Genomic DNA, 144,179 nt, shown 5'->3' on the forward strand with positions numbered 1-144,179 from the left:
AATTGCAAGTAACTTTATATAATAATCATTTTATACATTGTCAGTTTGTAAATAAGGTTAATTAATTTTGTTTATGCTTTGTAAGAAAACCCAGACTTAAATACATAATTTACCTTGTATATACTGTTTCTGATTATGACGCCAAGTCTAATATATAGTAGCATTGATGACATTTTCACTAGCTACAGCAACTGCTACTGCTACTATAACACTGTACTATGGTCTATATGATTTTTGCTCAATGCCATAGTATATACAAGTTGAACTCAGTGGGGTAGGACATGATGTCTTATTTATTTGCTTATATAATTACCCTTGTTGCCTAAATTATTTTTACAAAACCACAAAAATTGCAAGAGACAAAGCAATAACAGCTTGTGTGACTTATGCATGAAATGTGTCAAAGCCATCTTTTAATTAATTAATGCTAAACAGTATGTACCATTCCAAAGACCTCTCTTTACCTTACACAGGCATCTAAAAAGTTTCGCAATAACACACAGAACTCACATGCTGCGAAGCAAAGAGATTTGGCCCGTCTTGAACTGTTTCTTCGTCATATGGAAATAAAAGTCGAGCCACCATCCTGTTGCTATGTGTGATGACATTATAACCGATCAACTCACCATCACGTGAGAAGACTTTTAATCTTTATACCCCCCCCCCCCCCCATGTCTATCTAACCAATACCATCAAGTGTTATGAAGGTAAAGTGAAGTGTTTTGGGGTGATATAATTGGGAAAAAAAACCCTACTCTCCATGATTCCTAATATACAGTTTCACATTAAATGAACTGGTCTATATTGTTTACAATGACATCACAGCAAGAATTTTTACAATCACCTGCACTGAAAAATGATCATTTAAGCTGCTAAACTTTTTTTTGTAAACATACAATTAATTTTACAGCCACTAACATACACTGCAGTTACACTGCATAATTCATTGCAAATACTGGCAGAATTAGATATTTCAGAATACATGTACCAGCCTCACTAGAGGCTTGGACACAATTTACCTTTTAGAGTGATGAAGTAATTCTACATCAGAATTACACAGAATTTGATTGATTGTTAAGAACACAATATGCCACCTAGCGGGCATTGAATAGAAACTTTGAGTAAGCGATTTCCAGCATGCCCACAAGTAGAAGTAAACTAATTAACTCTGCAATAGATTTCATCACCTTGGCAATAGTACACCTGTAATACAATTAGGTTTTATTACATGAGAGTTAGTTACAATTTGGGAAATCAATCAAAAGCAGTGCAAGGATATAGCGTATTGACTAACATCTATAAATGGTTTCATAATCAAACAAACTCAAATAGGATTCAAGGTCGTATATTGGATAGTACATTGGCATATGAATTGGTGGGTAAGGAGGTAGTAAGTGTGTTTCCTGACAGTGTGGTGACTGTGGTGATACTTGAGATAGCAGATGGTAACTGCGGTGCCAGGTAGAATGATATCCATGCTTGTAGCAGAGCTTTCAGTCGTTTCATTATTAGATTGTTGGTTGTCTGTAGGGTTAGATAAAGACTGGTTTGAGGAGCTCTTTTCCAGGATTGGAGTTGTTGTTGTTACATCAAGTGATCCACTGTGGTAAGGGAAGCTCGAGGGTATCCAAATTTAATGCATTGTATTGTTCGTCAGTTAGACCGTACCCCCAAGCAGGTCAGTCTTGGTAGTTGGAAACAGGTAAAGGTTGGGAGGAAGAAAGTCTTGGGTCATTCTTATTGTAACGATTGACAGTCCTAGACATGATGTGTTGATCTGTAAAGGACATAATATGTATTAAGAGTATTGTCAATGTAAGAGAATAATGATAATGAGTCACTTTGTACATACAACAAATTAGTTGTATATGGTTTGGGTTTCTATGCCGCAATGCGTTTCACATATGCCAGGGAAGTCAAGCTCATCAGGCCGTATTTTCAGGCGGCTTCACCCAAACTTTTGAAAACCCTTTTGGGTGTGTCAATGTAGTAGGTTACCTGGTCGGGTAGCTACTAACGAGGAGAGCGTACTCCCTAGGTGAAGATTATGGGAGGCTTAAGCTCCAATTGTGAACAATCTGCAAGGTAATGATAAAGATGGCAGTAGCTAATTAGTTTGTAAAATACCTGGGGTTTTCCTTGGTTAGAGTAATATATTGTTGGTCACGAACTATGAGTAGCAGTTCACTATTGAATGAACAGAGTCTATAGCGACTGTTAAGTGGGACACTTGCAAAGTATCTATGATATTTAAATGGGTTGGGCTGTTCCGCATGTGTGTACATCTTTTTCTGCATAGTCGCGTGTTGCACTTTACAAAGTCTACATGTTGGTAAGACTTTAGTGTAAATAACAAAAGGAGAGGACATACAAACATATAGTGAAGTATTAAAAGGAACAGTAAGTTAATGTTACGTGCTAGTATTGTTAAACAACTCAATGATTGTATTGGTATAATGCATTAATTGAAATGTAATAGATTTGGTTAGGAGTTGGGATTAGGTTAGGTTAGGGGAACCGTTAGAAGAGTTACAGGGTTTGGGTTAAGGGTTAGTTAGTGTTAATGAACTGATTATTCAAAATGAATGCACTATAAGGGTATATTGTTGGTGTTAAATGTAACAATATTACTTTCTTTCAATTGTTCCTGGAACGAGGAAGGCTACTGGATGACCAGTTTAATCCTTGTGGGCAAACACATTTTAATTTATTGATCCAGTATCTTTCTTTTTGGTATAGTTTATCTCTGATTGTAGTTGTGTTGTCGGTATCTTTGGTAATGATTTGTTCTATTAGTTGGACTGACATGGTATGACCTGGTATGGTGAAATGTTGGTCAATAGTAGAGTTGCTACTGGATTTATTGTTGATGTGCTGGGATATCCTGCGTCTGAGGGGTGTGCTAGTTTGTCCAACATATTATTTGTTGTACTGTATGAGATAAATAACATTCTTTGTATTGCAGGTTATGTTACCTCTTACTCTAAAAGATTTGTTGGTAGTTGAGCAGGTGATTCTTCAAGATGTTGATAGAGCTGTACCGATATGGGTTTTCCGCATGTACCAATATCCGATGTGGATACTACCAAAAGAAGCCGATAACCAATAGTTGATCCGATAATTTTGCATTACAAACAAAAGTTATAGTTAATCTATGCAAAAGTATACATTTACCTACTCTACAACAACATGTGGATATATTCATTGCTCACTCTTTGCTTGTGGTGGTAGTGGTTTGGGTTTCTATTATACAATCCAGACAATTACGCACCCACAAACATTTTAATACATACTACCATAAAGCCTTAAACGGATATTTCTGTATTACTCTACATTTTATTGGCTTGTGTGAAGGCTGGTACAGTAGGTTCCTTGGTTATTCTGTGACTTCTTTTATATTACAAAAGGTACTATATAACCATCATTTAAGACTAATAAACTTTCCAGCAACAAACACTAGAATTGCATGTATTTGTATGGCTTCTTGTAGCGTAGTGCTAGTTGTAGAGTGACCAATAAGCCACTGCCACTGAACAGCCACATGGAAAACGCAGAAAACCTATATTATAATCTGTTTATGTACAAACTATTGCTGTATAAATATCGGTAGTGATATCGGTCCTCCTACTGTTCTGTACCGATACCGATATTGGTAAAAAATGTCATATTGGTGGCCGATATTTTGGCCGATCCGATTATTGGTACAGCTCTAGATGTTGAAAGATACTTAAGTAAAAAGTGTCTTTTGATTGGACAGGGGGTAATGATATTTTTTGGTGGATTCATTTGATCTATCTTGGGAAAGTTAGAGTTAGTGACTGGATGATGTTCCAACTCAAGTTCAATGCTGTTTGTTTCAGAAACAACATCAGGTTTGATGCAAGCACAGACAAGGAATCTTTTGAGGTTGGTGTTTTTCTTGAATGCCATGATGGGGTAGTGTGGAAAATGGTTTCCCACAGTAGGGTCTTCTTGGATGTAATGCCAATTGTGTCTAATTGTTTTGATGACTTTGGCTGCCGAAGCAGCAAATCTCATGACAAAAAACAGGTACTTTTGAGTACGATTTTTTAAGTCTGTGTTAATGTTGAAAATATTGCTGTTGTAATGTAATCTGAGGTGTAGTCTTGAGCATTCATTTGCCAGATATGTTGAGAAATATATTTGTTGAAGAATATGTTCATTCTAGCATATCTGATGGCCTCCCCAATTGCTATCCCCTTTTGGGTTCCCAGTGAGTGGTATGAGCTGGCATGTGTGCATGCCTGTTTGTTGGTCGATTTGATATGCGTGGTTACAAAGAGTTTTTAAGGTGGACAACAGTGTTGAGGTATGTGATTTGATCTTGACTGAATTCAAATTTAAATTTCATAGATGGATGTATTTGATTCATGTGATTCATGAACAAGTCTAACTGTTCAGGGGAGTGAGGAACACCATAAAGATATCGTCGACTGTAGCAACTAATACGTTGGCTTAAGGGGTTCATTGTTAATTGAGAAATTTATTTTCAAGGTTGCCAAGGAAAGTGTTTGCATAGGAGGGGGCGGTTTTACTGCCCATGGCTGTACCAAGTAATTGTTTATAGCACTTCCCATTGAATTCAAACACAGTTGCTTTAAGGACAATTTCTAACAAATTTGTTGGTGTTTCTGCTGGTGGTTGTTGAGGATTTGTGCTTTCGAATTTGATGAATTCATCATGGCAAGATTTAATGCCTTCCTTGTGAGGGATATTGGTGTATAGGGATGTCACATCAATGGTGGCTAGCAAGGAATGAGGCGATATAGTTAGTTGTTCAATTTTGGCAATGAATTGAGAGGAGTCTCTCAAAAAAGATGGTAGAGTTTTAATGTATGGTTGTAGCCAAATTGGCTTATATTCTCAGTGGGACTCTGGCAACAAGACATAATAGGTTGGATTCCTGGTAGATTTTTATGAATCTTTTTCAGAAAATAAATCTGTGCTAGTCTGGCATCTTTTGGTGGACGAAGGTGTACATATTTTTAGTAATATAATATTTTTGTATGTCTCTGTAAGAATGGTGGTAATCTGTTTGCAAATGTGGTTGGTCGGATCACCTGACAATAGTTTGTATGTTCTGGAATTGTTGAGGTGGTTGAGCCCTTCGATAATGTAATCACTCTTGTTTCTAATAACAATAGTGGAACCTTTGTCGGCTTTGTTAATAATGATATCTTTGGCTTTTACATAGTTTCAAGAGGGCTGATCTTTGTAACCTGGACAAGTTAGGTGTGCTCGACTGACGGATTAAAGTCAGACAAGATTTCCAAGTTTGTGAGATCTCTTGCAGTGGGATAAATGTTAGTCCCCTGCTCAGTATGGGCTTTTCCAGTACACTTAATTCGTGACTGGATAAATTAACAATAAAATTTTCAGCACAGGTAACACAGTTCTTAATTTTACATATGTACAATGAATGGTGATAAAATATATAATTTCTTTTGGCAGCTCTTCTTCTGGCTTTTGATGTTAGAATTGTCCTTTTCCTTGGCCTCTGGGTTAGCCTTGTTCCCTGCCATGGCCATGGCCTCTGTTGTTGAATGATCAAGTTGGCCATTTGACGTTTGTGATGAGTGTATTTCTTCCAGTGGATACCGTTCAGGTAATTTCTTTGATATCTCAAGATTATTATCTACAGTAGAATAGCTTGTGGTGGAGAGTAGCCTGCAATACAATTAGGTGTTATTGCATTAGATTTAGTCACGGTTCGGGAAATTGATCAAAAGTAGCTGCAAGGATATAACCTCTTTCATAATCAAACAAGAATTCAAGGTCGAGGGAACTAAATTTGTCGTAGATGAGTAAGTTATTGTTGGCATATATCAAGTGCACGTAGCAGTAATAAATAAGAACATACATGAAAATTTCTTGTCTTCTTCTTTGTGACACTCCCAGTGTTGGTGAAACGGCTGATGGAAATGATGTGAAGAGTCTTTATCAGGACAACAGGTTTATGATAATTACAGTAGTGCTCATTTATACTTAAGCACAAACATCATCCACCATACCAACACAGGTCCACATGTGGTACAGATGTCTTGTATTATGTGGGACGTGTCATGGTTGACAACATGTGGAATGTGTACTGTGCCACAGCTTGATATAAAACTGTCAACTAGTTATGACAAAATTTTTCACTAAGGTGTGTAACTTTTAATGCAATAGCACCTAAATTTATTGCAAATTAAGGTGGTAAATTCTATTTCCAAAATGACAATAGCTTTGTGAATACTGCTACAGTGTAATTACTGGACCTTGTCATAGGTCAGGCATTGCATTTCCTTGTTGCATTCAAATAAACACCTGTCTCAACCATTAACTGGAAACATATTTGGGAAATAAACACCTGGTCTCAAATTAGGGCTTGGACAAATAGTTCGAACATTTGATTATTTGTTTGAGTAACCTGAACTACTATACGAACATTAAACTTTTGTTGGTGAGCTGTTTCATTTACTCAACTTATCTCAAAGTTTTCCCCAGCAATAGAGTGGTAATACTGTCAATTTGCTACTAACATCAAAGTCAATTTGTTAATCATATTCATATGTAATAAAGTGTAATATTGAACTGACTTGTACACACACACATTGCTGATGTAACAACACATGAATATATTTGTAATCATAAGACATCACTTAGTTAATTTCCTGTATCCTGTATTTATTAAGTCTTGCTATGTTGTACATTATTCAGTCTGGCATATTAAAGTTATTAGTTGCTTGAGTGTTAGTTATTGACGAGTATTACATTGGTAGCAGAGGACGGTTGAAGTTGGCCATGTCTACCCCTAGCACAGCTGCAACGAGTTCCAAGCACATCAGTTTGCCCAGGATCTTCTCAGAAGGTGACCCAACTGAATGGTTCAAGCGTTACGAGATCTGCTGCAGTGCAAATGACTGGAACGACGAAATGAAAGCAAAGAAAATGCCGACACTATTAGAGGGAGAAGCACTTGTTACCTGGCTAGAGTTGACTGCAGAGCAGCAAGCAAGTTATGACCTAGCTAAGAAAAACATCCTGGAGAGAATGGGGCCAGTACGGTTTGTGTCGATGGATGACTTTCATTGCAGACTGTTGCATCCTGGCGAGTCATTGTCTGTATACTGTCACGAACTAAAAAGGCTAATAGATCGAGCTATGCCAGCAGCAGATGCGACAACACGCCAACAGTTAGTGATGCACCAGTTTCTAACGGGACTCCCCCTGGAAATAAGCAAGCGATTACGTGCAGCAAGAGAGATTAATGACTTGGGGCAGCTGATGCAGCGAGCAAAGTTGTTGATGACTATTGATGCTGAGAATCCTGGTGAAAAATTAGCAGCTGTTCAGCAGCCAATTGACCGTGTGGAAGCCCTAACAGAGCAAGTCGCCGCCCTGACTGAATAGGTGGCCGCCATGGCAACTAATCAGAGAACCTCCCAGCAGCCAGCCAGACTCCTCTGTTTCTGTTGTAACTAGCCTGGTCTTGTACAGCGTAATTGCCCGAGATTAAAGCGATGTTTTAATTGTGGAAGGATGGGCCACCTCGCGAAGGACTGTCGTTCGGGAAACAGACAAGGGGCGTCTCGCACGGGCTGGGGGCGCCTCTGAAAGTAGTGAGCCCTTTGTGTAGTAATGTAGATAGTTATAGTAGTGTAGTTGTAGCAGCAGTAAGGACACAAGGGTCCATAATTAATGGTGTACTAGAAAACAGAGTAGTTGAGATAATGGTTGACTCAGGGTCGTCTGTTTCGTTAGTAAGAGAGAACCTTGTTACACCTAACCACAAACTAGCTAAACCCCCACAGGGACTGCAGTTAGTGTCAGCAGCTGGCGAGCCCATTTCAGTTTTGGGACAAATCACAACAAACATACAGCTAGGTAATGTAAAAGCAGACCACTGTTTTGTTGTAGTTAGGTCACTAATCACACCTGTGATTGTAGGTGTTGACTTCATGCAAAAGCATGGCTTATTACTTGACTTCACAACATCACCTGTTACCATACACAATAGTGCTGTGACTAAACTTCCACCTGAAATGGAGCCACTTCTTGAAGCAGCTTAGGCAGTTAAGATGAAAGCATCACCAGTTTCATGTGTATCCCAGTCACCTGAGGAAGCCATAGATGACTATGCTGTCCCCATCTTTGATGTTAAAACCTCAAGTTATGATCTGCCTGAATGTGGTGATCCAGCCCTTTTGTCGCTTGTTGAAGCTCACAAAGAGCTGTTTCGTACCTCCCCCAGGCATACCACAGTTGCAGAACACTTCATTCCCACAACTGGTAACCCTGTAAAAATACCACCTAGAAGAATACCAGGGAATTACCGTGCAGAAGTACAGCAGCAAATAAACACCATGTTGCAACAGGGAATAATTGAGCCTAGTTCTAGCCCATGGATGGCCCCTGCTGTGTTTGTTCGTAAGAAGAATGGGGAGGTACGCTTGTGTGTTGATTACCGGGAACTGAATAAACGCACAGTTAAGGATGCTTACCCACTTCCTAGGCCTGATGAAGTCCAGGACTGCTTGATGGGTTGCACAGTTTTCTCTACCCTTGACCTCAGGAGTGGGTATTGGCAGTTACCAGTTCATAGCAAGGACCAACCCAAAACTGCTTTTTGTCCTGGGCCTGGGTTTGGGTTGTTCCAATTTCGTAGAATGCCGTTTGGCCTTTCTGGGGCTCCTTCATCATTTCAAAGGCTTATTAACTCTATCTGTGGTGATTTATCATTTGTCACTACGTATTTAGATGACTTATTAGTCCATTCTGCCAATCTACAGGAACACATACAGCACCTTGACACTTTGTTTCAGCGTATGTCCAATGTTGGACTTACATTTCGTGGCAGCAAGTGCCACATTGGCTTGTCTTCCGTTACATATCTGGGGCACAATTTTTCAGCAACTGGTATGTCCCCCGATCCTGAGAAAGTATCTGCAGTTCGTAACTGGCCTACTCCATCTGAGCCAGGCAACCTTAGAAGTTTTCTGGGGCTTGCATCTTACTATCGTCGTTACATCCACAAATTTGCAGATATCGCAGCCCCATTGTACAACATAACCACCAAAGGGACTCCTGATGTGTGGGACAAGTCTTGTGAATTAGCTTTTAACCAACTAAAAGATGCCCTTTTGTGTGCACCAATACTTAAATATCCCAACTTTTCTACAGCTGCTAAACAATTTCAACTATATACAGATGCCAGTGCCACAGGTATTGGTGCTGTACTTGAACAAAGTGGCCATGTTGTAGCATACACTAGTAGAGCTCTCTCAACTTCAGAGCAACACTATAGCGTAATTCAAAAAGAGTGCTTAGCTGTTGTCCATGCCCTTAAACAGTTTAGACATTATTTGTTAGGTAGACAGTTCTCTATCATTACTGACCATGCTCCCTTGCAGTGGTTATCTGCACAGAAAATGGAAGGCCTCCTTGCCAGATGGGCACTTGCCATTCAGGAATATGACTTCACAATTACATATCGCAAAGGGCAGGACAATGGCAATGCAGATGCACTCTCTAGAAAAGCACACACTGCTGCAACTACACAGCTACATCTGTTCACTGAAGAATTACGCCAGCAACAATTTAATGATCCCATTATCCAACAAATTTATGAAGCACTGAGTCAAAATCAGTCGGCCCCACCTCATAATTCTGTATGGCATACACATCCTTACTCTCGATACAAACAGCTTTGGTCACAGTTGTGCCTGCATGATGGGTTAGTATGTCGAAGGTATACACCATCACCTAGCCTTAATACAGTATTGGTTCCTCTCATCCCAGAGTCATACCGCTCCACTATGTTATATCAGCATCATGATGCTGTATCTGCTGCCCACTTAGGATTTGAGAAGACAACAGCCAGGGTACGTCAAGTTGGGTACTGGGTTGGAATGTTGCAAGACATAGAAAGGTATTGCAGAGAATGTTTAGTTTGTCAGCGTTCTAAGCCTGCAAAACCAACTCGTGCCCCTTTGACCACTGTGCCCATTGGCAGGCCCTGGGAGATGGTGGCAGTAGATATTTTGGAAGTTCCCACTTCCCGACATAACAACCGTTATCTTTTGGTTATTCAGGACTACATGACCAAGTGGGTAGAGGCCATACCAATACCTAATCAAACAGCCGCAACCATTACCAGAGAGCTTACAACAGTGTTTTGTCGCTATGGTATCCCAGACATCTTACATTCAGATCAGGGCAGAAACTTTGAGAGCACCATCTTACGTCAGACTCTCGATGCTTTCGGTGTCACTAAATCACGAACAACAGCTTACCATCCTACTGTTGATGGATTAGTTGAACGCTTCAACAGGTCTCTTTTGCAAATGCTGCGTGCTTATGTTGATCAAAATGATTGGGAACAATATCTCCTTTTTGTGCTGTATGCATACCGTACTGCTGTTCATACGTCAACTGGGGTCTCACCATTTGAGCTGATGTTTGGCAGATGTACCCACAAGCCGCCAATTCCATCTAGTATGGCTTATGATGTAACCTCATATCAGCATCAGCTTCAAGCTAAGCTATCTAAGCTCAGAGATTTTGTTGAAACACACAATGCCCAAGCTAACACACAGCAAAAGCAGCACTATGATGAACACTCTCTTTCCAGAACTTTTGCTATAGGTGATTCAGTTTGGTTATCTGTCCCTACAGCAGGCAAGTTAGATCCCAAATGGGAAGGGAAATGGATCATTCAGTCAGTGAAAAGTCCCATCACATATACTATACACGATGGAAGGAGAACTAGAGCAGTTCATATCAATCGACTAAGACCAAGACTTCAAGCTGCTACTACTTCAGATGAGACAGTTCCACTGCTTCTTCAAAATGATTGGGCTCCCCCTTCAGTAGAACATCATTTTATTGATGATGACCCACCGGGACCTGAGCACCGTTATCCTACATGGGACAGAAGACCACCAGACCGCTATCGTCCTTGAGAACGAGCCAAAGCTAGGAGGGGCAGATGTAATAAAGTGTAATATTGAACTAACTTGTACACACACACATTGCTGATGTAACAACACATGAATATATTTGTAATCATAAGACATCACTTAGTTAATTTCCTGTATCCTGTATTTATTAAGTCTTGCTATGTTGTACATTATTCAGTCTGGCATATTAAAGTTATTAGTTGCTTGAGTGTGTTAGTTATTGACGAGTATTACACATACTTTACCATATCAAAAGAATTTTGAACAAAGTACAGTAGTGCTGCACTTCTCTTTAGGGAAGTCTCTGCAGATATACGTTCTGTACAAAGGTTCTCTACATGTTTACATATCATTACAAAAATAGTGCAGGCCAGACCAAAAATGCTGTAAGAGCCTGGACTTTTATGTGAGGAAATAAAAAACATTGCCATTTCCATAAATTACTCCTGCAGAAAGGTGCTATGGAAACATGTAACCTCAAAGTTTAACGTAAGTGCCTCAGTGTACAGAAGTTCTAAGAGACCTTGTGCAACAACAAATCTAAAACAGAAATTATGCGTGTGTTAATTGATGTGAAATGTTCTGTACTTGTTTTGGTGGACTCTGTAATTAGTGGTAAGAAATGGAGAGAGAAAGAGCCAATACACAGAGATCTTGCAGCAAATGCTTTGAGAGCTGTCACAGTATAACAGTGGCAACATCACGCTGGCACCATCAGCAGTGAACTCCTCAGCAATCAATTTGACGGCTTCATTACCATTAACTACAACTAGCAGTGGACCAGTGGCCACAGTCAACATTATAGTCTAACAAACAGTTTGACAAATACTACTATTCCCCAAGAGCATACTGCTAGATCATCCCAGCCCACAGACAAAAGTAATGCGGCACAAGTAAGCTTACAGTATTGCTACAGAGTCAACCCTAACAAAAAGAAAACAATTTACCTTGAAATTTAAAAGCATCCAAGAAGTAAGAAGAAACAGTTTGATGATCATGTGCCTATAGTTTGCCAGAATTTTCCGCTTCCAACAAGTGAAGGTATTGTACACAACAGAGGATCTGGTTACTGTGTACAATAAGTGGGGCAATTAACCTCTGGTGTGATGGAGATTATTTGGCTGATGAAAGAAGTCAGAAGAGGAAGAGAGTAGAAGCTGCTATAGAGCAATCATCTCACTGTAAGGCCAAGAAAGACAAAAATGAATCTATATTCAAGGATCTACATAAGAAGCATTCTGCCAAGTATGACATGCCAAGGCTTTGGTTATGGTCAAGGATGGTTGCAGCTGGTATTCATGATGACTATAATGAGCCCCCAGACATACCACCTTTACTAAGAGTAAGAGGGCACCCAAGGAGGCAATGTCTAATTGTAATAGTAGAGCAGCTGTTGCTATTGAGGCACTGCAAGATAAAGGCAAAGCAACCACAAAAGTACTGTCAATTGGGATATAACTTCAAGCAGTTACGCTACTTGCAGCCATTGCTTGATGATGGCATACTGTCTGAAGTGGAGTACACTGAACAGAAGTGGTATTCAAGAATTTAAAAAAAATTACAATGAACAGTTTATACATGTACTAGCTATATTGATAGTTATGATCATGATTTTGTGATTTGTGTAGCTTATATTTACTGTTAGTCATAAATGGCACAATGTTTAATCCACTGTACACAGTCTTCTTGAGATATAGATAAAAATCTTGGGTATAGCTCTGCCTCTACATCAATGGCGTCATAACTTTCATTCCTCAATACTTGCTTTACTTTTGAAAATGCTTCCTCTATAGGGTTGTAGTCTGGTGAGTTTAGTGGGAGGTAGTGTACCAGCACCCCAACCTCCTGTAGCACTTGCTGCACCTCGCTGATGTGGTGAATTGAGCAATTGTCCAGTACTACAACAGAGTGAAGGTTCCTACCATCAAATGGTAAAAGATGAGGTAATTGTAAGGAGTCATAGAATGTGTCACTATTGCTAGCGCCTTACAACTTTTACATCTAGAATTCTCTTGGCTGACATGCAGGCAATAGCAGATACTCTCTCTCCTCTCACCAAAAGTGAATGGTTTTGAGGTGGCTTGCCTCTTGCACTATACTCAAGCTTACGTAATATGTACATTTCTATGAACAGCACCAGTTTATCAATAAAAACAAACATATCTGTTGAATATACGGAAACATCAGGTACATACTGTGCTCTCTCAAATGCACTATTTTGTTATGTATGATGGAGCTTCTGTCTGGTGAATCCACTTGATGACAGAAAGTGGCCAATGGTTTATATATGAACGTCAATCAAAAGGAACTCTTCTACTGAAGCTTGACTTTCATATAGATTAATTGCTGGGTTGCTAATGACAAAGATTAATACCCTGTATAAACATTGTGCAAACAGGAGTTATCTTTTGAAAGACTGCTTCCCTAGGGTAGCTGTTCTTTGTCACACAGCCTGTGTCCAAGAATAGTTGCAAAATTCTATCACTTGTTGATCTATGTACATTCAAATTTGTTGCTATGTCTGAAGAACTCAGTCCTATGTTTTTGCCAAACCATTCTCCATCTGAGATCTTCACTGTAAGCGATGCTACACCCAGGTTCACACGAATCCATGCCGGTACACTATACAGCTATAGCTAGCAACAACCACATAGTGGCACCAAAGTATGTATTTGAGTTTACAATGAAAGGATTTGATTGGTTGAAACCATTACTCTATTAATGCATGTGACTTGCATTTTAAATTTGTTGTCACACAAAGTCTCTTAGAACCACTGTAATAACTGTTGCTGTAGGCCAGGATGTTGATCATATGTTAAAGGGTACCAGCCACAAGCCAATATGTGAAACAGCCTGGTTACTACTGTATCATTAATTTATCTCTCACTGTTCATGCACTACTATAGCTGAAATGTGTTGTTAGCCATACTTATGATAACACTATTTATGCCTTGTTCATTTGTCATTCAAAATGTATATGACTTGGGTGTTGTTACCAATCAACCTTCACTGCCAGCAATATCCATAGAAATCAAAGAACTTGCAACAGTGTACGTACAGTTCATAATCACAGCAATTTTAGGCATGTGTGGAATGTTTTTTTCTTACAAGTCAAATGGCATTATAATGTACTAATTATCGGCTACTATAAACAAAGAAAGTTTCACTGGGCAAAGTTTCACATTTTCAAAGCAAACCGCAAAAGTTTTCCCACTAAATCAAATGACTTTCACGTGATTACCTAAATTAGTAAACAGTATTTGTCACTGACACCTTCATCAATTTGACAGTTTTGCTACTCTATTTTGCTGGGGAAAGCTCTACACTTAGTGTTGTGTTGCCTTCCCAATCAGTACTGAAAAGTAATTAACATACAGGTAGCATTGTAAGCCTATCTATGTATTCGCTATAAATTATGGCAAATCTATGTAAGAATACCACCAGCCTACAATGCTATAGTTCAACTACTGTTGTACTTTTGCATATATTCTAATAAATTGGTACACATGTGACCTTTGTGACTTGCAAGTGAAGAACAGTAGGTGTAATTTGATAATAGTGTCTCCAACATTACACCAGCTAGAATTATTAATGCTACATCCTGCACTGTCTGTTAGTCCCATTCATGAATTATATTAGACCTGTTTTATTAAATCTGTGGTTCGATTGTAATACTAATTCCATTGTTATACTCCCTGTTTTCAAGTGTCCATGTTAGCATGTTGCATCACGCACTCGATAACAAAATAGGCAGCTGGGTTAGCATTCCTCACCAGCTCAGATCGCATCATTTTAACATTAAGTGTGGTGTAATGTTACAGATTGTTTTGACCACCTGAGCAGAAACATCCAAGTTACACAAAATAAGTGTGACCGCATGTCTAGTTTGTAGTTGAGTATAGAACAATTTGAAGTTGTTTGGACTGTCTATTGCATAAACTGTAATGAAATGGGCTGTACACTTGTTGATGACACTTAAGGCCTTTTCACACTACAGTCGAATGCAGATCAAAGCCGGATCAAACGATTTTACACCTGAGCCGGATTGACTGCAATACACATTTAATCCGGCTTCATGTCAATCCACTTCGAGAGGTGAATTGGCCAAACTTAATGCTCATTAGCTCAATTAGCAAGAGGTGCCGTGCAGTCTCCAGATATCTCGCACAAAGCATGGCTATTGCGCCAAGACTAAAGTGACAGCATACCTAGTGTTATACTTAGCTTGTGAAAGTGATATGGTAACCATGAGTGTCGAAGGAATAGCGTATTCTTCTGAAATCACCGTACCCGGTACAGGTTTCCTCTTAAGAATTAACCAACTTCTTGGCACCCAATGTTTTGTAAATGTACTAGCAACATAGAGTACTTCTCTGCGAATACTTTTCTGACTCCAAGGAAAAAGTAGTACATGACCGACGCCACTTAAGTTTTTGTTACGTAATTGGGTAATTAATCACGTGTTATAAAAGCACAGTTACTGTACACGTAGTGTGAAATAGACTGATCCGCATTCAATGCACATCAAGTGTGAAAAGGCCTTTAATTTAGTCTGATATGACAGAATGGAACCAATTGGCATTCTGAAAGTGGATGGGTGTTGAATAATTAATTGCTTTTCAATTATTAAATTGTTAACAGTGTCAACTAAAATTGAAGGTGTTAGTGGCAAAAGGGGACAAGTGCTATGAACCCGAAAGGAAGTAGTTCACAAAGTCTGAGGAGAGTTGCCATACCTGTATTTCAGACTGTCGAAAAGAAACCACCTCAGAGAAAAGTTTACTTGTGTGGAAGTTTCATACAGACCTCATTTTACTTTTACTTCTTACATGTAGGCTGCTTTTACCATTTAACGGTTTTGCTTATGTGATAGGTACATAGGTACATGCTACATACACACTTTTTGGAAAACAATTTTAATAAACCAGGAGCATGCCCACAGCCCAAAGACTGGCTGTGGGCATACACCAGGTTTAAAAATCTAAAACAGCACATGTCACTGACTTGTTGCATGAACAATTTTTACATGGATAACCTCATATTATTCATGCAAAAAATTGACTTGTTGTTACATTCAAAGGTAAACTGCTTATGTGCATAAGTTGAAAATCGCCATATGCATGGGTTAGCCATTGTAGTTTAAAGCTTTAGTTGTTTGAAAGAAATCTCAGCGACAGCTACATAGTTGTAATGCAAAGCCAACCACATGCAATCCAGACATTCATTTTAAAATTTTCGTGCTTATACGGACCAAAGGAAGTACAACACACACAACACACTCATGTAAGTGCATAGGATTTGTACAGAGCAATTAAAAACCATCTTTAGGAGGGTTTCACTGAAAACCTGGCGTCAATTGAAAGCTTTTCTTATGTGTAATGTTAATGGTGTGGTGAACCCCTCTGAATCCCACCAGTTTGTTACTAATACAGTACAGGATGATCGGAGATGTCATCATGTGGGCTCACAGTACAAAATGAAGCACAAACGGCAACAATGGAAGAGTATAACACTGGAAATTGTATTCAAGATCTCCATAATTCCATAAAGCCAAATTAAGCATCAGTTTAAAAGTGAAAATATGCAATTAACATGATTTTCTTGACAGTGCTTAAAGTGTGTTGCACCTCTTCTGCAGTAGGACAACCTGTAATCTAGCTAAAAATCATTGTGTGAAATGGGTAGTCTACCTATCACAGTTCAAGCTTTTTGTGGTTGCAAGTAAATCAGAGCAACAGATATGGAGTAATATCAAACATGTTTTAAAATGGACAATCCAAGTGGCAGTCAAGATACTCTAATAGAGCAGTCATCCTAATAGAGCATTCATGGAGAAATGCATTAATTATTTGGGTTGATGTTCTGCCACTTAGATATTATCCCTTGCTATAAGTACTGAATAGAGATTCAATATTTTACAAGTAAAATGAGATACACAATTTCCGGTAACCTAGAGGCTAATACCATTGTTTTTCAGTTGTTACAACACTTGTACGGTCCACTAGGAATGCTGTTCACAGCATATACGCAAATCAGTTGCTTTCATACTTCAAATTGGCATTAAGTGCCTCAGAGTAAAGCTTACTTGTAAGTTAAACACAGACTCTATATAAGTGCTCACACACTGGCTGCTTTTAACATAAAGCTTCCATGCCACACAACTACAGGTGCACAGATAAACAGGAAAACACAAACTTTCTTGATCACTACTACCATACTATATAATATTTAAAAGTCAATCATATAAAAGGTGACATACGGTCTCTATTTTCCCCTGATTGTGGTCAAATTGTGGTTCTTATACAGTGTGCAGTCTTGTTAAAATGATAAACTATGTACGTACCATTTAGCATGACACTGCTGGTATACCACACTTATGTGTCACACTCCTGCACAAGCTGTCTTTTGCTTCATGACACACTATGTGTGCCTTAACACACACTAACACATAAAGTACACACTTACTTTCTAATGGCATTAATGCATACTAGTCATGAACGTCGACCACAAGACAACTGAGAAGGTTGTCTTAACAATAGTCTAATAAATAAAATTGCATGTAGTTTAGTATTACAATGTGTTCCACAAAACAAACAGACAGAGTAATTCATTACAATAAACAATGACATGTGAGAACAGTGCCAAAGAATGGTAAATGTTTGAATTAGTTTTTTGATGGCAATTAACAAAATAAACAATTAAATTATTATAGTTACACTTCCACTTAATACAGCCTATATTCTAGCAATAGTTTTTATCGTACTTTTTAAAAGTATAAATTCTTACTTACAACCTCTCTATAATTTTTCAGAGTACTTCTGGATGGGAAAAAAACAACAATTTCCTAATCTCAAATCATGCAGCCTTCTTTAGAGTGCTGCTATGAAAATTTTAAGGTCAGGGATAGGTCCTCAAATGCCTGTTACGCTTAAATGTACCCATCACCACTACTAGGGAATTTGGTCTCCAGCAAAAAAGGTGGGGTGTACGATGCTTTATGTCTACCTCCACTGATCCAAAGACTGCAGATTACTTGGAAAAAGCTTTGGAAGAGCATTCAGTCAGAGTGGGTCTGAGAGCAGATGGCCCTGTTCCGGAGCTCACCACAACCACATTTCTATTACCAGCTAATCAGCTGGCTCAAAACACTGTGTGCATTACCACCCTACTTACTGATCTACAGCTTGACAGAGAGGCATCTGAATGAATGATATAAGAAAGGTCTTGTAGTCCTGGTTCCCACAAGCTAGAAAAGTTAGTGTAGCTTGGGGGCACCACCTCAAGTACACAATTTTTTTTTAGAATTTTGAACTAGAGTAGGGATCATAGCACATCGATAATAAGTACTGAAACAAGTTGAAGTAGTACTCGATATCAAATCACAGTAAAACAATTAGAAGTGTTATATCCCTAAAGTGCATTTCCATTATGGTACCTTGATCACAGTTGGGATATAACACTTCTTATTGTTTTATTGTTTTACTGCGATTTAATATTGTGCACTACTCCAGCTTGTTTCAGTACTTTTATCAATGTGCTATGGTCCCTACTTCAATTTTTTGTGTAGTTGTTTGTTAACCTTTTTTGTTAAATAAAATTATTATGACTGGTGAACCACACATACCACATCAAAATGAAGAAATGGTTCCGCATGTCCCAGCTACCAATTATTGTCTGAAAAGTGTAGTATCCATTATGCTTCGTTGTCAGCTATGTTCAACCCGTTATGAATCAGGAAGTGTTTGAAAAACACCTCTGCAATCAAAATAGTCACTTTGAAAAAATACAGACAATCTCCATTACGAAGAGAAACCATCATGTGCTAATGCCAAATTGACACTTTTTCACTGTCAACCAAGATGAATGGAACACTAGGGAGGACACTGGTAAGTCCATGAAGAATGCATGTGTATGCATGCTGGATACAAATAGTGCACGTGCCCACTTTGTCTTTATGGAAGATATCTCTTCCTGAATCTGAGCAAACAGGAAATGTGCATGGCTGATCTCTGTCTATAGTATGTTCACGTTGACCTGAACCCTGAAAAACATTTAATAACTCATGGATGCAATTACACATGATCTTGAAATTTGGCACATTTGTAGTACTGCTTGACCCGCTAAAAATGTTTCAAAATCTTGTTGTTCAAATGTTAGGCATAATATTTACAGTCAATCAAAATCTTCACAATACATTTCCTATGGGGAAGCCATATAAGTACAGTGCCCAATACAGCCCTTTCCCAAACTTGTAATGGAGCCAAACCGTACGTGTCTGTTGTTGACACCTTTGCTGTTACCAATAATCATCTGGTTGGCTGAAATGTTAACTCCATTGAGAAAAAATCCACTTTTAATTTTTAGCCGTTTTTCAGGATTCAGCTTAACGTGAACATACTATAGTGGATCAAAAAGATCTGAAAGCCTTAGCAGTACAACTGGGTGTTAATAAGTTGGACAGCCTAGCATTAAAGGAATCTTTGTTAGTGGTGACACAACCAATCCCATTATTAACTGTATAACATTCAACACAAACATACATAATAGAGCCACAGAATCGAGCTTAGCAATGAATGCGCACATGTTCTGAAACTCTCCACTCATGTGCCAACCTCTAGTCTAGATAGTCTTAGGTTGTTTTCTATGAGCATTAAATACTTCACAGTAATCTTTAAATGTTGTGGGGAATGCAATTTTCGTGGATCGACAAATTTCAGACTTTTCGTGGTTTTATTTTTGAGGATTGTTCGTGGGTTTTCTATTAGAAAGCATAAACTGATAAAAGTTAATTTCAAGGATGAAACTTTGCGAAAGCCAAGCAACAGTGAAAATTGTGTCCCTTAAAAATTTGTACGTACATGGTACCCAGTAAGCTTGTTTGTTAGACATTGAACATCTTAATCATAGGGTCATACTAAATTAATTTCATGTTTCATGGACTGTTTGCCCCCTATTATACTATGTACATGTTGAACTGGATTTTGAAAAACAGCTAAAAATTAAAAGTTGATTTTTTCTCAAGAGAGTAAACATTTCAGCCAACCAGATGATTAATGGTGATAGCGAAGGTGTCACAACAGACATGTACAGTTTGGCTCCATTAAAAGTTCAGGAAAAGGCTGTAATAGACATTGTGTTTTATGGCTTCCCCATAGGAAATGTATGGTGAAAATTTTGACTGGCTGTAAATATTGTCAGACATTTGAACAAAAAGATTTTGAAATATTTTTAGTGGGTCAAGCAGTACTACAAGTACGACAAATTTTCAAGATTGTGTGTAATTCCATCCATGAGTTATTAAACATTTTGAGGATCCAGCTCAACACATACATACTATAGTGACTGGCATGTTGAAAAATAAATAGCGACGTAAATCATTTCAGCTGCAACTGACAATTCTAATTAGAGTATCTCAATCTTTATAGATGAGCTGAAGCTGAACTCCCACGAAATGAAGTGAGGGAGCTCCATATCCCTCCCATTAGCTACTATATCTATTACTGCTTGCAAAATATTTAGCCATATTAGCACTCTTTTATGAGATTATGAGTTTTACATTCACTTTTGAGTTTGCCAAAACGCTGACATGGAACACAAGATTAATTTATCATGACCACAGCTTCATTTGGGGGAAGGGGTGCTTGACAAACTCTTGCTTACTCTTAATTTTAGATGTAAGTCTGAAATACACTCCCTCTCATGAAACCTTATTTTGCCCCCTCTTGAGCCATTTCCTAAATGAAGGCCTGGTGACACCATATAATTTTTTGTCACTGTCGTACAAAGGAATTTCTAAAGACAAATACTGCCACAATCTCCCCGAAGTACCAGTTTTACGAGGTGTTCATCATTCGATTTGTGTAATGCTATTTGGTAGTTGGTAGCCTCATTTCTATTCCGTGAAATACTACTCCATCATGTATTAGATCAAATGCCGCCATGCAAAATAAGGATCTTTCAGTAGCACAGTGCAAATGTTCATAGTATTGTGATTACGCTATTATACATGTGGTTTGATTGTGCACTTCTCTACTTACTGCATGCAGAGGGGTGAGCACCACCAAACATGCTATTTTCTCAGTGGAGTTTGACTGAGAATAAGAGCGTTTGTAGATTACTTTCAGTATGCTTACTGAATGAAATATATTTTCTGCACTGTCTAGCATTACACTAACCATAGTAGACTAAAACTTCAGTAATCCACTTCTTCAGACACTGTAGATTAATATAATGGTGAAATTATACAAAATTTGAACTATGCCTGCAGGTTATTGCTGAGACAGTCACATACAACCCCTCAATAGAGGAGGTTAGCCACATACCATAATTATCACTATGATGTATTGTTACATGTAAACCAACCATGGAAAGCACGAAAGCAGAAAGTTGTTGAAAGCACTTGAAAATGGCATTGTTATTTTTGTCACATTTATGACAAGTTTGTATTTGTTTCCTAGCTGGACAAGTCACACAAAGTGTTGGGCAGCTCAAAGAAGGGTACTGGGAGCTATAATTTAGGGATATTAATTTGCACATTAGAATACCAATACTAAGCTGACAGGGTTGTGTTTCTTTGAAATCATCAAATGTTTGGTAATCGGTGATGTTTGATAACCTCCTCTGGCCTTGGTAACTGTGATGTGTGATGAAGAAATCTTGCAGTGGCCAGCTACTGCAATGCAGTGTGGCTTGCCACAAAATCAAACAGAGTGGCACCCACAAATATTTCAAATGAGCATTCCAATCAGAAGAGGAAAAAAAAACAATGTTTACATGGTTACAAACCACAGTGAACATGGGGCAATTGGAAACAGTGGAAATGGTTAAATTGTACCCTATAGTAAAACCCTTGTTTAGTGGCCACCTCTTAAAGACCACCTTCTTATAAAGACCACCTTCTTATAAAGACCACCTTTGTACAAAGACCACATTGTAATTATATCTCAAGGATGGCTAAGGACCACTTCATGGTCACCTTTGATAAAGACGACCTCTTTGTACATGGTAATATTTGGTTAGCTTCAAACGTGTATTTTATGACTCATATCAATGTCATCTCTTTGTTCACACTACACTCAAGTCATATACCATTACTGCTTAGTTTGTACCAGCATAGATAATACTACAGTACCAGAATGTGTCAAACAAGAAATATATTCCATGCAAGTGAAATGTAGCTAGTACACTACAACCTACTGTATCAACGAAAAATGAGGTCTCATAGGAGATGATGACCTTAAGAGCTAGTCTATTTAGTTGTTTAGATAAAGCGGTCATGACATATGTAGGATGTTTGGAACCTAGCTATTATTGCAATGTGAAGAGGTGGTCTTTGTAAAGAGGTGATCTTTATAAAAGGTGACCAGTAAGTGGTCAGTATGCCTTAGCCATCTTTGAGATCTAATTACAATGTGGTCTTTGTACAGAGGTGGTCTTTATAAGAAGGTGGTCTTTAAGAGGTTGTTGCTAAACAAGGATTTTACTCTAGGGTGCATTTATATGACATTTCCGTTTTCCATTTCCATTTTCTGTTTCCGGTTTCCATTTCCACTGTTTCCAATTGCCCGTGAAACATGCTATCTATACACAGTACTATAAACAGGTTGTGAAAGCAGCCAAAAAAAGAGATATATAACAGTTAGACTTGATTGAAGCTAACACAAATATTTCTTTTTAAAGGAATTTTGTTAACATATTTCATTATGTGGCCTTTGAAGGTTAGATGTTTATCACTTACAATTCCTAGGAACTTGGCAGATTATTTACATTGGATTGGCTCACTGTACAGTAGTTTGATAGTGGTGGTAAATATGTTTCTTTTTCTTTTCCAGATGTACACAATTAGCAGGAAGACAATTTTTGTAGAATGGTGAAATTTAAACAAGATGTTAAACCCATTACCTTTTTGTAACTTATGCAAATAGCATAGAGTAGTGAGCTTGTTTGTACCTGCCTTTTTCCCCTTTTCTACAAACACAACAAAGTGATTCATGAAACAATCTTATTCACTGTATGTTCTCTCTCTATTAGCTATTCTATTGCTATACCTCAACCACGACATGTTATACAACAGTACGGTAGGGACCCCATCAAAGTGATGCACACATCCTAAAACGCCACCCATAAAACTCATCCTAGAAATACATTATCTTGTGGGACAAAAACACCTTTATGGAAGATCGAGTCTTGGGTGTTACCAGGAGCTTATGAGCCACCGAAGGCAGTGAAGGAACATGAAACTTACACTGCCTGCTGGGTGCCATCGAAACCCAAATTCATTAGCAATTAGTTTCTATATAAGGAAAGTAAATCTCATTAATCAACGCCGTATACTAATTGTGCATGACACTCGTAGCAATTTATTCAAATAATGTGACATAATTTGGATTGTGATGGAACGGAGTTTCATGCTCTTTTGCCACCTTCGGCGGCTCATAAGCTCCTGGTGTTACTAATACCAGATATAATGTAAACAAATAAAACCCTTACAAAAGTAAATGTGACCATCTCAGCGAAAACCTATCTAGTTTGCACAAGCATGCATTTTGAGAAAAACAAAATTTTAAAAAAATTGGTGAAATTATGCGTGTTACAAAGAAAATTTTACGCAAGGTTTAATTGAGCCATTACTCAAGAAAGGAAGTCTTAAATCAATTAATCCTATAAACCATCTTATTCGCCTACTCATGGGGAGTTCGAAAATCTTTGTTTCATTTCTGTAGCTCCAATGGTTTACATGTCACGTGCATTTGTTTACGATGCAGTAGGCATAAACAAAATTGGTGCCATTTCTTCAACATAACCACCTTCATACGCCTATGTACAAGTGACTGTAGGGCTAAAACTATACCTTGGTTGACCTGCCAATCCATGGTGAACATTGTAAGCCAAATCCCAACTTTGTAGGCTAATCCAAACGGAAGTTATGGCTGCGAATGTAAGCGGCTGTAGTTTATTTTTAGTATAGTCACTGTACAAATCGATTTCCTTGTTCTTCCTACTTTCTAGTGCTGTAATTCCAAAACTATTCACCATAATCAACTGAAGCTTTGAATAACCATTCCTTGTACAGCTGAGAAATAAAATATAAAAAAATTCGGAGGTTGTGTGAACTAGACAGGTTTTTGCTGAGATGGTTACAAATTTAAAAAAAAAAAAATTGTCCAAATCCAAATTTAGTCTGCCTGCCTGACTAGTCAGAGGCTAAATGATGCATCACATGACCACATTTTTAGTCACATACAACAAACTCATTAGTGGTATGTGCCCTTTGGAGTTCCAATGAGTGCCTGTCCTCCACACCTTCTCTTTCCTTTACCTTCAATCATGCTAGTCATTATCTGTCATTCAATGAAACCATACCAAGACATTCTACATTTAGATGCTAAAAACTTATTTAAAGCACCCAGACTGCTATCAAGTCATTCTCATAGATATATCACACCATATGTGACCGGGCCTGCGAAAATAGGGCATGTGGGCACAAACTACACCCCATCACATAACATGTCATATCTCAGTATTGGGATAGAATAGTTTCATTCTGTAACTTGTGTTGTAAAGCCAACTAAATCTTTAATAAGTGCTGAAAAGTTCATGGTTACGGAGTCATGGAATACAAAGTTATGATATGTTGAACTTTGAAAAAGTAGGCAATTTTTATGTGCCCACATGACCTATTTTCGCAGGCCCGGTCACATATATACATCTCTACTATTAATGGTACTCGTAGCTATGCATGCATGTTAACATGCCCAGCAGCACCAATAATGATTGAGTACCATGAAACACCCCTATTGACCATGCCTCTTACTGGTAGCACAGTCATAGTGTACAGATAGCACCTTATATATTATCTACGGGTCAGCAAAAAGGAGGCACACCACGCCCCTCACATCTGAGGCCCACTCAAGATACTCTAATGATGATTATAACATCATAATTGGACAATTATATGTTCAGTATAGCTACAGGGGGTCAGGAGTCTGGTCTCATGGTTACCAAGTTATTTTTAAAAGTAATAATAACTGGAGCCCTGATAAGACCAAAAAATTTAGCTACTTATAAAATTATATCACTAGTTCAACAGATCAACTACATCCCATGATACTAAAGCCTGAGCATTAAATATCCTGTACAAACAGGAGATGGCAACACAAGCTACCTGCTGAAGTATGCAACATATTGTACTCTTCAGTAGATGACATACATTGCTAAGTTTTGTAACAGTCACTGGCATGAAATGGCCTAGAGTGCCAACTTCAACTATCATAAGATCAACCAATAATGAACCGTAGCAATCTTCTATACGATTCCTTGCAACCAAAAAATGATGCTGAGTATTAGCAACCATGGAGGAATTCCAATAGCACAATGGAATCTGTGAAAACTAGCGCAAGATCAGGTCTGATTAGAGTAGCTATGGAATAGTACTTGTGGGACTAACACTCGCCTGGTAACCAGCGTAAAGCTTAAAACAAGGTGGTAAATTTCTTTCAAAGCTGTGGACAAAAACTTGCAAAACAGAGTCATGATACCAAGTGTATCACCCTTGGATGCAATGGAACAACCAGTTAAAACATGGTTGGTTGTAAACAGGAGCATAAGCTAGCCAGAAGGTGGTTGGGGGGGAGGTATCTCCCACAAAACACTCAACATTGTTCATAATTGCACAAAAGGCTAATGACCCAATGATGGGCTAGCCAACATACGGTGTTGTATTATTACAGCTTATGTAACTAGCTACATAACTACTTCATTACTGATTGCTACCAGTTATCACTTATCAGCGGAAGTATTTTTGTCAAGCATCATCGCATGTGCCACAACTGTACTCCAACAAATTCACCCACAATCCATTAGAAGTATATTGTGAATATTTTAGTACAAATACAATGTGTCACAGTTACTTACATTAGCCACAGTCTGTGATGCAGCCCTAGCACACTGGCACAGTATGACAAGCTCACTCACTTCAGCCGGCAAAATTCAAACGCCATGCCAGTTTTGGCACGAAATCCCAGCTCTACACTTCTCCTGTTAGCAGTATTTGTAAGTTTGTAATGGATCGTCTGACTGACTGACAAAGTAAAAAAAAATTAAACTGGCGTGCCACTGCACTGTACAAAGATCCAATGTGATCAACTCGGGAAAATAAATTAAAGTTGGTCCATTTAACACTTTATCACCTCGTAGACAGTAGGTTTATAGCGTCATCGCATATCACCGTGGCTTGTCATTTCTGAGTTGTGACTCTTGCGAAGTCACTTTGAGCAGGTCACTAGGTTAAAAAAAAAGCACTATCATGTGAGTAGTGTACTGTAAGTTAAATATAGAATTGTGTGTCTAATATTTTCGTTACGGTGGAAACCCCTGGGGATTCGGGCATGCCCTATTTTTAGCACACTGTTTTATTCGTTGCTTGTAACGTGCAAGAAATCATTGTATTATTATCACGATTTACAAACGAGTTGAATGTTGTGTGTACTCGTGTAGTAGCGCAAAACAGTAATTTGGGATGCGTGTCAATTACTGGTAAGCTTGTGACAGAAGTTTTAAAAAACACACACACAACTTAGTGATGGGAAGGCTAATGCCCCCCACTGGCTACGCCACTGGTTGTAAACTGAGTAAGGTGACAAAGGGTATATAAAGCAGTCACTCTAATACAACAGCCATGTTCAATATTCTAATAGGACAGTCACACATTTATACCATAGCATGTTCTATAACAAAGAAAAAAACAAACTAAAACTAGCATAGCCCTGTGGTAAAATACCTATATTGAACAAAATAATTATTATAACTAGGGGTTTTCCCACAAAGTTATGTTGCAATACTATCATTCATGTATCTTGCTTTCCAATTGTTTTATCACTTGGACCCAATTAAACTTCATTTTAAAAATCAATATTATTATTTTTTAATGCAATAGTACTGGCTTTGACATTACAATTTATCGGTTCACAAACACAAACGTTTTGAACAAAGATGACTACATTATCCACATTATTGTAGCAGAGCAATACTATCAGACATCATAAACAAAGTATAGACTACTCACTAGTTATCAAGTGATGAACACCTATCAGATATGGTACATGTTAATGTAGCTCTCAGGGTTAATAAAATAGGTGAGCAAGCAATTCAAATACTGCAGATCTCTTTGCTACCATAAATTACACTGTTAAGTGGAAGAACAATGCACTGTCTGGATTAGTAGTTGAACTACCATAATATTATCTGTGACAAATTTACATGTAACACTAAACCATGCAACACATAATCTTGTGAGGTAACAATACATAACATTAAATAGTTCACACAAATTTATAACTAGTTCCAACACACAAATTAGAAAATAGTATACATTAATCCTCTGATCTTTGAGGTGTTTAATAAGAGACCGCTGGAGAAGTTCTCTAAAGTAATCAGAGACCTTTCCTATAAATATAACAGATTGAAATTTATTCAGGCTCGAAGTTCCATAAACAGGGCAGGTGGCTATTTTGTACTGTTCAGTGTTCTGACCTTACAACACAGTGTTGTAGGATAACAACATACACCCTGTAGATCCATATGGTTTTGTGGGAGAACAAATGATAAACAAGTATATAGTCAGGTACATCCATACTAAATGTATTGGATATTTTTAAAGCCTCATAACTCATAACTCACTTGTTCTTGCCCATATCAAAGCGCTTTTTTTTATTAACAGTTGCAGCGTTAAAAGGGCTTTGCACTACTAAATGTTTGGGCAGCTGACTCATGTAACAAGAGTTATTAACAAGAAACAAGGGCTCAGGCAAACAGACTATAGTTATGTACAAACAGTCACCTGGTTTGTTGGTGAGTATTCCCACATACACTGTAGAAGCTTTTAAAAGTGCTACAAACAATACAAACCCAAAATTTGTGATGACATATTACAGGAAGTGAGTAAAAAGCGGCTTATTAATGGACTGGAAGAAACTTGCCTCAAAACATCTACCATATAGCCTAAACATTTCAAGGGGCAAATATTTCGAGGTTGAGCAATGTTGCTAAAAATAAAATTTTCGCGGATTTGCAAACACTTCCAAAATGTATTAGACTATATGGAGGTCTAAATATTTCAAGGCTAAAATTTTCGCTGATAACCCTCAAAACTGCAAAATCAGTGAAAATTCCCCCCCCCCCCCCCCTCGAAATATTTAGGCTATACGATATTCAATGGTGTCACAAACAGAAAAAAAATCTTTCAAACTTGATGAAGCCAAAACTAAAAGAAGTTAACATTGATATAAACAACAATTATGATAAGTGTTGTATGTACTATCACCCAGAACAGCTACTTCAACCATATTAAGTGCCTCTAAAAATAATTACTATTATATGTATTTTTTGCTGTTTCTCTTTGTAACTACTTTGAAAACACTCCTTGCAATTTATCTCATAATAATGAACTCAAATATGATGAGGTTTAAGATTTAAACAGTATTATGGAGGTGACTTTTGGTCAGTATCCAGTTTTATCCCCTGAACACTTGTCAGATATACACATAACTACAGTAGCTAGCACCTTGTACACAGTATTACAGCCCAAAATTACTGTACCTCCAAATAGCATTTAAAATTTTCTTGAGGAGAACATTCCCTCAGACTCCCCTAGACTAGTTGCCTGTGGACTGAGCCTTACCATTTTACTGACACCCTTGTATTTATTTATTACAATTAGCTGCTTGAAGACAATATTAACTCTAGATCTACAATGGGTGAGTAAACCTCTGAGCAGTAAGCATGCACCATCTCGAATAGTGCTCTGCAATATACCAGTAATACTGTTTATCGCACCTGATATATCAAAATACCATTTATGTTTAATTACCCAATTTGTTGATGGTTTAGCAGACATGCCCTAAACAAAAACTTGAGGTTCTCACAATACAACACATTGTACTGAACTGAACTTTCTATTTTTAGGTTTAAACTATATATTTTTGGTTTTTGGGATGCATACTGCTTCATGCTAGGCCCAAGAAACGATGCAATAGTTACAATAACAAGCTAACTATATACCGATATACCACAATATTTTCCTGTTACTAATACCATGTATTCAAATTTCAATACAGCCAAGCACTAATCTCGAAGTTTACTCTGCTAAACTCTGTACTTACAACTGGTATTACATTTCTTTCTTTTTAGTGTGCAATTAAAAAGTTTCAGTATATTCCATGGTGTAGCCACATCCTGAAATGTGCCCCAGCAAGGCCAGTTCAAAGCAATGTTGTGTAGGGAGTTTGAGCTCCAAAGCTTTTAACAGTAAGGCCGTTATGCCAATGTCCGTATCAGGCATGGGTACGAGCAAAACCACCCTCTTAGCGAAGTTTTCTCTCTAAATATCTCGCTAGAAAACTTTGAAAAACATTAGTAACTAATTCTAAACTTTCATTAATACACAAGAGTACCTCATAGGGCTGCTTTTTCACATTTTGTCCAGTTACCTCACAAATTTATATGTCCAGTTTTGCTCGGTTTCCGTATACTTCGAGTATGTGCAAATCACAAATTCCCTATAAGATTATAGTAATGGCAGTAGATAACTGAATTTGTGCTTGCTCTATATACAATGCATATATTTATCAAAAACTGTAAGAGATCACCATACCATACATACAAAAACAGTAGCTAGATAAGTCTGCAACAAAGAAAAATAGGTGGACACCAAGGTTAGGGGTGTAGATAGGCATCTTATAATTACCCAAGTGTTCTTCTAAAACAACATTCAACACTTAAAGCTGGTGATTTATTCACAAAGCAAGATAGCCTCTGAGTTGAACAATGGAGGAAGCCAAATTATAAAACCTGATACTGTAAGATAATCTTCAGCCTTTCTCTACTGATACACCAGTGCTTACCATGGTAACCACTGTGAGTGCATGCGACTCGCTTCCCTTCTCTTACACCACAAAATCAAAAATAAAACATATATCGCATCGTAGATAGTATAGTTACCTCCAAACGGAGGTATATACTATCTGTGATCACATCTTACAGTTCTATGTCACTCCAGCCAGCCACCGCCAGAATTCACACCTCAGTTCCGACAGTCAGCACTTTTCACGGCATGATAGTTGACTGTCCCTTCTTGTTAATCACCGAAAGTAGGCGCAAGTAGGCTGTAAGTAGAGCGCAGAGTAGAGATGAACTGGCTACCCTCGTTCGTCCAAATGTGAAACCTCATAAATGACATTATTTACGGTGTGTCACGTGACCTTCTTCGATCAGTCACAGAGACTACTGACACCAGTGAAGGAGATGGATTCTTTTTTTTTTTTTTTTACAAAGTCTACAGAGGCAGTATCTTAGTACGTATTCCGGAAATTACATTATCTAAGATGTCTGAAGGTGATTCGACGATAAGCTTATTGCACTATGCAGAAAGCGAGGCAGGGAGCAACAAACTGCTGATCCATCCTGCTCTCCCCGTCTCCCGCTCTCCGCACAGACCAGGCCACACAAAAGGAAAAGAAGCGGTCTGGGCATGAGACGTGAAAGTTGTTCAGAACATTTGATCATGAATCCTGATTCAGTAAAAATGAGGACCGGCACCTCATACATAGCTAACCTGGACGGCCTGGACATGTACACTTGGTGTGGTTATAGATAGTAGAGAGGCACCACAAGGTTCTACTCTACACAATTGCAAGGTTATACGCTCTCTGCTATATGTATGGTCTGTCCAAAGTATCCCTTAGCATACAAACTGGCCTGGAAAATCAGGACACTTTGGTTGGTCCCAATTAAGGCGTCCTTTGTGTATAAATCAACCGTGCCAGAAAGAGCAGTTCATTATTCTAGGCCCCATAGACATTTTTTACATCAATTGAGTAACGACCTGTAGAACATTGGAACTCTTTACAAGCACTCATGAGTCATCAGTAGTATCCGAATTTTGTCAAAATGAACTTGAAGGGTTGGGACAAGCCTGCAAGCACACTCCCCACAAATGTAAGTATAGCTTTATGGAAAATAATTATACAATATAATAAAATAGAAAACGGAGAAGGGCTAAGCAGTGACTTCTTATTCTGCATGTGGTATGAGGAAAATGTCACAAGTTAATAGTAGGTACAACTGGTCAGATGGTGCATGTAGTTTCAGATGACTGGGAGCTAGTGTTCATGAAAAAGTATTTATGTGGTGTAGACTATCATGTAGCAAGTGGAGAAATACTTGTGACTGTAGGCCTAGGCCAGCGTTGAAACCGGGTCACTACTGCTGACCCGGATAGCAATCAGGGTCAGACCCGGATGTGACCCGGATTAATTAAAGCCGAGGCGTGCGATAAGAGCTATGTTTCGGCTAATCTCGAGCGAGCGAGACTACGTTTTGAGCGTTCAATTCGTGTTGAGTAAACAGGGGCGGATCCAGACTTTTAGAATTGCAGCTGTAGGTTGAACACCAAAAAAAAAGGTCACCACCTAGCTACTAACAATAGCTACCCCCTCACCATAGATACCCTCAGTTTCGTGCTACATACTGCACTTACTAATAAATGGGCGTGGCTGAACGTATCTTTGTAACGCGATAAGTGGGCGTGGCTCACGAAGAGCTACGCGATAGCGTTTATACGTTTCCACGTCGTCAAACGAACAATTTCGTTTCTCACATGATCCAATTCGGGTCAGACCCGGATAATTTGTAAACCGGGTCAGACCCGGATGACCCGGAGAAAATGTGACCTGGTTGACCCGGATGACCCGACCCGGTTCAACGCTGGCCTACTAGTCTGGCGCCGCCCGCCCCTTCGCATAAAGTAACCTTACTTTTTGCGAAGGGGCGGGCGGCGCCAGACTAGGCCCTCACTTGAGTATAGGCCAATCTAAAGAGATTCCACCTGCTGTTGGAAGCCCAACAGTGAGTCTCACTAATATTTTCTCTACATCCAACCAAATTAACCTTTCTGCAGAGGCCGGTGGCTTAATTCCTATAAGTACAGTCATTACCTATACCACCTTTGCTACCAATGATGTCAGTGGCTTAGGTCAGACTTTATGTCCTTCTAAAGTTAGCAAACATTTCAGTCTTGTGGATCAAAGTGTAGCAATGATCTAATCAAAAGTCAAGCATTTCTTAATTTATTTTCATTCACCTGCATGAAGCAATATGGTTTCAATCCAGGGTTGAAACTGGTTGCTACTTGCTTACTGGCATAACCCACTGATCCAGATAATGTATCCAGGTAAAAACTGGAATTATTTAAAAGCAGCCGAGTTCAACTAGTGGAGGTGGTTCAAAGTTTTTTATAAATGGGTGTGGCCTGTCTATCTGATAAGTGGGTGTGGTTCACAAAAGAAGTGCAGTAGAAACTACATTATCAGTGACTCACACTGCAGGTACAATTGTAATCACATTGATTTGTAGTTTATTCATTTCTGTTTTATTACAGGTAGTGATTGTGAATGATTGATTATTGGCAGATAGTTCCATAGTCTAGGTAGGCAAAAAAGTAGGTGCTACATTGGTATATAGTATAGAGCCAGAAGATCTAGTAGCACCAGTGGTGAAGTTGACATAATTAAATTTTAAGATGTTAAACATTTTAAGTAAATGGTAATATATGGTACCAAGATGTTATAATTATTGCAACTCACTTGTGTATGTTAACTTCATGCTTTGTGAAATGCGAAGCATGGGTCTCTGGGGGATCTAAGGGCATGTCCCCAGGATATATATTGAAAAATTATAGCATTTGAAATTAAATCTGGTGCTGTATTTAACTTATTGCCAATTCAATTCTGGAAGTATGGATGTAGTATTCTGAGCTTGTAAACAGAATTGTAGCATGAGCTAGCAGCTAGGTCTATACTATAGGCTATAGCTACTCCACAGCCCAAAAAAATGAACTTACCGCAATTGAATTTAGTGGGAATTTTAACTTAAATTTGTAAATAATTTCTGTACTCCATGAATGCTAGCTACTATAAGTATCAATTTTGCAATATGTATAGTCTTCAAAAGAACACAGACTGTAAATTCGGAAATATGAATGTCATACAAAATTGTCACATGCAGGAGTCATCCAAAATGACCATTTTGTATGACTCCTGTGACAATTTTGTATGATATCATATTTCCAAATTTACAGTGACATTTTTAAAACTATAACCTTCCAAGATCAGATTTGGTGGCAATTTTTACTGAAAATATAATATTAATTTTATTGAAAGTTGATACTTCTGAGCTAGAAAACAGAAGTAGTAGTTTGGCACAAGCATGCATATCTTGTATGAATAAGCTATAGACACTGCTGGTATGTGGTGTGTAAAAGTATGACCTTCATCTCCAGAGAATTTCTTGTTACATTAACTAATATGAGATGGGAATGGAGTCACATAGGTAGCTGATTAACAGTGCACTGCATGTTCTTGACTGTTTTATTAGAGAATGTGACTGCTACGTATTATAGAGAATAAACTGAACTTTTCTGGATGTTATAATAATTTAGTCTTGCCAGGGCTCCTGTACTGCTTGCAGCAAACTTGTAAATACTTTAACCTGATTATGCAGTCACAACAGTTATTATTTCAGATGGACCACAGTAGAAAGTAATATTTGTGACCATGCCTGCAAAAATAGGGCACAAACTACATGCTATCACAAAACAGGTCATATCTCAGTATTGGAATAGAATATCTGCTTTCAGTAATTTGCATTATACAGCCAATTAAATCTTTAATAAGTGATGAAACTTCCATGGCCATGGCATAACAAAGTAAAACGTTATGATGTATGAAAGGTTGAAAAAGTAAACAAAGTTAATGTACCTACATGCCCTACTTACGCAGGCCCAGTCACATGACTTTAAATGTTTTTTTTATAGTTTGCATTATTGTTTCCTTTTGTTTTGGCTTTCATGGTGTTAGTTCATTTGCATTTTTTTTGCATAAAGTAATCTTATGGGTTTACCTTCTGATGTAGAGAAAATTCTGTTTCATCCTTTTTATACGGTAAAGGATTTATCGGGAAATATGTTTTTTTATGATTTTTTTTTCTGTATTATTTTGGTGATGCCGAGAATTTTAAGGAGGCCGAGTCTTTGGTTACTCCTATTCATATTTGTGTATTAATTTTTTAATATGGGAGGGGCTGGGGCATTCTAGCCATGGAATGGTGTAATTGGTTTGTTGTATTTTATTTGTGTATGTACATGTATTTGTGTTTCCATCTAGTAAATGTGTTGGTGAGGACAAGAGGAGTAAATGGATACTTAGCTATACATCAATACCATCCAAGTCAGAGATGAGATTATTCCTTCCTTCATAAGATCATTCTGATCCATATGGACTGAAATTGTGGCCAGTAATGATAACAAGCTGTAGCTGACAACATTTACATTTGAACAGTTGCATACCTACAGGTATATCAGAAAGCTAAGGACTGACTGATGACAGAATATGGATAGACAGTATACCTAGGGTTTGGTAAAGGAGTGTGCCTGGTATATATGGAGTCTGGCAGGAAAATTTTAGCACAGAGTAGGTATATAATTTAGGCACAAATAATCATAATAATTTTTAAGAGGTTTACAGTATACAGGAGTTGTAGAATTCAGTGACAGTCATGAGCACAGTTGTGTCCCAGTGGATTTAGCATTTACTATATACACTGTGGTGAATAATTTAATTTGTTAATGTATGCTTGTCAAGGGCACAGCTGAAAATGATGCTGTCTCCCTGTTTAAATAACTTAAAAAATGATGTTCAGTTTTATACTCTACATAGTTAATTAATTCAGCTTTTTGCATATTTACTATACACAACTGCAAAGTCTCAAAGTATTATATAATTTTTCGAAAATATGTTTGATTTTGCCAAATCCAGTTATGCTGGGGTGGCTCTATAATAGGATTTCCAAAGATGAGGTGGTAAGCTAGCTAGGGGCATCTATGTAGGGGGCTAGAAAATGTGGTAAATGGTTGATACAACCAGTATAGTGCAGTGTGAGGAGTACACTCAGCATTAGGAGCATGCTATATCTAGGGCATCTATAGGAACATGCCCTTACAGGAAATTTAGCTATTAAGATGGAATTTGGTAATGATATTGACTGAATCTTATAAACTAAGTGAAATTTTTTTAGCAGTGGTAACTATCTTTCATATAAAGGTCACAGCATAAATGCTGCAGTATAGTGTTTGAGTTCAAAGTTAGGTCTAGGAGTTAGTCTTTGCTCTTTATATGATGAATGTTCTATTAGAGTAGTTGACTGTTTTATTAGAGTATTTCTATGTTTAGCAGTTTTACCCCTTTGATCCCTTCTGGTTGATTCCTATTATCAGTGCTCACTTTTTCCATGTTTTCATTGCCCATGTGATGCTTTTGATGCAACTTCACTTGTACTGAGTTTCTACTATCTTTCAAGCTATATAGCAATGGAGGGTCATGTTCTCCCCCCCTTAAAATCCACCCATACCTGTACTTTTTTGCTCTTTTTTTGAATTAATAATATCATGATATGATAGTGTCATAGGACTTAAACAACATATTACATGGAGAAATCACAGGAATTAATAAGGTGTAATTGAAAAAATGCTTTAAACCACAAACAATGATCAGAACTACAGGAAAATATTTCGATACATATTCCCATTCTTAGTATATTTTTGGCGGCACAGAAGAAAATATGATAAAGAGTTGTGTAATTATACATGCATGAGAACAGATAATGGAGATGTTGTGTACAGGGCCGCCCAGAGAAATTAAGGGGCCCAGGGCAAAGAGTTAAAGTGGGGCCCTTGACCCAAGTTGTAAGGTGAAGACCAAAAAAAAAAAAAAAAAAAAAAAAAAAGGTCACAACCTACTGGAAATGACAATAACTACCCATCACCAACCATATCTCCTTATCTATAAGCTTGCTATACTGCTCCTCTGAAGAATACTGTGACTGCTCTATTAGAGTATTTAGATCTGACTGCTCTATTAAAGTATATCGATCTTTTAAACAGGGCCCTTCATGGGGCCTCCTGGGGCCCTTTTCAGGCTGGGGCCCGGGGCAAAATGCCCCAGTTGCCCCCCCCCCCCTGTGGGCGGCCCTGGTTGTGTACACAATCAGTAACTCAAACTGGAGCCATCTATGCTGTGTTGGACAGTGTATTAGTTGCAGATGTAGTAATGTAGTTTCATACAGTTTAGTCTATTTGTTACTGTCTCAACAAAACCTGCACAATTTCCTAATCTCTTTATCTACAGTGTCCAAGGAATGGTTCACTAAAGTTCAGTCTATTGTAATGAATATGTTTAGAACTATAGCTCTACATGTCAAGCAAGGAAATTATACTACAGCAACCAGGGGTGGATCCAGACTTTTAAAAAGGGGGTTCCACTTTGGAATTGCAACTTCAGCTTAGCTGTAAATTGAAGACCAAAAAAAGGATCATCACCTGCTGACAATAACTACCTCTCACCATAGATGCCCTCACCAACTACATTTCCTTATTTATAACTAGATACATAGCTTGCTGCACTGCTCCTCAAAAGACTACTGTGGCTGCTCTATTAGAGTATCTAGATTTGACTGTTCTATTAGATTATCTCGAGTAAGATAAGCTCTTTCAAAAGGGGGTTCCATGGAACCCCCACCCCCCGATCTGCCTCTGGCAACTATAAATTACATGCACTTTTGCAGCCATAACTTCCTCTTGCTTTAGTCTATATACATAGTTAGAAGTTAACTTTAAAATGATAGATAAACCAAAGTATGACTTTAGTCCTGTAGTCACTTAGCCATAAACCTATGCATGTATATTATTGTAGAAATGATGGCAGTCTTGCTTACAATTACTGCATCAAAAGTATATTTTTTGGAAAATCAGCCTTACTGTCACATTTTGCAACTCAAATATTTATGATCAAAATGAGGTGCTCCAAACTACCAATCAGCTTTACAATAATTACAACCATTAGTCAGTATACCTTGAATTACAACAAATTCTGTGAAATATTCGTACATGTAATAGGATGGATGGCTGTGGTATTCGGGATTAATAGTGTGAACATTGTAAACAGGAAAGAGTAAAATAGTAGATACATATGATCATGTGATTAAAGTGTGGACATTGATACTTGCAAAGTTCTTCATATACTATGCACAATGCTTAGAGTCTATGTTATACTAAAACTTGCAATGTAAACTTTAAGCAACTTAATAATATATAAAATATATAGAAACAAAGGGACTAATGCTTTGTACTGCCTTAGCATTTGTGGTCATGGCTAGGCCTGCATCAAATATGCCAGCATAATAAAAACGTAATAGGCTGGAGTGCTATGCCAGCATAATGCTAGCATATTAGGTGGGTTATTTTAAATTATGAAGTTTAATTCCTTAAAAATAGATCGATATTTCCAAATAGAGTAGCCAGTGGAAATGCAAACTGCAATAGAGCATTGTTCATAGCTCCTTAGACCGATACTCTCTAATAGAACAGTCACTTTGTAACGAAATACTCTAATAGAGCAGTCACTGTTTAGAATGTTCCAAGATAATTGTATAAGAAATGTTGTTTAACTAGGAGCATAATGCAAGCAATAATGCAACTCCTTCACAAAGGCTTTGTCCATAGAGATTGTTGAGAAAAATCCCTTGGTCTTCTGCACTATGAGTAGACAATGTTGAACTCTGAAGCATAACAGGAATACTGAAGAACATACATAATAGGGGAAAGTTTTGAGAGATTGGAAAAATATTTTAGGCAAAATTTTGAGCTATTAAAGCAGAAATTGACCTTTCCCTCACATTGGTTAATTTCTGATTTAATAGCTCGATTGAGGCATTGGGAGCTTATCTATCTTGTGTCAAAACTTTAGCTTGATATCTTAAAGGTATGGCCAATTTACTGTCTAATATATTGCAAACTAACATTTTGTAGTAACGCATTGAGTTCCAAGTGATTAAGTGTGACTAATGATGACAAATCACTTTGTTGACAATTAATTCCATTCTTATAAAATTATTTAATATAAGGGGGGCACCTCAAAACTGATTTAGTCAAGTTTGTATAGTTTCTGTATCGATCTTTTGAATGGAAATAAATGTGCATTTAACCAAGGAAATAATGGCACTGTATTTGCTTGAAACACACATGGTCCCCATTTTACCACAAATATTTTATCCTAGTAAATTAAAGGAACTTGTTCATGGAAACTATGTGGACTGTGGTCCTTGCAGTCTTTGCTGCAACTGACAGTGCTAACAATAAAATGTTCAATTATGATAACAGAAAGTATACCAAAGAGAATGGCATGGGAGATATCACAGGTGAACTTATCAACAAGTTATTCTCATCTAGATGCTACCATACTAGACATTTCTGGGATAAAAGGTAATTATTAACTATTTAACCAAACTTTATATACTTGTTCCTGGACACTTTCTGTCTGCTCCATAGTACATCCTCATTTTAGTCCCACCACATAATTGTGGCTTTGTAAAAAGATGCAGAGTTGGAGCGCATAAACTTATTTTAGTTTCTTGTCTACATTATATTGGTAAATTTTTGGACCATTAGTCGTTGGATACAGCTAATAGTAAGCAGCTGGTCAGGACCAGATCAAGGAAGACTATAGGAAGTAGTACTCTTAAGTCATGTAATATTTACTTTCTAGTTACAAATATAATCTGTGTGCATGTCCACGTGTTGTGTAGTGGTGGGTGAGACTCTAATCAATACACAGATTATGTGGTATTGTGATTGTACTTTCTTTATTTGTAGAATTGATTGCTGATATGCCTAAGGGCCACATTGTTGTGATAGTTCTACCTGATGTAGATGTACCTTCTAAACTTGAAGTTTTAAATATACTCTACAAAAGTTTCATAAACAAAACAATAAGTGGATTTGTAGTTAAAGGTTTTACATGCTTTTGCGATTGTTGTACAAATGTATGTATTCTATAATTGTTTAGTGCAATATGTATTGTATAAGTAAATCACCCAAGTTTTTAATCACTTTTTTTACAAATGTGTAATTTCATACATGGGAGTCATAGAAAGGCTTGTCAGTTTGTGATACTGCACACCATATACCTATTCATAAAGAAATAATATCACTTTCTGTGATCATGCTCAAGCACACACTGATGGTTGCTGGTCATTTGGTAGTTGTACTATATGTACTTTACAACTGTATGTGGCATGGTTGTCGTAATGGCAAGGAATTTGTTTTGACCAATACTATACACTTAAGAAAGAATCTACATAATTTTTGTAAGGCATCCTCCTGTACTAATGGTGATTTGTAAAGGTGTACATATGTATAATTCTGTTCGCCACTATTCAATGAGCATTTCATATGTTTCTGTGAAATTCAACCCACAACCCAGTAGCATAAAAACTGAGGCTAAATTTGAAAATTCCTAAAACTGTTCTGTAACTTTCAAAGTGTTCTTCCTAAGTCAATTTTGTCAATATACTTATGATGTAATAAGGATTAAAATGATACCTTGGAAGTGGTGATGCTAAAACTTGTATTATGCACTTATAAACATCTCTCCTCTCTTCAGATGCTGTATGATGTATTTCTAGAAGTGTTCTTCTTGAACATTAAATTAAAGTTCCTCTGTTTCAGACCTAATTTTACGCTAAGTGCCTAACTAGTATCTCAATGTCTTTTCATAACTTTACATTTAGTTCTCTGTCTTCCTCTAGTTCTTCACCTAACTGCAGGCTATTTAACTTCAGGTCCCTCTGTCTAACTTTGTATTGTTAATATCTCTGTTTAGTTTATGACATATTAGTTTAAGTACAGTAATTTTAGTGAAATATTGTTTTTCTAACTTTGAGTCAGCGACTGAACTTACAACATTTCCAGTTTTATGCTCTGTTCTTTTCCACACTTATATTATAACTAAACAGTATCTTCAGAACAATTTATTTGATAGGGACCTACAATGCTTCCCAACAAGACAATGAAATTTAGATTTGTAAAATTAATGTGCTCTCTTTGTAAGCCAATTTTGTTTACTACAATTTATTTTGAATGTTGTTATCTCTTCACTGCCCTTTTTGAGGGCTAAAATAAACAAAGTCAATATTGATGTCATTGTGTTTAATTTGTTAATAATTCCATACAACTACAAAACAATGATATACAGTACACATGCATTAACCAATAACTTCTCTCAACTGTGTATGGTTTATTTATCCATTATAATATTATATGCCTTGCTCCTCCTGAGTATTACACCACATCTTCAACACTTGACAGCATGTGACAAGCCTACAAGCCTTATGTGTACCTTAGTGGATGATTGTGTTTTACTGGTGTATGCACAGGAAATCAATTAGTAGCTACATGACAATATAAGGGTAATAAACTACAGTTGCTTAATAATATATTAAATAGCCATAACTTACGAATACTGTCCTCTACCAAGTTGCAACTTACTCAGTGTATAGGCAAATCCATTGTTGGGTATGTTTTGTCCTCCAGACCGTTCATATTTCCAGCATGAAGGCAATATGTGAGGAAACAAACTATATAGTGAACCACTTGTCCAATGCAAGGCAGACTATAATGTTCACATCTTCTGTCTCCTCGGGGGTACAGACATGGAACAAAGATTTTTGAACTCCTCTTGCTTTGGGGGTCACAGTGCTATCAGAATTTTGCCGTTAGCACCTTCCTTCTTTGCAAAACAAGTACTCAAAAGCTGTGCAGATTTTTTTTTCAATTTTACCCGTTGGCATTGTGTTTATACAGTAAAAGGAAAGAAACCATGGCTAAATACATGAAACTACAAAACAAACTATGATTATAACAACTACAGACTATAAATACAGAAAAGAAAGATAAGGGAAAATCATAAAACCTTGTAGAGCCCAATATTACAAACACACTGAAAGTTGATGTATGGGTGGAACATCACTACGAGTAGTAGTACAATCAGCAATGGATCTAATAATTGACAGTGCAAAAGATGTCCTGACCACAAGATTCCACAACTAGTGGAATGAAATCACCTCCTACATTTTCCACAGCAGCCAGGTGCTTAGCATCCTTAGCCACCTCTCCAGCTGCAGCAGCCACTAAAGCACAGGAAGCCAGAAGAGGAGGAAATATGAGCAGGCTGAGTAGTACTGTGGACAAAGACATCAAAATAGTCATGTTAACAATTAGAATGAAATATATCTCCTGTGTTTATTGCATTTTATCATAAAATTAGGATTGCACAAACATGTAGTATTCTTGCATATCAGGTCACAATTTGGAACTACAAATCACTTCTTTATTGTGTAAACAAATGTACTATATACTTAGTGTTTAGGACGATAGCTTTTAAGATAAGCCAAAGAAAATTCTGACCTTTGAAAACTAATGTGAACATGGTATAGCTAGTTAGTAGTTTTACTCAATAGGACACCAAGCTCTGCTGCTGGCAATTACACCGGATATAAAGTATTGGTAAGTAGTCACCTATCGATTAGTTATAAACTTTCTTGCACCTTTTCGTTTGGAGTTGAAACAACTAGCCTGCCTGTCTATAAGATGCTACATAAAATCTGTTATGACATACTGTAATTTATGGTTGCATAATTATATGGTTGAATTTATTCTGTCAAGTTACAGGGAAAATGTTAGCTAAATCCTCTTAGTATAACATAGCTATACAATTGGAAACCAAAATGATAATTAATTTGCTTATGTGCACAGTTCTCCTTCACTATACCAACAGCAAAGAAATGCTGCACGTTATAAAGATACGTAGTCCTGCAAGCTAACATGATATGTATGTAAGTATAATATACACTCATTCCTCTGCCTCCTATTCAATGATAAGGAGCTACTGCTGTAGGAACCTAGCTCAATACATTCTGTTCTACCTTTCATGTCTTAAAGAGTTATATATATTAAACAGTTATTTTCGAATACATGCTTTATCATTACAGCACACTAGTTCCTAATCTCCCATCCTCCTCTGTGTGTTGGTAAAATCATCGGAATTTTAATTTCACAAACCTTACTTAGATATCTGAGAGATTGACAGTTCATGTTAAGTCTTGCTGAGATGTAGCACAGGTGTATGGTTCTTCAGAGTATCTCACCTACCCTGGTGCCAGCTTATCCATCAGTTTTATAAACTATCTACAGGCCTGCACCAATTATGCCAGCAGAATAATAGGTAAGCAAAAGCATTGAGCATAATTGAAGCATAATAGGCACAAATTTTGCTCATTGGTTATAGAAAAGCTGAAATTTTGTATATGTGACAGGGCCTGGCCTGCGAAAATAGGGCATGTGGGCACATCAAAGTTGTTATCTAAGTAATGCACACCTGTTGTAAATACTTGAAGGTAGAGTTTACATTCCAAATAACAAATGATCTATCTCAGCATGTTTGAAATACATTACACTCACTGTCATGTAGAGCTGGGTGATATACTGGCATTGTTAGTAAACCACAATATTGAAGTCATATTGGTTAACACAGGTGACCTTATTACACAGTGACCTTATCAAGCAGGTGGTTATATTGGACAGGTCACTTCACATACATTTTAAGTTGGCTAGCTCAGACAGATGACCAGTTACAGGCCACTCTTACAGCAACTTGTTACACACTTTTAAGTAATCATTCAGTTTCTTAGGTTCCTCATCCACCAACCACTCATTTGCGGTGTCTCCATCTTCTAGTGCTTGTACTGCAGCTAGCAATGAGTCTGGTACATCAGCCATCCCACCTATGATACTCTTGAGATAACTTGTCCACCTCCTCAGTAATTCAAATCATTGTATTTCTCTTTGTCCTATAGGAAGTGACATGATCGTTGTTAATATTATATATCGTCAGTAAGAATGCTTATAGCCTGTAATTACAGGGTGTCATCAAATAAATTTATTTGAATAACACTCTCCAGCCCATATGGTCCCATTTGTAAATACTGTACACAAATCAAGATACACCAATTATGGGGACACTTATCTGAGACCAGCTTTGTTACAACAATAACGTGAATACTGCCATTATATAAGGTGTGGGTATTAAACAATGTAACACAGCACATACAAAATATAACCATATAATATCTGACTGGGGATGCTATATTAGAGTGTCTGTCTATGCATGCAAGCTAGGTAACAAGTACACATGAACACAGACACAACATGTCACTACAATACTACAGTACAGATCACCTGATACAAAGAATATCCCATAACAACCTTCCCAGCTTCAGTGGTCAGGGACTCCATATCATCAGACACTGTCAGGCTCATCAGGCTACTTGGATGTCTGTTAACAAGGGACAAGAACTCCAGTAGGTCAGAGCACTCTATGGTAGATGTGGTGTACTTCTTACAGAAATTGAGTCCATGCATTAGTCTTTCAGGTTGGGGGCTAGACCAGTTTTACAGGAGGATACTACTTTGAGCTCATGATGGACTGTCAAGTGCTACATTGCCTGTAGGCTATAGGGAAGAGTGATAAATACATTAATGTGAAACCCGTTATGAGATTTTATTACATCAAATAATGGCCACAATGTTAATTCCTATTTGAGACACATCATTTATGTATTTATCCTCACAAACTACATGGGACCATCCATAATCCAAGACAACAGGTAGACTGAGGTGTTACACAAAGCTACAAATATGTGTGATAGTTCCCAAGTCATGCATCTACTTTAACACACAAGAAAACATTACGTATATTAATACTGTGGACTAAATACATCATCACACATAGCTGCTGCACTTAACACTACAAGCACATACTCAGTTATCCTAACATCATATAGTTAGCCAAAAGTGTTCAATAACTGAAGCCCATTGATTTATATTAGAGCTGTGAAACTTTGCCGGGAAAACTGATTAAATGGCAAGTTATTCCAGTTATCAGTTATTTTTCTGCATAAACGGTTAACTGATTTCCAAGATATTTACTCAAAATATGTTTTGGGTCTTCTTCTCATGCTTTAACATTGATATCACACTTGTAGTAGGATTATAATCACTTGGTGAATTCAGTTATTACCGGATAACTAACAGTTATGATCTGCTCAGTAACCAGCTATGATATTCTCTCCAGTTTCACAGCTCTAATTTAATTATCAAGTTTTGTTCAATTACTCTGATAGAAAATTTATTTACTTTAATAGAGTGAACACTAATATCCTTTGCTCTGTATCAAAGTATTGGAAACAGTGGAAATTCAAAACTGAAGCTAAAAGTGAAACTGGAAAACTGAAAAACTCGAATAGAGCAGTCTCTTTTGGCATTTCGATAAATAAAGTTCAAATAGGCAAGGATCCACACTGTACATACATTGCTATACAATTCATAATCCCTACCACACATACCGTTCCTTATTAGTAGCTGGTATATCAATCTTCTTATCAAGGTTAACCATCTGAACTGACTTCAACAAGTGATCACTCAACACACTACCATCATTAGTACACAGGATGAGCAGACAATCTGTATGTGTGGGGGATAATGGTATATTGTGAGTTTACTTTGTAGAGGCTGTATCATGTCTCACAGGTGATGGTGTGTATCTGAACATCATCCATTATATGAGATGTGTACAGTTGGCATTTGCTTCCCCAGTTATCACCAGGTACACATTAATACACAGCTGGGTGGCCTAGAGAAGTATGAGCAAACATTTTCTCACTCAGCTAGGTATCAAATACATACAAAGCCAACACTTTTGACTACCATATCTATACAAGTATTTAAAATAACAAAATCAAATCTTTTTGGGGGTAACACATATGTACATGCACACAAAACATAGAGGATGCAATGAAACATCTCTTAACAAAATACTCAGACAAAATTTATTATAACAAATCCGACTCCATCTATTTTACTTTAAGTGTTTGTTATACCACCACTGGTCGGTCACGAAGTCCATTTAAAATCCAAATATAAAAAAGTGAACTTAAATACAAGCCATTACACCTGAAATACTAGCTCTACTCACATCTCAAGCACAAACCGTACTCAATATTATTAATAAGCAAACCTTTGCAGTTGTCTGTGTGTGTTGTGTGCACTTGATCAACATTAAAAGGTCCACTGAAATAATAAAATACACTTTGGCTATTATCAATCCTTGCTACTAGTGGGATAGGTTGGTACATGTGATTTAGTCAGATTTTGTTTTGTTTAGTAGATATAACACATTTTAGTGTAATTGTGGTTTGTCAATTATATTATGTCATAACGCATCAGACAAAGAAATTTTACTATGCATGAGGTGCCATTAAAGCAACAGAAGCATACATGTACAGCTAGATTCAATTTAGTTTCATGTCATATCTGCCATAATAACTTCAAACATGGTAAGAACTTTTACTGCAAGCAGTTACAAGCTAGTAAGTGAATTTATGCTGGTCTTGTGGTGAACACTTGAGAACTCCTGTTAAAGAGACTGTAAATCAACAGCATAGTGGTCAAAACACGTCTGAATTTATTTCTTAAGATGTTTGAATACACTGAAGGGTCCAATACAAGTAGAGAAATGCAAGGAAAAATAATTGAGATGGCACCACTGGCAAGACATCATCCCTACCAGGCTGAGAAGTGACTCAGGAAAGTGTAACATAGATACCATTGTTTGTTCATGGTACTGCTAACCCAGCTTTGTAAACAAATCGAACTAATTTTACTTCAGTGAAGCATAATGAAGCATGAACTTCAATAATGTGAAGCACACAGACTGAGCTGCTACTAGTCTTGCGTGGCCAGACCCTTTCCATGCAGCCGCTTATAATCTACAATCAATAAGCAGCTGCGTGGAAGGGGTCTGGCCACACGAGACTAAGCTGCTACAGGCAACTACAGAACAACTCCGCTATTCCAGCAGAATGTTCAAGTAATGTTGGAACACTATGAAGTTAAAAAGGAGAACTTTGGCATTGCCACCTGCACGTTATACTTTCATTGTTTATCTACCTTTCCCATTGCGAAGTGTGTAATAACAATATCTCTGGTTCTTTGTCTTGCATCACAACGTGTTGTAACTAGACTTTGTGGCTTAATATCTCGGTACAATAACATAATTGAATTATTAATAAGGTGTTTTTGTGCATTGCATGATACAAACAAGTGGCAAGTAAATTTTCCATTTCAGTGGACCTTTAAAGCACATTCACAGCACTTCTGGTGTACTCGCAGTGGTGTACTCTGTTCAGTTGCAGTAGTTCAGTTTGAGTGCAGTTCGATTACTGTTCATACGAGGGAAACTAACTGTGCAGAACTGATCTAAACCGTGCTGGCATGTCGTGTGAACAGGGTGTTAGATAACACACCACTACACTTACATACATCAGTCAGAAGCCTGGTCATCATTTATTTAGTGGTCTCCACAATACCAGTGGCCTCTCCTATTAGTTTCCTAGCTTTTGCTGACCCCTCTTCACTCATCATTTTCTTTACAACTTTGTAGTAATGGTACTCTGATGTCTCCATACTTGTCCCTTAGTAGACCCACATTACTGGGTGGTAGCCCCTCCAGTAATAATGCCATTGACAACAAGGTGTCTTGACAACCTGTGCATAAGGTGAGGAAGCATCACACTGTAGTTATCATTATACAGTATAGTAGCACTATATATTAGGAATGATGAAGGTTAGGCTTTTCTAGCCACCTAAGCCCAAAAGTGCCTTAAGAATGACCTAAAATACTTCCTAAAAGTTGCTGAAAGATGCAAACATAATTAGTGGAATTTTCTACTGCCTTTCTGCCTGCCTGCCTGACTGACTAATGCCTTCAGACAAGCATAACTCAATAAAGGCTAAGGATACAGGCTTGATTTTTTCACTGTTCAACGTCACTTCAGCCTGTCAGGTGCTTTTTGGAATACTGCAGCACATACAATGCATGTATCTTGGACTTATGTCCCATTTCATTTTGCTGACATCCCAAGGTATTGATTTGCAGTAACACAATGGCTTCCCTATATTTGTAAACTGGAATCGTCCATATTTTCTGTGGAGATTGGATTGATTGCAGAAGTGCTTCTCTCAATATTCTTCGTTCGCAACACTTTGTAACAGGATGAACATACTGTACATAGCTGAAACATAATGACCACTTCACTTTCGAATCAGTAATTGACAATTGGGGTGCATGAATTGTCCATTTTTTTTTCCTCGTGATGACTGGATTGATTACAGAGGCTCTTCTCCTACTGTTCTTAGCACTATGTAACAGGCTGACAATAGCTGAAAATGAACCTTAATGTGGCAACTTCACTTTCCAGCCAGCAAACGATAGTTGGAATGTGTATTCAGATGAAAAAAATTAATTCAGACACCATTCATTCTTATGATGCAGTAAGTGCTGGTTCACTGGTTACAATAATGTTACAAAAAAGTAAACCAAGTATAAATAAAAAGTAGGAATATTAAGTTTGATTATGGATCATAGGAAAAAAGTGGGGATACTAGTGGACATTCAATCTCTAATTCAGTCTATACCCATGACCAAATTAGGGATTAAACATCCACTAGTCTATCTACTTGTTTCCCTACTTTTTCTATGATTTTTAAATTCTGTATTTTTCCTGATGTCAGGGGGGGTAGGTCATGATGCACGTACGCGTAAGACTATTGCACAAGTACTAAAAATATTTCATGTGAGTGAAATAGTCTCTGTACAAAAAGTAGAGGAAGGGGTGCATTGGGGCGTGATACATATCAATTCTACTCAGTTTGCTGTTTACAATGGTGTGAATCACGATTATAAAAATGCTGCCATTATGGAGTAATTGGACTTACAGGATGACGATGTGTGGTGGTCACGACTTTCATGTTTACAGTAGCAGTAATCATCAATGATTACAGTACAACCATTGTTGTGTGATTTATTACCTTCAACAGAGAGTATTACTATGTTTAAAAAAATACTTTTGTTAGCGTTTCATAGTGCACGTGGTCTTGTCCTACCTCCCCCGTCTTTATGTTGTACGTATGTACTAAGAACACAATTATCTTTATTTGTTAGTCTTCTTATGGGAGATCAGTAAACAGCTTGTACACTGTGATCAATTACTTTAGTGTGGCTAACAGGAATATTGGGGCAAATGTTGATAATAGAAGGCTGAAATTACTCCTATCAAACTGTATGATGTATTACTATTCAGCAGGGTTCTTCCTAAAATGATGGGAGCTGCCCAAAACATTCTCTCTAAAAACCACCATAGAAATACCGCTTATAATGAAAGTCACCTTTACAGAATATTCTTAATTGAAATCCAGTGTTAAAAATAAGAGAACAGTTATAGACAGCTGGACGTTGAATTTTTCAAGTTATCAAAACTCAATTTTTTGTACTGCCTACCTGCTGGACCAAGCCCATTCCAACAAAGAAATGACAATGGCAAACTGTATTATTACCACATTGTAAACAATTGTTGATAACTTAGTACAAACACAAAACGCACATATAGCACACGTTATGTACTATACCGGGATGCCTTCTATAATATAGCATGACTATATGGTACTTCCTGTAGCTGGTGATCAACTACTTCCTGTTTAGTAGCCACTCCCTCGCCTGATGCAGCAGTTACTTCCTGTGTAGAACATCCATCCATTTCCTGTATGAGAGAAGTACATTCTATTACATTAGTATTGAATGCCTGAGCTGTACCCATAATGTTGTACACAAGATGTTGTATCATACTTACCAAGGTAATAACACATTGTGAAGGTTACAGTGTATCTCTATATCATTTTACATATTGATATCAGTAAAGTATTGAATTTCTCGATATTATTGAAATTAGTGCTGTGCAAACCTTAAAACATTAAGAAACCTTTAAACCAGTTTTTCCACCCACTTGGTAAACCATAAATTATCCCTGCTGACAAGCATACAGTGTAACCTCAAAGCATGTGATTGTAATAACTGTTCTGGTAAGACATGATGTTGATGGTCACTTTGGTACCTCCCTAAACCTTACAGCAGGCTTGTTGAGACTACCAATATCACTTTACTACACACAACCAATTAACCAGTTATTGCCAATTATTGGTAGGCAATTAACTGGTGATAAAAGTAGGTGTACAGCACTAGGAGCCTGATGGGATGGTATATTTAGCGGAATGGTGGAAACAGTGGAATTGGTGGAAATGGCAGAAACAGTAGAATCATCATTTGCAGATTATGGACAGCCTTAGAACACCCTTCACCAGTTACAGTAGCTGCTTACTGTTACACATATAAATACAGTCATGACGATTGAAGCGCATGGTTTTTATAGCACTGATTTTCTGTCTTCTTGCAACTTAACATCACCTGTGGCAACCAATTCTTAGAGTGTAGTTATATCTCAACCCTTAAACTCCGTATTTTGAAGCACATGTTACTAGCAGTGCCTTCAAGGGGGGCGCTAACAATTGAAAATCTGTAAACGCCACCCCGAGAAAACAGAGTATGGCCACCCAAGACTAGGCCTGACCATTCAACACCAATTGTTCCGCATTTCAAAACGTCACATAAGTTAAAGAACATTCTAGAATACTCTTATCACGTGTTTGGTACCTAACTATAAGGCACTTCTAGTAACATGTGTTTGGTACCTAACTATAAGGCACTTCTAGTAACATGTGTTTGGTACCTAGCTATAAGGCACTTCTAGTAACATGTGTTTGGTACCTAACTATAAGGCACTTCTAGTAACATGTGTTTGGTACCTAACTATAAGGCACTTCTAGTAACATGTGTTTGGTAACTAACTATAAGGCACTTCCAGTAACATGTGTCTGGTACCTAACTATAAGGCACTTCTAATAACATGTGTTTGGTACCTAACTATAAGGCACTTCTAGTAACATGTGTTTGGTAACTAACTATAAGGCACCTCTAGTAACATGTGTTTGGTACCTAACTATAAGGCACTTCTAGTAACATGTGTTTGGTACCTAAATATAAGGCACTTCTAGTAACATGTGTTTGGTACCTAACTATAAGGCACTTCTAGTAACATGTGTTTGGTACCTAACTATAAGGCACTTCTAGTAACATGTGTTTTAAAATATGGTGTGATAATTGGAAGGTGATGATCAATAAATCATTAAATTAATTGATGAGGCTCGAGATTACAGTCTAAGAATTGATTGCCACAGATGATGGTAAGCTGCAAGAAGACAGAAAATCGGCACTACAAAGACCATGCTATGTAGCTGTATTTATATAACAGCAAGCAGCTAACTGGCGATGGGTGTTCTGAGGCTGTCCATAATCTGTAAATGATAATTCCACTGTTTCCGCCAATTCCGCCGTTCCGCTAAATATACCATCCCAAGCCTGACAGTGCTAACTGAAATATTGCCTACCCCTAGTATAAAGTGGTTTGCTCCAGGTACACTTCCTTAGCAATGTATAGCAATGTAATTGATGAATTACAAAATAATTGGTCAAGTGAATTACAAAATACATTTAATTTTACTGTACTACATGTATTGTTACAAAGCAAGGTGAGAAACAAAACTGTGTGTGATAGTATTTACTGAACACCTGATTTTTAGAAGTAACACAGCATCAACTTGTTTCCATTTACATTGTTCAAGTTTTATCACTTTGAAAAGGATGTGCTTTCCTAAAGAATTTATCTAGGTATCTGAGCTCTCAAATACACTTTATACTCGAAGGGCATAAACATACAGTATTCTGAGATTACATATAGAATAGCTGAATGTATGAATATCATTACCTATCCATGATCCAGTAGTCTACATGTACCACAACTAGTATGAATACTATTGACATCTCACAAGGTGAGATCCCCTCACCGTTAACTAAATTCACACATGAGACAATAATTTACCCTTTTAGGCTGTATAGATACAGAATGTGTAAGATGTGTAAGTGAGGAATAGAAGAAGTAAGGGAGACAGCGAGAAATTACTTGACGCATAATTCAAGAACACTCTAGGGCTCAATCCAGGATGTTAAGTGTGTGTGTGTGTGTGTGTGTGTGTGTAGTGTGTGTGTGGGGGGGGGGGGGGGGGGGGATTTGGGTAATACAAATACGAGAGAGGATCACTACATCACTACACAGCACTCCGAAAAGCGAAGCATGAGATTTCTGGGGGTCCACCCTCCTCCCAGATTAATCACTGTACTCAAATCAAAGTGGCCATAGAGCACAAGCATCAAAGTACCAAATCCACTCACACATGAAGAAGATCACATGTTAGTAAGTAGTGCCGTTAGGAGATTTCATTCAATCTATACATACAGTACTGGGTTAGTCCTGTGTTTAAAGAGTTCTGCTCATCACTTTGATGCCCACCAATGGAATTTGAGGAATGTGCTACAATGACTAGTTTTTTCTCAGCCAGTCAAATGAGCTAACTGTAATTCATTGTATTTTTATATTATAAATTTTTGCGGGTTGCTATGGAGTGCAGCTAGAGCAAACTTTTTACAACATAAGAACTATCTTCTCAACAGTTGTAGTGATGTGCGATACTTATCAATATATCGGAATATCGCGATATATATCAATATATCGGAATATCGCGATACTTATCAATATATCGGAATATCACGTATCGATAATTATTTTGATTGAACAATCACGGAAATACGAAGGTCTGGATATCTTCAATTTAAGAGTGTTGCTGGGTTTTTTACCTGTTTCCTAGACTCCTTAAACTTGTTATATAATAGTGCAATGGTGTAATGGCTGATACTAAACAATAAAAAATTATCGACCACCCACGCACTTATTTAAACTTGGCTTCTTTGTACAAAGGATGCACTGTATCGCATATTGATATCATATCGCGACTACACAGCTGTTAGATAATTTTAGGCGTATCGTACATCACTAAACAGTTGTATATATTTTTTTCTATTCTAGGAAAACTTTCTTTGCAAAATCTTGATTCAGCCTTTCACTTTTATGGGATGGACACTCTTCCTTTCAACTCAAAGGGATCCTTCCTTTCTCACTCACTGGCTGCTTTTAGGTTTGGTAACATGAACGGACAGACACATATACATTAGACAAGACATTTATATTGAAAAAAAAACCTTACACCATATTGTATGGTATAGTGTATGGATGCAATACATAATTCAGCATAACTCAGTACACCAAAAACACCTCAATGTATGTACACACCTCATCACCTCCATCCCTAATTTCTTCACTACATTTAGGGCAATGAAATATCTTCTTATTTCTAAAAATCAATAAACAAATTGATAATGACACAGTATACAAACATAGACATCTTATTTTTGTCTTTTAGGATATAACAAACACCATGTCCATATATATGAAGTAATATGTACACAATACAAGTATTAGAGCTGTTATATTGACATATTGTAATGATGGTATATATGGTAAACAAAGCAAAGGTTAATAAGATTGGAGACAAAAGCAGAATACTGTTGTATTGGTGAGAACTTGCTCACAAACACCCTGTTTATCAAACAACTAACAATGCAGCATTTTCTAGTCATCATTTTCAATACACTATTTTAATAGAGATATACATATGTAGATAGACAGACAGGCATACAGATGGGACAGGCGGACTGACAGACAGATATACAGATGGATGGACTAACAGACAGACAGACAGACAGATAGGCACGTACATACATGCACACATTTTAATGAGTCCTTTGAGACCTGAAAAGTGTACAGTGTGCATTGTAGTTTTGTTAGAGTATCCATAGACAGACAGACAACTAAGGTAAGCAATGTCTGTAACCAAGTAACTATGGTACACTGACATGAATGCTATATCTGTAGATAGGTCATCATTGTTGACCCATAATTCAACTTTCTGTTAATTCAGTTAACTCTTAAACCCACAAAGGAATGAGTGTTTACACATATGGGCACACATGGTGACAGTAGGTGGGGAAACTTAATTCTTTTAGCCTAAAACAACAACACAATATGTAAACATGTTTACTGGGCTACTTGGAGAAGCTTAAATGAACACTGTAACTACAGTGGCTTACTTGTTATGAAGTGATGAACACCAGTGAGTTGCATCTTTGTGTTTTGAAATTTTGCCACATTTTTAATTACAATTGTAAGTTTACTCACGAAAGTTATATATATATGGCCTGATAGAAATTTTATAGCAAATCGAACAGAACTTGTTGCAAGCTGATAGGAGCAACCACTATTGAGATATAGATCATTTTATAAAGGTGTGTAAACAGTTTGCTTATTTTCTTGTCTAAAAGTTTTTTTTTTTACATGGTTGGTTTTGACATAAGTGTTTAGCATTAGGGAAAAACCCTTGGTATCATTTTAATCCTTGTTACATCACAAGTAGAATGACATAATTGCATAGCCATAGGATGAATGCTTCAAGTCACAGCGCTTTGTGCAAGGCATGCACATTTGGGCCAGTTTTCTGGTCTATGTGGGTTTAAGGGTTAAATAGACACATACTGTACATACAAAAGTTAATGCCCTGCTAATGTTTATAAATGGTGATTGTAGTAGACTAGTTGTCACTCTCAAACCAGTCTGTTATAGTTCTACCCTAGCTTGTAAGCATTAATTGGAAATGTGTCTTAATATACACTGTATGGTACTTTGTGTGGGAAGATCAAAGTACTGAAGAGTACTTTATTAGTCATAAAGAAGCAAAGGTTTTTAATACTACTACAAGCACTGCTGTGAGTGCAATATGGAAAAATAACATGCAGGTGTGGAGGTAGGTGAGAAACCAATATAACACGAGGTGAAACCAGGTGCTCATATTGGACTAAAGACCATGCCCAAGTGCTATTTCATACTGGATGAGTGTGGCAGTGCTTACTGCACTAAACTAATAGCTGCAAAGAGTGAAGGAGATGCTAAGTAGTAGGAGGTGACCTTGCACTACTTAGTAGGCTTGAGACTATTCTATAATGCTTTATAAATGTCTGGAGGAGTGCAGCAATGCAGTTGCAGCATTAAGTGGTTTAAGTTGACAAGAGCAAAAGTGGTTAACTGCTTGTGCCTTGGTCCACACATTTTGGTTTCATCACTAAATAGAATCCAAAATTTAGTCTACTTGTGGGCCATCATGATTAGCAGGTGCTAGTGTGTAACATGTACAGTATAATCTGGGTGGTGTGGCAACAGTGACAACAAGGATGACAATGACACATAATATGACAGGAAATGAATTCCATGCTCCACCTGGCTTTGTAAATCATGGACAGGACCAAGGATAAACACTGAGATGTGACAGTGTTATGATGTATCCATTAAAAAAAATCAAGTCATTTTTTAATAATTACCTGTGCCTGGTGGTCCTTGCTTGAAGGATGACTGTAATCCAGGTGAGCAAGCTTAGAATGGCCCCTAAGGCTGTCAAATATTATAACAAAGGTGATACATTATTGTAGGAGGTTGTTCAAGAAGAACCACTTTGTTTTAACATCACTCCCAGTTCTGACAATAAACATCACTTCTGGTTATAACAACCCACCTGGTTGTGATACCTGAACACAAGCTGTTGTATAGCGTTAACTACTCCCCACTGCTTGTTTATTCTTTTACAGCCATAGAATAAAATCTGTGGCGGTTTGTACACTCATATCACACCTAATTTTTCTTTTCACTAAAAACCATGTGTATATACAGCTTTGCTATGCTTTAGATGATTTCCATATTAAGACACTGTGGTATTGGTAAGATCTTATTTGGTTGATGAACCATTGTACTAACTGTAAATGACGCAAATAAAATTATAGCATCAAATAAATCATAAATTTTGCAAAGTATAGAATTAATGGGATCATAAAGACATCAAACGATTGTCGATTATGATCGCCAAATATAGTAGGAACTTACAGTCAGAGAAATGTGGATGACGTATGACTTGTTTAATAGAGCAGTTGAGCCATAGTTAAATTACTACATAGATTTGGGCCACAGAAGTTGAATCTTGTTGTTTGAAACTGGAAGAGCACCCAATACTTCAATAGAATTTATACTGCTGATTGAAAATCTCACAAGGGTCCAGAGGACCTGATGTGAGATTATAATTCAATTAGTGACCGGGTAAGTACAAGACAGTGTATGTGGCCCCAAATATAGTTCAATACTCAGCAAATTTTAAAGCGCCTCTATTAACAATCAAGCTCACGTGATAATAGTTGGCCTCTAATGCGAGGCAAGGATGTGTTCCTCTTGGGTGAGCATTTTGCGAGCCCCAACATACAATATGGAATAATTTGTTAAATTCTTGTGGTTTTCATTGTAATAATGTGCAGTAGAATGTATGCAGGCTTGCCGTGTGATGCTGATAGCATTTGTACAAATTTCATCATATATACCCCTAAGCTAGATTAGCTCACGAGATCCACACACTAATCATTATGTAGCATCAAGTAGCAACTCTTAATCATTTACAGTGTTAGTCTAGCAGTACATAGTAGTACCATATGAGCTAAATTATCCAGCTGGATTAAGTCTCAGGCTGTAAGATAACCTAAAACAATAAGTATATCGTTGGAAAAAAAGAAAAAAAGTAATAGTACATGACAGTGTAGCTGAGAGGGTATTATTTCTAGGGAGGGAAATACACTGTCATGTACTTACCTGGTCACTAATAGAATTATAATCTCACATCAGGTCCTCTGGATCCTTGTGAGATTTTCAATTCTATGTCGTGACAAGGTTGCGTGCATGACAGTGTATGAGTTCAAAGCCTCCTGAGAACATCTTTATTCCATGTTTAATAAACATGTTAAACAAAAACCTTGAAATGAGAGTTAAGCTTCTCAGGGATGTCATGAGGGCAGATTGTCTGCAAACTGCTGATCATATTCAGCTATGGCTTTTATCATATTGAAGTGCATGTAAAGTACAGAATAGTTATTTCTTATATTTTAAATATTTTGCATTTTGATGCTGCAACGTCATCACTGCAGCCCCGCAAACCAAGCCTTTGTGTGGCAGCACCTGGCTAGTAGTTATGCTCTAGTTCATTTGGGAGTATGGTTGAGTTTGTATTTATTTATTTTCAAATATTCAGTACCACTTGTGCTGTGGTGCTAAGAAAAAAACTTGGCCAGAAGATAACGGTTTAGTCAAGATTCTGCTGTATTTAAATTTGGATAAAATGTCTATGAAATCCAGGAAAACTTTTCCACTTAAAACTCGCGAGAGTACCATCTGCAAACTGATCACATCACATTATATTGTAATGAATGAAACAAAACAATGTTGGAGTGTGCATAAGTCATCCTTGATTTAAAAAATAAGGTAAATAAGTATAGTCTTCCCAACTGACAGTTACTATATATAAGACACTCTTATACAAAACATTCTGTTGTCTATATTAGTTCTGACATTTGACCGAAAAATGTCCCCTTGAAAGCAACATAATAAAATTTAGCATACTAAAACTACATGTAGCGAAATGGGAGCCAGACTAGTACAAGAGGATTATCAGGCTAAGATATTGCAATGTTGGGAACACCATTCCTCTGCATGGACGCCACAGAATCTGTTTCACAGTAATTCTCAATTTCTGTCTTTGTTATTGTTGTGTGGTATAAAATATTTTGCATATTGCATGCATTCATTTCACATAATAGTCCGATACCTTTTTAATGTAACGACACCTTTGGTGTGGTTGTTAGCAGGCTTATAATGTAGGCCTGTAGTAGTTGCTTATTTGAGAATGTATATGTATATTTAAGATCTTCACCTCTCAAATACACGTGCACTTTATGAGACATCAAATGTCCTTGAGTTTTAGACATTTGCTAGAATAAACTATTCTTTGCTGTAAGTGATAGTGGGTCAAATTGGTATTAAATACACACACACAGTCACTGCTAGAAATAAGCAGTTTTCCTAAAATAAAACTGGCATCAGGTTAAGTACCATGGAGGTACTATTTCATGGTGCTGACACAACCCAATCACTGATGAGTGGGTGCCCCAATGCTTGATAATATACCCTCTCATGTGATGCTTTTGGTGTAGTGGTATGGCTCATATTTCAGCTAGAAGCAGTCCTGCTGGATAGTACTACTATATAGACACATGCTTTGATGTGTAAGGTCCGATAGCATTTTGACCACATGAACTAAAGGCTATTTGTCATGAATATACTTCATCCAGAATATGTCTTGAAAGCTGCATGACTAAAACCTTCTCCTTGTTACTCTGTGTGTCACCTGGCTAATTGATAGCCAATTTTGGTGTTATATCTGTTAGCTACTTAAAAGCATAATCTTATACATGCACAAGAGACTGTATCATGTAGCTACAGTGTAAGATTACAGCAATTTGCAACAAAAGAGCTGAATAAAGCATACTTTCTGATTGTCTACTGGACCTGATGCTGAGGAAATCAGTTTCAGATAACTCAACATCAGCAGATACCCAGCTGGCTTTCTAGCTCATGTAGGCAGGCACTTAGAGGTGCTTTACATCTCTCAGGGTAGCCATATTCTGGTGAGCATTTTTCTAACAAGTCCAGCACCTTTGTAACTGGTGAGCTATTGCATGTCCATATGCAAGCTCGTTCTGACCTGCTATAACAGGTCCAAAGCTGTGATACCTGTACACTGGCTTGATCTGACCTATGTACATCCCTAAGGGTAAGGGATCATATTTCCAACAGACCCATCACTTTCGTAGTTGACAAACTATTGTATCAAACTTGTTCTGACCTGTTATAACATAAGTCCAGCTTGGCTGGTGAGCTGTGATAGTTGTACACTAGCTCAATCTAACATCCCTCCAGGTAAGGGATCATATTACCAACAGGTCCAGCATTTTTGTAGCTGGCGAGCTATTGAATCAAGCTCATTCAGACCTGCTATAACATAAGTCCAGCTTGGCTGGCGAGCTGTGATTGTTGTACACTAGCTCGGTCTGACCTATGTACATCCCTCAAGGTAGGGGATCATATTTCTAACAGGTCCAGCACTTCTGTAGCTGGTGAGCTATTGTATCAAGCTCATTCTGACCTGTTATAACATAAGTCCAGCTTGCCTGGTGAGCTGTGATAGTTGTACACTAGCTCGATCTAACATCCCTCAGGGTAGGGGATCATATTTCCAACAGGTCCAGCATTTTTTGTAGCTGGCAAGCTATTGCATGTCTATATGCAAGTTTGTACTGACCTGCTATAACATAGGCCCAGCTTGGCTGGCGAGCTGTGATAGCTGTACACTAGCTCGATCTGACCTATGTACATCCCTCAAGGTAGGGGATCACCTTTCTAACAGGCCCAGCACTTGTAGCTGGAGAGCTATTGTATCAAGCTCGTTCTGACCTGTTATAACATAATTCCAGCTTGGTTGGTGAGCTGTGATAGTAGCACACTAGCTCGATTTGACCTGCATATTGTCGATGTCCCGCAACCAATCCAATACAGTCCTGCACAGAAAATATCAAGCCCTCTGAGAGGCAGACTGGAATAGTCGTCAAGCTGAATTATTGCCAATTCAACTGCATGATTGGTGGACAGTACTATAAATGTCAGACCAGATGAATGGCAGACTGAATCACTGTACAAAAATCAACTGTACTAGTAGGACTGCACTAATTTTCAAACCGGTCAAATGTCAGGGTATAGACTGAATCAATCACCACACCAACGAAGTGAAAGAATATATATATCTATGGATGGTGCCGGACATACTGAGTGGAGTCCAGAATCAATTGTCAGGCGAACTGTGTGGTAGCGCGTAGTACAGTCCAATTGGCAACTTGGCTAAATACCGGTGGGTAGATGGTGGCGATCCCTCACTCACACTGGCCGGGGTTCCTTAAATCTCCATGCCAGCATCGATGAGTCATCATATATCACAAATAGAGCTATCAGTCCGAGTATCAGTCCATTCTCAATGGCCATAGGGGAAAAGGCGGGATTTTGAGACAATCAACAAATTCTGCGTTCCTTGATGGACAAGATCTCTCGACGATTGATAATGGTTGACGAAGCACAAGTAATGCCATAGGAGTGATATTATGGCTGAAATACACATTTAAAATAATGGCGCCAAAATAAACAACCACCTCTGCCGAGGAAAATAAGAGGCCAACTATTATCACATGAGCTTGATTATTAATAGAGGCGCTTTAAAATTTGCTGAGTATTGAACGATATTTGGGGCCAAATACACTGTCACGTATGCAACCTCGTCACGACATAGAATTACAGTACAAATTCTGTGAGTGTACACACACACAATGTATATACATTGAGACTTCTAAGTCATACTATAAAATTGTATGATACACATCTGTATATTATGAATATGATGTGTGCATGCACACACACCCCTGTAGGTATACAAAACATTTTCACTGTAAATGCATAGGTTATAATATGTGAGGAGGCATAGGAAAAGGGACCTACAGTATAGAGACTTTTTAAAAACCTTTTGAGTAAAAGTCAGTAAATTTCCGTTTACTTTTAGGTAAGTATAGCAAATTACAAGAAATTACACTTGTTTGTCATATTGACTTGAATACTGTATGAATAGCTGGCCAGTTGTGGAATTATTTGATTAGCATAACTCAAGTTCCATGTATAACTGCTATAGGTCACTTATGCATGTTGATCATTACTAGGAGTTCATAAGCACCAAGCTCCTGTCATTACTAAGAGGGTGGAGAAGATTTACTATACCATTCATGGGTTTCATGGGTTAAAACACATACCATATAAGGTTTTGTGATGCATATCAAACATACACAATGTTTCTTAGTATGAGACAAGTCAAACAGACAAACATCCTTTGTATTACCATGTATGGATAGTGTTTGTGTAGCAAAGCAAATTCTAGAAGGTGAAAATTACATCCCATTACCCACTAGTTTATAGTATGTTCACGTTGAGCTGAATCCTGAAAAACAGGTAAAAATTAAAAGTGGATTTTTTCTCAACAGAGTTAACATTTCAGCCAACCAGATGATTATTAAAGGTGTCAACAACAGATACGGCTCCACTACAAGTTCGGGAAAGGGCTGTAATGGACACTGTACTTATATGGCTTCTCCATAGGAAATGTATTGTGAAAATTTTGATTGGCGATAAATATTATGTCAAACATTTGAACAAAAAGATTTTGAAATATTTTTAGTGGGTCAAGCAGTACTACAAATGAACCAAATTTCAAGATTATGTGTAATTGCATCCACGAGTTATTAAATGTTTTTGAGGGTTCAGCTCAACGTGAACATACTATAGTGGGAGGACCCAGGTGCCACATGCACTTCAAATCTTTCTTATCTGAGCTTTAGGTCACATCTTTTTGGTCTAAAACTTCTTGGGCTTTATAGGCAAGTGGTTTGCTTTGTACAGTGTATAAAGTAAATTTCTCTCTTAGAGGATTGTAATAGGATTTTAAGAGAGGTGGTCTATATACACAGTTGGCCACTACAAGTTCCACATGTACTGTACATGCTTGTAGGGTTGGGTGATATTGAATTGTGTGACATGTGATTATTGCAATATTGCATGTAAAACTTGAAACACAACCACACAATTGGAATAGTCCATATGACTGCTTGTTTTCATTGCGAATTAGTTTACACACAACTTCTTTGCTAACAAGTTAACCAATTGACATAGTTAGCAATAATATGCATGAATTATATAAAATATTAGGTCTAGAAGAGACAAAAATTAGATGATAGTTATTGCAAAATGCGATAAATATTGCCTATGCAATAATATCGCGATGGCAAAATACATGTGATAATGGTAATGCGAGCACTTGCTTAGATGATATTGACAATTTATTGAAATATTGCCCAACCGTATTTGCTAGTATCAAAGGGGACATAGTCTCATTGACAACCATGATGTGTTCCCATGGTGTGGTTTAAGGCAGGTGAACACTAGTTAAATGTATTGTTAAGAATATGAAGCTAAATTGCATTCAGAGTTCATAGTGATAATTTAGTAATTAATATTAACATTTTTAGTCTACAAAAAGGTGAGTTGGTCAAGCCTTTGAAGTGACAAATAAAAGTTGAAGTGGACTAAAAGCACAATAATTAATATTGACCGCCATTGTGTATGGCTAAAAGAAAATACAACTGATAATCTGAGACAAGTTCTCAATTTAACAGTTGAACAAAAACAAATATAAACAGTTAGTCAGTTACAAACAGTATAGCCCTCCTATTCACCCTAACATTTTTGATGTAATTGTCTACTGAAAACCATAAAACGTCACCAAACAAACTCTAAAAAATATAGACATGCAAAGCTTAATTCTAAATAATGGTACATCTTTTAAGTTTTTTTTAATTTTGCGGACATACTTGAGTGCAACATGAATTCTATAGCAGTTCACTAATTTCCTGTAGTAATCTGGTTAAAAGTCAAAGTCTTTCAATTTTTTAAAAACAAGTCTTGAAAAAGGCTACCTCTATTTTGGGGACTCTAACATAATTATTTTAAAGCACTAGATCTTGAGTAAACTCTTAAATTTTGTAATATTTCTCATAATGATGTAATTTTGATCGGATATTGTGGCAAAACAAATTGAATACTAATTCTACTCTACTTAAAATACCAGCAGAAAAATTTGTGGCCTTCATAAGACATTTTAATTTTCCCTTGTGCTCAATATGTTCTTCCAAGTTAATCAATCTTCACTTATCATTAAAAATACAACAAAATAATTTTAGAAAAGGTCTCTGCACACTTCAAAGGGTGTGAGGGAGTGTGTGCGTGTGTGAATGTACACATGGAGTGTGTAAGGAACTTTACTCACTGTCTACCCAGCTGGTGTCAACTGGGGAAGCAACCCACCCATCAATGGTAACCACCACACTGTATAGTGCAAACTGTCCATGTATCACATGTAGGCAAGAGTCTATTATGTTTTTTAATCTTCCAATTATTCTTTCTGGCAATTCTTTTTAAATTTACTTAACAAAATTATTACTGTAATTTGTGCGCAAAAAAAAACAACATAATAGTTAGAGTTTTACATAATAGTTAGACATCAAAACACAGGTTCTATGGAATTTAGAAACCCAAGAGGCTCTGTGTTGTGGAGCATGAGCAAAGCGAGAGCGCTACTACAGGGCCTGCGGGTTTCTAAACTCCAAAGAACACTGTGTTTTGATGTCTAACTAATTTAGACCACCTTCACTGCTGCTTGTAACATGAGAAATGTAGCGTTCTTGAGTAGAACAAGCCCCTGTCAACTTGTAACCATGCTTGGTATTCAGCTTGTATCCAGCTCAACACATAATTGCCATGTTACAGGGGTGTAATTGCCTTGTTTTGTATCACCCCAGAGACAGGGATCTACTGAGACATGAACAAGAGATCTACAGGATTTAGATACCTGTAAGTAGCCAGTGAAATTTGAATATTTCACCTTCCTATATAAGTGACTGCTATATTAGAATTATGAACTGGAAGTTGACTGCTCTATTAGAGTATTTCAATCTTTTCAACCATTTTTATGTTTGCATTGTTTCAGTGTATCCAGATTTTAAATTTGCATCACACTACAAGACAAACTAATTAATCATTCCTAGAACTCATCCGATTATTCCAGAATATTCCCCAATTCTTTCCACTACCAATGATTCCTAAAAATATTCCGGTATAATAGACGCATCCCTACTAACATGACAAGTAAAAGTGGGACTTTGGGTACCACACCTTTATCTGTGAGATGTGGTACAGCCTATGAATGATTTAGATAAAATTAACTATTACTGACCCAATTAACATGTAATGTTTTTACTTGCACATAATCCACTGGTTAAACACCCAGTCTTAGCTATCATACGCATAGCAAGATATTTTAGATAAGGACTCTAGTTTGGTATTGAAGAAGAAAATAAAAGGTCAACACCTGCTAAGAATGGCTGCCCTCCACTAAAATTAATAATACAAGTACACGAAAAAATTTGGAATTTTTCAACTAGAGTAGGGACAACAGTACATTGATAAAAAGTACTGAAACAAGTGCATAGGGGTAGTGAACAATACTAAAATACAGTTAAATAATAAGACGTGTTATATCCCTACTGTGCACTTGTTTATTTGCTTTTTATGGAACATGATTATAACCTAAGCCTAATGGTCATATAATGTTGTGTTTGTAATGTACATCATAGCTGCAATGTGTGAAAATGTATAGATAATATCAAGAGTACATTGATTTCTGCTGAAATACACTATGTCTCTTGAGTTGCGCCCTTTATGTTGGGAGTCTATTGCAGTAGGACACTCTCTCTTACTCTCTATATTATGTACTCTTGATAATATGTATCGGTTCCCCACTTTCTCTTCTATAAGCCCTACTCTACCTTTTACACATTTGTTAGCTATAACGTTGTTAACAATGATGTTACCAAATACGCTATGCTGTCTTTGTACCTGTCATAGGTTAGCTATACAGTACACATTGATCATCGTAGTGGAATATGGTGGAACACAACAAGTAATTGCTGCACATAAGGACGATGCTACTGGAGCGACTGACAACTGACAGGGAATTGTGAAAAAACATAATATGCAGGGTTTCTATGAGATTATGTATTTAATACATTATTATTCATGTATTTAATTAGAAGTTTTGTATCTGCATTCTTACACTTAATAGTGTTAACAGCTTTAGATAGTTATTTGACTATTCCAATCATGTATGTATATGGTTTTGCTGACTGTGTAGACAATAGTAAGCACATGCAAGGATACATAAAGAAGTGTTAAATAGGATATTGAGTAATCAGCATTGTCATGATGAATTTGAAACATAACATGCCTAATATATAGTACAAGATCTAGATGCAAGTGCCAAACCTCTGGTATACCAGCCAGCAATGTAAGACTGGACCCTTCCACATACTTATGGTTGCACACATTAGTATATGTATAGCTGCTATATAGTCATAATATATTCTATATGCAGAGTTTATGAACAATTATCTTGCACGAATACCATTTTACAAGCAGTCCTTTTCCTTGTGGCAGGTGACATGTGGTCTACAAAGGAGTCAAACAATTTTGTAAAGGTTTCGACAATTTGTAAACATGTTTCTTTTTGCTGTATAAGACCTTCACACATAGCATCCACACATACATGAATTTGGGATTCAGTCGGTGGCTTAAGCAAGTACCTACAGCAACAGGAAGAATGTTTGAATTAAGCAAGATATTAACATAACACAACAATAGCATACCTGTGTTTAGATGCCTTGCAGAACTCTCCTATATTATTAAAGTAGTACTTGCTTGTAGAAGATCTAGTATTAGCTTGTGATTTTTGTACATCTTTATGATAGCATGTTTTAGAACTACAGCTACATCTTCCCGGGATTTCTCCAAATCTTTATGATAGCATGTTTTAGAGCGTTCTGCTGTGTTTTCCTGAGACTTTTCCAAATCTCTATGGTAGCACGCTTTAGAGCGTTCAGCTGTACCTTCCAGAGATTTTTCCAAATCTTTATGATAGCATGCTTTAGAGCATTCTGCTGTGTCTTCCCGAGACTTTTCCAAATCTTTATGGTAACATGCTCTAGAATGGTCAGCTGTATTTTTACAAGATTTGTCCACATCTTTATCATAAGAAGCTTTGGTGCTTTCAGTGGATTTCATACATGAACCTGTCACATGTTTGTAATATTCATCAAGATGGCGCTGTGATCTGTCTTCACTGCTGTAGTTTTCCTTTTATTTAAGAGTATGTCATCTTTGTGAGCTTCATAATAGGCATTATTTTACTTTTCCTTCTGTTCCTCCGTGCCGCTTCCTTTGAAGGCATTATCACTTCAAATATTACCTCAGAAAAAACACACAAAGCAATAATGACAATAAAACTCTTCAATTGTTTTTTCTCACACACAATTATGTAACAACAAGATTAATACTTTAATAGCGAAGAATGTGTTCGTCGCAAAGAAATGCGTTTAAAAATGCAAGCAGTTAAACCTAGCCGCTTAACTTTGCTAACAACAAACACACACTGATACAAAACAAGATGTCTTACGCGTGTATTTTGTCGACGATGTACGATAGGTCCTGTACAACCCAAACGTCAAATCACAAACGTATTCTAAAAGTTTGGTGCGATAACACGTGTATTCACAATGATTACAGAAGCCCTATTGATATGGAAGCCCTACTGATGAGCAATGGCCACGATAAAGAAGGATCAAAGGAAAATCAGTAAGCGATAGCGCATACATTGTTTGTAGGATATTTAAAATACTAAAAGTTTCATCTCCATGAAATTTGAAGCATTTCCACCAAAGAAGTAAGGCTGTAGCTGTAGCCAATTTTCCGCTACGCTTGACTGAATGCATCAGGCAGGCAGGCAGGCAGGCAGGCAGGCAGGCAGGCAGGCAGGCAGGCAGGCAGGCAGGCAGGCAGGCAGGCAGGCAGGCAGGCAGGCAGGCAGGCAGGCAGGCAGGCAGGCAGGCAGGCAGGCAGGCAGGCAGGCAGGCAGGCAGGCAGGCAGGCAGGCAGGCAGGCAGGCAGGCAGGCAGGCAGGCAGGCAGGCAGGCAGGCAGGCAGGCAGTGAGGCAGTAGAAAATTCGCGAAAATAATATTTTTTTAAAACTCCGTAGCACCTAATCGAAAATGCTTCTGGTCATTCTGAAGGCATGTTTGGGCTTGGTTATACCTGACCAATACTGTCAAGTGGCCGTGAAAGGTTTGCAAAGATGATTTTGGCTTGATTTATCTTCGTAGACCACACCCACACCTTCGTTGTCCCTACCATACAGTACTATCATACTGTATGATATAATTGTATTACTGATAAAACACATAAAAATCCTTATTCACAACTTCATAATTTTGCTTCTTTGAATACTGTGACTGTTTTATTAGAGTATCTTGATCTTTTTTCATTTACAATCACAAAATTGCAAGAAGGGCTCCACTTCCCCCCCCCTTGGGGTTGCTACGCCTATGGCTATCATCTTGTATGGCCTTCATGGCCAGTCCTAAAATGGTCAGACAGCTTTCCATCATTCAGTAGGAAGATAGTACAGTTTGAATCCCCACAATTACCTTGACAATAGTGTTGTGCACTATGTGCAAATAACTGGTTATTAACCAGTGTTGTATTGGTCAGCCAATAACTGGTGAAGAAACCTTTAAACTGGTTATTGCCCACCCACTTGGTAAACCATAAATTATCCCTGCTGACAAGTGTTAACATCATAACATAACCTCAAAGCATGTGTAAATATGTGATTGTAATAACTGTTATTGCAAGACAGGATGTTGATGGTCACTTTGGTACGACCCTAAACCTTACAGCAGGCTTGTTGAGTACACATTATTGTTATTGTTATTAGTGCTTTACAGTGACCAGCACTGAAAACATGTGCTGCAGCCTTAGGATTACCTAACTTAATTTATGTCTACCAATATCACTTTACTACACACAACCAATTAACCAGTTATTGCCAATTATTGGTAGGCAATTAACCAGTGACAAAAATTTCTTAGATGTACAGCATTACTTGACAACACTTTTTTATTAAGGCTTTACAACACAAGTGATGAAAGTCTGTGGGACAACTGGTCCTACAGCCTGTTTAAGGTTGTTACAAGTATGTTGAAATGGTGGAGAAAAATCCATGACTGGACCTTGGCTACATGTCTAACTAAAGAAACATTTCAAACAATAGCTAGCTACATCAATCTTATTTACAATAAAGATCTAATAGGAGTGCACATGTTACAAGCAGTTTAGTGATACAGGTATTAAAGCAAGAGGACCTTGCAAGCTTCTTCTCAAGGTCCAAGTAAATATCTGTGAGCGTATCATCCTCACTAATAAGTCAGTAATCTTATAGTATACTAGACCCTTGAAATTGTACATGACTTGTTCAGTGTAGGATATGCGTGTGTTCTATTAGAGTATTTTATTGGACCTCTGAATGGCTATCCAAAACAATTCACTTATCTGAACACTTTTATCATTACCTGACATCATTGGTGTTCACATGGTCTAGTGTACTACACATACTATACTCACCAATGGTGAACCCTCTGGGACCACAAGCACCAACACCATATTTCCTGACACTCTTGGTTGCTGCATCCTAATGAAATGTGAGAATTTACTAAGATGTTAACATGTAATGAATGATTACAACACAATTAGAGCACACGCACACACAGACATATAAGTAACAACAAAGCCTCTGGCAGCTGTGCAAAACACAACCATTCAGCAAACTAGTGCTAGCAGTGAGCGCTGGGATTCCCACTTAGGCACTCAAGTCTTGTGCAGGCAAATCTTCCTGGTGTAGGACTATTAACCCACAGGAGGCCCAGGTCTCACAGAGAGAGGCCATGGAAATCCCAAGTTTCACAACAACCCCCATCACCGCTAAGTGCAACAAGGAAAGTTTGGCATCTGTTTCCCCAGTTAGCACCAGGTATCCATTAACACAAACATGTACATTAGACACTACACATACAACACACAAACATGTACACTAGACACTACACATACAACACACAAACATGTACACTAGACACTACACATACAACACACAAACATGTACACTAGACACTACACATACAACACACAAACATGTACACTAGACACTACACATACAACACACAAACATGTACACTAGACACTACACATACAACACACAAACATGTACACTAGACACTACACATACAACACACAAACATGTACACTAGACACTACACATACGACACACAAACATGTACACTAGACACTACACATACAACACACAAAACGTGTACACTACTAGACACTACACATACAACACACAAACATGTACACTAGACACTACACATACAACACACAAACATGTACACTAGACACTACACATACAACACACAAACATGTACACTAGACACTACACATACAACACACAAACATGTACACTAGACACTACACATACAACACACAAACATGTACACTAGACACTACACATACAACACACAAACATGTACACTAGACACTACACATGCAACACACAAACATGTACACTAGACACTATACATACAACACACAAACATGTACAGTAGACACTACACATACAACACACAAACATGTACACTAGACACTACACATACAACACACAAACATGTACACTAGACACTACACATACAACACACACACATGTACACTAGACACTACACATACAACACACACACATGTACACTAGACACTACACATACAACACACAAACATGTACACTAGACACTACACATACAACACACAAACATGTACACTAGACACTACACATACAACACACACACATGTACACTAGACACTACACATACAACACACAAACATGTACACTAGACACTACACATACAACACACAAAGCAAAGGAAAATAACTGAAGCCTTAGAGTTCCACACAACATTACCTCCTGATGGTGATCTGTCTTCTAGGGCCTCATATGTACATACAGTGTCTTGTGTTAAAATGTTAAAATTAGAGCATAAATGAATGTACCAAAATTCAAAGGTCAATATTTTAAGAGCATTTAGATGTAAATCAAAACATTTTATTTCTAGTTTATGGTCCACCTGATGTCTACAAGTAGGTCACTGTCACACGCAGATGGAAGTGCTGAAAGACACAGCACACATCAGATGTTAAGCTGTTTAGGATGAAACTCTACTTCACACTCACGTACATAACTGTCTGATACAAGCAGTGTATCAAGTAAGTGAGTAGAATTCTCACAACACAACCTGTAGACCTGCACTCCTTAAATACAATGAATTAAATAATGATTTAAAGATTTGAATTATTTGCAATTAAATATTTGAATTCTCAATTCTAGTATTCCTTTATGCGTTAGTTAAATTTTCTGGGGGTCAGGAAACACTAGACCAAACTATCATACAGTATGGCAGTACTGTACATAGATTTTGGTTTTCCTAGTCAAAAAATTCACCCAAAAACCAGCTTCACAACTCCATCCTGGCACCTTGGCAGGTACAACCAAGCCCAAACGTTCCTTCAGTGTGATCCTAAAGGCTTCCAATAAATTGTTACGAAATTTAAAAATATATATTCAATTGGAGTTTTCTACTGCCTAACTGCCTGCCTGCCTAATGCTTTCAGGCAAGTACGGCTAAGGCTACGGACTTGATTTTTTCACTGTTCGACGTCACTTCGTCCTGAGACGTGTCTTTTTGCATACTGCAACACGCATCATGGACTTACCTTTTGTCATCCTTTGTGCCCCATTTCTTTTTGCTGACAGCCTAAAGTGTCAATTCACGGTAGCGCGATGCATGGCTTCCCTACAGTACGTTTGTAAACGGGAGTCATCCGTATCTTCCATGGTGACTGGACTGATTGCAGAGATTATTCTAACACTGTTCTTCGTTTGTAACACTGTGTAATGGGATGAATATAGCTGAAAGCGAAGCGTAATAGCCGCTGCACATACGAGGCAGTAATTGATAGTTGAGGGCACACGAATCGTTATATTTTCGTGGTGACTGGATTGTTGCAGAGGCACTTCTTTTACTGTTTATCGTCTGTAGCGCTGTGTAACGGGCTGAACATAGCTGAAATCGAAGCGTAATGGCCACTGTACTTTCAAAGCAGTTTGTGATAGCTGGGGCACACGTTCAGACGAAAACATTAATACTGGCGCCATCCTTTCTTTTGATGCGGTATGCATGGGTTCACCAGTCATAATAATGTTACAACAAAAAGTAAACAAACAAGTTAAAGGAAATTTTAAGTCCGATTAGGGATCATAGAAAAAAAGTAGGGAAACAAGGGAGGTTGCCTACACCTCCAGATATACTAGTGAACATTTAATCCCTAATTTAGTCTTGGTCTTGGGTATAAACTGGATTATGGATTAAATGTTCACTAGTATATCTGGAGGTGTAGGCAACCTCCCTTGTTTCCCTACTTTTTTTTTCTATAATCCCTTATCAAACTTAAAATACCTAATTTTTCCTTTAACTTGTATGAGATAAGTAAGTACCACTCAACATTTGATTTCTCAGTTAACACCTGACACTGACACACACACACACACACACACACTGACAAACACACTACACGCACAATACATTACTGACCTTCATATTATTGGTTGCCAGCAAAATGAGCAAATCCAAGGAAGTTAAATGTTTCCAGGTTGAGACATTTCTTTCCATTCACTACAATATCAGTACCAGGTGCCCTGTATGGTAGCACTATAGTACACCATATCACCAGTGACCACTACACTACTCACCCTGTTACTATGGGGGTATCATCCACACTATGATCACCTGGGTAACCCTTGGGTATGACGGCTCTGGCTGCCACTCTGTTATCAACTGATCTTCCTCTTGTAACTTTGCAGAAGATAATGACCCACACTCCCAGCCTGTGTATCGGAAGAAACAGTGTAACTACTGTATTGAAAAGGCAATTGTGACAAAACCTCTTTCAATTGGAGAATGAAAAAAGACACACACAAACACAGAGTTAGCAGACATTATGGGTTGAGGTTAATGTGTGAAATTGCAAGTTTATAAATAGGAAGCCACTAACCCAAATCTTTTAGGGACATGTAATTCAATACCCAAGCAACCCTACATATTTCAACAAATACATTTAGTTCATTATTAGGAGAACTAGTGTAAGCTAACAATACTCTTGTAACATTCCCGACTATTCCATTACTTAACCAAATTTTTCACAGTGCTTGCTAACTAACGGATTATCTTTTACCACAGACATTTCAAATTTATAAAATTTGAAACACCAGAGAAGAATGTCTTACTAGATAAAATACCTTCATCATAATATTAGCTGCATAGCAGAAAATATCTAAGGGGAATATTTTCATGCTTTTCACAGATTGACTCCAGTCTACACAAAATTTTTAGGGAAATTTTTTATTCTTCAGGATCTGTAACACACAAACAATGCCATTTTGACCAAACTGCATATTTTGAGGGGAAAATATAGTGGTCCACAAAATATTCCCCCCTTGAAAATATCCCACTATGGTACTGTATCTAAGTACAAGACAAATATTGATTTTTTTTGGCAGACAGGTCTATACTGGTATTTTTAATAAAAGGTTGTGTCTAATTCCCTTGTGACATTAATAAGACCAGGAGCTCATAAGCGCCGCAAGGCACAAACAGCACTTATAAGACTTATTGGGTGCTGCATTGCCTTTTGAATATTAAGACTTTTCCCACCAAAACAACTGGCTGATATCGATACCAGTCGGTTACCATTACACAGTTGAGGCTGTAAATTACTGTGTACACCTCATATGCCAGTTGGAGGTGAACTTCATACATTGTACACAAGACTACTACAGTACATGTATGAGTGGAGCCAGTATAATACAGGAGTATGGACACCTTGGGACCAACCATTAGTGTTCTGATTATCAAGGTCAGTTTAGATACTTTGGTTTGGGACCTTAACCCATTAATGGCTACGGCATATGGCAACATGACATCACAACTCACTCATAGAAAAAACTTTAGCCTATAGTAGCTCATTATAAGTTGTAAAATGTGTTTCATACCAAGATGTGCTAGAACTGAAGTGGACACGTCCATAGATGTCCCATTTCTTGGATAACCAAATCCTTCCCAGACTAGTGTATTGTTAAGCAATGCCTACAGGTTACTAGCAATGTGCCAGGAGAATTTGCCTATACTACCTCACACCAACTTGCTGGTGTGGAATCACCCAAACTTGCCCACACACTTGCCCACACACTACATATACATACAGTACTTACCATAATATTATTAGAACTTACGTAAGGATTCTGTGGCATTGACTCTACCTGAGGTAGGTGTTGCTATGGCAAAGCGTTTTACAACGTCCTTAGCAAATGACCGAGGAGATGTTGGCTTCTTTTTGGGGGTCTCACCGATCATATCAGCAGAAACGTCCAGGAGACTGCTATCCATATCATCATTAATGCTACTTATGTGGTAGAGAAAAAATGTAAATAATAAAATGTTTAATTTAAATACTGTAGTAACTAGTGGTAACTATTATGATGTGTGTTTAGAGGTAGATGGTGAGAGAGAAGAAGGTAGACGGAACTCTGTGACATTGTTCAGAATTCCAGGAGACTCTGACAATAGTATTGTCAATAGTCAGGTAACTAAGAACTTAATACTATAGTCACAATGCATTGACACATTCTCAAGTCACAAGCAGTGGCATAGCTACCATTGAGGCAACCGAGGCAGCTGCCTCGGTAAAAAAATACTCAATAATTCAGGCTGAGCAGGCCTGAGTTTTGGCATCTTAAATTTTCTATACTCAAACGTTTCTGGACAGCATTATTGTACTACATATAATAGAATCTATGGCTGTAGTGTATATACTAAGCAGGGCCAGAGCCCATGGAAGGTGACACAGTATGGCATCGGCTGGAACACTTTTCAGCTACTTGAATTTGATAAAGATTGAGATACTCTAATAGAGCAGTCATCGTAATATACTCTAATAGAGCATTCAGTATAGATTATAGCCACTATTTTTATTACACTGAATGTTAACTGGCTTTATCAAGTTACAATGCGTCAACTGCATGGCATTGTGTTGAGTTAATTGATCATGCATATCATACATTAACAGTTACAATAAAAAAATAGCCTCCACATGCCATTTTAAAGCATATTTTCAAAATTTTCCTTGATATGTAAGTCAGAGATTATCTCTTTCATGTGATGCTCAACTGCATGTGCCAAGCACGTCAAGCTAGGGAGTCTGGGAACATGCCCCCTCAACACCACAGACCAATAAAAAGTGGTGTGCATAACTGTAAGTGACTTCCACTGCAGTCCATGGATGGCCTGACCACTCAAGAGCAAGTCAGTTTTTGGTGTTGAGTACGGTATACTGTAGTATTAACTAAGCTGCATCATTACTTATGACATGTAGAAAAGCACTCAGAGTCTTCTGAAACAGTTTCTTCCATCCAACCAAAGTCAACCTGCAAATGCTGTACCACCCATGCTTGAAAGTATTTGTGAATCAGTCAAGTCAGAAGCACACCCTCTCAATTAGGTCTGTATAAACTTTGCCTCGGTAAAAAAGACAAGGATGGAGAAAAGAATGTATGGAGTTGTATGTATAATGTTAAGTAAGTGGAAATAAATTTATTGCTTACTTTGTCATGTTAACCAAATTTGCTTTTATTTTAGTGGGTTCAAGGAAGGTAGCTAGTTGCAGTGATGACTTAGAGCTTTGAAGTACTGGTGACATTAATTTTATGGTGAAAAGTGTAAAAATGAAAATTACTATTTATCCTCCACCTCACCGCCTTCATGAATAGACTCTATGGGAATAGAATGACTGAAAAAGCAATGTATTAGAGTGGAAAGGAGGCATATTCTTTTCTGTTGTTATGCATAACAAAATAAAAATCTGCTAAATGTTTGCAAAGCAAAAGATAGAGCAACTACAGTATAAAACAGTTCAGAAGATTTCAGTCTTTGCATGTGGTTTAAAATGATTACACTTCCTTAGACGTGCATAGCAACATATTTTGATACATTACAAAACCAGTAAAGAATTATGAAATACTTTAAATTACAATAACTGTTACATTTGCTACTTCTAAAAACCAGGTGCATCCTTAACACCATCCCATAACAAATTAATCAATAATACAATACAAACACAAACAAATCACTTTAAGTTACAAATTATGACTGTAACAAGATGTTATAGCTTTCAAAGCATACTTAAACATAATACCTAGAGTTTTTACCCTCACATTATAGCACAAACCAATGCTGGGTTAACATTTAACAAGTATACAAAACATTTACACACTATTAAAGATGATCCATAACTCAATAACAGTTGTTCCTATCCACGGAAATTCGCCATTTAATTTCCAATCAGGACACATACGAGATTAAGCCCATAACTGAAGTGAAACACATGGTGAGAAGTTTGAAACATGGTATGTGTGAGTCACCTTGCTCATTGCTTTAGAACAAGCACGCCACTGCATATTTAAACTTCTCCAAGCAGCCTTTTGATCATTTTGTAGTGTTAGGCTAAAGAAGTAACTTTAATGTTACCATGTGTACATGTGTTGACTAAACAGGAATTCTGCACAGTGGCATCCTATCCAGGAGCATGTCAAATCCTATAGGCAAGGAAGCATGCAACTAACTCTGTAAAAAGCAAAATTTTATAAAATGGCTGCCGTGTGCTATAAAAAGTAATTTTATAAAATTCCTTATTGGGATATTATACACGTACTCAAGTCACATTGTCATGTTATTAGCATAACTCAAACAAAGCTATGGAAACAAATTTGAATAGCACAACTAGTCTGGTCCCTTACGTCAAAATTTTGGCAAAATCATTACATGGCGGATCAAGGCACCAAACTTGGTACAGTTATTCCTCAGCACGTATAACCAAATTTCAGAGAGGGTGCCATCACCCAACCCCTCTGTACCCCTAGTTATACCCTCATATTTAATCTCTAGTGCAGACAAGACAATTTGTTCATTTACATGAAAACAAATCACAAAACCATGTTATTAAGCTTGTTGCAGCTGCTTTGTACACAGCGTGCTTTTCATTTCTCTGGTTTCTGTGGTGAATGAAACTCAAGAAGTTCAAGAAAAGGAGCGCTTTAGCCCTTTTACAGTGTTTGTAAGGTAAACATTCATTAATTGTTTAACATTGTAGCATAGCAACAAGTATCACACTCCAATTAACGATCATCATAATTTACAATATGTGACCGGATTTGACAAAACCCGGCTTCGACGCACATTTAAAAAAAAAAGTTTTATTGAATAAATCAGGCCTACATAACGTAATGCAACTATGGTTCAAGTTTGAAAACCGTACAATAATGCATTGCTTCAATACAAGCCGTCATACATTGTGTACAATAATAAAAACTTACTCTCAGGCTTTTCCGCATACGTGAAGTTGACAAATCGTTGACAGCCGCTTCGACAAATCGCCATTCATGACTCCGATGAAAACCGTAATTATGCAGAGCTCAGCAACACGTGATTTTGTAACACGTGAGGTAGAAAGAATGCAATTTTTGGCGAAGTGATGAATGAATCGTTCTATCAAGAAGTGTATGAACACACTACAAGTAAGGGCACTTCACCTTGATGTCCTTAAAGGTTAGGATTATCATGAGTTTATTAATGAAGCCTGTTTTGGACAACGCGCTTTATATAGAAGTTACTTCATTGTGTCTTTCCTGCAACGTGATTGTGAAGTTATATCGCTGTTTTTTTACAGGTGTTTATCTTAATGAGATACAATGGGTGACTACTGTCTATTACAGGAATACAGTGAAAGGTAAACAATACATAAGTGTTACAAGCTATTTTAAGGGAGTACTTGGCTGAGGACACACCAGGTCTCGTGCTTCCTCTGAGCAAAACTCTCTTATTTTGTTGTAGAGGTACCACTGCCGTTCAAGCGAAAGTCCTGGTGGGTCGATCACTGCTGGCAACTGGTATTGTGATGGCTTCCAAGTTTTGTCACTCAGAAGATTGATTTCTTTCTCAACAGTGTCGCTGGAGGTTTTTACAAAAACTGATCCATGATGTTGTGCTGAAAATCTAAAATGATGGAATTTAGTGATGCCCTTCAGTGCCGTCGTCTTGGTATCAAAGAAGCTAGTCCAGTTGTAGAACAATACGGAAGAGGTGCCATCATAACTGCCAACTAGCTGAGGGTGATTGACTGTGGCTGACCGGTACACAACTCCAGCTATCTCCTCCAAGGTGCTTACCTTCGTCCTTCTAAACAGTCGTTTGAAAAGGCCGAAGCACCAATCGGGTTAGAATTTTGTGTGACCTACAAGCAAGAATGATATGGTTATTTCCACATGTAGCCCCGTCATCACTCTCCACAGTAAATATGCCATCATATACCGATTCTTGTTCTGGCCGCAACAATTATCAGCATGCAAATGTAGGTGGGTCTCACCAAAACTATGTGTCTCAAGGTAATGGTGAAGCATCGAGATGATAGCATTGGACCCCTTACCAACAATGAATGCCTCGTCAATGAGATAGTTAACCTGGTACGAGACATAATTAATCACTGTTGTTTATAATGCTGGTATGTACTTACTTGTCTAGGTATTGCCTCACAGCAGACACCAAATACGGCGCATTTACGGGGAGTGAGAAAATAAATTGGCCCGGGCTGCATAGGATCACTAGGATAATGGACCTGTTTGGAGAATGGTGAGCATTGTTCATACCTAACACCAGTACCTGCTGAGCCATATCAAAACTATAGTGTACTGTTGTTGATAGTAGCAATGGCCTGCTGACAGTCCCAAATGGTGGAGGCTGAAAGTTATCTCCAACAGTATAAAATTCCTTTAAATTTGTGTGAGCTTTTTGGCAGATCTCCTTGTAAAATGTCCTTTCTAATGCAACCAATGTCAGGTGGTTTTCAGCTGTTTTTAATACCTGTTGTGTGTGCAAAGTATACAGTAGGTCACTGTAAGACTAACATTGTGATTTACTCACATTGCTTTTTTCACTGGTAGGTCTGTTTACAGTCTTCAGGATCATGGTGTTATTCTGTTGGCAGGTCCAGCACAAATCGCTCATTGGCTTACCAACAACAATGAATGGAAGGAGTGACCGCCAGTACGCACAAAATGTGGTATATGCCACTATCTGCATTCCAGCTGATCTACATGACTCCTGATAAAACTCCCAGATGGTCTGTGATGTTCAAAATAAACGGGTGAGCAGTTATGTACAGTGGAACCAGCTTTTGGCGGTCACCTGTATAGAAAGACCACCTGTCTAAATTTCAAATCCCAAGAGAGAATTTTATACCCTATCAATCTGTCTAGACAAGCCACCTGCCTATTGCCAAATTTTTTGGTTCAAAGGTAACCGTTTCCATGGTTCCACTGTAATTGACATAAATGACATTTGTGTAAACTTTACCCATACCCGTTTGCTGCGACTTGATGGAAGGAGTTTTATATCGTCTCTTTTATACCCTGGAATCCTTCCTGGAAGTAACAAGGCATTTTCCTCAGCATAGTTTTGTAAAAATTTCACCATGTGCTTCTTTGTTGAATATGGGAATGGATGCTTTGGTGCCCGTTTGGTGTTTTTGTGAACACGTGTCTCTAGTCCATTCTTAATGTAGTGCTGCTTAAGGTTTTGGTGCCGATCTTTACCAACTGCATGTAGGAAGAGGAAAGTTTTCCGACAAATTGTCATACCGTGGTGTTTGTATTTCATTGTTACTCTACTCCTTTCTGTTGTATTACTGTGGCGACCATCAATGACTGTTGATGTCAGTAAGACTGCTGACTCGATTTGCCCCAAGAGGACTAAGTCAAGCTCATCGTGAGTTAAAAAGTTTGCTTGTGCACATGTTTGTATGTAGTGCTCAATAGGGAACAAAGTGCTGCAAGGACTGCCATCAGGTTCTACCAAGTCGCACTTACAAGTACGTTCAACATACTTCCTACATTTTGCTACGTCACGTGATTCTGTAATGTTGCTAGGTATAGATGGCTCACGATCGATGGCTACAAGTGATGGAGTTTCTTCATTATGAGCTGGAGTTACCACAGCTGTGGTTTCAGCAAGTACTTCATTCACCACCAATGGCACAAGGCTGTCATCATCTTCAAACAATTCTATTAGTATACACGGACTATTATACACTAATCAGTTTTTCCATTACTTGTTTACTTGAATTTTAATTATTTTTTTTGTGTCAATCTTAACTATGTTTTACCTCTGTCGGAGAATGCATTTTCATCGTCATTGTACACTGCTTCATTGTATGAAGGTGGCATCTGTTTAAGTCTCTCCACCTTTTCATCGGAATTGCTTTCATCACCTAGGAAAATTACAATAATTTACACCTCTCTCTAGTGTTTCCGCTTTACTTTCTGTTTCATCATTATCCGTCACTTCGTCATTTCCGGTGAAATATTCAGCAATAAGCGCCTCCATTTCATTGCTGTCACTGTTCTCTGAGGAAACGTATTCTTCGCTGGTGAGTGTGTGAAGAATAGAAGTGATGCTTCTAGCAGCCATGGCCTATCTTCCCGCCGAGAAGACAAACCGATCGATTTGTTCGCCATCCGTGTTCTTCCGTGTAAGGTACAGCTTATTCTGTTATAACTCGCTCTATGTGTGCTTAAATAAGTTGAAACTTCAGAGCAAGATGCGTTTAATAAGTATCAATGCATTGGTGTATTAAAAGGAGTTTTTTTAAAATTGCGATATTTTTGTTTTGCTTTTTACGCAAAATATTAGTTTGTGCGTCGAAGCTGGGTTTTGTCAAATCCGGTCACATATGTTCTATTTTTATAGCTGCCTTCTGAAACTAGCTGCACATAGCTTTATGTAGGTCTTACTTAACACCTATGGAAGCCATAGACTAGGACTCATGAATTGTATGCAGTAAACACACTGGAAATTTGAAATGTCCAGTAGACAGTTAAGAGTATAATGGTTTGGAAGTTTACAGAAATTTTCTGGGAATTGTTGAAGAGATTCACAGTTTAGATGCACCCCCAGTTGATGTCAAATTTGAAGGTGACAACTTGGCAGAAGTGCTTTATCAAAACAAAGCTAAATGGCACAAATCTTGTCATTTAAATTCTCTGCTTCTAAATAGCTTTAAAATTCTCTGCTTCTAAATTGCTTTAAAATTCTCTGCTTCTAAATTGCTTAGAATTAGAGCACAAAGAGAAAGAGAGAAGGAGTGTGCCTCTATTAATGATCAAAAGGCAGTCAAAGCGCCATTCGATGGCAAATACTGTAAATGAAGAGTGCTGTATATTTTGTTCAATGCCATCTGGTAAGCTTCATGAGTGTGCAACAATGGAGCTTGATTCTAATCTGCAAAAAATGGCAGAAGATCTTCAAGACACAACATTGATTGCAAAGCTTTCGGGTGGAGATCTGATAGCAACTGAAGGCAAATACCACAACAAATGTCGTATAGTTTACAGGTATCACCACAGAAGTTTTATGTGGCTGCAACAGTCACATGACAATATTGGCGAGAGCATTTGTTGAGCTTGTATGTTACATTGAAAACAGTGTAGAGAATGATGAGTGTATTTTTAAGTTAGCTCAATTGCACAGTCTTTATGTGGAACGTTTGCAATGCTTGGGTATCAGCAATAGTGTTAACAAAACCAGGTTGAAGAAACAGATACTAGATCATTTTTGTGGTGAGTGTCAAGAGCAATCAGATGGAAAAAATTCTTTGCTTGTTTTCAATGAAGGTTTAACAAAAGTTTTAAAGAAGTCAATGAAATCTCGAAATTTTGAATCGGAGGCATTTTTAATGACCAAATTAGTAAAAATCATGAGGCAGAAAATTTTTGACTGTGATTCTTTCCGTTTCTCCGGTACTTTTCCACCCAAATGCCAAGAAAACTCTGTGCCAACTGTCTTGAAGAATTTTCTCTCCATGTTGCTCAATGGACCTCATGTACGGAATCAAGATGATGATGAATCTCAAACTTGTCTTACAATTTCTCAACTTGTGTGCTTTAATGTCAAATCGAAAAGATCTTCTGCTGAAAGCAGTCGACATTTCAAAGACAGAGAAACTCCACTTCCTCTCTATATAGGTTTGAATATTCACTCTCAAACAAGGAGCAAGAAGCTTTTAAATCGTCTCCATAGATTAGGGATTAGCATTAGCTATAACTGTGTCATTGAATTAGAAAATTGTTTAGCGAGTAGTGTCTGTACAAGATTGGAACAAGACGGTGTGGTGTGTCCTTCTCAGTTACTGAAGGATTTGTTTACAGTTGGAGCATTTGATAATACTGACCACAATTTATCTTCTACAACTGCTCAGGGCTCGTTTCATGGCACTGGAATAAGCATATTTCAATCCCCCACTACAAGTAATAGTGGAGTGTGTAGAGACCCCATCATTGTCTCATCACATGGTGATTTATCTAAGTTTTCTTTACCAGAACGTTACACCAATGTTCCAGCTGTCACTTGCAAAATCAGTGAGACAGTTGTACCTCAGATACAGTATCCTGAAACCAAAGGCCGTTTAGAAAATGCTAAAGCTGAAGAAGTAAAATGGACCAAACATGCTACAGCATTGTTGGCAAAGGACAAGCTGGAAGTTGATGATTATGTTTCCTGGGCTGCATTTCATGCTGAAAATCAGCCTAACCTTGTTGATCCCATTTCTGTGGTTGCTCTTTTACCCTTATTTTATATCTGCAACCATTGCCATGGTCAAACATGGCATGGATGTTCTGCGAAAGATTACAGCTTACCTCAATCCAGGTCAGACTCCAGTAATGGCTTTCGATCAACCATTGTTTGCTCTAGCAAAATATGTTCAGTGGTCATGGCCACAGTCTCTTGGAGAAGATGGTTTTATAGTTATGTTTGGAGGTCTTCATATCAAAATGGCTCTGTGGAATACTATTGGTGATTTTCTAGATTGCTCTGGTTGGACAGCAGCTTTGTGTGAAGCCGGTATAGCTACTGCTGGAGTAGCAGATTCCTTCTTGAAGGTGTCACATCTCACTAGAACTAGACGTAGCCATCAGATCACAGCATTGGTGTTAAGCAAGCTTCAGCAGGAAGCTTGGGAGAGTGTGAGAGCTGAAAATGAAGAGGTTTAGTTTGAAGAATGGAAGCAAACAATGATAAAGAATTGTCCCACTTTTCAGTACTGGGATCTTGTTTTAGAGTTTGAAATTCTTGCTTTGATATTCATCCGTGCTCATCGCATAAATGATTTCAACTTGTATCTAGAATCTCAGAAAGCTCTCACTCCATGGTTTCTTGCCTTAGACCATATCAACTATGCACGCTGGATTCCAATTCATATTCGAGATATGGAATCACTTTCAGACAACTTCAGAAATGAGTTTGAAAAGTGCTGGGTGCTGAGATAAACCCATAGCAAATCCTCGTGCATTCCAATTGACCAGGGTCATGAGCAGAACAATGAACTGGTAAAGGGGTCTGGTGGAGCAGTTGGACTTACAGAAAATCCAACAGCTTTTAGAAGATGGATGGTTGCAGGACCAGAGCAGGCTAGATTACTGACTGAATTTGGGAGCCAGTTTATGGAAGAGGAGAATAGTTGGTGCAAGCAACATGAGCAAGGTCTTTCTGCTCAAGACCTATTCCAGAAGCATGCAAACAGCATGTATCAAACCATGACAGGTATGGGCAATCCTTTCAAAGACAATTGTTTAGAGCTTTTAGCTTTGGGTTCCCGTAATTGTGCTAGAGAGTGTAGTTGAAACAGTTAGGAATATCAAAAGCATTGGAGAAACTCAGTACCAAAATTATGTGAATGTTGTGATTAAAACTAGAACTGTTTCAATCCATAAGCCCATCAAGAAAAACTCATTACCTTTACTAAAGAGACAATCCTCCAAGCCTGCTACCAAAAGTGTACAAAAGATAGCAATCCTTAGAAGAGATTGTAATCTGTTCGGCCATTTGTTCATAACAAGCAAGTTTCAAGATGGTAACTTAGATGACTTCTTTTCGCATGAAAATCACCCTTGGCTTCCTTCTATTTCAGAGCATGGAAAGCTTCGCTTGCCCAATAGAAAAGCAGAATTATTGAGTTGTTTGGTGGGTCATTTGTGGAAGCTCCTATCACATTCCATGCTAAAATATTTGATGGCCCTGCTGTTGTCCACTATCTTCCTACTAAGGTCAGCACATTTGAGGAATATGCCAATGAAGTGTTCTTGCCATGGACTAGTCAACAACTCTGTCTCTGTGACAGGATCAACATTATTTGGGATCAGTATGTATCTGGCAGTCTGAAAGACTCTACCAGAGAGAAGAGAGGCAGAGGCATTAGACGAAAGGTACAAGCCCAGACTAAGATACCATAAAAATTTTCTGACTTTCTTCGAGACAACACAAACAAAGCAGAATTGTTTGAATTTCTAACACAAAAGGTGTCAACGCATGAATATCCTAGTGCAAAGCAGGTTTACATTACTTCAGGTTAGTAAATTTACATGTATTATATGGTTTTACATACACTTAAAATTATACTTTTTCATGCTATAGTATGTTCACGTTGAGCTGAATCCTCAAAAACATTTAATAACTCATGGATACAATTACACACGATCTTGAAATTTGGCTCATTTGTAGTACTGCTTGACCCGCTTAAAATATTTCAAAATCTTTTTGTTCAAATGTTTGCCATAATATTTATGGCCAATCAAAATTGTCTAATAAATTTCCTATGGGGAAGCCTTATAAGTACAGTGTCCATTACAGCCCTTTCCCAAACTTGTAATGGAGCCAAACGGTACGTGTCTGTTGTTGACACTTTTGCTGTTACCACAATCATCTCGTTGGCTGAAATGTTAACTCTGTTGAGAAATATCAACTTTTAATTTTTAGCTGTTTTTCAGGATTCAGAACGTGAACATACTAGTATTTGTGCTGATGTGTTACTGATTGAATGGTTTGTTTTAGCCCTGTTCTAGTGAAATATTTTGCTGAATAGTTTGTTAGCATATTTTAAATAAGTTATACAGGCACAATGTGGAGTCTATGAAATTTATAAACCCTCAGGCCCTTAGTAGCGCCCTCGCTTCGCTCGTGCGCTACAGTTCGGGCCTTCAGGTTTATAAATTTCATAGACTCACACATTGTGCCCGTATAACTGCTTTAGACTCTATTTCACATTACACTCAGATTACTTACCTCATCCATGGCTGTTTCTGCTGTAGGCTCGGCTAAAGCGGCTGGTTTTCTTACGATAATAATAGCGCCATAGCAACTATACGTCCTCACGTGACTAAATAATCGCACTCGTTAAATCACTGCACGTGAACAACGCATAGCGATTGGACAAACCCGATTTTGAGCATATGTTATATTGTGCTTGAAGGCGTGGAGTATATTAGAAAACAAGGTGGAGTATATGAGATTTATTACCCACCCAAAACAGCCCAAATAGAGTCTAAATGCACATATTTGTTCCTTTAAAATTATTCATTTTGTTCACATTTAGAGTATTCATTTGGTCCTGCTGTCCTGTAGGAAAATCAGTCATTCGTAAAGGAAGTGATCAGCCTATGCAGGACTGTGATCATGAAGAGGCTGACACAAGGATATGTACTCATCTGCATAATGAATGTTCTTGAAAGAGGAGCCTGCAACATCCTGGTCAGCACAGTTGATACTGATGTCATTGTCTTGCTAATCAGCGTTTACGATAAATTCTCAGAATTCAATGTTTGGGTCAGGTTTGGAACTGGCAACCATATGAAATTTTATGATATCAATTCTATCTGTGAACATCTTGGAGAAGTAAAATCCAAAGGCCTGCCTTTCTTCCATGCTTTTTCAGGCTGTGATACCACATCGCAGTTTCTGTAAATAGGGTAAAAGTCAGCCTGGGAAGCATGGAAGGCATATCCAGATGTTTCAAAGGCCTTCCTCTTTCCCCTAGAGCATCCATTTGACATCCATAAAGCATTAATAAATAAACTAGTGTCCATTTGGTTCTACCTGGGGTACTTAGAGACAATGAGTTACTCTCTAGAATTCCTATGGATACAATTACATGAAAATAACAAGGAGAAAACATCCTGACCACCTGGTAGACTCCTGTAAGCGTTCGAGCGTAAATCAGATGGCTGCAGGTTCGAGGTTACCTAGGTCCAGTCATGGATTTTTTCTCCTTTCTCCAACTTTTCAAACACATCTTAAGTAGCTAATGTCTTTGAGCAGGCTGTAGGATCAGGTGTCCTACAGACCTTTGCTGTAAAGCATTAATAAATAATAATAAAAAATAAATCCTACAGTTGAGATCTACTGAAATGAAGCTGATTGAGCGATATGTGTGTGTGTCTTATATGATAAAACAACTTCACTCTACTCCATCAATGAGCTACGAAAGGAATTGTTTTGCAAGCGATCGATCAAAGATGATGGAAACCATTCCACCAACACAGGTATTCCTTTAGCTAATAAATTCTTTACTTCACATCAATTTTTTTTTGCAATAGCAGGGCTCCCACTAATTTTATTGAGTGTACTGTCGAACTACCAGTACAATACAGATGTTGTCCTGTCAAAACTTTAAAATGTCCTGGTACCAGTTTTGAGTTTATCAATACTCAAAATGTAGTCATGCCAAAAGTAGTATAACAATGTACACTGTTTCTAGTCAAGTGCAACAGGAAACCAGTGCTTTAAGCTATTAAAATGAAGTTTCATGCATCCCACAAGTCAAAGGTAACACTGGTAACAAGGTTTTCAATATATTTTGCACTTTCATAGTGACAAGTACAAGTAGTGCTGGTGTTCACATCTCAAAGTTAGCTGGAGGTAAAGCTTGTGGCCACAAACCATAAACAAGTTAATTAAATAATACTGCCTTTGTAAGGCTGCTCTCCACCAGTTGTGTAGTTATCCAGCCATAATGTCTGGACAACAATAAAATTAAGATTGTCAACCTTATTTCAAGCCCTGAATAGTGTGCTCTTCTTCAACACTTTCTAAGAGCTCTCTATCAAGCAAATGTTTGGGCAACATCCCTGCAAGTCCAAGCAGATAAGCCACCACTAGAAGGATATGACTGGAAACAAGGATATGGCTGGAAACAAGCCGATGAGCTTTCCTGGGAACCAATGTGGACGCTACTCCCTGAGGTGGTTAAAGCTAGCCGAGATTTGATTAAGTATGGCTGCAAGGCTGAGCCTCTTTGTTCTAGGAGATGCAAGTGCCAAGAGGTAGGCCTTCCTTGCACTGCATTATGCCAGTGTGGTGGAATGTGCACATAACATTTTATAATAGAAATAACAAGCTGGTATAATAAGTAATATTAATGTAATATAGGATTTTTAATTTAGCAAGTTTTATTTTCGCTAATCTATAATCAGGATAACAACAATGTAAAATGTATCACTGTACTATACTTTATAATGTGATGGACATATTTAATAGTAATACTAGCACAAAAAGTAAAGACAAGTAGTCGATAGTATATAAAAATATAACAATTTTTATTACTAACTATAGCAAGTTTTAGTTTTTTTTTTGTTCATTACTCTCTACACAAACCATGTACAATAAACTACACCTGCTAATAACCACATGTTAACCAGTTGGGTTAGTTATTACAACACAGGAAAGGGGAGGTCTCCCAATTGTCTTTTATTTAAAGTTTTCCAATTTTCACTCGTAATGCAATAACTTCACATATGGCGGAAACAAGGATACAAAATACTAGTGTGGAATCAAAATTATTTGTTTATTATACCATCATCACTAACCTGTATTTACCATCAATGCAAGAGTGGCACGATTGGTGTCCACAGCATGATGGCTGAGATGGTTTTCTCAAGAGGAGGCGACAGATGAAATATCGGTCAGCTTCAACCTCTACCAGGCTCAGAGACTCCAAACTTTTTCTTAGAAATATCTTAGTTAGATTGACATCAATTCCAATTTGAGCGGTAGACTCCTGACTAGCCATTTATCAGTGATGTACTAGGCTTGGATCAACACTTGAGCTTTCACTATCATGTTCTACACAAAAGAAAAGCACAACATATCACTAAAAGAATATAACTTCTACTACATACACTTGTAACTATAGCAAGTTTTAATTACGTCATCCAGTGATGAATAAATACTCTCCTAAACAACAGACAGTGGCCAGAACAGCAAATACAGTAGAAATCACTTAATAGAATAGAGATTACTGTGACACAGCTGCGACAGGAAATTATAACAAAAAAATTGTTTATGAATCAGTAAATTCATCAAATTTTAATTTGTCAAACACCCATAATAGAGCCCTTAAAATACGAGTTAATAGATCTGTGATTGTTGGTCAACATTTAATTCATCAGTGCTGATGAGTACTACACTAGTGTGGATTAATGATTGTAATACCATATAAGAAAAGTCATATACTATCAGTGTTGGGAGTGACGTGTTACTTATGTAATGTGTTACATAATATTATTACTTTTGTGGTAACTAAGTAATGTAACGAAATATGCTATAAAAACAGGTAATATAACTCAAGTTACTTTACTAACAAATGTAATGCATTACCTAAGTAATATAATTACTGTAATGAATCTAATATTACATATTATTACTACAAGTAATGAAGTTACTAATCTTGTTAGTAATCCGCTGAGTAACGCCTAGCCACAACAAAGTAATGAAGCCAACTGAATGAAGCTTATTCACCAGCTTCTTACTTATAACCAAGATTTGCACATTGTCCAACAACGCAATCATCTCACGTGATAACGTGGTAGTTTCACACGTGACAACTTAAGGCTGTGGACACAAAACAATACATTAATATAGTTACTTTATTTTATGGGCAATATGTAACTGTAATTAAATAGTTCAGTTGCAAGTAATATGTTGTAACTAGTTACTTTTAAAAAGTAACTTGCCTAACACTGTATGCTACGTAACTTATAAAGCGCATACTCTCTATATTAACGCCTGAGCCAAAGTACAGTATGGGGTGAGAGCAATGCAAATGGACTGAAATATTCTCATCTTTTGCTCACTGATTTACTTTCAGCCACTTGGCTGTGACAACTGTCAGGGATTAACATTTTAGGACTTACCTGAGTAGAAAATTAGGTACAATTATAGCACATACTCAGTGATGTTAGACTGATTTATCAAATGGTATGGTGGTACCATTTAAGTAGTGATTGAAGTGAAAATTTTGCACGACACCCAAAATTCTGCCTTTAAAATCATCCTAGGGGTATTTACGCCACAATAACCACTTTATGGAATAGTACTAGTCCATATAATAAATAAAACAGCATTAAATATAACAAAACACTTACAGGTGGCTGGAAAGTCCCTACTTTGCCATTGAGCAAAATAATTGTTATAGACTTTCCCACTGAGCTATGCTGTAATACCATCATTCATCTCTTGTTTCACTACTTTTTGTTGCATAGATCCCTACATAATTTTTTAATTTAAAGTACTTGTATAGCTTCTTTTTTGTATTATGATTGCTATCAACAAATGTGTTAAACTACCTGTACACATCAATTACCAAAAGGTAGAGGGGTTTTTTTTGTAACAGGTGAAAAATGATTATCTGGCATGTAAGTCTGGTGTAATGTATTTCGTGGACTTAACCAACTCAGGAGCGTACCGAGGGGGTTTACAGGGGTTTCAGGAAACCCCTTTGGATTTTACACACTACTTGGAACATTAAGAAATTGAAACATCAGGTTTCATGAATCTGAAATCTATCGTGGAACAGGACAACATTTTAAACTTTTATTTTAGTTAAATAATAGTTTCTAAAATGATAGCAACGCTTATAGCAATTGTTCTGAATTATGATTTTGGTGAAAAGATCGAGATACTCTAATAGAACAGTCAGGTAATATAAACTACTCTAATATAACAGTCACTTAGCTGTAGTGGAAACTCCTTTTCAAAATTCCTACGTACACCCCTGCCAACTAACAAACTAAGTAGTGTACAGTGTATATATACAAACATACAGTGTAATAGGGTTACTTTAATACAGTAACACACAAGCTCCTAATTCAAGAACTTGCACTGTATGACTTAACCACTATAAAGTCCTGCAAGTTAAAATTGAGCTGTGACACCCCAACAATTTCAATTGTGGGTTTCCAATTACAACCACTTGACACAAATATAGTGACCTTGACCTATATATACAGTAAGACTATTTAAGTTTAACCACTGTTACAATTCGACATACGAGCTCTTGAAGAAATGTTGTAGTTTGTCACTGTGACAACAGTGTACACAATCTCAATACAGAACAAAGCATATTACGAAGTTTTGGTTCAATCTCACTCTGATTGAATATAACTGTGGTAGTTTGGCTGAGAAGTTATTTCAAACCAAACAATTCATTTAATCAACAACTTGTAGAAATTCTGCAAGAAATGCAGCAACCAGAAGGCACTGCTCTATTAGAGTATCTTTTTACAAATTTTCAAGAGGGCCTGTGGATCCTACAGTACCCTGAGAAATGAATGCAAGTGTTATGTTACTATACATTGTTGTGCTGTTATACAAAATAAAACAATGCAATTAAGGGTAACAAGTACACAGAACAAGTTGATGTTGTGCTACTTCTAAAAACCAAGCGCCATGCAGCTAGCTAACTCAACTGGAATTAACCATAGATAGTATATGCTACTATGAATTAACCAACTATGTATTTTACAATAGGGTAGTTTTGGGTTGTGCAATAATATTAACTAATTCTCGTATTTTGTAATTCATGAAATTTTCATAGTTTGTTCAATTATGTTGCTATGCACTGCTAAGGAAGTGCTTGTTAAACAAACCACTTTTACCAACATATTACACACAGAAGTATATTCTAAACTGTTTTATAGTTTGACTATCGTGTTTTTTCTCACAAATTCTCTTGACAAAGCCTCAAAGCTGCTCTTCATTTTTGTTCGCGTACGTAAGGGATACACCCCCTTTCAACAAGTGATAGGCTATTCCTAGTAGTGTACGAGGCCTGCACCATTGTTTTTCAGTTGTTAAACACCTGAAAACCTTAAAGGGGAGGTAGTTTACAAAGTCTGAGGAAAGTTGCCACGCTGGTATTTCAGTCCGCCGAAAAGAAACCACCTCAGAGCAAAGTTCACCTGTGCAGAAGTTTAATACAGACTTCATTTTGCTTTTACTTCTTACGTAAAAGCTGCTTTTACCATTATTTAACGATTTTGCTCACGTGGGTGCGTACGGACAAACATAGATAGGTAGATAGGGACCATAGCACATCAATAAAAAGTACTGAAACAAGTTGGAGTAGTGCATTATATTAAATCACAGTAAAACAATAAGAAGTGTATATGGTCCCTACTCTAGCTGAAAATTCCAAATTTTTCTGTGTACTTGTTTGTTAACTTTTTTTGTAAATAATTATTATGGACTGGTGAACCCACGCATCTGAAAAGGCACCGTGCACCCCAATTATAATCTGAAAAGTGAAATATCCAATACGCTTCATTGTCAGCTTTGTTCAACCAGTTACGCAGCATTTCGAATCAAGAACTGTTCGAAAAGCACCTCTGCAATCTACGCATACTGAAAGAAATGGTGCCGCGCGCCCCGGTTATATCAATTATCATCTGAAAAGTGAAGTATCCATTATGCTTCGTTGTCGGCTATGTTCAACCCGTTACACAGCAGTACGGATCAAGAACTGTTCGAAAAGCACCTCTACTATCAAAATAGCCACAATGACAAATACAGACGATTTCCGTTACAAAGGGAAGCCATCATGTGCTATCGCCAAATCGACACTTTTCGCTGTCAGCAAATATGAATGGGACACAAAGGAGGACACTGGTAAGTCCATGAAGAATGCATTGTACGTACTGCGGTATGCCAAAAGGTACCTGTCGGGCCAAAGCAACGTCGAACAGTGAAAAAATCAAGCCCGTAGCCTTAGCCGTTATCAAGTTACTCTTGTCTGAAGGTATCAGTCAGTCAGTCAGTTACTTACTCAGTCAGTAGAAAATTCTGTTAAATAAATTATTTTTAAAATTCCGTAGATATTGTTTTGACTATAGATTGACTAAAGAAATTGTTTTGACTATAGGTTTTTAAACCAGACAGCTGGCCAGGGGCGGGCTGTGAGCTTGCATCTGGTTTACTGAAATTATATTTGTAAGAATGCATGTGTGTGTACCTACCTACCTATGTTTATTTGACCGGTACGAACTCACATCAGCAAAGCATTAAAGATGGTAAAGCAGCCAGGATGTAAGAATTAAAAGTTTGCATTAAACTTTCTCACGCATAAACTTTGCTCAGAGGTGGTTTCTTCTTGGCGGTCAGAAATACGGGTATGGCAACTCTTCATACTTCTTGAACACTCTTCCTTTCGGTTTTATAGACATCTAACAACTTTAAAACAAAGCTGAAGGCCACTTAGACTACCAGAGATAGCGTATCCTTCAAGTTAAAAGGGGAGGCATTAGCCATACTTATATGAACGAAAATGAAGGGCAGCCTCGAGGCTTTCTCTATATAATTTGCATGATAAAACATGGTAGACACACTATAAAACAGTTGAGAAATATTTCTATATGTAATTTGTGGTTTAAAGTGGTTTGTTACAGTTAGCAGTGCATAGCAACATAATTACAAAATAATTCATGAATTACGAAATACACTAAATCACAGTATTTACAAAATTAATTATCCATAATACTATAAACTTAATATAGTCTACATGGTTGCCTAATGGGATAGTATTTAATTGCATGGGTGCTTGGTTTTTATAGAAGTAGCATAGCATCAACTTGTTTCCTGTGCTATACTTCTATGCACTAGTTACTCACGCAGCTTTGAACATGCTGGGAAACAGCTAGACCATTATAAAATCAATCTAGTTTGTTGACCTTTGTTTTGACCACAGTCACAGATCATAGTACAATAGATATTGTAGTGACACCTCATTGTGTTCCATGTTACACTACTCTCATGTAGTTTCTCTACCACAACACTTATCAATTAGAGATTATAAGTACCAACTCTAAAGTATCTGGGCCAAGTGAGTGCCACTAAAGCAAATTATGCGAAATTCATTTTATTGAGAAGAGTAATACGTTGATCTCATGTAAACACCATTGTTATTCAGTTTTGTATTGCAAATATTGAGGGTCAGGTGATATCAAAAATGTAGTCATCTCAAACAATTCATTTTTAGTTTGAATTTTTTTTAAATTACAACATCCAAATACTTTACATCAATATACATATCCTCTGTTGTAATATCCGTACTGAACCAACCCTTAATTAAACCTTTCAATTCTTCACAGCCACATACAGGGCTCAACCCAGAATATTAACCTAGAGGGGGCGAAGTAAGTCGCTTCGGATTCTAGGGGGGTCTGGGGGCATGCTCCCCCAGGAAAATTTTGAAAATTTAGGTGTAAATATACTCAATTTTGGTGAAATTTTACTGTGATGCCATTGAATATTGACCATTGGATTATACAACTTTGGGATCAATTAAACCTTTCCATTTCTCAAGGCTTTAGGTATAAACCTAGGGGGGGCAATAGCTAACCCAGAGGGGGCCTGTGCCCCCCCCCCCCCCGCCCCCCCCCTAGATTAACCCCTGACATATCGTACTCATGTCAACGTTGTGTAGAGTGAATGTCTTCTTTTCCTACTCCTTTTGGCACTGCTTTCAACAACAATATGTGATTAACCACAACCTGAGTGCTCAGTTGAGGTACTGTGCTTCCACTAGTAGTCATAAAATTGACAGGTAAATGAGTAAGGGTGGACGATAACGGAGTAACAATAATACATCCTTGTCCATTCGACACTTTTTGATTTTTAAAACAACTTGCCTTTCTGCTGCCATTTCTTGTGTTCGCTATGCACCATTAGAACATTTTCCTGTAGTGGGATAACCAACCTAAAAGCCTCTGAACTCAAAACTTGTGTTTATTCAATCTACTACTGGTACTGTACTACAGAGAGTATGTGTTCACCTGAGCCCCTGCCAAATATAGTAATATCAAAGAGATGAGCTTGTGCTCATTTCCAATGGCTTTGTACTGGAACACTATATGTTTTCATGGTGTAAAGTTGGCCCACAGCTGGCCTAAGTAACAAGAGTTATTAACAAGAAATGAGGCTCAGGTGAATGCAAACGACTATAAAGGGTGCAAAGTGGGGATGGATTAGGTGGCACTTAGAAGTTTCCAATACAGTACTGTACAACAGGAAATTTTGGCAGAAGGAAAATATGATGAGTCCACACTTTATTCATCTAGTCTCACGTAGCCAAGCTCCAAAAGGAGGTAAGCACCGTGTGAAGAAATAGGGTCTGGCTATGCGAGACTGCACTTCATCGATATTGACAAATTAAATATTGACAAAAATCTACAATCATCTAAACAAATACTTTTAGGGACATTTACAGATGTTGGACAAATTAAAGTAAACTGATTAGCCAATGTTAAATGCACCTATTAATGTAATCCCCGACTACTTGAGGTGGGGATATGCATCACTGAAAATTACATTCCCCCACTTATTGGGGGATGTACTGGCAGTGCAAACCATGACCAAGTCTTGACTTGCAAACCCCGGGAATACTGGGGCTAGGAGAGGATTTGTAAGGTCGTGTGGCACTGGTCTAGCGATGAGTTAGTTTGAGTGAATTCTAGTATGAATGCAGTAGCTAGCACCCAAGACGCTCCTTGAAAGCACATACCTTTGCTACCTGAGTGAATTTCTTTAGTGAAGAAGCGATAATTTCCATCCCTGACCTTTCCCCACCCTCAGCCCGTATCTGTGGTAGTTGGGTATTACATTGATAGGCACATTACCGTATAGTCTAAATATTTCAAGGGAGGGACATTTTTTTTTTGCTGATTTCATAGTTTTGGGAATTACCAGTGAAAACTTTATCCTTAAAATATTTAGACCTCCATTTATTTTAATAAATTTTGGGAGTGTTTGTAAATCAGTTAGCGGAAATTTTGGTTTTGGCCAAATTAAAAAATTTGCCCCTCTAAATCTTTAGTTATACGGTACAAGGGGTAGTCACTACCAACACTCCTGTAAAACCATTTGTGACCGGGATCAAAATCGAATCGAACAATCAAGAGGTTATTTTACACTGAATCAAGCAATCAAGACATCCTAAAAAAGGACAATCAAGCATCTTAGAAAGCCACCTTGTAAGTAAACCGAGAAATTATGAGGCTTCTATGCTAGATTGTCAAGGGATCAAGGTACCTTTTTAATGAAATCAAGCAACCAAGGTGCATTTTCGTCAATCAAAATTCTTGATCCCGGTCGCAAATCGTTCTACAGGACTATTGGTAGTAACTATCCGTTGTGGTATGCTTCGTCAAATTTCACAAAATCTTTAGAATCTTTTTGATAGCGCTTAATTCGTGTCAACCCTCCTCTGTTGGCCCGCTTACAATCTATATCTTTTGTCTCAATAAGCGGTCGAGACTAATGTCACGAATCTGCTCGCAAAAATTAACAAATCAACGAAAAGGCAACCACATTCAATTGTTGGCAATAAACTACGTTACAACTTACTGAACGCATCTAGCCAGGTGATTGATAAAAACGTTCACCACTTCCTCAGTCGAGTCCTCAGTTTCTATTTCACCCGGCCGGTTTCACCAGAGCTGTTGACAAGTTTAACTCCACTCGCTAGTCTTCTATTCATAGGCGCAAGAAGTTCTCTCTGCGACTCAAGCAGCGGGAGGTCCAGCTGAGGTCACACACCTGTAGATCTGACAGGTTCCACGTGACTAACCATGCCAAATAATGGCGCCCGCCCCATTTACCAGCCGCAAGCGCAGGCTCGACTGGATACGAGACCAGGCCTGCGAAAGCAGGACAAGTACACAAACTACATCCTACCACACAACTCAATAGCTACTGGAATAACTATTGTATATACAGCCAATTATATTAAAGGGCTGAAAATTGTTTGGCCATGAAAACATAAAAGGCTTAATAAAAATAAGTCATGAAAGTTTGATTCACATGCCGAAGGCCCGTAATGCAGTCACCTTTTCGCTGTGATGCCACCAAGACAATTTTTTGTCATTTAATGTTTTTCCAAGCCTAATGAGTCAGCCATGTATTTCATTTTCTTTTGCCATAGTCCCTACTTCACGACTGGCTTACTATCCCATTCAGGTTCCTCATTGAGTGGATATAGTTGTCTAATAAATAGTCAACAGTGGCGGAGAAAGTAGCTGATATGAGGGGGGAGAACTGACCGGAGTATAGAGTCTCTGGTAGCAGGGGGTCTGGGGGCACAGCCACCCAGGAGCTGTAGCCATTTTAGCTTTCACATTGTCTCAAAGTTCACCATAATTAATGTATAGCAATTTTATAGATACAGTTTTAACTAAAACACCAACTTTTAGTCAAAATTATGTAAAATAGGATATTTGCCAGTTAAAACTTTATTTGGTAAAGATTTTAGCTGTTGACTACAGTGTTAATGAACATAATATTTATAAGCAATATAAAACAGCCTATAGCCACCTGGAAACACTTGATACCGTGGTAAGACGGGCTAGATGGAATGCCCTTACCGCTAACCCCAGGCTCCCCAGAACTGGCTGTCAAGTACTGGACAGCTAGATAACACCAGTGACCGGGCGGCAATTAAGAACAAAGGTATTTGAGGGCATCAGCATTAAGCCTGCCCTCAGAATAGGCCAGATCGATACTGGCAGATGTTGGACAATTTACAGTAAAACAATGACCCCTCAAACACATAATGGCTGATCTTAATAAAGAGAAGCAAAGTCTGCATCTCATCCAGTGCAAACACCGAATGCAATTCATTTCCCGCTTGTCAGCCAACATGGAAGCAAGTTTCTTATACACTGTGGTTGCAGTCAGTCCCATACCTCCACAAGCAGAAAAAAAAAACAGAATAGAAAAGCAAACTCTCTTAACCTCTCATCATAAGCACGTCTGTAAGACACCAACTCTTAAAGTAAGAGGTACCTGGTTTGATTCTCATTGTATTCAACGTTTTTCTTTTTTTTAAAGCTACTTTTAGGAACACATTTATGAAAGCCTTGACTGCTCTATTGGGGTATTTGAGAATTCTATTACGGTTTTCAACTCCAAGAAGGATAATTTTGGCATGACATCATTCTTGAGACCCCCTCAGTAGAGCGAAGGGGGGCCTCAGCCCCCTAGCCCCCCCCCCCCCCCCCCCCCCCTTCCACCGCCTATGATAGTCAATGACCAAACATCATAAAGTTTTGTTAAACTTCTTATATATGACTTGCTCTATAGCATGTGGAGCAGAGGGATGCACATGCAACAAGTGCACCCCTACCCAGACTGCACAATACTTGAACATACTTTACTGTTGTTTGATCAAAGCAGTGAATGAACTCAAAATGGTGGATGGAAAAAGGCCACTCTATATGCATACTAGTGATGCCACAATATATCGTATTTTGTGTGATTATCATGATTGTACTATTTCATGATAATTGTGATAGAGAAAAAGCCATATCGTGATATTAAAAAACACAAATTATTAAGTGACTTGATATTTGCAAAATGAGGATACTTCTCCGTCTGCCAACATGTGGTAATGTCAACTTGGTCACATCAGGGTCATTCCATGTCAAATCAGCAAGGAATCGTAAGGTCACCCCTCGGATTTTGACCAAACTTGGTATGCTTGTAGTACCCCTGGTGCTCATCAACCATACCTACCAATTTTTAGCCTCATATACCACATAGTTTCTGATTTATGACCACAAATATTTCATGAAAAATTGGTCCATCTCAAGGTACAAAATCAACTGTAGCTCATCACTGTCTTAATAAATTTTTCAGTGATTGAAGACTGTTGATTGACCTTTCAAGTGGTCCATAAATTATGGGATATACACTTAATTTAAGGTCTCAATTAAAAACGTCAATCCTTAATAAAGTTCTGCTTCAAATTCTTCGATTTTTTTAGTGAATAAGTATTGGGTCATGGTCTATTGTTAAAATTTTTTGTGGTGGGGCCACAACGGTTTTAAGAGATATAATTAAATATTTTGTGGTATGCAGTGGAATTTTGTGTCTATTGTTGCTGTATGGGAGTCTACACCTCTAATAACCACTCCTAATAAGGCCATGCCAACTTTCCAGTAGTGCAACTTGTATTAGTGACCACCTGTATTTAAAGACCACCTTTGTGCTTCAGTTTATTTCCATTTTAGTCTGATTTACCATATAGTCCCAACGTCCCACCTTAAGCTTGTCCTGCATGACTATAGCAAACATTATCAAACATGGACACCACCATGTATCCATTAGTTATCTTCTTAATTTACCACCACAGTAGTACAGTACACTTACATAGGCCAAAGCCACACTACATAATATTATGTAGCCACCCTGTAATGTGGACAGCTTGAGAACTATGGCACTAGCTCATTATTTTAATGGAGTACACACACATCGGTACTGACTTCATATTGTTATTTTGGCTCCAGGATTTTACTTTATACATATTACAATAGATGTGTGAAATTTACTAAGGCATTTTAAAATGTATTTCACTACCGTGCACACTTTGAAGACAGTACAAGCAGTTTTGATTATATGGAACCATGATAAATAGTTCGTATTAGAAAACTCATAAAGTGTCTGTCCAGAGGTATGAGTGCATGCTTGTGCATCATTAAATAAATTGTTAATTGGGGCAATTAATCAGAGTCCTGGCTATCAAGCTACCCTACATTTTACTATTCCACTGTACCTATGCAACCCACATATTGTAATTTTCAAAAACTTCCTAAACTGTCAGCTGTTTTTAAACTAAAACATTTTGGAGTTTAGCTGTAAAAAAAAGTAATAGCAACAGTTCACTTTAGATAAAAATGCTATATACACTGCTATAAAGAAGTTGTATACTCAATTTGAAATGATGACATACACTTATGGACAGCATAGTAGATCTTGGTGTCAGTGGTGGGTTGATTAATCTTCACTCCTTTCTCTAAATGGGTCTTTGAATTATATTGCCCACATGATGTGCCCATGTGAAGCATTGTGGCAACAATAGCATCATGCAAATCTAAACGTTGCATGCCATCCACCCCAAATCAGGGGTGATGCACCACACAAATGTTTTTTTTTGAGGAAATGTTGGAAAGTTTACTAATTTATTCATTTATATATAAAATACCCAATATCGGTAAATAATGTGAAGTGTAGATTTTTACTTAATACGAAAGAAATCCACCTGTTCAAAAAGGATCGCTATATAAGCCAGCTGCATTAGAAAACAAAACAGTAAATCTGACTAAGCACAAAGGTGGTCTTTCAATACAGGTGGTCACTAATACAAATTGCACTGTACTTGGACATCTTCACTGTGTAAGACAAAGTTGGCATGGCTTTATTAAGAGTGGTTATTAGCTCCCATACAGCAATAATAGCCACTACATACCACAACATATTTAATTATATCTCTTGAACCCATTGTGGCCCCATCACAAAATTTTATCAACAATAGACCATGACCCAATAATTATTCAGTAAAAAATTCAAAAAATTTGAAGCAGCACTTTTTGAAATATTAAGAATTAAACTTTTATAGAGCCCTTTAAAACCTTAATTAAGCTGATATCCCATAATTTATGGATCACTTGAAAGGTCAATCAACAGCCTTTAATCACTGAAATTTTTGTTTTAAAATATTAACACAGTGATGAGCTACAGTTGATTTTGTAACTCAAGACTGACTGACCAATTTTTATGAAATATTCAAAATATTTGTGATCATAAATCTGAAACTATGTGGTGCATAGGGCCAAAAATTGGTATGGGTGATGAGTACCATAGGTAGTCCAAACACACCGAGTTTCATCAAAATCCATGAGGTAACCTTACGATTCCTTGGTGATTTGGCATGAATGACCCATCATTGTTTTAAGCATAATAGAATATAAACTGAATAAAACTTGTCCTGTGAAAATATTCATAAATTCAATTCATTTATTATTGTGATTATCATGATTTAAGTCCTATGATCATGATTATCGTGATATGAAGATTTTCATATTGTGGCACCACTAATGCATATACCCATCCTCAACCCTGCACACTCTAATAAAACAGTCATCGTATGCATTCCCCGGTTGTAGAAAATCCTCCAAGTGATCCCGCTTACAAAAATTATCTAGTATGTTAAACATGTCCATGGCATTGTACTTATAGTCATGTAGTTAGCTACATATAGCTAGTAACTGTTAATCATACTCATTCTTCTAGTTTACATCAGGACAGACATACTACAGCCACATTAAGTAGACACATTCTGTGTACTGTTCTTGATTCAGCTTGAGTAACAGACAGAACAATAGTTGAAGCTGAGCTATATTAAATGAATGGCCTGAGAATTGCTCTGTTTTCATATGTACAGTTCTCTTGATCTTTTTTCCTTGCTAAAGCATGTAATCATGAAAACATGTTACAAAGTTAACAAGCAAATGTATGAAGTAACTAGTAACTTATTACAGCAAAACTCATAATAATACTAATACTGACTGATACTGACTCTGTATTTACTCTTACTCCATAATATACTCCATCCAAATTCTTATGACCACTCTGTCAACTACTGTCTAGCTAGCTTGAGGCAAAACTATATGTGACCCTATTTTGGAAAACCATACATCTGGGCACATTGACCAATTTTGTTTTTTATAGCTACAATGAAGCACTGAGTGGTTATCTACCTTGTGTGAAAATTTTGTGACGATACGTTGAAGCATTCCAAAGATATGGTCAATTTACTGTCTAATACATTACAAACTAACTTTTCATTATCAGTTTTTAGAACTGAATAGTGATCAGATGTGACAAATTGATGACAAATCACTTTGTTGACAAAGATCACCATTCTTACAATCTAAAATTAAAGAAAAGAGATTCTTGAGAGTTTAATCATGTGTTCTTTGTGCTTTTTCTCAATTAATTTACTTGTAATATTGCGTAAAGACAGGAAAATGTTTGGTTTTGGGAATGAACAAATCACCCAATTTGTAAGTTAATTGTCATCCCACGCATTGTGAAACTACTACATGGTCTGATATAATTCAGTATATCTCCTAGATAAAAGAATTTATGGGTGTGAAATTTCACAGCAAGAAGGCTTAATAGTTGCTTTATCAGAATATGTAAAAAAATTAATTTTAAAAAATCACTTAAATTTTCAATTGAGAATTCTCACAAATTTTGCATGTGCCTAGATGTATGGTTTTCCAAAATAGGGTCACATATTACTAATCACTGTTCAAGCTTCGGCATTACAAGTTTTGTTGTGTTAAGTTACCATAGTAACTGCAACTACATAACTTACATGTGATAACAGTAACAAGTATAACTAGTTACTTTACTGAAGTAGTAATTACCTCAACTCTGGTGTTTCTTTAACTAAATGAATTTTTCAGGAAATTAATTTGTCACAATTCATGTTAGCTATATTTCCTCACTGGAATATGCATGGAACATTACTCAGTCAAAAAAACAGAAACATGATTAAGACAATTGCTTGTAGCCACAGCTATAGATCATAATATTAAAAGACAAAATACCATACAACCTATAGCCATGTACGTTTACCCATAAGATATTACAGCTTTTCTTTAAAATAATTACTACATTCTAAAGAAAGCCTATAAGACTCTGGGACTTGTACGTAGAACCTTTTGTAAAACCATTGTGCCTTCGGTTACGCTCAAACTATATATATCCTTAGTAAGATCGCAGCTCCTATACTGTGCACCAGTGTGGCGACCTCATCTCTTAAAAAACATCTCCAAAATTGAACAACTTCAACGTAGGGCAACTAAATATATTTTACAAGACTTCTCCTCAGACTACAAAACACGGCTGACAAAACTCAATTTGCTTCCATCAATGTACATCTTTGAAATATCAGACATAATCTTTTTTGTCAACTCTCTGAAACATCCCACTCCAAGCTTCAATATCAACCTCTACATTTCATTCTCCCATAGTACTACAAGATCCAATTCAGCCAAGCTACACCACAACATATCCTTTACTAATAAAGAGCATCATTTTTATTTCAAACGAATCTGTCGCCTTTGGAATTCCCTACCAATCATTGATATAAGTTTGCCTATAGAAACCATCAAAAGACGCATCAAATCTTTTCTCTGGAATCATTTTATCACAAACTTCAATCCTACTGACCCACACAAATATCACTATCTCTGTCCGTGTGGTAACTGTGTCAGCAATCATCTTGTCATGAACTTTGATCTCTTGTAGTTACATACTAATTGATTTATAATTAAATAAATAAGTAACTTACTGTAATTAAGTAATTAATTTTTGTAACATACTCAGGCCACTAGCACAGGTTGCTAGTGGACCCTCAGCATGGACTAATATTGTTTTCATGAATGTATAACCACTGTATCTGTATGTAGTTGTACCCATGCTGAAAACCCTTATAAATAAATAAATAAATAAATAAATTATACAGGTCATAGATACAGCACTAGTGTAGCCATGGTGGCTATTATATTGTTGTGCACATTTTTGGTGATCGGCAAGACACATGAAATTTTGATATCATACAATCCACAAATTTATACTTGCACATATTTATTATACACAGTGGCGGATCCAGGATGGGGCATTTGGGGCAAATGCCCCCCCCCCCCCCTTCAAGAAATTGCATACAAGATCGAGATACTCTAATAGAGCAGTCAATTACTCTAATAAAGCAGTCACAATGTTCATGAGGCAGTGTAGCTTACCTATGAAGCTATAAATAGGATTTTATTTTACATAACAGACATGATATAGTTGGTAAGGATAACTAGCTATTATTGTCGTGACCTTTTTTTTTTTTTTTTTTGGTCTTCAACTGGTTTTCAGTAAGTTTTTTTGGTCTTCAACTGTTTTTCAGAAAGGTGCCCCCCCCTCTTTCCAAACTCTGGATCCGCCCCTGATACATGTTTTCTAATTTAGCTATGGCATAAATTATGACAATAGCTTTAAACTGTAAATTGTTTTGTGACTATAATCAAAGGTAGATTTAAAGGTGCATGGGGGCTGAAGCATACCCTCCCTCCAAAACTTCACTATTTACTAGCTAGAGAGATAGTAAAAGTGGATATGTTTTGGACAGAAATTGGATATGGACATAATGAGAGGCCACTGGCATTGTTATTTTTCTTTTCTTGTCCATTAATAAACTAATTAAAAAAATTAAAGCTACAGTACAGGTGCAGTTACATACACAGGAAATGAGAACATATAAAGAGAAGAGCTAATCTCTTCTACAAATGCATATTTTAGGGGTAAAACTGCAAAACTTTGAAATACTTTAATAGGACAGTCAACTACTCTAATAGAACTGCTAAAATTCTTTATTCTAACAAGTGTCAATTACATTATCTCATGATATTTTAAATGATGTGCACATGACGGGAAGCATATCTTTACAATTAACATCTCATCAGGGGCGTAGCCAGGGGGGGTTCAAAGGGTTCGGACGGAGTTAAGTTTTTTAAATCGTGATACTGGTTAACTAGAACTGAATTAACTTACACAAATCCACTGAAATGGGTAGCTACAGGTCTTCAGGCAGAGGAATTCAAGTATACCTCTACTCGCTATTGCGAATGAATTTATAAGAATACACATGTTTACACGTGTACACGGCCCCAGACCCCCGCTGTGGAGATTCTATACTTAGGGCAGAACCCCCCTTTTGGAAATCCTGCCTACGCCCCTGCTCATAACAACAGACAAATAATTAACACACATGCAACTCCATGACATTGACTAGCTATATACACATACTATGCACATTGTGTGATGAGGGACTTCTCTTTAATATTACCAGCCCATTATACATAATGAGTAGCATGAAATCTTTTTTCAGAGAAGATCTGCATAGCTGTCTGTAAGAAGATGGCTACTTTTATTTCACACGAAGATGGCTGTTGTGATAAAATTGTAGTGGTGTAATTCAGAGACATACAATAATTACATTAACCAGTAAACTCTCTGTCTTAATATCAACTAGAACATCAATCATGATTCTGAGATTGCTTAATATTCCTTGTAGCTAGCATACCACCAGCTGCTATGCATACAGCATAATTGCAGATTAATGGATGATACAGATTTTACTAAAGAACTGTCAAACTGTATATAGCTTTTTATACTATGTACCTGACTGCCCACAGATACCAGAAAACATCAAGCTAGCATAATACGTAGGAAGAATTTTCAGGAAATTTTGTCCATGATCTGGACGTACACACACAAAAATTTCCTTTGTTTGACCATAATTTTATTGTAGTGTCAAATTATGGAGAGATCAATTAAACTACACAACACGACCTACAGTAGCTATTATAAAAGTGTCTAATAGCTAAAAATGACCAGTTATACAATGCCATTTATATATTCACAAACATGCCACTCCCTCTTGTTAACATCAGCTTCCATATCCTGGAACACTGGAGTAAGGTGCAAGGTAACAATATACATAATACACACCAGCATCGTAGTCACCAACCCAACAGTCAATCTCCAGCACAGTGGGATATTTTGCATGGCAAATCCTACAACAGATTGGTGATAACAAGAATAGTGCATGGTAAATTAGTCCTGATGTCAAACAATGCTTGCCAATGATTGGATTATTAGACAGGAGAAGGCCATCTCGTACTTGACACAAGCCTTCTTCAAGCATTACAGGTTTTTGCAATTGAATTCGTCGCCTTTGCGATTGAATTCGTCCCGTTTGCAATTGAATTCGTCGGTTTTGCAATTGAATTCGTCGGTTTTGCAGTTGAATTAGTCGGTTTTGCAATAGAATTCGTCGCGTTTGCATTACAATTCGTCATAAACAAAACGGCTTCAAGAAACCAACCCGTTCATTAAGAGATGAACTATTTATGCCTTGGAGAGTTACACTTGAGACACTAGAAGGTAATTGAAGCTGGTAGTACGCGAAGTTGATAGCTGTCTGACAAGTTAATTAACTTGCTCGCGAGTGACCACACCCATCGCGAATGGCGTAGTAGAGTTTGGAATGTTGCTGGATAGGCTGTAGAGGAAGAATTATTGCCTTATAAAGAGTTGTTTACTACCGTTGTACTTGAACAAGTTCTTGTAGCAGCTGCTACATCATGTTTTCGTGTTTGCCCCAGCTGCCATTCTTGTTACGGACGAATTTAACTGCAAAAGCGACGAATTCAATTGCAAAAGCGACGAATTCAATTGCTAATACCATACCTGTTTCACTGCCCATACAAAAGTCTCAATAGTAGCAGTGAAATTTATCCCGTATTTCACTGACAGCAGTGAAAAAGTTGTAATTGCAATTTCATTGGATAGAATTTATGTTAACAATGTAGCGCCAATTAGTGTCGACGCGTGTTTAGTACATAGTAACAAATTGCGTACATGGCAACGCTAATGCACAGCATGCATATATGCAGCGAGTAGGGTATTAACTGGGAATAGCATGGGTAGCAGTGAAATTTGGGATAAATACCACTCTTGTTGTATTTGAAATGGTAAATTTCACTCGGCTTCGCCTCGTGAAATTTATCCCCATTTCCAATACAACACTCGTGATATTTATCCCAAATTTCACTGCTACCCATGCTATTACTAGTACAAACGGGACGAATTCAATTGCAAACCGACGAATTCAATTGCAAACGGGACGAATTCAATTGCAACAGCGACGAACTCAATTGCAAACGGGACGAATTCAATTGCAAAGTCGCCGAATTCAATTGCAAAAACCTGTATGATACTGTTATTGAAAATATCACACTTATTCTATTTTCTTTAAAATTAATAGTTCTGTAGTTGGTAAGCAAGATTGGGTGTTACTTCATTAAGACTGAATTTTGGAAAATCACCTATATGGGCGCACATGAGATAATTTGAATTTTCATGTTTAGTGTGTTGCTAATAAGAGCAGAGAACAGGTAATTTAAAGCATTGAGAATGGCTTAAAACCATTAATAAGTAGATTTGCATTATAAAGTTTGTGATATGATCATTACATATTTTAGGTGTCAAATGCACCCATATGGGTCATTTATGCAAATTTGTTAGGAGTCCAAATTGTGGTTTAGAAAATATATCTCACCAATCCTTGATTTGATTAATAAGTAGTCTATTAACCCAGTGGGTACCATTGTGACTGTAAAGGAAGGTAAATCAGAGCCATGGAGACCTCTCTTCCCCAGCAAGTTTTTTTTGTATATAAACTCACAGCTGGAATTACCTTTAGTGAAGGCCTTGGCTGAGCCTAAAGAGAAGTCATATACAGTATGTATGGACTCCCAATAGGGATTGGTCATCAGGAAGTGCTCATGATATATCATTTTTAAGGATCCAATCTATCTGTGTTTTTTTTGGGAATCTGATTGAGCCAGGAAGGAAACAAAGGCCAGATTACTTATATTAGAGTCAACACTAACAAAGTCTCAAAGAGCATGACAGGGACATAGTTGTGTAGGCCTACATCACATAATATACCAACATAATAAAAGCATAATAGGCTGGAGTGCTATGCTAGGAATAATTATATTGAACCATTGATCTATCAATTTATGGAGCTTAAATACATGGAAATATGGAAATATATCAACACTCCCTAATAGAGCAGTCAGCGGAAGTGCAAACTGTAATAGAGCACTCAAATGTATTGTACATGATTGGTAGTCCTAATAGAACAGTCACATTCTCATCATAGATCATTCTGTTAATGAGTTCTATCCCACTAGGGACCAGTCACTAATTAAATGTTCCAAGATGATTATTTGTAAGAAATGTTGATAGCTAATCTAGAAGCATAATGCATGCATAATGGAAACGCTGAACAGCATTATAGGTGAAAATTTTGGGAAATTCATGAAAGCAAAATTTTGAACACAGGCCTAGGGGAAGACCAGTAGCTATATCTGCTCAAGACTTTACTGAGGGAAGCTGCATTAGTGATGTAAGGTCTGAAGGATTCTTCCTACAAACTGTAAGACTAGCTGTAGCTTAGAATGTTCACTACTTGCAGCTGGCTTCACTAATTGTGTCCATCTCTCTCCAGTGGTAGTATAGACTGGTTGATTAAATTTGTAGTTATCTGTATTCCTTTAGGACCAAGTATGAGCTTGTACTTGTTGTATGGCTGTCATTAAATGCTAGCTATAGTCCATGCAATAATAGTGTGGTTACATGAATGTACAGTCTCTAACTAGCTCATTGCTTTAATGCCCTGTATACTTTTATGAGTACCAAGGGTGTCAGAGTAGGTGTGACCAGTGAGGCCAGAACCTCACCACTTTTTGGGCTAAAATAAAAATAATAAACTTGACGAATCCAAAACTAATTATAATTAGTTAACATGCAATACTTGGCATAAGTTTAATGGCAACAATAAACAGAAACAACACTTTATCTAACCTGTTTCTCTTTCAAAACAGCTTCATGTAAACTTGCGCCTCTAAAAATAGTTAGCGTTATACTAGCTTTGGCTTTGTTTTCTCTTAATTTGTAGCTGCTTTGGAAACATTCCGTACCGTTTATTAATAGACTCAAATGATAAAAGGTTAACTATTACGGATGTGCTTTTTGGTCAGTCTCCAGTTTTATCATTGAGCATCTGTCAGGTAGCTAGCTAGCTAACTAGCACCTTGCACACAGTACTACAGCCCATCTCTAAATGCAATATAGAATTTTCTTGGGGGCATGCCTCTATACTTAGCCTTACCACTTTCACTTTTACTCTGACACCCCTGATGGGTAATGAGATGGTTGAGGATGCTAAAGTTCAATAAGAAGCTATTCTTGGATGAAATTCTGACCCTCCACTACTAAAGTGGTTGTCAACTTCTGTGGTGCAAACATCTCTGGAATGCAGACAGGAAACTTGTCTACTTGCATCATGAGTAGATTCTACCCACCACTGCAGCAGGTACCGTTACTTAGCCTGAACGCAGATGTGTTCTAAAATTTAAGATTAGATACTGCTCAGCTGGTTTGCCCAAGGGATGAAAAACCCCAAAAGGTAGCTACAATCATATGCATACATTCTATTTAGCTAGTGTGCTAAGACCTTTTTTGTGCACTTTTGGATAAAAGCATGAAACTTGCCACATAGTTTGTATGTATCATAAAGGTTTTTTTTTTTGGTAGGGAGCTACTTCAGATTTGACCAATTTAATGCTTAAAAATGGTCAGTTTTCCATCTATCTCACCTATAAATGGTTCAAAATTCACAAACTTCATGTCAAATTAATGCTCTTGCTGTGAAAAGCACACTAATATTTTTAAAAAGTCCATAAATTTTACTATTGCAAAGTTATAGCCATTTATAAGAGCAAAAAGTAGCCCTATTTTCTCCCGCCCATGCACATCATGCAGTATGATACTTATACATGGTGCAGATTTGTATTTACAACATAATTATTAGATGCTGAGTTAGATATGTGATATCATTTACAATTGTAAAGTGGAACCTGTCATATAGCGACCACCTGTGTTAAGAGACCACATTTCTATAAAAGTCAACTTCCAAGACATAGAATGTACATTGTACAGTAAAACGCACTGCATACTTGTCTACATAAGATAGAATACTTGGCTAAAATAGTGCTAATGCCTATGGAATATAAAATAGCCAGTAGCTACACTTATGCATGCTGTTTGTTTTTAGTTGTCACCCTGTAACAATGCCCCATTCTATGCATATCCTTAAGCTGTATATACAGTATACCAAGCAATATGTTGGTGTGCTGTGATGGTAGTACAAGGAACTAGCATTAAGCAGTGCTTACTAACCTGGTGCAATAAGATAGTAAAGGAATTGGTAGTATATTTACAATAGCAGTATAAACACCACTAGCCAAACAGCATTATAATATCTGCACATATTGATCACCCCTATTGACATTACACAGTAAACTGTACAAATAAGAATTAAGAAAACTACTAAGTTACTACATTCCAGACAATTTATTTTAAAATGTACAGCATATAGTCACACTACTTTAATTTTGGACAAATGTTTTGATTTTAAAACCTGCACCATGACCAGTACCTATATGAGCAATAAACCAATTTTACTTAGTTTAGTTGCTTGTGTAGAATTTTCCTATTATGTATATCAGTTACCATATCACCCATTATTTTGCTCAAAAATCTGTGTGGGGATGTTGGATTATCAAGCAATATCAAACAGACAGAGTCTTATTTCATTGGTGCAGCAAACGGTGTCAGATTACAGAGATATTCTGGATTAGATACAGATGTTGAATTAGAGAGGTTTCACAGTAATAGCTTTTAAAAATATAATAAGAACAATGCTTATATAGTATGATATGCACTAATATATTGAGTTGCTATTGTGTAGGGTAGTTTCAAATATTCTTCAGTGATAGATACTAAACATTAGTGATATATACCATAGGCGGTGGAGATGGAGGGGGTAGGGGCTATGCCCCCAAACCCCCCCACTTTTATGGGATAATATTTGCAAGAAAAGATCGAGATACTCTACTGATAGAACAGTCAGGATATAGATACTCTAATAGAGCAGTTCACAGTATTCAGAGAAGCAAGCTACTTAGCTACGTATTTGTGAGAAGATATAGTTGGTAGAGGGCAACTATATTGTCAGCAGGTAATTACCTTTTTTTGGTCTTCACTTACAGCTGGCCTGACCTGGCCCCCTAATTCTTTGGCCTGCTTCACTGCCCCTGAATGATACTATATATTTGAGGGTTCATATAAATCTAAATAGTCCACAGCAGCAAACTTTGGTCTACAAAACACAAGCAATTGTCTTCACTATGACGATTCAATAAAAGTAGAATCCAGAAAGCTTAGTTGAAATGTGTGAATTCATACAAAAAATATGCAGCTAAACTTTAGTGGATCAAGAGTTTGCAAAACTTACACAAATTGTACCTCGTACATAAACTCGCCACTCAGAATAATGACCTGCATGGGCATGTAACCCGTGGCAGTCAATTGATCTATCCCTAAATATCACATGCCTATTTAACATGTCAAATTGTTATACAGAATAAGTACACTTTATGTATCAACTTTAAACAGGCTGTAGGACTAGGTGTCCTACAGACCTTCAGTACTTGTGCCTTAATAAATATACATATGTCCATGTTTGAGGTATACACATTATGTTTTTTTAATATACATGTTTGAGGTAATAAGTCAGTCTCTAGAGTTCCTATGGATACATATACATATCAAGACACACGGTAGTGTGTCGTGCGGCCCAAGAAGCCGGCGCGCCACACCCGTGAGTATATTGACAGGAAGAACGAAAACGTCATTTTCACACCTTTGTATCTCGGTGATCACTTATCTGATTGGCACCAAATTTGCTACACAGTTGTCCGCTAGCTAGGGGAGTCTACATTCCAAATTTGAAGGAAATCGCTCAAGCCATTTCCGAGATACGAGCTGCCAAAGTTTCGTTTTTTTTCTTAGTTTTTTTTTTCTTCTTCTTCGTCTTTTCGCACACTTGCAAAAATTGCTATAACAAGCAAACGCGTACTCCGATCGCCTTGAAATTTGGCACACAGAAAGGGAGTCCAAAGGCGAATCCTAGCATCAAATTTGGTACAAATCCGATGAAAGGTTCAGGAGTTAAGACCGATTATTCGCGTAAAACAAGATCGATTTGTTGTCACGCGTACAGGGTAAACCGCTTCATGGAATGAGTTGAAAATTGCTATGTAGATGGAGTAACCATCGTAGGAGTGCCTTTTGGTGGTTTGAAAGGAATCGAGATAAAGGCCACGGAAATATGACACAAAACCCAACCTGTGTCACAATCACGCGATCGATTTTTATGAATAAAAAAGTATTAGTTTTCACGCCTACTAGGCAAACCGCTTAGAGCAATGAGCTGAAAATCGGTGTATAGCTGGAATAATCTTCATAGAAAGTCCTTGCAGTAGTACAGAAGAATCGGATTACAAACCACTGAGTTATGATTCGAAAGCCAACTCCGTGTAGCAAATGCGAGATCGAGATACTCTAATAGAACAGTCACCCTAATAGAGCATTCGGATAATTTATTTATTCCATTATAGAATTTTATTACATCACAAGTTATTCTGTAGGGAGTTCAGCTGCAAACAGTTAATCTTATAGACAGTTCAGCAAGAAGACAGTCACCACGTGGAGAGTTAAGCAAATATATCACTATAGAGATTCAGAACACTACAAGTCACACTGAAGAAAGTTCAGCTATAAACAAGTCATGCACTGTGTAGAGAATTCAGCTACAATTAAGTCACTCTCTAGAGAATTCAGTTACACAGAATTCAGCTACACACAAGTCACTGTGGAGAGAGTTCAGCTACAAAAAAATTACCCTTTAGAGTGATCAGCTACAAACAAAACACTTTGCAGGGTGTTCAGCTGCAACAAATCAACCTTTAGAGCGATCAGCAATGAACAAATCAACACAAATCTACCTGTAGAGAGATAAGCTAGAAACAAATCACCTTATAGAGAGTTCAGCTACAAACAAATCACCCTGTAGAGAGATCAGCTAGAAACTAGACACAATGTAAGGAGTTCAGCTACAAGCAAATCACCCTTTAGTGAGTTCAGCTACAAACAAATCAACCTGCAGTGAGATCACCTACAAAAAAGCACCTTGTACAGAGTTCAGCTACAAACAAATTACCCTGTAGAGAGATCGGCTACAAACAAATCAACCTGCAGAGAGATCAGCTACACACAAATCAACTTGTAGAGAGATCAGCTACAAACAAATCACCCTGTAGAGAGATCAGCTAGAAACTACACACAATGTAAGAAGTTCAGCTACAAGCAAATCACCCTGTAGAGAGTTCAGCTAAAACAAATCAACCTGCAGAGAGATCAGCTACAAACAAATCACCTTATAGACAGTTCAGCTACAAACAAATTACCTTGTAGAGAGATCGGCTACAAACAAATCAACCTGCAGAGAGATCAGCTACACACAATTCAACTTGTAGAGAGATCAGCTACAAACAAATCACCCTGTAGAGAGATCATCTAGAAACTAGACACAATGTAAGGAGTTCAGCTACAAGCAAATCACCCTGTAGAGAGTTCAGCTACAAACAAACCAACCTGTAGAGCGATCAGCTAGAAACAAATCACCCTGAAGAGAGGTCAGCTACAAAAAATCACCCTGTAGAGATATTAGCTAGAAACAAATCACCCCTAAGAGAGGTCAGCTGCAAAAAATCACCTTGTAGAGAAATCAACTACAAACAAAACACTTTGCAGAGAGTTCAGCTACAAACAAAGCAGCTTGTAGAGAGATCAGTTACACACAAATCAACCTGTACAGAGATAAGCTAAAAACAAATCAGAGTTCAGCTAAAACAAATCAATCTGCAGATAGATTAGCTACATACAAATCACCTTATAGATAGTTCAGCTACAAACAAATTACCTTGTAGAGAGATCGGCTACAAACAAATCACCCTGCAGAGAGATCAGCTACACACAAATCAACTTGTATAGAGATCAGCTACAAACAAATCACCCTGTAGAGAGATCAGCTAGAAACTACACACAGTGTAAGGAGTTTAGCTACAAACAAATCACCCTGTAGAGAGATCAGCTACAAACTAGACACAAAGTAAGGAGTTCAGCTACAAGCAAGTTACCCTGTAGAGAGTTCATCTACAAGCAAATCAACCTGCAGAGCAATCAGCTAGAAACAAATCACCCTGAAAAGAGATCAGCTACAAAAAATCACCCTTTAGAGAGATCAGCTAGAAACAAATCAACCTGAAGAGAGGTCAGCTACAAAAAAATCACCTGTAGAGAGATCAGCTAGAAACAAATCACCCTGAAGAGAGGTCAGCTACAAACAAAACACCTTGCAGAGAATTCAGCTACAAACAAATCAGCTTGTAGAGAGATCAGTTACACACAAATCAACCTGTAGAGAGATAAGCTAGAAACAAATCACCCTGTAGAGAGTTCAGCTACAAGCAAAACACCCTGTAGAGAGTTCAGCAACAAAGAAACCACCATGTAGAGAGTTCAGCTGCAAACAAATCACCTTATAGAGAGTTCAGCTACAAACAAATCACCCTGTAGAGAGATCAGCTAGAAACTAGACACAATATAAGGAGTTCAGCTACAAGCAAATCACCCTTTAGTGAGTTCAGCTACAAACAAATCAACCTGCAGTGAGATCACCTACAAAAAAGCACCTTGTACAGAGTTCAGCTACAAACAAATTACCCTGTAGAGAGATCGGCTACAAACAAATCAACCTGTAGAAAGATCAGCTACACACAAATCAACTTGTAGAGAGATCAGCTACAAACAAATCACCCTGTAGAGAGATCAGCTAGAAACTAGACACAATGTAAGGAGTTCAGCTACAAGTAAATCACCCTGTAGAGAGTTCAGCTAAAACAAATCAACCTGCAGAGAGATCAGCTACAAATAAATCACTTTATAGACAGTTCAGCTACAAACAAATTACCTTGTAGAGAGATCGGCTGCAAATTAATCAACCTGTAGAGAGATCAGCTACACACAAATCAACTTGTAGAGAGATCAGCTACAAACAAATCACCCTGTAGAGAGATCAGCTAGAAACTAGATACAATGCAAGGAGTTCAGCTACAAGCAAAATCACCCTTTAGTGAGTTCAGCTACAAACAAATAAACCTGCAGTGAAATCACCCACAAAAACGCACTTGTACAGAGTTCAGTTACAAACAAATTACCCTGTAGAGAGATCAGGTAGAAGAATTCACCTTGTAGAGAGTTCAGCTACAAAGAAACCACCTGTACAGAATTCAACTACAAACAAATCACCCTGTATAGAGATCAGCTAGAAGAAGTTACCTTGTAGATAGTTCAGCTACAACAATTCATCCTGTAGAAAGATCAGCTAGAAGAAGTCACCTTGTAGAGTGTTCAGTTACAAAGAAACCATCATGTAGAGAGTTCAGCTACAAAGAAACCGCCATGTAGAGAGTTCAGCCTCATACAAACCACCTTGTAGAGAATTCAACTACAACAAATCACCCTGTAGAGAAGAAGTTACCTTGTAGAGAGTTCAGCTACAAAGAAACCATCATGTAGGGAGTTCAGCTACAAAGAAACCACCATGTAGATAGTTTAGCTGCAAACAAATCACCTGTAGAGAGTTCAGCTAGAAACAAAATACCCTGTAGAGAGACCAGCTAGAAGAGGTTACCTTGTAGAGAGTTCAGCTACAAAGAAACCATCCTGTATATAGTTCAGCTACATTTCAAATCACCCAGTAGAGAGATCAGCTGCAAAAAAATATCCTGTGGGGAATAATGGGCATGTAATAAATATATGTATATAATATGTATAATTACTAATAAAATCAAAAATAATTGAAGTACTAAAATTCTTCTTTAAGTTCTTTTCTTCTTCCTGTAGTAAAGAAAAAAACACATGGGTTAAAAAGCCCCAAAGCCAGCCATAGGCCGGCTTTGCAGTATACAAATACAAAAAGAAGTGATATCTAATCAAAAACAGCCAAGCTGTAAAAAAAGGTGCGGCCCCCAAAAAGGCCATGGTGAAAAAAGATGTGAAATCCAAGGTGGCGGCCAAGAAATGGCTGTGATGGTAGGTGTAATGGTTACATTTTAATAACAACAATTCAGGTGAATTTGGTGCCAAGACCAAGCGGCACAAAATTCACCTGAATTGTCGTTATTAAAATGTAACCATTAACCTACCATCACAGCCATTTCTTGGCCGCCACCTTGGATTTCACATCTTTTTCACCATGGTTCTTTTTTTGGGGCCGCACCTTTTTTTACAGCTTGGCTGTTTTTGATTAGATACATATATCAGGGGCGGATCAAGTGGGGGGGGGGGGGGGGGGGGCTTTGGGGCTGAAGCCCCCCCCCCTTCACATTTAGGCTTTACTTGATCAATATGCTGAGTATTATAATGAAATTTTGTCTTAGCATAATTATATGATCACTAATAATACAAATACTCATAAAACCACCTTATAAACATCTTTCCAAGGTATTATCAGTGGATTTATGCTAAAGTTTATGCAACAAGGACCCGGATCAGCATTGGAGGCGTACAAGATCGAGATACTCTAATAGAGCAGTCAGCTAACTACTCTAATAGAACATTCACTGGAAACATGTAGTTGGTTCTGTTATGGAATTTTTCCATATCTGCCTGCACCTATAGCTACATACAATGAAGTGCATTGGTCTGCATGTTTAAAGGGCTTCATTCATCTACTTGTGTAGTTAATATGTATGGCAATACTTAATTCAGGTACACAATTACCATTGAAAATGCTCTCAAATTCAATCTTGTGTTGTTCAAATTTCAAAATTTTCTACTTTCAACATTATTATTCTAACATGCACCTATTCTTGGTTGTCTGTACCTACCCAAACTTTTCCATTAGCAAAATGCTTCAGAGAGCCATACCTATAATCTAAAGGCAGTATATAAAATATCTACAGGCAGAAAATATTAGGGATTTTAGGTGGAAATGTCTCCAAATTGCAGTATTTTAGCATCAATTTTTCAAAATTTTACTGGGGGGGATGCCCCCAGACCCCCCTAGTTCCAGCATGCTTTGCATGCTGGGAAGCTAGTGTGCTTCACACACCTCTACCCAAGAGATTAGTACCTTGACTTAGCCCCCCCTTTTATAAATCCTAGATCCGCCCCTGATACATATATATATATATATATATATATATATATATATATATATATATATATATATATATATATATATACAGTGAAATTGAACATCCTGGCTGTCTGGCAGACTCCTTTAAGCGTTTGAGTGTTAATCGGATGGTTGCAGGTTTGAGGCTGCCTAGGTCATTCCAGTCATGGATTTTTTCTCCTTTTTCCACCTTTTCAAACACAACAAATTTCAACAGGCTGTAGGACCAGGTTTCCTACAGACCTTCAGCACTTTTGCTGTAAAGCCTTAATAAAAAAATGAAAAAGTAAACATTCTTTCTGTACATATTTCAAAATTGTGTGTGGGAGGGAAACAGTAGTGGCATATTTTACCACAAAAATCATTGTAACTTTAGAACAGAATAAGCTATAGACTTTCTGTAAAAAACCAACTTATTTTTTATAGGGAAAATGCTTCAATTTAACACTAAGTTTGTGGATTTTGGATCATACAAACATGAAATAGAGACAAAACTGACAATTTTTGAGCATTAAATTTCCTGTAAAGGTCACCAAAGGTCAAATCTGAGGTGGTTCCCTATCAAAAAATAATCTTTGTCATACACACAAACTTATTGCCAAGTTTCATGCTTTTATCCAAAAGTGCACAAAAGGTCTTTTTTAAAGGCTTACAACACTATAGCTAATTAAACTAACTAATGTTATAATAACTAATTAAGTAAGTAAATTCATCTATGTCTCTTGATTCACTCACATTAATTGATAAATTGTTCCAATCTTTAATTGTTCTAGGATAGAAACTGTACTTATAAGTGTTAAGGGTGGCTTGTGGCAGGATAAAGTAATTCAGGTGGTGTTACTTTGTCATGGTGTTCTACTGGATTAACCTTGGGTAGTGTTATCCAACAACCCAATACTTCATATCCTTTTTACCAGTATTTTGGCTAAAATTACTTGTACAACTGGTTGTGAGGAGGAGTTACCGTATATCCTAAATATTTCGAGGGGAAAATATTTCGAGGTTGAGCAATGTTGTTAAAAATATTTTTTTTTTGTGGATTTGCAAACACTCCCAAAATGTATTAGCAGGTGTGGATCTAGGATTTATAAAAGGGGGGCTAACTCAAGGTACTAATCTCTTGGGTGGAGGTGTGTAAAGCACACCTCCCAGCATGCAAAGCGTGCTGGAACTAGGGGGGACTGGGGGCAGGAAATTTGTGAAAAATAGATGCTAAAATACTGCAATTTGGAGACATTTCCACATAAAATGCATATTTCTGCCTGTAGATATTTGCCTTTAGATATATATGGCTCTCTGCAGCATTTGTTAATAGAAAGGTTTGCGTAGGTTCTGACAACCAAGTACATGACGCACCCTCTCACAATTGCATGCATGATGGAATAATAATGTTGAAACTGGAAAATTTTGAAATTTTAATGATACGAGATTGAATCTGAGAGCATTTTCAATGGAAATTGTGCGAGTCATACCAGTATCGGTAATAACTACACAAGTAGATGAACAAGCCTTTTAAACAGACCAATGTACTTCATTGTATGTAGAGACGCAGGCAGATTTGGAATAATTCCATAAGTTTTATGCTTACACTGAATGTTCTATTAGAGTATTTAGGTGGCTGTTCTATTAGAGTAGCTATCTCGATCTTGTACACCTCCATTGCTGATCTGAGGTCTTGTTGCATAACCTTTTAGCATAAATCCACTAATAATGCCTTGGAAAGATGTTTATAAGGTGGGTTTATGAGTATTTGTATTATTAGTGATTATATGGTTATGCTAAGACAAAATTTCATAATAACATGTAATAATCCTCAGCATATTGATCAAGTCAGTAAAGCGTAAAAGTGAAGGTGGGGGGACTCGGAACTTCCCCTGATTAGACTAGCTATATGGAGGCACAAATAGCTAAAATTTTCGCAGATAAGCCCCAAAACCGCGAAATCAGCGAAAAATTTCCCCCTCGATCTAATTAAACGAGCCTAAATTAATTTTGTTTTGTAAAAGACTACTATATGCATATTACTTCTGAGGTCACTGGCGTACTCTGGCGACGACTATATACTTTGAGTCTTCAGTGGAGATTGTCAATTGATTGAACATAACAGGTACATGAGTGTATTACTGTATGGACGCCATAGGATGTAACTAAGCCTATGGTAGAGTAGTAACGACCCGCCATACGGCTACCGGTAGTTGACTTCTGAATCGGTTAGTCTGGCGGGGAAGAACTTTATGGCAACACGAGCTACAGTCTTTAGGTTGATTGATAACAACTGATAACGATAAACTAATGAAGTAGAACAAAGTTACAGGATTTCAGTATGGGGGTATCTCCAAACTGATTTTGTTACGAATGACGCTGGCTAACTTCAGACCCCCCCCCCCCCTTCCCTCGTCCCGTCCTTCTTAACGTCACACTATGAAAACAATGCATTGGCAGTAGAAGCACAAAACGTTATATTCTTGACCTGAAAACATAGTCTACAAACAGTATAGCTGCTTAATCTCTATTCCTAGCTGTTTAGCTACGCTATAAATGCTTTATAATAACAAGTTGATGTGCTACTTCTAAAAACCAGGTGCCATGCATGCAGCAAACAAGCCTAACTGGAATTAATTAAAAGTGTACTAAACTAATAGTGATATTGGGTTTTGCTACACAAATAATTTTGTAATTGATGAAATTTTGTAATTCCGTAATCACGTCACTAAGCACTTCTGAGGAGGCATACCTTGAACAAAATGCACAGAAGTATCTTCTTAACTGTTTTATAGTTCGTCTAACATTTTCTTATGCAAATTCTCAAGCAAAGTCTCAAAACTGCTGTATATTTTCATTCGCATATGTACGGGCACACCCCTTTTCAACTCAAATGAATTCATTATACCCGGTAACCTAGGAGGCCAACTGTGTTATTTTTCTGCTGTTTGATGTCTGTAGTGCCCATTGGGAAAGGCCTTCACCGCATACTCATAGACTCGTTTCACCCGAATTTCAAACCGGCAAATATTAACCATCTCAAACCAAAGCTCACCTGCCCAGAAGTTTAATACAGGCTCCATATGGTCTTTATTTCTGTTTTAATGAACAAGGTTTTGCTCACGTGGGTGCGGAAAGACAATCAAATATGCAAACAAACATGCATGTATGCATACGTACATACATACGTACATACATACGTACATACATACATACATATATACATGCATGCATGCATACATACATACATACATGCATACATACATACGTACATACATACAAACACACATACATACATACATACAAACACACATACACTTTTTGGAAATGTGCCTGGTTTAAAAAATTAACGTTATGAGCTGAACCCCCTTCCCCCCTTAATGTCATTATGACATTAAGCATGCCAATATCAGTTTGGAGATGCCCCTTCACCCTGGGACAATGCCAGGGAATAAAGGAATGTAATGATGACATACGACTATAGCATAATCAAGTTGCCATTAACTAGCTTTTTAAAACACATTTCACTAAGCAACACATGGACTATTCAACAGAGCAGCCTTTAGTCTCTCTGGATACCAAGTTTTAAGTATAACCATAGCTCTCAACCTGAAGCCTTTGCTAGGAGTGAGATCAACAAGTTCTGCCATCCATCCTGTGCAACCTACTGATGGAGAGAACAAACATAACATACATAAAATGTGCACTTAGACTGATAATATTATATCCACCTGTTTATGCAGGCTAAGTTGCTATTAATTTGAGTATTAATTGTAGTTGTACATACATTCTGCCACACCATATCTATGGCCACACACTATGTATTAGTTAGAATGGGATGACAAGGTGTCTACCCGAGGACGACGTGGGTGAGGCTACCCTTAAACTCTGGTGTGACATTAATATCAAATAGTTACAATTCTGGGCTAGAAAGATGCTTTTCTTGTCCAGAAAGTAAGCTATTAAGAAGCAAATTGTGAGTGCTAGCATAAAGATTTATCCTTCGAGTTTGGTGTGTCACCACCACACCATGCTGGACATTAGTATTGAACATTAATGATGCCTGTCTTGTTCAGAAAGTAGGCTATCAGTAAGGACATTTTGTTTCCGGCTTTGCCAATTTTTGTTTGATCAATGTGGTAAACAACCACTAGTTAGTGAGGCCACAGGTTACTAACTGTTTATTTACCCTGCCACAGTTTCTCTATTGGATTTAATAACCTCAGACATCAAAGGAAATATTACTTAAAATTTTCTAAATAGAATAAGTTGTCCATACTGACATATTCATTGAATTCTGGTAGTGCACTTTTATATATGTGACCTAATTTTAGAAAACCGTCGATATCCGCACAATTTTCAAAATGCATTTTATTTGTTCTTTGTTTTCTACAGATACAGAGGAATGGACTAGCCAAGTTTCAGCTTCCTAAGTTAAGTAGCATTGGAAATACAGCACTAGACAACCGGACAAGCAAATAACTTGATATGTACAGAAGCTATCGAGAAAAGAATCTACAGGCGCTTACATAAACCATCATAACGTACTGATACAACGACGTACGGAATTGAATCTTGGCTCATTGTGTTTGCCATGATTTTGTGCATCCACCAAGCTATAGTTTTTTCCCCAGGCATGCTTGTTTGTTCGAGAAGGAAGGCAAATTCACTGAAAAACGATCGTCAGTAAATTCTTTTGTCACCGTAACGTAAACAAACGCCTGTAACGTTGGAATCGTTTCATGTATGGAGATGAAACAAAGATTTTTGTACTCCCTATGGACAGGCGAACACGATAATTCCCAGGGTTTATCCATCGGCAGCTTAATTCACCCCCCAGCTAGGCAATAAAAACTTGCGTAATTTTTTTATCTGGAGCTTGCGTTTTTTACCCATAGTTTTAAAATGTGTTTTATTACAAAAGTACTTTTGTGCGTATATCGACGGTTTTCCAAAATTCTGTCACATATATTCTTTTGAAGGCACTGGAATGTATCTTAATGTTCAGCTACACGTAGCCATTTGTTCTCCAAATTTCATTTTGCAGTATATCCATGGCATCACATTTTATGACACATGGCACAGCTCATAACATAGCTCATAACATAACTCAAATAACACTTGTAGGCGCTAGACAGTTGAAACATTCTGCTACTTTTATTTTACATCTCATGTTGACCCCAGCCATGTCTTAATCCAGCACTCTGATCCAGCATTGTTTCTTCGTTTAAACACCAGGAATCATGTGAGAAGGATCGTTTGACACAAACTGTGTAAATATCCAAGGAGTTCTTAATGTACAGTATATATTTGTGGAAGTTAAGCTACATTGCTTGTAGGCATGAGATTTAATGCCTTGAGCTTGAGATTGCACCTCAAACTATGAGAATCACGTCCAGCGTGACAGTTGAGAGGTATGAAGTACCGAAATAGCTAATACCAGCTAGCACATTGCAAATTGTGTGTGAAACAGTAGAGCCTATGGTTTACCACTCCTCAAACTCTGCTACGTATTTTCTAACAGCAATATTTCACTTACTCATCAATGTTCAAACAGTTCACACATTCCAATGAATAACTTATAGTGAATTACCCTGTTACTTTGAGGTTTCTATTGGATGATGTCCAACTACTGAGGAGCAACTTGTAAGAGAATTACAGACAATACGTCATTCACAAGAGTTAGACTGAAACTATGGTTGTTATAGGTGCTACTGTTTTACTAATAACTTGGGGCGCACTCGTCCAGTTTAATTAAAACTTGGGTCTGAAGAAGAACAAAGTCTCCTCTGTTGAATGGTCCAAACTGAAGTACGTATGTTGTTGTAGTGAGAAGTTATAAGTGCTTGTTAAAAATAGTTAAGAATTTTTAGGGTTCTGTGGTATGGTGCATTTTGTGTATTACATATCACCATCAATAAACTGTTCTATATACAATACTGTATTACAATACTATAATATTATGACTGGTACTAGCTAACATAACAGTAACAATATCCTATTTATCTGTACTTTAAAGGGTTGGTACCAATTCTACATTCACCGTGCATATAAATTAATTTGTATACACAGTGAATGTCGATAAACTACAGGTGTATTATACTGATGTGACAATTAGCTATTGTGTTCTGATATGTTTTTAGTATGGAGAAAACAAAAGTGCTGTTACAAAGTACATCTCTACCTGGATACCTGTAGTGGTGTGACCCCTATTACACTACCCAGACAATTAACTACCACAAACATTTTAATGTTGTTGTTTTTTCCACTGAATAAACAAGCAAAATTACAAATAACAATTACACATAAAGAGACTAATACTTAAAGATTTAAATGAAATGAACTGATCCAACTCTCTGTGCACAGAAGGTTAGCTGCAGACTCTTTGAGGCCAAAGCGGTGGTAGGAAGATCTAGATTCTTTCAAACAAGTGATGGCTGCTCAGAGTAGGGAAAACTCAGTTGATGTTTTAGCCAGTACAGGGTCTTACTGTAAAGGCCTTTTCACACTACAGTCGAATGCCCATCGAAGCCGGATCAAACGATTTCACACCTGAGCCGGATTGACCGCAATGCGCATTCAATCCGGTTTCATGTCAATCCACTTCGAGAGGTGAATTGGCCGGACTTAATGCGCATTAGCTCAATTAGCAAGAGGCGCCGTACAGTCTCCTGATATCTCGCGCAAAGCATGGCTATTGCGCCAAGACTAAAGCGACGGCATACCTAGTGTTATACTCGGCTTGTGGAAGTGATATGGTAACCATGAGTGAGTGTCGAAGGAATAGCGTACTCTTCTGAAATCATCGTGCCTGGTACAGGTTTCCTCTTAAGAATTAACCAGCTTCTTGGCACCCAACGTTTTGTAACTGTACTAGCAACATACTTCGCTGCGAATACTTTTCTGACTCCAAGGAATACGAAGAAGGTAGTACAATGACTGACGCCATTTAAGTTTTTGTTACGTAATTGGGTAATTAATCATGTGTTATGAAAGCGAATTGAATTCAGTTACTGCACACGTAGTGTGAAATGGATTGATGCGCATTCGATCCACTCTCAGTCTGACCACAGCTGGATCCGCATTCAATGCGCATTAAGTGTGAAAAGGCCTTAAGATTGCCCATTTTTTCCTGACAAACATTTTAATGCATGCTCCAACAAAGGCTTTTGTCTGGATTACTATGAGTAGTCAAGATGGCTGATCGTCTAGTGGTAAAGTGTAACTGTTTTCTGTTACCACTTCCCTGTTGTGTATACGTATATTCAATAGCACTACAACTGGACAGCATTGTGAACACTCATTCGCTCATGTCAACTGAACTTCACATTTTTGCTTTACAAAAAAGGCGGATGTAGAGATTACGATGTTTTTTCTAGTTTACATATGGTGATCACGCATTTCCGCTAAACCCTGTCTGTTGGATATGTGTTGGCAATAAGCTAACAAAATTACTAGGAATCTGCTATACATATTGATACAGCAAATAAGTATCACAATACGATACTGTACTTTAAAAACTAGTTTATCAATTTTAAAATGAAGTAGAGATCCAGGTGATTAAAAGTAGTGAAACAAGAGATGAATGATGGTATTACAGCATAGCTTGGTATGAAAATTCCTACATTTTCATGTTATAATAATGATTATGTTCAATTCCAAAGTAGGGATTTTCCCACTAAGCTATGCTGTAATACCATCAGTCATTTCATGTTTCACTACTTATCACGTAGATCCTTTAAAATTTAAAAAAAAATCGTTTTTAATATTTTGGTTTTTGTTATAGCATACAGCTATGTCCACACATGTGACTATTCTATTAGGGTGACTGCTGTATTAGAGTATCTCAAGTCCATCTTTCACCTACAAGGGGTGTGTCACTTTTATATTATCATTGTGCTAGCATTACGAATACAGCTAGACTAATAATAACGAGGTGTGACATCGTGATCGAGTAAATAGATTGTTAATAGGTGTTTTCTCATTGTTCAATCATTATTAATTAACCAAGATCACGTTAGCTATTAGATGTGGTATTGAGCCTATTGTGAAGTTACAGGTATCTACTGAACATAAGTGCTTAAATAAGTTTGCAGCATCTAAATATGCTACTTAAGGAAAGTACTGATAGGGAAAATTAACACCTTAACATAATAAGATTATCATGGAATATTCTATAGTGTATCCAAGTAGCTATTGCCAGAGGAAACTGTCATAGTAGAAGCCACCAGTACTGAATCACCTTTTTGCTTTAAGGACCAGGAAAATAATCTTGTAAGATTGTATTGTCGATCAAGCATATGTCCACTTAAAGGATTTGCTTTACTCTGATTATATAAAAATATTTAGTAGCTAATACTGTTTGGTTAAATTTATGTAATGAAATTCATAAACTTGTTGTGCAATTGTTTGTAGTATACAAGTACAAATTACAGCTCATCATTATTATGACATGTAACTTGGCTCTTCTGGCTCAGGATTTACAACTCTCTTTCACTGATTAGTAAAACTCAATGATGTTGACCTACTGGTACTGCATAGTCATTTGCTAAGCAGCACCATCCTTGATACTGGATACTTACATCACTGTCTTGAGTACAATGACATATTCTTTTCTTGGTAGAACCTTTTAAGAATAAACAAAATGGCTGGGTGGCACACAATCTAGTATTCCTCAATTCTCATGCCAGTATAGAATTGGATGCAAACGGTTATGCCAGTAGATCTATTAGCTATCTTGAAATAATAGTGTATGAAGAATCTGTCTAGCATTGAAAATAGTCTCAAACACCTCACACAACAACTCTCTTACAGCTAGCATGCACTCTATATAAATCTCAGATGCATGTCTTCTCTCCAGATCTTTGGAGAATCCAAAAGGCTTAATTCCACTTCTGTTACTTTCTCATTGTGTGTATCCAATAGCGCAACAACTGGAAGGCATTCTGAACACTCATTCATTCACATCAAGCTTCACGTTTTTGCCCTAAAAATGGCTGACGTCTCATTCATGTGATTAATTTTTTAGGTTATACAATGTGACCATAACTTCCCTCTGAACCCATCTATGGAGCTTTTACCAATAGAAACTATTGAAGAAACCAATATAAATGTTGTATTGTTGGTCAAAACAGCTGAATCAGTCTTTAGTTAGCCTTTATTGGCCTTGATGGCTTGGACTGTTTTACTTTTAAGACCTGTGGCAGTACTTGTCCAATGTGAGAGCCAAAAGCCTATCAAACAGGCTTGTGATGCAAGCTCTTGTTTTCCTATTGCACGTTTTAGATAATGGGAACACCCCTTAGCATTGTAATTCATTCATTGAGTAAGGTCTCAAGCAGTGTTTTTAGTGGGATACCAGACCCTTTGTGAAAGGCAATCAACTAATTGTGTGGGCAGCTGATAAATATGCATAGCCTGCTATATATACAAGTACACGAAAAAATTTGGAATTTTCAACTAGAGTAGGGACCATAGCACATCGATAAAAGGTACTGAAAAAAGTTGGAGTAGTCCATGAGATTAAATCACAGTAAAACAATAAGAAGTGCTATATCCCTACTGTGCTCAAGATACCATAACAGAAATGCACAGTAGGGATATAGCTAATACTTCTTATTGTTTTACTGTGATTTAATGTCATGGACTACTCCAACTTGTTTCAATACTTTTTATCAATGTGCTATGGTCCCTACTCTAGTTGAAAATTCCAAATTTTTTCGTGTACTTGTTGTTAACCTGTTTTTGTAAATAATTTTATTATGACTAGTGAACCCACACATACCGCATCTGAAATGGCACCGTGTGTCCCAGCTATATCAGTTATCGTCTGAAAAGTGAAGTATCAATGACGCTTCGTTGTCAGCTATGTTCAACCCATTGCACAGCATTTCGAATCAAGAACTGTTTGGAAAGCACCTCTACAATCCACGCATACGTACCAAAAGAAATGGTTCCGTGCACCCCAATTAAGAAAACAATTTTTTTATCAATTATCATCTGAAAAATGAAGTATTCATTACGCTTTGCTGTTGGCTATGTTCAACTCGTTACACAGCAATACAAATCAAGAACTGTTTGAAAAGTACATCTGCAATCAAAATAACCACTATGAAAAATACGGACGATTTCCATTTCAAAGGGAAGCCATTATGTGCTATCGCCAAATCGACACCTTTCCCAGTCAGCAAAGATGAATGGGACACAAAAGAGGACACTGGTAAGTCCATGAAGAATACATTGTATGTACTGCGGTATGCCAGAAGGCACCTGTCGGGCTGAAGCAACGTTGAACAGTGAAAAACTCAAGCCCATAGCCTTAGCCGTTATCAAGTTATGCTTGTCTGAAGGCATCAGTCAGTCAGTCAGTCAAAAATGAGTATTCCGTTGAATAGTATTCCGTTGAATAAAAAAAAAATTACAATTCCATAGCAACTTGTTGAAAGCATTTCGGGTTGATCTGAACGCTTGTTTGGGCTTAATTTTACCTCGCCAATACTGCCTCATCGTCGTCAGGGAAAATTGAGGTTAGTTTTGGGGTGATGTTATTTTGTGGGCCCAGCACAGTTTCTGAACCCGGTTCATCATTTTTCCCAATGCGTAATGTATTGTGGGATTCACCTGTTGCCAAGACTATGGGAATTCACCTTAAACTAATTAGTTTAAACACTAAAATAAAACGATCTGGAATATTGTGTACGTGAATAATACTTCAACAATTTGAGGGAATTGTACAAAGAGTTGTTGCCCTAGAGCAGGCCATTTAGTTTAAAGACAAGTTAAGAAGAGCCACTTCGAGAATAATGCCGCGTGAGTAACTTAGTTTAGAATGGCTTTGTTCTAGTTTCTGTAGGCCTATATAAACAGACACCATGTTTCCTAAGCCAACTTTTAGTGGGTTTCTTGTGTGTTTTTGACCTTACCATGTTGGTAGATATGTGGAATCCTGTTAAAATCAGTAAATTTTATTAGGTGTGCAATCCCAATGGCTAATTTCAATACAGGGCCGGCTCACTATTTTAACATTGGGTGGGCCAAATAAAGAGCTTCCCTGACAGTTACAGTCATAAGTAAACCAAAGAAGCCTTCCTAAAGCTAAGAGCACTGCATGCAACAAGTCCAGAGATTTAGGGAACAAGATTAGTATAAATATCACTGCCGAAATGCAAAGCATGAGCCTTCTTAGGGAGTCTGGGGACATGCCCCCCCCCCAGGAAAGTTTCGAAAAATTACCCTTTTGAGATTGAGTTTAGAAGCAATTTTGAGTAAAAATCATTAGTGAAATTTGGATGAACATGTAGCTAGGCTAGACTCAAAATACAGGATTGAAACTTACGAACAGAGTACAAAATGACCAAAAAGGGACAGTCTGTGTTTGCTTCCAGCAACACATTCTTCTGCTACTGCTAACAAGTCAAGTTCATCAAGGTATTCTTGGTGTACATACATGCAGCAACATTAAATTGTTGAGCCTTTCTTGGGTCATAGTAGTCCTCATGTAGGTCTTTATTCTTCTCAAGGCACTGAATGATCTTTCACTTGTAGCATTGCTATCTGGCATCACAATGAGAAGTCTAACAATAGTGACAACCTCAGTGACCATATAGTCTTACATTATTTGTTAATACCGTTATCAATGTTCTATCATTAGTAGTTTGACTGCTCTATTACAGTATCTCAATCTTTGTAAAAGTTTTTCAACACAATTGATTTCCAATCCACCTTTGAGGGGTCAATGTAAGTTTCCTATTACTGCCCCCCATTTATTTGTGCTGACAAACTAAGATAAGCCTGATGTTCCTGCTGCCAGACCACAAGGTAAAACAAAATTTCAGAGGGGCTTTCTGGAACCCCAGGAAACCCCCTAAATATACCCCTGTGCATGATATGATGACTATTTTTTTATGAAGACAAAGTGTTAAAAAAATTATGAATTTTGTTTTACAAAAATGCAAGTATTTTACTCAGTGCTTCAACTCTAAACTTTAGGCTCGCACTATTATATCGAGACCCATTCAGAGCTTAATAATTGCATTGATTACTCCACTAGCAGAAAGTATCAGTAGCTAGTCACATGGGATCAAAGTAATTGTCCAGCCAGTAACTAATTAAATTAACAACCCATTTTCACACAATATGTTACATCACAATGAGCATAATGTTGTACCAATAGTACTGCTTTTTCTGACACAACTAAATATGCTGAGATGATGACAAATGTCATTAGTAGCATCACATTTTACATCTATTAGTGAAATTAATAAAAATAGGCTTTGTATACCACAAGCACAAGAAAACAACAAAACCAATGATGTCATGTTATAAATCAGGTTAATATTTGCAGCTTAAATTAATAAATAATTAACAATCTATTAGCTTAGTTGATTTACATAGCTACAGTGTATACTTCCTTTTGAAAATTCTAATAAAAGGCAGAGTTCATCAGCTTGTATTATCATACAAGTTACATCACATTGAAACCAACATTACTGGTATGCCACACATGCCCTGGCCTAGCTGCTACTGCTGACCTGTCGGGCCGCTAAACCATTTTACTTTGACAGGTGCATAACACATGTACTGATAAAATAGCATGGCTCCAAGGATATAATCATGCATTGCACTCTAAAATAATAAAGTGTGCCCTGTGACACCAAAACAGCACACTTTGGTGTCACAGGGCACACTCTTGTGTGCAAAGTACACTTTATTTTTTAGAGTGTGTTGATAAGTGCATCGGCATGACTCACAGAAGAGGATGACCTGCTACAAGACTATCGAATACCAAAATAGTGGGTATGGCTTCAAGTAAGCCTGCATAATTATATGGATTCGTGTTTACCTAATACCTACAGACAATACGCATGCTGATAAATGCATGGGTGTGGGTACGGAGTCTGAGACAGCTACACATAATCTTGATAAGTGGGTGTGGCTGAGGGCTTCCAGCAGGACCATAATGTACTAATACACTTCACACCATTGATCTCATTTTCACAATTGATCCAACCCTGGGTATTCTATGTAAAGCAGGTGACCCAGACAAAATGTGATCCGGTTATCCTGGATGACCCAAAATGGTTTCAACACTGGCCCAGAAACTACCTACAGTAGTGATCATGAGTATACCACTTCATTTGTTGCCATGCATGATGAAGAACATTATAGATACGCATAGTTTATCCATATATTATACTTTAAATCTCCATTGGCCAATCATGCTCCATCCTCAGTTCATTTACAACACTGGCCTACATCTGTAAGTTCTAGGCTGGCTTGTCCAGCAGCCAACTAAGACAGCATTAATATCACTGGTACATAGCTATACTAAATAACTGAGTCAAGATTTCTCTTGGCATTTAGGCCACTCCAAATAAATTCTCCATTTCCCATCCTGGACTCAGGCATATTTGCATGCAGGCGGGCAGTCCATTGCAGGGGCTTTTAAAAAGGGGGGGTTCCACTTTTGAATTGCAACTTCAGCCTAGCTGTAAGTTGAAGACCCCAAAAAAAGGTCATCAGCTGCTCCCATCACCATAGATGCCCTCACCAACTATATTTCATTATTTATAACTCAGTATAGATACATACAGTAACTTGCTACACTGCTCCTCAAAAGACTACTATGATTGATCTTGATTTGATTGCTCTATTAGAATATCTCAAGTAAAAGAGGCTCTTTCAAAAGGGGGTTCCATGGAACCTTTTGAACCCCCCCCCCCCCCCCCCCCCCTATCCGCCCCTGCATTATTTCAGTACTGATATAAAATTGGCAGCTTTTCCCCTGGAAAGCCATTATTTGCCTAGCACAACCATACTGAAAAGCTGCATAGCTAATAGCATGCTAAAGCTTGTCCTTCCCTTTTAAAGATTTGTGCCAGCTAGATAGCACACTGACTTGTGAGCTGACTGTTACAAGGTGGCACTCTGGTGGATTTTACTGAGCACGTACAGTATGCAAGAATAGCTGGAGAATAGTGGAAGAATAAAGAATAATGGAATATTTCGTGGAGTGTTTTTACCGGCTTCGAGTTTTTGCTAATACTTCTGTATCTAAATCATAAAGACTGTTACAAGTTGCTATCGCAGGTTACTTTCTGATACCTTGTAGCAGCGAAGCGAAGTCCATGCCATTCCCGTGTGTATATCATTTGTCTCTCGCCCACTCTTGTGATATTAATATTCAATTACTGATCACGTGAAATAAAGGGCGTGAATTAGGCGGAAAAGACTACCTTGCGATCTCCACTCAAGTGTTCTATTTCAGTATACACGGTAAGTGTTTGTTGTATTTGTGTGGTATTTGTGGCAATGAACAAATCAATACCGTGCCCCACCCCTTCGGGGAAACGTCATTGCTCAGGAACAATAGAAAAAATTAGGTCACTTTGTCCTCCACTCAACTGAAATATTTGTAGGCGGGAAGGGCGTTATATTCTGCCGCGCTCGGCCAGGCCAACCAAACCCAACCACTGATTTTAACTCGGCTTTTAATCGCTTGCTTTCAGTTTTCTTAAGCTGTTTGGCTGTATAGTAAATGGGTGATATTAATTATTGTATTTGTACAGTAGGAATTAATTAGCGGCCATTAAAAAGCGCTACAGCGAAGGTGAAATTCCTTTCTTTTGGGAACTATCGCTGTCAACGTTGCCTTAGAACTGCAGGCAAAGGGGTGTCACTCCAATAGGTACTGCGACCTGCGACCGCGGTCAAAAGTAAAACTAAAGGTCAATGAACAAGGCCAATTTTTCACAAAGAACAATGGTCAAGTTTTCCCAGCACGGTCAAGTTTTCCCAGCACGGTCAAAGCTTCGCGAGTAAGTAGTGCACAATAATACGGTGAAAATTAATCAATAGTCAAGACAAATTTTCAGTGAAAATCAACGGTCAAAATCAAAAATCGATTTCGACCATGGTCGCAGATTGTACTACGGTGTCTATTGGAGTGACACCCCCTTGCCAGGTAGAGTATAGATGAGGTTATTATATATCTATGGGCAGAAACACTAAGGACAATTTATCCTTTGGTCTCTCTCAAACTTCTGTTAACTCTATGTCTCAAATGGCAACAAGCATATGTAATCACAGTGAGTTGCCTTCATCACAAAGGTGTGTTTTGGAGGTTTGTGTTCCAGACCTTAATTTAATTTTTAAGGTGCCAAGGACAAATGTCCTTACATATTCACAAATGTACAGACATAGAGTCAAATTGTACAGACATGAGCTAGAGGAACACTTTACACTGCTGGAATTGGAATAGGGAGTTTCCATTGAAAGTTTGAAGTTAATACAACCACATATATAGCTACAACCATAGATAATGTCTGTGTTCCTAATGGATAGGAAACGTCTGTTAATTATTTTCCTATCCTAGTTATGGTGTGCTAATACATTAGGAAATGTACTGAGTTGCTGTTTAGCTTTCTCTGGCTTGTTTGAAGGCCAGTTTGATGGTGTGGATATTCCTTTTACATTGTTTATTGTGTTGCGTTGTGTACTGAACAAAAACACAGCGTGTCTGTGGATATTGGGAAGTTTGTCGAAACAGTGGAAATATACAGCAAAGCAATGATTCACAGTGTTGGGGAGTAATGCGTTACATAAGTAACGCGTTATGTAATATTATTATTTTTGTGGTAACTAAGAGATATAACGAAATACACTATAAAAATGGGTAATATAACTTAAGTTACTTTACTTACAAATGTAACGCGTTACCTAAATAATATAGTTACTGTAACGAGTCTAATATTACGTAATATTATTACTACAAGTAACGAAGTTACTAATCTCATTAGTTATCCTCTGAGTAATGCCTAGCCACAACGAAGTAACGACGCCTACTGAATGAAGTTTATTCACCAGCTTCTTACTTATAACCAAGATTTGTACATTGTCCAACAACGCAATCATGTCATGTGATAAAATGGTAGTTTCACATGTGACAGCTTAAGGCTGTGTAATAATATGTAATATTATTATAGTTACTTTATTTTATGAGTAATATATAACTGTAACTAAATAGTTCAGTTGCATGTAATATGTAACTAGTTACTTTTACAAAGTAATTTGCCCAACACTGGCAGTGAATATCTAGCTAGCCTACTACATTCTACCTGTTACAAGTGATGTAGACAGCAGCAAAGAAACAACACTGCACTTTATATGTTTTTTCAGGAAATTTGTGCAATCGTTTCGATCCACCATATTTCACCTTTGAACCTAAATTTTCTTACACTGTTGTTTATTACTCTCCAGCGTCCTTACCCAGTCCAACCTTTAATTAGTGTAGATGGTGACTAACCCAGCTGTAAACAACAAACACTAATTTGCTGGTTACAATTTCAGTGAAATCTTCCACCTGTTGAGGCCATAAAGTTTACGTGCAGCAAAACGAGGATGGCCCATGACATCACTATGTAAATAATACGGGAGTTTCCAATTAATCCATATGACATATATTATCTATGCTGCAACATATCACCAAGCTGTGGTCATTACAGCTGCTGGTGATAGCAGTACAAAGGGGAGGTGGCATTGGTAAATCCTGGGTAGGTATAAACAGTGGACCAGGGGACCAAGGACATGGGACCAGGTGATCCAGGGACCCACAAAGATCCAACTATTTTTGGTACTTCACAATATTCTGTACTTGTACTAGGTACCTCTACATGTACTCTCATATGGCCAATCCACCTTTCCTTGTCACAATGTCTCACACAATGTTATACCAATTAGCTAGAAATTAATTATAAGGACCTCTGAAAAGGTGTCTAAAACTGACAGCATTTATTGGCCACTCACCAGCTGTACAATGAGCATACTAGTCTATTATGTCACCTAGCATTGTGTAAACAATTATTCCAGGGAAATTACAATTACTAGCTAAGCCTTGTAGCTAGCAAGTTTCATCCCGGGAGTGAACTCTATAACGGGACCTCATACAAAATAGTGCATTTTCACAATATTTCTAAACTTTAGTAGCTAGGCAACATAATAGACTAGTATGCTTATTGTGCAGTGGGCAAGTGGTCTCACAAGTAGCCTATAAATGCAGTCGGCTTCAGACACCATATCAGAGGCGCTTATAATATCTAAGTGGTATAAACATCACGTGAGACGCCGCGAGGAGGGTAAAAGTGGATTGGCTATGCAAGACTACTTGCAGAGGTACCTAGTACAAGTATAGAATATTGTGAACTGTATAAATTCCAAAAAGAAACTGGATCTTCGTGGGTCCCCCGGCTCCCCTTGTCCTGGGTCCCCGGTCCACTGTTTATACCTACCTGTAAATCCTTGGGTTGGGAAAATGTAGTATCTCCTAGCAACCAAGTGACAGTTATTGTTAGCACTACAAACAAACATGTACACATCAACTGTTATGGTACCACTATTGGTTTAGCAAGGACATGTGTGTCTGCTCAAAACTCGTTATGTGCAGACATTGTGCTATTTGTGCGGATTTTGTCCTCACCACATGTTAATTTAATGCCTGGTGTTCTACCTAGGATTTTCTTTTTTTCTGTAGCTCTAGTCAGGAGCTTATTAGCTGCTGATGGAGCATGGAACTGAGTTCTGTGACAGTCCATATTTATGTAACAGCGTTTGAAATGAATTGCTTTACAGTGGTTTTTCAGTGATTTTTTTGTAATCTTGCTGTTTTTAATATGCATCGCATTGAATTTATTTGGTTGATAATCAATACATTAATATTGAAGGGGACATGCCCCCAAAAATACGTTAACTGCTTAAAATGGTATAAAAACACACAGTGATGTTCATGTATTTTTGAAGCACCCGCAACATTAATAATGGTACCCACCAAAACGGTCTGCTAATTACTCACATACCTCTAAGGAATACTCCACCTTATTTTCATGGTTGTAGATACATGGGCCCGGCACAGTTTCTGACCCCGTTTTGTATTTTTCCCAATGCATAATGTATTGTGGGATTCACCCGTTACAAAGACTATGGGAATTCACCTTAAACTAATTAGTCTAAATACAAAAAATGGTCTGGAACATTGTGTACATGAATATTACTTCAGTAATTCGAGGAAATTGTATGAAGAGTTGTTGCCCTAGAGTGGGCCATTCAGTAAAGTTAAGGAGAGCTGCTTCGAGAATAATGTTGCATGAGTAACTTAGTTTATAATGACTTTGTTCTAGTTTTTGTAGGCCTATATAAACAGACATCATGTTTGCTAAGCCAACTTTTAGTGGGTTTTTCATGTGCTTTTGGCCTTACCATGTTGGTAGATATGCGGAATTCTGCTAAAACCAGTAAATTTTATTAGGTGTGCAATCCCAATGGCTATTTTCAATATGTGTGTGCACTTTTAAAATATCACAGTTGAGTTCATGCCATCCAGATTTTCATTTTAGAATCATCATAACAGAACCTTAAATCATTAAAAGGCTCACCAGAAATACATCACAGTGTTCAAACAGTTCACACGGCTGTTTTAAAATCCACACATGCATATTTGAAATGGCAAGATTACAAAAATCTGCTGAACGTCATACAAAATAATGGTTATGTAATTGACATGTGTGATTCAACATGTAACAGCTCCAGCTACACTAATTGAGGTCAAGGTAGAGACAAGTTCACCACCATCAAAGAAGAGAAGGACCACAATGAAGACTCAGCCAACTTCACCATCACCATGCGTCTCTGCCAGTCTCCTTCCTTGGCTTGATCTATGGTGCCTTAGGGTCCCTTCATTGTCTAACTGTGCACACTTTGGTGCTGGCTCACTCATTGTACATCTCCTTGTACTCTGTACAAAGCTCAGCCCTCAAGTGGGAACATTACCACCATCTTGTAATGTTGCTACATGCGATTCTGTATACAGCTTCAAATAACTTTCCATATATGGAAACAAACTGGATTGTGATGGTACTTAGAGGTGTCATCAACAACCGGTCTCCAATCCCTGGGTAGCAGTTTAAACTCTACCAAATCGTTGGTTGATCATAGTTTCCACGATCAAAATAACGCTGTAACTATGGCCAGGCCTATTACTCATGTGTACTGTATATTTATTAAAAGCTGGGTATAAGCCAGTTAGTATGATACATGTAGATTGATCTGTGAATGTTATAAAATTTGCAAGTCAATCCTGCTAGATTTATACCAAGTCAGTGATCAAAGATACAAGTTTGACTCATGATTGATAAGTACATAAAACTTAATAGTTGTCATCAAGTAACAGGTAATACTCAGGGTATGGGTACAAGTCACAAGTCTTAAGTGATACTTTGGCCAGTCAATCTTTGACCACAATAACAGACTTACCTACAGCATATGTGACACCCCTTTGTTATGTTGACACATTTGTTTGTTTATTGATTTTGATTTGATTTGGCTGGACAGACAGACAGACAGTGTCTGGTGTGTCCTGAAGACCTTGAATGGGACAATTGGAAACAATACATGGAACTGGAAACAGAAAATGGAAATGAACGACAGAATTGGTGGCGAAAATATTGGCCTTTATTTCAAGCTCATAGCTTTAATTACTGTTGAGTTACAGCCTTTTGTTTACATCCTATACACTTGGATGTAATATTACGGCAGTGATCCTTAAAGTGTTAATACATCATCAAACTAATTAACATATTTCACATGTGATCCAATCTGAGTCAGACCTGAATATTCTATAAAGTGGGTGAGACCTGGATGACTTGAATGTGACCCAGGTGACCTGAACCACTGGTGTACACACACCTACCATTAGATGTGTATGTATGTGTGTCATAATAATGATTGAGTATGAGTAATTCAGTTTGTGTTGTTAATGATTGTGTTGTGGTCTGAACATGTGTGTACATTATAATGTTGTATAGAGCACACATTATGAGATGTTTTATTACTACTATAGTAGTAGTGCTGGTATGGCTCAACGTGGGAGAGGAAGGGAACCAACTTGGGTGAGTAATATAATTTATTGTGTGTACATGTCTGTAGATAATCTAATAGTTTGAAGAAATTATTTGAAGAAGTTTTATTATCCACAGACAGTCCAGTTGTCACAGTAATATACACTAGTACAGAATTGTTATGACACAACCTACTGTAGTGTCAGTTAAGAATGATTTACTGTAGCAACTACCAAATTCTTCATTTCCACTATTCCTCCTACATATCTAAGGCTTCAATATGTACTTGTAGTCCTGTGTAGGACTCTTCCCAGTTTCAAAATTACAAATGATCACAACATGTACACCATATACATTTCCTATTGTACTATACAGGTACATGTAGGGTTGGTATAGAGGTGTTGTGAAACTAGTTTATTGTTTGTGAAATTAGTGGGTGTGGTGAAGGTCATGTGATACATGTGTGAACAATGGTGCATATTTGTTGTAGGAGGAGAAGGGTAGACTGATAAGTGCTATTATACAAGGAGACGCTGATGGGGTGAAAACTACCATAATAGATAACAACATCGATATCAATGCTGTCATATATGTGAGTATTGTTACGTACTAATCCAGTACAATAGTATGGTAGTGTAATACAAAAACCATACCTATATTTTCCCAGTTAATAGTTGTGAGTTCTATACCATTCAACACAATAGTATACAGCTACTATGTGAATGTGGTTACTATCTGAGGATAGTTACTATGAGCTTGTGTAGTAGTGAGCTAGTTGTGTGTATATGAATTATTTTAATGATTGACCTCATTTAACCATCTTTCCATTTGGTTCCCAATAAACTACTTCAAGAACACAACTGGCTTAAAGTGACTCCTTTGTATGGTTTCTACTTCAAGCTACATGTAATAATTATAACATGGGCCTGAGGGCTTTGCCTGATATGTATGCCTAACTGCCCGAGGGCAGAGGGCATACATAGCAGGCAAAGCCCTAATGCCCATGTTACAGCTAATATGTAACACTTATTAGGCTGATAGCCTGTACAGGGCGATCAATCACCCAAGCCAATACGAGTGCAGCCACTTAAGTTATTTGCATACCTAAAATTTTCGATTATGGGTCAGCAGCTAGTACGTTCTGGTTACATTTGGTTATGATAAACGGAGATATCCTAGAGATATAACTGAGAATTTCCGTTACGCAAGTTTAATGTTTTAATCAGTGCTACTGAATTGTTTATGGAAAAGCTACGCAGTTCACTAAAGGCCTAGACAGGTAAGCTTGCTTGTAGAGTGGTTACTCCGTGCATAGTAGTAGCTTCATGATGGGGGCATGTCCGTATTTCAAAATGTGCTGAAACGATTGATGAATAAGCTATAGCACTAATTTTCACCTTAACCCAACGTTTTTCAACTTGTAGGATGGCGAGGATAACAAAACGCTCACCATTTGAGTGGTTTTATAGCATAATCCAAGTCGTATATCCTAATCACGTGAGTGTTAATCGATCCCCACAATTGGTTTTGGCATCAACATCGATATAATCACTGCCCAGTTGTAGCCCGGTCTACATTTCGTATGTAGCCTGGCTAGCTGTGCTACATACGAAATGTAGCCCGGTCAGCTCCTTTGATCTGAGGTGTGAAAGTGTTACATGTAATACTAACAACACTTTTATCAGAATATTCAGATACAAATAGTGGCTCTTATTTAAAGGCAGCTTTTATGACTATAATTCTGTGATGTAGCTACTATCCTTAGTTTACATGACTATTAACTGGTAAAATATGGTATGGATTAGTAGTGATGTGATCACATGATATATCACATGATGTTATTCAATTATAATCACTAGTTATTTCCAGTGTTAACAATCCCAACCTGTTATCATTTTAATATCACCTGTTATGATTATGTTGTTGTAATAAACAATTTGTCTATTTTCAAACCTTCATGATCCCTGATATAAACTATGAACATCACAAACTTGAATTATAGTTATAGCAAAATATTATTGAACATAATATAATTAAATGGGTTTTCCTGGCCAGTAATACACCAACCTCACAGGTGCCTTGGCAGTATTGGTCAGAGTCCAGCAGTGTCTTCAGGGTGTAAGTGGAATTTTCTACTATCTGACTGACTGACTGACTGATTGACTAACCAAGTGACTAACCAACCAACTGCTTGATATGAGAACTTGATAATGGCTAAGGCTATATGAATGATTTTTACACTGTTCAAATTGCTTTAGCCCAACAGTGTCTTATGGCATTCCACATGTACAATGCATGTTTCATTGGCTTACGTACCTGTGTCCTCCTTTGTGTATATACCATGTATTTTGCTGACAGCACAAGGTGTCAATTTGCAGTAGCACTATGTGATGGCTTCTCTACGCTTGTAGTGGAATTTGTCTGAGTTTTCCTTTTTAACTGGATTGATTGCAGAGGTCCTCCTCATAATGTTCTTGCTGTGTAACGGGATAAACATAGCTGAAAATGAAGGTTAATGATCACTTCACTATTTCAGTATTTAATAGTTGGGGCACTCATTTGGACAAAAACAATATACCTGGTCATATTCTTCTTTCTACTGCAGTATGTGTGGACATTATGATGTTACAAAAAAAGTAACAAGTTGATGCTGTGCTACTTCTAAAAACCAGGTGCCCAGTAACTATCTCTTGAATCAACTCTTTGTTAAATAGATTATGTGGTAGCTTTGTTTTTCATCTTGTTTTGTAACAATAGTATCCAGCTAAAGCAATATTGAACAGTGGAAAAACCAAGCCTGTAGCCTTATCCACTACCGAGTTATGCTTGTCTGAAGGAATCAGTCAGTTTTCCAGTCAGTCAGTTACTCAGTCAATCAGGCAGTCACTAGAAAATCCAATAGTTTTTTCTTTAAAAAAATCGTAGCAACTTGTTGAAAACATTTCAAGTTGATCTGAAGGCTTGTTTGGGCTTAGTTCTGCCTAACCAATGTTGCCTCATCGTCATCACGGAAAAGTGAGGCTGGTTTTGGGTGATTTGTTTCATGGGTCATGTCCATACCTTTGTGGTCCCTACTACGTACTATTGTACTGTATGATGGTGGCAATATGTAGCATATAGGGTTGGAACAAATGTACAAATACTTCCTCCAAAGCTTCTTCTCAAAATGTTACCGAAGCTTCAAAGCATTGTTGCGAATGTCATGTCAACTATTAATGACCACAATTGATGGTTCTTAAGGTGTACACTGTAGCACAAACTCCTACACTTTGTTATAGCTCCAATATAACCATTGTTTAAACTACAATTACATCAAAAAATATGTAAATGGCAGCTTCCACAAGGAGTGTTAATACTTGTGCAACTGGTTTAACATGTTGGTATCCATGGTAACAAAGGGTAAAACAGCATCCGAATGTTATGAGACCGAACGAAGCTTCAAACTATTTGTCTCAACCCTAGTAACATAGTGTCTGGTACACTGTATTTAGTTAAATTGTGTGTTGATGGTTCAATTTTACCTAAGGTATCCTTGCATTAATAGCTAAGCTCTCTATAGTGAATTTTTGTTAACCCTTTCATGGCTGTAACTGGATTTTTCCGGCACGACGGTCTAAAACACATGCTGAGTGCAATTCCAACACACCAGCTCTCCTATTGTGCATTTCATAGTACAATGCACTAACCCTGAAGTGGGCATACCCACAGAGGTCCCGTTTCTGGGATAACCAGATAGTTCACGCACTATTGTGGGTTTATTTTTATGTTACTTGATAAAACTTTACTCTTGAAAGGAAAATAGGGCTATTTCATTTATATTTTAGTTGATAGTAACGTTTTGAACAAAGATACATTGTTATAGATAAGCTAAGACAATTGGCAAGTAGCTGTGGATGGTTTTTAGACATGTGGCGTGATTCAATCGTGTGCATACACATACGTGTGACACTGGATTTGTGATAAAACTTGAAGAATCCAGCCATGAAGACAATGATTCAGTAAGGAAACAATATAAGATACTGGAACACTTATTTGTAGGTAGTTTATTAGTGGCCACCTATTTTTCAAAGCTGCTTTTAGTGTATTTTGTAGTTTTGTTGTCTTATAATTACTTTGTTGTTTTCTTTACGTAAACAAAAACAACCCAGTCGAGATTGTTAGTCCACAGCATTTATGTAGAGGTATAATAAACAAGTGGTGTAGTGTACAGTGAGGCTTATACAGCATGTCTTGTAAAGTGTGCCGGGAAATTCAGCCATGAAAGGTTAATTAATTAATTAATTAAGAAAAAGATAGTCACATAACAATAATAAAATATAGTACCATTTTACAGTTACTAATGTTATGTTCTTAATACCATACCTGTTTTACTGCCCATACATAGTCTCAATAATAGCAGTGAAATTTATCCCGTATTTCACTGGTAGCGGTGAAAAAGTTGTAATTGCAATTTCATTGGCTAGAATTTATGTTAACAATGTAGCACCAATTAGTGTTGATGCCTGTTTAGTACATAGTGACAAATTGTGTACATGGCAATGCTAATGCACAACATGTGTATATGCAGCGAGTATGGTATTAACTGGGAATAGCATGGGTAGCAGTGAAATTTGGGATAAATACCACTCTTGTTGTATTGGAAATGGTAAATTTCCAATACAACACTCATGGTATTAATCCCAAATTTCACTGCTACCCATGCTATTACTAGTACGTATCAAACCTTGGTGATATATGATATAGTGTTTTTGATATCGAGATAGCACTGAATTTAATGTATGTGGAAGATCCCTTAAAAATTTTCTAATATACTCTAATAAAACAATCATGTTAGTCCTTGACAGTTCTATTAGAGTATGTCAATCTTTTTACCATGACATGTCATTTATATACACAATAAAGGATTAGGTGACTGAATTTGCATGAACCCCATATGTTAGCAGATTTGTGGGAAAACCGGTCTTGTCGCTCAAATCAGCAGATTGAATTTTTCACCCAGAACGCAAAGCTACATGAATAGACTACCTAATTTCACAATCAAAATCAGCTAGACTTGAGTGGTCTGGTTTTGCTGGCTGCATTTCCTAAGCCCAGTGGTGATCCGTACATGCGATGTGGGGCCTTAGTGGAGCTCTGGTCAGCCTGAGGATGGCTGTATGTGGTTGTACAGCTCTGTAGTGTTTAATAAGTACCTCTTCTGTGAGTTTCCTTTCATTTTAGCCAGTTTTGATACCTGAATGGCTTGTAACTTGGCCTAATTCATCCCTACACTTTCCTTTTTAATTTTTTTTGACAGCTCCTTCTTGGCCCCTGCCTTCCTTCCCTTTTGGAGCTCACCTAATACAGTCAACCATGGTTTAAAAACTATCTAAAACGGCGGAAAACTTAGTTGTTGGCTACTTTCTTGATTCCTTCATGTGTTGAGGTACTTGCGGTACTGGATTTAGCTGGTTCATCCTCATTACCAATCACTGACTTGATTCCTAGAGGATGTAAATAGTTTACTGCTCTTCCAAGATTGTTTTATTAAACAATTGTATCTTTACTGAACAAATCCAAGAGTCCTTGTCTTTTATCAGTTCCACTACCTTAGCTAATTTCCACTCCCTGCGTGGTAATCCATTATCTCTTAAAATTACAATTTCACCAACTTCTGGCTGTCTACGTACTTGTAATTGTGGACCCTTATGTACTATATAGTGGTAAGCTTTCTCTTAAACTGAGTAAATAGCCTTTGGACCATCCATTCCAGAACAATTGAAGTTCTTTTGGTTCTTTTTCTAGTACTGCAATAAATTTTGTGTCGAATCCAAATTGGGAACATAATCAATATCTTCAAAATTATCCTCAGTATCAAAGAGAATTACATTGTTGTAATTACCCTCTAAGAAATGTGATGGGGTGAGAACAAATCTTGACTCAAACTCTTCATAAATATCGGTTAACAGACTAGTGTTAACAATAGCCTATACCTCTGAGAGCAGTGTCATCAACTTATCCCAGTACAACACTTGTCAGCCCATCCCTTTCCTTAAGGCTCTCTTTAGGATCATGGTGTAGACAGTCATTCAAACTACTTGAAGCAGTCTGCATTTTTGCTGAACCATCATAAACTATACGGACCTTTGTTGTAGCCTTCGAAGGGGTCAACACAGGATGGTGAGGTAGGTAATATTTCCTTGGGTAGAATTATCAACTCCGCTCTTCAAAACATGACCAGGTTTCAGGCAGATAAAACAACGCTTCTTTTCATTTAATTTCCTTTTCCTAGCCACAACTGTGGCATACCTATCACACTGATCATTATAATGGTCACCATCACAAAATATTCAAGGTTGCATTACCCTCTGACTATTCCCTTTGCCACTGAAACTAGCAAACACTTCTGCTGTAGTGGTCTGAGATTGGTAACCTGTCTCCTTGTTAGTGGGACAATAAACAGACCTTTGCCCTATACCCCAACCTTTACTGTTGTCACCTTGTACTTGGAGCTGACCCTTGGTGTTATAAGTATAACGAAAAACATTTTCTTGTACTCTTATGTACTTTAAAATTGCCTTTCTCAGATTCTCCATATTCCACCTTTCAGTGGGTGGCTTAGATTCTTCCAGCTTGATAACCACTTCAAGTGGAAATTTTGACAAAACTAGTTAGATTAGTATTATTTGATTGTTAACAACCTCCCCTTGTAGTTCTAATTGCCTCAATATCTTTTCTATTTGTTCTTGTGTTTTATGGATTTATGTAAATTTATTAACCGACCTTGGAAGACCTTGCAGCTTAATATACAAGGATTCAATGATAACATCCACCCTTCCAAACCTTTCCTTTAACAGGATGACTGCTAAATCATAATTATTATTTGTAATCGCTATACCAGAAATGGCTGCTGCTGCAGCACCTCTTAAAACACCCTTAAGATGAGTAAACTTTGACACATTGGACAAATTTTGTTGATCCACAGATGTAGTAAACATTTCCCAAAATTCAGTCCATTGCTTGTTCCCATCAAAACAAGGAAGCTGTATTTTAGGTGAATTGACCTTAACACTATTGCGTTGACTTAGGCTGCCATCTAAAACACTTTGACTTGAGAGATTAGAGTGGGCATTAGACTGGTCAAACGGAGAAAGGTTTAGGACAGGTGAGTTAAGCATTACCCTTTGCTGGCTCAGCTTGAATTTACGCTTTACGTGTTCTAATTTTCCTTTAAAACAAGCTATAATCTTACCAGCATTCATTATTGTGTCATTGTACCCTTCTGTACCTTCTACTACTCGTGCATGCTCCTTTTTTGCTCCTTTTCCTCCGTGACCTTTTACTCTGCTTTCAATTTGCTCAGTAGTGTGCCCCACTCACAGTCACATCTTTCAGGAATAGTAACATTATTATAAATACATTCTACATACTCCTCTATAGGCGCCCCCTCGTTTTCCACATCTTCTTCATTAATAGGCAAGACAATAAACATCTCAGCATTCTCCAAATATCCTTGTAATTGAGCCTTTGCGGGTCCAAGTAGCTTACGAATTGGCCCAGACATCTTTGCTCAGTAGCCCAAAACGTGATATATCCTGCTCACTGTGCCAATAAACTGTGTCGCAGAGAAGAGAAGCCAAGTAGCATTGAAATCGACTACTTCTTAACTGAACTTTCTCTCAAGTGAATTTTAATAACAAATCAACATATTTATACAATACTAAGTAATGACGTAATAGATATAATACGTAGTGTTACATGATGTAAGAGTACATCATTAGATTAAAGTATAATAATCAGTTCAGTTCGTGACAGTGTTTGTGCCCTCTAAAGTATTGCTGGTCTGTAACAGTTCAACTAGGTATCATCACCAGTTATTTCTGATTCATATACACAACTCATTCTTTATGTTTGGCTAGTTTTGTATTATTAAGTTTTCAATTTTTACACTTGAAGTGACTGTTGTTTTTTGGCTTCTTTGTTAATAGTACACCATCACGGGAGATGAGTAAATCATGGATAATTCATGATATGCTTTGTAAGTAACATCAAATTGCTGTTTCACATTAAGTGTTTCCATAATATTTTCAGGGGGACCATACTTTGATATCGTAAAGCAGCCTTTGAGATCAATTGAAATCAATTCTTTATCAACCATATCAACCCTCACTGGCTTGAAAAAAGGATCTGTCATAAATCTTACATGTTGGTGGATAATTTTTGTTGCCTTTGAAATTCGAGTGTGTATACCCACTCCATGATTTGTGGTGTTTGGGCTTGTATGGTCTGAGATGCTACTGGTTGTTTGTCTCCCCTATAGTTCCATGTTGGTAGCTTTTAATGTTTGTTGGCTACTGTCTCTACATCCTCCCTTAGTTGAGCATTTTGTTGCTTGGCTCTGAACAAACACATTTTCTGTTTTCCATTTTAGAGACTATTTCACTGGGATACAAGCTTATTGTCCACTTTATCTCTGATCTTGTCATGCCGGCATGTTTTGTCATCCTCTCCAGCCCTGTTTGTGTATTACCTTCCCAATTCCAGTTAGTTTATTCATGAATAATAAAGACAATCTGTGATGACAATGTTGAAGTGTTGGTGGGAAAAAGTTTTGCGTATCACCCTCTCAATTAGCAACTGATCGTTGGTCAGTAGCTAAGCCCTTTTGTAGTGTGTCCATTTCATCAGATGATAGGTCTATATGTGGTACACCATACTTGTTGGGGTGACTGATGTTCTACAGGCAGTAACTAAACAATGTTATATTACAAGCTAATATTGTATCAATACAATTACATTTATTTTTGTAGAATACTAGTTGTGTAATGTAATTAACAACAGTCATGTATGGTTTCTATACTGCAAACCACAAATTTGTACACAACTAACCTAGGCACGTTGTTACTTGGTAATGTCTAAGAAGGGTAAAGAAGGGTAAATCACCATTTGTAAACCACATTTGTTTCTAAATGTAGTTCTGGTAGTGTATTAGGCCACTTATTTGAGCCCTTTTGTAGAGGCAATATAGTGAGGCACGAAGGTAGAATGTATATCTGCCTGATATTTATGTAAAATGGGTTTCAGTTATGCTACAGAAGACCCTTTTCCCTCTCTGAATGAATCCCACAATACATTGTGTATTGGGCGCTTCAACTGAAACCCGCACTTCATTGCCAAAAGGCGGCTATTGGAAGGCTAGTCAGACTACTGCATGGCTGAAAAAATGGTTTGTTATATAATGTACTTTTAGTTTCTGACCGATATAAGACAGTTTACCGTAAGGTGTGAACTAGGGCCCAAACTAACTTGGATTGTCAGGGTTCGAACATTCATTACATAAAGTCCACAGATCTTTCGAACTTTTAAACGGAGCTGATTCCTGTTTACAAAGTATAAATCACAGCATATTAAATGTTAAATGCATCTCTCACACACACATGCAGTTGTACTGACTCAACAGTTCTACTGAGAAAACTGGAAATTGAATACCACAAGTAAAAATGTTTGTGATTACTAGATACATTTTACTACTGCTATGCAGTTGAGACAAGTGACTGGCACCACATAGAAACCTTAAAACCTCATAGCCTGTGACCACCACTAAACCATCAACACATAACTTAATTAAATACCTAATACCATTTGTCTGGCCTCCCCCACATGGAACAAAGCAAAATGGATAGCTAAACTGTATCACTATCTAATTAGTAACGATAGTTCGAGCTGTTCAACCTGCATTCGAATGTTTGTTCGTTCGAACGAACCTTCGAATTCACCTAAGTTTGTTTGGGCTCTAGTGTGAACGTAATTTAACAAAGTGCAATAATTATTTTTTGGTTTTCCCAACAGAAGTAATACATATTACGGAATTCTAAAAATTTTGTGGACGTGGTCTGTGAAGGACTTTGTATTGGAAATATATTTAGACTTTTTGACATGTTTCATCTGATTTACCAAATGTTGAAAAAGACTATTAACTATCGGAAAAAAAACTTAATTTGAAATTTGGTCAGCCACATTGCTTAATGTGTTGGGAAATTAATTTGAAACATAGTACTATTTGTGACCAGATCTGCAAAACTCAAATATGTTAGTGCATTGGTTGAATTCCATTTTATTACATTTTCTTTATCTAGATAGCCAAAGGAATGGTCAACTAAAGTTTCAGTTCTAGAAGCCTTAACTGAACAGGAAAATTGATTAGTACAGTGACAATACGGAAAATAAACCACAGGCACTTAAATAAATGGTCATAACTTACAAATGCAGTCCTCTACTGAGATGAAACTTGACTCATACCATCAGATTCTCCATGAACAGGTGGATCCATTGCTGGCTTCATACAACCAGGGTGAAGGTGAAAATATGAGAAACTGATCATCCAATGTGAGGCAGAGACTTATACTCATATCTTCCATATCCTTGGGAGCACTGACATGAAGCTAAGATTTCCGAACTCCTCTTGCTTTGGGGATCACGATGGTACCGAAGTATTTGACATTACCACCTTCCTTCACTTTTTGATTTTAAAAATACTCCACCCATTGCATTTATTGCATTCTACTATAAAATTAGGCTTGTGCTAATATATGGGATTCTTGCAGATCCAGTCACATTTTACAATTTTATGGAATTATTTGTGTAGGGTTCCTACTATAAAAAGTAGTGAAATATGAAATGATGGTAGTTATGAGGGAAAATCCCTACTTGGCTGTGTAGCAAAGTGGGAAAATCCCTAAATTGGCCATCTTTTTAATGTCAAAGTGTACACTATTAAAATACCAAGTAGAGATACTCCTTCATCATCACTTGTTCTATACCTACTAGAACCATACTTCATTTTAAATTATTTACTAGTTTAACTTTTTTGTTAGAGCATACGTAGCTACGTACATATAAAAAGCATGTGTGGTTATGACTACTGTATTTGAATATCTTGATCTTGCTACACTACTACACAGTAAATTGTGGTACAATACGTGTTTTCTATGGAACTAGATTATTGAATGGCAACACTGATTATTAAAGGTGTATCTGATCATTTAAGTGGACATGGCCCATTGCCATCATTATATAAGCACAGCTTATGTAGCTGTTACCCAA

The 144,179-nt window shown here is 37.5% G+C and overlaps 1 protein-coding gene and 2 long non-coding RNA genes across 15 annotated transcripts; 1 reads left to right on the forward strand and 2 right to left on the reverse strand.

Annotated features, from left to right (window-relative positions):
* Positions 1-1,244: 1,244 nt before the first annotated feature.
* LOC136243507 (uncharacterized) lies at positions 1,245-30,173 on the reverse strand. Its single transcript, XR_010694885.1, has 4 exons — positions 29,998-30,173; positions 29,411-29,515; positions 17,427-17,501; positions 1,245-1,777 (listed from the first exon to the last, which is right to left on the reverse strand). It is a non-coding gene; the product is annotated as an uncharacterized lncRNA (long non-coding RNA).
* Positions 30,174-40,776: 10,603 nt separating this feature from the next.
* Positions 40,777-93,239, reverse strand: LOC136246720 (uncharacterized). Of its 9 annotated transcripts, XM_066038279.1 has the most exons (13): positions 93,021-93,239; positions 85,211-85,466; positions 70,163-70,297; positions 66,937-67,003; positions 52,095-52,155; positions 48,427-48,557; positions 46,282-46,506; positions 44,489-44,593; positions 44,307-44,424; positions 43,305-43,413; positions 43,141-43,237; positions 42,568-42,752; positions 40,777-41,084 (listed from the first exon to the last, which is right to left on the reverse strand). In XM_066038279.1, the coding sequence occupies exons 2-5, from the start codon at positions 85,411-85,413 to the stop codon at positions 52,150-52,152; spliced, it is 411 nt and encodes a 136-aa protein (XP_065894351.1). In that variant the 5' UTR covers positions 85,414-85,466; positions 93,021-93,239; the 3' UTR covers positions 40,777-41,084; positions 42,568-42,752; positions 43,141-43,237; positions 43,305-43,413; positions 44,307-44,424; positions 44,489-44,593; positions 46,282-46,506; positions 48,427-48,557; positions 52,095-52,149. The 9 variants fall into 9 exon arrangements, with proteins under 9 accessions (XP_065894351.1, XP_065894346.1, XP_065894348.1 ...); XM_066038274.1 differs by lacking the exons at positions 40,777-41,084; positions 42,568-42,752; positions 43,141-43,237; ... (4 more) ...; positions 48,427-48,557; positions 52,095-52,155 and adding exons at positions 63,665-64,063; positions 64,127-64,613; positions 64,668-64,725; positions 70,005-70,108; positions 71,702-71,871; XM_066038276.1 differs by lacking the exons at positions 40,777-41,084; positions 42,568-42,752; positions 43,141-43,237; ... (4 more) ...; positions 48,427-48,557; positions 52,095-52,155 and adding exons at positions 63,665-64,063; positions 64,127-64,725; positions 70,005-70,108; positions 71,702-71,868.
* LOC136246721 (uncharacterized) lies at positions 74,935-77,764 on the forward strand. Of its 5 annotated transcripts, none has more exons than XR_010696777.1 (9): positions 74,935-75,037; positions 75,190-75,249; positions 75,354-75,409; positions 75,466-75,735; positions 75,791-75,982; positions 76,041-76,148; positions 76,460-77,282; positions 77,333-77,385; positions 77,444-77,764. It is a non-coding gene; the product is annotated as an uncharacterized lncRNA (long non-coding RNA). The 5 variants fall into 5 exon arrangements; XR_010696778.1 differs by having other exon boundaries at positions 74,939-75,068; XR_010696775.1 differs by having other exon boundaries at positions 75,354-75,735.
* Positions 93,240-144,179: the final 50,940 nt, after the last annotated feature.

This window comes from Dysidea avara, chromosome 2 (genome assembly GCF_963678975.1).
Source record: "Dysidea avara chromosome 2, odDysAvar1.4, whole genome shotgun sequence".
Classification (NCBI taxonomy): domain Eukaryota; kingdom Metazoa; phylum Porifera; class Demospongiae; order Dictyoceratida; family Dysideidae; genus Dysidea; species Dysidea avara.

Coding starts and splice junctions, on each gene's coding strand:
- LOC136246720 (XM_066038270.1), bottom strand. CDS start 85,413: ATGGCTAGTCAGGAGTCTACCGCTCAAATTGGAATTGATGTCAATCTA. Junction 70,298..85,210: donor TGCATTGATGGTAAATACAG/GTTAGTGATGAT, acceptor TCCGATACACAG/GCTGGGAGTGTGGGTCATTA. Junction 64,726..66,936: donor TCCCAGAGGGTTCACCATTG/GTGAGTATAGTA, acceptor GTTTTTTCTGAG/GTAATATTTGAAGTGATAAT.